The 144,179-nt window shown below is 41.0% G+C and overlaps 1 long non-coding RNA gene across 1 annotated transcript; it reads right to left on the bottom strand.

Annotated features, from left to right (window-relative positions):
- Window positions 1-51,068: 51,068 nt before the first annotated feature.
- On the bottom strand, window positions 51,069-125,102 carry LOC135315304 (uncharacterized). Its single transcript, XR_010374738.1, has 3 exons — window positions 124,999-125,102; window positions 119,121-119,271; window positions 51,069-51,368 (listed from the first exon to the last, which is right to left on the bottom strand). It is a non-coding gene; the product is annotated as an uncharacterized LOC135315304 (long non-coding RNA).
- Between the last annotated feature and the right edge of the window lie 19,077 nt (window positions 125,103-144,179).

Here is a 144,179-nt window from a genome sequence, read left to right as displayed (position 1 = left end):
GTTTTGCTTATCGGTGACAGGGATATCCAAGAAGATGTGATAATCCATGAACTAAAAAGGGAACCAAAGAACCTGAGAGCCCTGGCTTCTGACCTTCCCACTGGTCCAAAAAAGGCTTGTGGGCCTAAAGGCTGGTCTGTTTTGCCATTTATTGTAGGAAAACACAGCAACCCTCCCTACCTTGATCGTACCTTGGACTATCACATACCGTCCTTGTAGGTAAGTAGATAAATCTCACCACACATACTAAATCTAATCATATCAGATTTGGGCTTTGTATCAAAAATGCTGCAAAACAGCTCATGCGGAGGAGTTAGACCAAGCTTTTTCAGAAAGATGGAAATTAAACAGCTGATTGCAGAGATAAGAGAGTTGGTCCAGAGATCGGCCATGCAGAGCTCCGTACCTACTGATGAGTATCTTGGCTGTCGTCCAGATTGCTGTGTGTAGTTACTGCAGCCTGAACCGCCGCTTACGCAGTTTTCAGCGGCAGTGGCAGGTTTTGCTGTAGCTGGAGTTTTTCCACAACCTTCATGGTTAGTTTCAAACAGGCCAGAATTCAGCAATTTTGTTTGATTGCTGTCGTATCAGAAAGTTCAAAGGACTAATGGGCCAAAGAATCAGGATTAGGGAATTGTTTTAAAAAGAAAAGGTAGATGCAACTGATCATCTTCAGACTTCACAAGAAATCATATTATTTTTACTGGTGACTTCTGAGAGATCACCATATTTTTATAAAAGCTTTCCTTTTCTTCCTCGTTTTTCTAGCGAAGTACTGGGAGATGGTGAAAGTGTAACGAGGACCGACTGGTACTAACCTATGAGCAAGATGTATTTTTGTTATATTCAGGAAGAACTCCCCATATGTGTGATAAGCTGCCACATTTACACATTAATGCCTTCCCAGAAACCCCAGGAAAGCCTGTTTTTTTGTTACTTTCGACAGAATTTTGCAGGCCTGTCCTGGGACTCTTGCATTTTACACGAGTTTGTGCACACATACAATGGTCCTATCGTACATTTATCCACATAATCCATAGGCAACATCTTGATACCATCTTGCAGCGGGTAAAGTGAATTAAGGAAACCGCTAGTACATACTTGACGTAAATCAGCAGAGCTCTAACGAAGGGAGTAGAGCTGTGTCTGTACATACCAGTTTTAAGATCTCTCTCTACAGCTCTGGGACAAAAGTTAGATGCAGACAATTATCCTACCACTAACACTGAAACCAAAGTGGATTGACTTTTCCCTGCCATAGGTTTCCCAGCTTTCTTTGTCCTATACCACAGTACCTGCCTTGCCTTTGACTGTAAAGCTGCATGCGTGCTGACGTTCGTCATCATCTCTTAGGCATCACCTGCTTCCTGCTCTCTCACATTTCTCAGTCGTCCCATCCCCCACTTGAAAATTTTATCATAACTTAATGTGGAAATACGGGCAGGGCGTACGGAGTATGTAGCAGGGTCTGTCAGCACAGATTGCAAGTAAAGCTGTTTTAAAAAATACAGAACTTTTTATTGCCACCAAGCGAAAAAGTGGCCATTTGCAGCAAAATTCATCTCGTACTCACAAATGCAGCCGCTTGATTGCAAGTATATACGGTGATATACGAGTATGGTGATATATGTACGTATGGTGAGCAAGCGCTTGCACCATTAGAGGGTGCTGGAGCCCGCACAATGCTAGTCTGCATTCCAGCCCATCCAGCTCAAGAGCTGGTCATTCTCGACCTATACGAGAGTCAGTGCTGGTAACTACAGAAAGATAAATCACTGGGGATTAAAAATCATGATCTTGTTTTGTCACGTTTATAGCCTTGCCCAAATATTGTTGGAAATATTTCCCCACAACTATTGTCTTCATATACTCCAGAGAGATTGGAAATCTGATCCAGTGCACTTATAGTACAGACACAGGGTCACATGAAATGCCTATAAATGTGACATTTTCTGAGTCCTTAATTTTGCACCCTAAATGACATCCTCTCAATCAGACAGCTGATACATAGCTTTCCATATCTTTTAAAGGCAAAACATAAAACCAGATTTCATTCTATCTACCTACAGCAAACCTGTCTTCCCCATCCCTCTTCCTCTCCTGCAATTATCAAGTGAACCCTGAATTATTGTCACAGGCATTTGCTATTTGACACTGGACTAACTACATCAGTTGGCAGTAACTAAGTCTGCCAACCTAGCGGGTGGGGTTTTTCTCTTGCCTCTGCAGAGCGGAGGGGGACCTTCCTCATATAGTGCCCTTAGAGAAGATTAGATAGGGAGGGAAACACGCTACATCAAGGGAGATGCTTCTGTGATGTCTTAAATCTCTCTATCAAATGGAGTCCTTGCCCACGTGGCACCCTCAAAAGAGGGGAAGGAATGCTGGGGACGAGCCCTGGGTAGGAACCTCTTGGTACAGGGGTTAAAGCAATCCCATGCACAGCGCACGCCACTGCTTCTTTGGTGCTACACAAACCCCTGGCCTCGAAACGTGCACGCATGTAATAGTTGTGGCACAGAAAAATTCATGAGGAGAATACAAATAAGAGAATAACGCTGCTTTTCAGCAGTTTAAATCAGCTAAGTATCAGTGCAGCTCTAAAACAAAACAGAGGCATTTCCCAAACCAAAAGGCTTCACCAACCCAGGGCCCTGCTGCCAACAGCGAATATGCTCAGAAGGTTTCAAAAGAGGATCCCACGGCCTCTTCTAACAGACTGGCCACGGGGTCCTGGCTAGCAGCCGTACGCGTCCGAGCCCGATTCTGAACTCTGACACGCAGACAGAAGTGGAAACAATGTCTGGTAGAACAGGTCTCTGCTAGAAGTATGGTCTTTTTGATCCCTTGTTCTTATGTGGAGCCAGTTCTGATGCTTATGTGAGTACTGTAGCAGGATACACAGTTTCTGGTTTCTAAAACAGCTGTGTTCTGTGATTACTTTTTAAAGAAATCTGTGTCTTTTTCAATCACTGTCCAGGGTCTTTTTTTCCCTTACACTACTGAACTCTGAAACCAGAAAAACATACTTTTAGCCAATTCATTATTTCCTTATCTTTTAAAACAAGATATTGTAGAGCTTTGAGTCCTCTGGCCATGGTGAAGCTTCAGCAAAACTAATTTTTTAAAAATTTAAGTCTATGCCATCTTTCAAGAATGAGATGTACAAAATTATGTAATTTTTTAGAGTTTTGTTTTAAACCATCAAAAATAAGCATGCAGTCTCAGAGATGCACAGAGGAGAATGACATTTTTATAGTCTCACCAGATTTTGCAGACTGATGTTTTGCAAACCAATTTACTTGATTTTCTTTGTACCTGTTGGACGTGATTTCAGAGCTGAACAGCAGTGCTGAGTGTAGGCAGGCGGCATATGCCATGTGTAATTTTTTAATTTCCTGGTAGCAGCAATTCTTACAGGCACAACAGCAGGTTTGTTTATTTTTTGTTCTTCATCAGACCTTTTATTAACATTCTGTTAGATCTCTTGACTGCACCTGGTTTGTTAGTGACTGAGTATGATGGCATCTTTGCCCTGGGCTCTTGGAGACGGTGCATATGGATGGGGAAGGCAACAGATAATATGGATGCAAATTTCAAATTACTGGTTTCATCCCCGAGGCACTTAAAGAGGACAAATCTAAGGAAATAGGGAGAACAGCGTGACTGTGCTTTCAGTTCCTACTGAAGGTATAGACTTGAAAACACTATCATGGCCCTTGCAGTGTTTTCCTTTGCAAAATAACAGAACATAAATCCGCTTCAGTCAGGAGTGCCTGTACTCTCTTGATGAAAGCTGATTCTAGTGGCGGATCATCAAGAGCACTATATTTGCCAGCCAGTGCTTGAAGAAGGGCCTGTCACTTGCATGGGATCGAGATACCAGAGTCCAGCATGATGGCCTTCCCGACGAGCACCCGTTAACGCTCACCGGCACAGAGCACGCGCTGGTTGGAGTAATCACTGCAAGGAGCGGTCTTTAATGAGCTGGGAGGGAGGCACTTCCAACTTTCAGGTCAATGTTCTCTTGCCTACAGAACCACTCCTATGGAAAAAGCAACTGTCTTTTTCTACTTATGTAATTTTGTCTATCTTTCTGGAGTTTTATTTTTATTTTAAATGGTTTCACACTGATAACCCCCTACATATCTCACAGAACAGAGCTGGTGTGACCCCAGCAGTGCACTGCTATTCACCCTCTGAAAGTAAGACACAAACTGAACCTTCTGCACTAGAAAGATTTATCAGGTTTTGCACTTCCAAAGACCTCCTGAGCAGTAGTGTACATACTTCTTTAGCTAACTGCCTTGAATCTTTCACTGCATTCAAATCCATGATAAACACCAGTGCTGTAGAAGCCTCTCAAACATACTGCTACCTCCTCCACAAACTGCCAAGAGAGGCTTTGTAAGAAAAATGAGCTTCATTTTTAGTATTGGGCTTTTTTTAAAATCAGTGCCATAATTACTGACCTGATGTATTTTCTTACTCCTTTCTCCACTGATGCATACCCATCTCCTGGAGGATGCTCCAGTCCCATTTACATCTGCTGTTTCTTCCAAACTTCAGAACCTGTGACAGTCTGGAAATTAGTTTGAAGACAGAATTAATTAAATTGGATTGCTAAAACAAATTCCATAAAACCCTGAGAAGTCTGATATTTGTAATCAGCTATGTAACTGTTGCTAGGATACTGGAATTGTTTATTTTTTGGAAAAAAGATCTATTAAAATATTTGCCTTCCTAAAGCCACAAATCCAAGATATACAAAAGCTCAGTTGGTCCTATGAACAACTTTTTGCTGCTTTCATAGATAAGTAATATATTAATTCATGACTTAGAAAACAGATGGAAAACCCCACAAGAATCTACTAATATATCTATCAGATATATTCCTAAAAAGCAGCTTGTTATAGCTGATGAATGTTTACTTCCATGATCTTATTCCTCTGTGAGCCTGAGCTGCATGCACACAGACAGCACGGCACACACACAAGGCAATAAACATCTATTTAAACACCTATTAAGTACCTTAGATTTACTTTGCCCGTCGGACTGTGACAGATCATCCTCTACAGCATAAAAAATACACACCATTGAAACAGAAAGGACTCAGTGATGAAGCTTGTACCACCTGAACTAGAAAGACTGGACCAAATTTCAGTTTTAACCCCGAGGTTCTTTTTCTCAGGTTCCTCCCTCTGGCCCCACAGTTCAGAACATACGGAATAGTTCTACTCCCTCTCCAGAGCTCAACTTCAATTACTTTTAGAAGTTTTTCTCATCCTTAATTGTCATTTATCCAAGTTATAATTATTTAATCTTTCAATCTCTCTTCACAAGTCAACCGTGAGCTCTTCCCTACTGTTTTTCTTTTCACAGCGTTCAACCATCTCAGCAGTGGCAGACAGACGCCAGCGTAACTGCGGTACGTGCAGGGGATCGTTTCCTAGTGGTAATCATCTAGAGATGTGTCTTCTCAGCTGCCTGTAACAGACCCCTTCTGTCCATCGCATTGCTCCCTACACAGTACTCTAATGGATAAAATTGTTAATTTTACTGTGTTTTAGAGATAATGTCCATTTCCTTCGCTATTATTTTGCCTTCCATTCCAGTGTACATTTCCTTTGCTTTCATTATCTGATGGAGACTTTGGGGTAGAGAAGCTGAGGGTATAGAGAAGTCTATAACTGATGAGGTGTAATTAAAGCAATCAGAAGAAAAGACCATGTTATCCACACGGCTTTATTCCTAAACTTGTTTTCAACTGCCAAAATGTTGGTGAAAGTCTGGTTCCACTGAAACCGATTTCCAAAATCATTATTTAATTCTTCCCTTCTGTTTCTCCATAATTTTTTTTCCCTGTTGATATTCCATTCATCAGATAGTAAAGAAAACTGAGGGGGGGGATTGTGTAATTCAAACTTCTCTCTATTCCTAGCAGAGACTATTTCTCTCTTCTACTCTGGCATGTAATCTATTTTAGCTTCAGCCCTGAGTAACAGCAAATTCTATTCACTAGGCTACAACTGAGTCCATCAGTGTTGAATATCCTGTTCACGTTGTTATGAATCCCCAATAAATCCATTTCATATAAAACCAGGACACTTTAAAATACCTGCAATTGTCGCTTTTAGTCTTCAACGTATAAAAAACAAAAGATAATAGCGTCGTGACTTCTGCTGGTTAAACCTGCCTTTGACGGTCCACGTCCGTTTCTCTTGCCTTACACAAGCTTCAGCTAGTCTAGATTCTGTCTGCCAAGGATGTAATGGGTGTTGTGAATTATAGCTGGTGACCCTGAGAAAAATGCAATTTATTGTCAATTGTCCATTATAATCTGTGGGAAAAACAAAATACTTTTCTTGAAATGCTGTGTGAAAAACAAGTTTTGGCCCAAAAATTTCGGAACATAATATAACCACTAGATTAACTCTTCTCTTGTAATGCCGATGAGCCCCAGGAGTACTCATAAATGTTGGCAGACTGAAGTAGGTAGTATTTTGCCAGGTTTTTTCCTGCTAAATTGTAGTTAGTGTTTTTAACATAGTGATACATAACAACGCCCTTACAGCTATTCCTTGGAACCTCGTCCTGAAATTCTGTTTCAACTCACTTAGGTCCTAGGACATGTAGATCAGCTAGCGATATTGCTGCCAAAAAATAGTTAATGAATTTGCTGATAGACCCCAAGAAGGGGGGGTCTGCATTTCAAACAGCTGCATTTCAACTGTAGCATGAGGAAGAAAGCTGGTTTTTGTACTTCCACGTTTTATTCACTTTTGTTCCACGTATATCGGCGAGACTTTCATTTAAATGTAGCATTCCAGGTATCCTATTTCTTAAATTCTTATAAAACCAGCTTTCATGTCTGTACCAAGCTCTATTCATACCGAGACATATGTGGCAGAAGATGGCTGATGCACACTGTGGCCACATCCTCCTAAGACTTCACATGAGGCTACGAGACTGTTGCTTTTCTTTCAGTAATTAGTTCATGGCCAGTTTATTATTATGCTGAGATCTAAAATGTAATTTCAGCTTGACTGGTATTGGCCTCTTTATCTGGACCCTCTCCAGATTAACACTGTCATGTTATTTCAACAGAAGTCTTGTGAATGAAGAAACGCAATGAAAGCGGGGATTCATAACTCACTTATCACCATGGCTATGTTACAACTTCTGGTCCGATGGTTTCCCTGTAATGCAGTTTGGTTCATCAAGTCTGCTCCTGACGTTTGTATCAGCGGACAGTTTGCTTCTTTACAGTCTCTGCCAGGGTACCAACGTGTTTTGGAATACTTGTAGAGAACCCTACACAAAGTCAGTGGCTACACTGCACCAGGGATGACAGATATATTATTAGCACGTTGCACATAATAAAGCGTGTGAGATGTTAGCTCCTGTGGAAATGGCACAATATCACAGCTGAGACCTGGGCACCAAACACAGACCTGCCTGGACCCTCAGCATGACGAATCACAAGTTGTACGGCTAAAGTATCGGACTTCTCACGGTTGCTGTTTTGTCCAGGTCAACAGCCCACACATGGAACATTATCCTGTTTTTCAGCCTTCTAGTTTGGTTGAAGTTCTTTCTCCTAACAAAACTTTTTCATCCCAAATTGAAACCATGGCTAGCGCAGCCTTCTGAACCACTAATGAGATGTGGCTGTGGGAATCCTCAAGACCAGTAAGTTTGAATCTTAAAAGATATTTGTGTTTATGTAGTGGAAATATGAGAAAGCATATTTTGACTAATGGTATCACCCTAGAGAGAAACATACTTGTTATAAATATGTTCCATTGCAATTGCTGGAAATCTAACAAAATTGCCATAAACAGGACTTACATCAATGTTTCTGCGTGACCTTTCTGGGAGAATAAAAGTACCTTCTGAGACCGCAAAACAAATGAATTTTTTGGAAACAAAATGAGCAACACAGCCCTTCCTCTTTATGAAATAGAGCCCCGATATAGCTGCTGCTGCTTAGTAAAAGTTCCTCAAAATGATTCATAAAAGCACCAGATGTAAAGGTGCGCACGTGTTTCTCAACTCCAGGCTCTGATGCAAAACTCAGAAACACTCATGCTGTGGGTATAAGAATTTGAGATTTTAGATGAATAGCATTTTCAAAATGAAAACCATATCCTTCTAGAGCTGGATAAGCTATGCAATCAACTCCCCTGACATTCTTGTTTCTGCAAGTTGATGTGCTGTTGGAGCTGCGATAGCTGTTGCATACCATTTCCTGGTGCTTCCCTGCACCAGCTAGCGCTCTCCTGCATTTCCCCCTTAGGAGAACGATATCCTGTCTAGCACAGAAAACCTGCTAGAAATAGTGTCGTAAACCCCACAGTTTTTGAGAACTTGGTTAACCTACAAAAATACTATCAGCACCACTAGAGTTGAGTACATTTAATAGGACCAGAAGGATACCAAGACACTTAATGCAAATAATAGTTAGTGTTTCTTCCCATAATTAAATATTATACATATTAGTTATTACACTAATAATTATTATTTTACATAAACGCAGAACGGAACTAGCACTAAGAAAACATAATTCTTTCCCTTCAGACATTATTCCAAATGGCCCATTAGTTTGAAATCATTATCACAATCCAAATTAAAGTATTTTATAATCTCTTATACAAATAGCCCAAAAGACTGATGCGGTATGCAGTATATTCACATAAGGAACACTATTAGCCTAGAAGCATAACAAAGCTCCTAGAAACATCCCCATCTCTTGCATCCAGTCACAGCTGAAGCAGTTTGATCCCTTACCCAACCCCTCAAGTCGGTGAAGTAAGAAACATGAATCCCTCATTGCAACATACAGTTCCCTCACACAGTTTCCTTTAAAGAGAGGAACTAATTTAAAGCCAACTAGAATTTCTGATGCATTTGTTACCCAACAGTCACCAGAAAATCACCATGTTTGTCTTGCGGAGCCCGGTAAAGCAAAGTGAGCAACTCCCAAACCATCCTGAGCAGAACTCTGCTTTGGCGAGGCAGATTTAAAACCAGCCAGGAGCGTTGCCAGCAAAAGTACAGAACCAGTGCGTTTCTAGATTGGCTCTTCTTCTGTGGCCTCTGCCAACTGGCTCCCACCACCACGGCAGAGCAGAGATTGAGCTCCTTTGCTTAACCCCCTGCTACAACCAGGCAGAGTCAAAAGGCTGACTCTCACCGCCTTGACAGGAAAATCTCATCTTTCATAAAAGGTCATGGACCGGAGAGCGGGGGTTGCTCAGCAGCATTCGTGCGATCGTTAGCAACTACATGCCGTTCAGATTTTTGAAAGACATCAGTAGATAGAGTTATTCCAGCTCACCCCATCCTACAACTCTCCTCTCCTTCCTCTCTCTCCACACATCCACATGTTAAAATTAAGTGGGTCTTAACAGATCCATAAGTGGGATATACCCAAGTGTTTCCAATTTACCCTCAGCGAACTTGAATGAAAAACATTTGAAACTGAAATTCTGGGTGAAATCTTGCAGCATTGCTACAGCATATGGAGCTAATTTCAAATAGCACTTTGATAATGTCATGATCTGTTAGAAAGTGTTCACCTTATACCGATGATATTATAAACTCAGTTGCCTCACTCGGTGTATGTTCATCTTACGATCCATAAGAAAGCTATTTAGTGGATTGTGAAATACGAACTTTGGCCAGAGCTAATTTAGAAAGACTGTTATACTATGGATGGTGCAGCTTGTTTCTTCTGTGAGTTTCATATTATTCAACTGTTCACAGCTAGTAAATTCACATCTAATAAGCTGCAAAAGTTATCAGATGAAACACAGCCCATTGTAATCCCCACATGAAGTAAATAACTGGTAAAAAATTAGTTCCAGCACGTGTAACAAATATTTTTGCAAACATCATCTGATAAAGGAATTGGCTTTATTAACAATGAACTTATTCACACAATGGATGAAATGCAAAACCCTGTTCTATCTCTTCAGGCCACAGCATTTCTCAAATGCTTACCAGGAAAGAGAAAGACTTAACTGGAAACAAAAGCACATATAGACCACATCTCCTGGCAGGCACGTAACTTGGCACTGGGAATGCAGTGGTAGAAATATGTTGAAGTAGAAGGGATTTGCAGGATGTGAAACAGAGGCGAAAAGGCACTTGTGCTAATGAAAGCCTTGTTGCAGGGCTGCCGTAAGATGCACTGACCACACCGTATTCATAAGGCCATACTAGTCCAGACAAACTATTCATTGCTCTGCATGTAAGGTCGAAGAAAGTAGTAAATTTGCACCCCACTCCTTGAGACAAAACAAGGGCCAGCGACTCCTACCGTGAGTCCAACTAACTTCTGGTTCTTCTAAACCCAAACGGCCATTGGTACCGGCCAAAGGGCCGGTCCAGCAACCAGGACCAATGCAAATGCAAGCACGAATCTGCGCTCGTGTTGGGCCTTCCCCTCTGCCACTGGCAGGAAGGCAGGTGCTGTGAAGCTGGCTGTGACAGATTCGTGCTCCTCAGAAGATCCCCAGTCTGTAGGCAGTTCTTAAGAGCCTCTTGACCCTGTATGCAATACAGGCTGAGAGAGTCTAAAAATCCTCGGGCTCTCCCTAGAACAGTAAGTTTTCAGGCACTATAAATGGTGTTTTCAGAAGCACTGCTTCAAATCTGGAGCGCTCTCAGAAACCTACTTCTTTGCATTGCACCAAAATGAAGTCCGTTGCTGAATTTGTTTTAGCAGCCTGTTTGCTGTGTAATGCTTGAGACCTCACCCGAGGTCCCCAATGCAACAGCGAGCCTACTGCGGTTTCCCTTCAGCAAGTTTCCAATAAACAATACACGAGCAAACAGTAACAACCAGGAGCTTACGCAATGGTTCTGGTATGATGTATCAGAAAGGATGCCTAAGAGGAGATCTGATAAAAATCGAACTGTTCAGAAGAGCAGGAAGCTCAAGCAGCTGTTGGCGCTAAAGGTGTTATAGAAACGTCCACTGTATGTAGCGATTGCTCTGAACACCGAGGAGCCCACCGAGGGGATTAAGTGAAAGGCGCCAGGTATATGTAGAGCCAGGTAAGCGTGCTGACATGAGAACGAACACTAAACTAAACAGAAACCTCATTTCACTTAAGCACCGAGTCCTGGGAACTTCACTCTGTTTCCCTCTTGCTTTCACAAACTTCCACTATTGGGGGAGACAGCTGGAGTAAGAATAAGAAAAGTCTTTCAGGGCTTAACCCTCAGATGAAAAGTGCTAAGCCTTGCACTAGGGACAACCTCATACACCAAAGATGGTAGAAATTTTTGTGACAGGTCTTCTCCTTTCCCCTTCTTTAAGTCAGTCCCTTAGCCTGCAGCAATCTGCTCCCTGACAGGCCAGAGGTTTCTCAGGTGATAGCAGGAACAGCCCCCTTCCTCTGCCTCATTTCTCCTTTACTCCAGCAGCAATCCCTCTGCCTCTGAGGTCTGTCATCTTTTCTTGCCAAAGAGAAAGGAATGACAAAAGCATTCAAAGAAAAAGAAAAACAGAGAAATCCCAAGCCTCGTGTGTGACATAAAGAAAACAATTCACATGATCTTTATTTTTGTAACCCTCGTCCTCCTCTCACCCCCATGCCTGTTGTTATCACTCAGCATGTTATTGTTATTACTCGAAATTTGTTTTTAAAAGTGCCTATGCAGCCCTGGAGGTGCTTGAATACACATTGAAAATATACAAAACATATGTCTAACTTAGACCCTATGTTCCCCAAGGAAGGGCTGGTGTCCTCTGTAGTGCACTCAGCACACTTATGGCATGAACAAATTATAAACAATAATAATAAAGAATAACTTGTGCCTATTTATCTGTTTGGTCTATGAAACTGATCTGTCAATGACCCTGAAAACTCTCAGTGACACACACTGCAGCCGAGTTAAAACCAAGCTGCTCTTTCTGTTATTTTTTTTTCCGAATAGCTTGAGTCAGAATCCCAGGGTAGGTGACACAGAGCGACCCTCCTGCTTTTGATGTGAATGGGAAAGGATTTCTCTTTTTATATCAAAGCTAGCTGGGAAGAGGAGGTGGGTGGCCATGAAAGGGAAAAGCCACGAAATTATCTCCATTGGTTTATAAGAAACAGCCATTCGATGGGATTTTGGGAGGGGGAAACCTTCTGAAAAATGTGCTCGTGTGATTCCTCTAGAGGCCAGCACATCTGAGCCAAGTGCTCGTATCGAGCGAGGGGGGGCAGGAGAAGTTCTTCACTTAATTGAGAACACACTTGTTTGCAGAGTTCAATGTCGGGAACTCCAACATTGTTTTTAAAAGACAGAGTATTGTGTAGGTGTCGGAATTCAGAAGAGGCAAAACAAAAACGGATGGAAAAAGGCAGCTGTGATGATTTAACTCTCTGAACACCTTTAGCCGTTTCCCTTCCTGTGCCCCACCAACTGGATCTCACTCTTCTCTCCTGGCTGCTGCTAAGAGAAGCAAGCCCATCTCCTCCACCGCTCTCCCTGCTCGCCTCTCCAGCACGTTCTTCGTCCGGCAGCCTCCTCCTGCCTACACCCAGCTTGCTGCACCTAGCCCTCCTTCCCTGCTGCCTCTCACAGCCACTTCCCTGCCTGCTGCTGCTGCCAAGACGAAGCAAAGCCGCCTGCGTGACATACCCCTGCCTCCTCACGCTGGTCCTGGCTTGAGCGAGGAGGCGGGGATCGGCGGCACCGAAAGGGCTTGTGCAGAAGCGACAGTCTGAAGAGGAGACAAGTTTCTGGCAGGTGATGCTCAGGTCAGCAGTGGCATGCAACCTCAGCAGGCAGGAGCCAGCCTTTCCCAGGCTGCAATCTTTGGCACCAGATATACTTAAAATCTGTATAGTTCTCGTGAGTTAACTTAGGAACTAGGTACGCATCACGCAGCCAAACCCAAACGGTATCTTCGTGCTGTACAGAGCCTATATCCCTGAGGTTCTACCTTAGGGGTTTTCTGAACCCAGCAGTAAAAGGGCACACTTTGGTTGCCCGTCTCATCTGCCAATTCCGTTAGAATACAAAACCAAAAGATCCGTCACTAAAAACCCCAAAATCCTTTACAAATCCTGACCATTTTTCATTACTAGTGCAAAGTTTCCGTATATTAGCGGGAGTCCTGTCAAAATGCAGGCAATCTAGAAAAAGGCTGAAGATAATCAGCATCCTCCCATGTTTCAGAATTCAATTGCTGCTGCTCTGATGCGATGATAGTTTCGTATTCCTGCTTTTGAGGTTGACAAATGAAGACAAGGTAGTTCTGCATAACTCAAATCAGGTTAAATTTCCCTAAGTATCACTCTTATCCGCTAACTGATGCTTTGGTCCTTTTAAATGCATTGCAAATCTGGAACAGCTAAAAACATTGGAAGGCATGAGTCTTTTTCTCAAAGGTTATAATATCCCTAGCCCTAATCAATAAACTAATTGACCTATGTTAAGGTGATGAACCAGGATTAATTTTATTTAGAAATAATTAATCGTTATTGAAAGCCACTTCTAATGCCTTGGCATGGCCAGTTATAACACCTAGGTGTGGTTGAAGCAGCTGAACTAGTGTAGCAACCACCATGTAATTTCATAATGCTGATCAAAATATTCTATATAATATTTCTTTTTCTAAAATACGTGATTTTGCCTGTTCCACAGTTTCTCCCTCCTTACACAAAGCAAGCTATCTTTCGTCACAGCTGGCCTGGCAGCAGAACAACAATATAGAACTTCTGACTTAAAAAGATAAGGAGAGACAAGCAGGTACCAATGTGGTAAAGGAGTGAGAATAAAAGACCCAAGGCAGAAAGCCAGATTCAGGTTGAGGTAATATGTTCTTCTGCCTGAGTCTTTTTATCTCATCCTTTATATCTTGGCTGCCTTTACAGTAACAAATGTGGCTCCTCCTTCCCATCACCATATAGCTTAAATTGATGTAGTGCTTCTACTTTGTCAGAGGAGTTTTGCCAGGAGAAAACAGGAAGGAGAACATTTTGAATTTGAAGACAATTAGCACAGTTTTACATAATAAATAAAATTATTAAAGCTTTTGAAAAGTCTCACTTAAAAAGTGACCCAGCAGAATACACAGTGCTCAGTGGCAGACAATTTTGCTTACAATAAGGACAAGAATGTGTAAATCTCTCTGTGTTTTAATCACACTGCTTAAATCACAACAGGTAACTGGAGATGTACCATGAACGAATACCCCCGAATAAGTACATTTTCTTATATAGTGCATAAACTTCTTGCCAACTCAAGACAGGCAGGATATATTGCCGCCAAAACCCACTTTCATTTAATTATTATAAGAATACTAATGTGAATCTTACAATTCATGGGAAGAATTTTTGTGCTTTATCTTAAATGTTGATATGCAGGAAGGGGAGATACTGCGGTGCCCCAGAGAGATAGGTTACAACTTGCTCTCACCCAATGTCATCATGATACACAGAAGTAAAAAGAAGTATCACAAGTTTCTGACACAAAAGTTAATTGTTATGGAAATCCAAATAATGGGGATAAAGGGTTGGATTATTTAGTTAAATGCAGCTTCTGGTATTATCTTGTGGTTGGCTTGGTTTGGAATCAAATTAGTTTTTCATACTAAAAAAACTCTGTGTTTCAGCCCAAAAGTTGCCATGTTTGCCCATCTCTTGCAACCAGTAAATTATTTTTTATCAGTTTAAGGGCCAGAGTGGAAGCAAGTTCTACGATTTTCTTAAATTTCGTTTAAAAGCAGGAAACATCTCTCAATGTTTTTGTAGGCAGCTCAGTCATGTTCAGCAGAACTGCCAGTTTTAAATAATGCATTAAAATCATGGAAAAAAAATAGGAAGACATTGCATGTATGCGTAGCCTGATTGCAAAGGCGATCGTTACACTCAGGTACAACAATCAGACACAGGCATCGCTCATATTAACATCTATTAAGAGATTAGCAGTATAACCAGACCATGGAGAGATGGGTTGAAACAAAAAACGTAATCCAAACTTGTGGTATTTCAGTTCTCAATTTTTCATCCCCTTAGGGGTGAGGCTGAAGGATATGGAATCTGGATCTAGTTCTTAATTTTGTGGCTTGGTCTCTTTTCCAGTTCCCGCAGAAACATGTTCATCAAGATCTCCTGACATTTCTCTGCATTTTTTTATTTCTTTCAATGATAATTTGAAGCAAGCCCTGCCCTTTCCCCCATAACATTATGTTTTTTACATGACTGCAGCATGTAAACACTAAAAAACGCAAGCCTAGCAACTCTGCAAAATACATAGAAACAAATGTTAATAGAACAGCCTCTTCCACATTTTTATAGGAGTTCCACAGACCTGGGATTGCACACGCAAACAAAGCAGAGTCACATATAAACCAGAGCGTTCCTGTCCTGGGTGAACAAACAGGCTGTGACTCTACAGACTAAGATTAAGGAATATGAGATTTCAGTCCTGGCCTGCCAACGAATCATTTTGCAACAGTGGATCCGTGTCTAATACTATTATAGAAGCCGATGCCTTGGGAACATAGGCAAAAGCTTCGTAGAAATGGGTAGTTTGACTCTCTTAAAAGATTACCAGCGCTTTAAAAATCGTTCCAATAAATGGAAAATATGGACTAAAAAATAGGCTCACTTCCAAAAGCTGAAATCAAAGCCCTGATGCCTGTTATCATTGTTTCATCATAGCTAATAAAATTTCTGTAATTATCTGAGAACACTGAAGCCTTTCATCTGTGATGAGTGACACAGCGTTGTGTGTCTCAAGTTAGTAAGGTAAATACAATACATGCCTGTGACAGCATCTCAGGACACAAACACAAACAGAGATCCAATTACAGATGAATACTAGCATAATCCCAAAATTGTTATTTCCCCTTCCATGCTGCGCACCTTCCCAACCTCCAGAATGACTACCGACCTGCTTGCTTTTTCGTGTGCTTTAATAGCTGTCTACTTTAGCCCAAGCTTCTGCAGAAAGTGGCCCCCAAAACACTTTTTTTTTTGTTTAATCACTGAAAGTAGCCTCATCATTTAATCAAAAGCCTCTGCTTTAATCAGTGATCTCCTTCCACTCTAGGCTTACAAGGAACAGAGAGCATTCTTCTGTAACAAGCCTCTACTCCTGAAAAATGAGGGATTGTGTAGACATTGAAGGCTGAAACTCTCCCAATTTGCCCCAAGGGATGCCAAGTATAGCTCAGAGAAGTACAAAGGGAACCTGTTCTTGCTGCTTTTCAACTGTGGCCCTACTTAAATTGCCACGGGGGTTTCACATTTCATTCTCCTAAGGTTACTGTCTCAGGCTTTTCTGTAGAAAACATTAAGGACGTAGGCCTTGCTTTAAACCGACTTCCTTGGGAATAAGACTGGGCTCATAATCTTATAGCAACTAACAACTCACGTGTTTGGTATTGTCTGCTTTTCATGCGTGAATCAACCAGCCAGATAGTTAGAAAGAGCTCCTAATTTAATCTGTTGATATGTATACGCACATAAACACACGTGCACACAAACACATGGAATGGAAAGAAGGTAAAATCAAATCAAAATAGCACCTTGTACTTCACAAAGGCTCATCATCTGAAAAACTAACGTTCTTTTTAGACATTTGATTAAAATTCTCACTACAATCTTAGAAGGCACAAGCCTGTAATAGATATTATGCAGGAGGATCACTCGATCTGCTATTGAAATGCTGCCACTTCAGAGTGGAACAGAGCATCTGGTTTACGGATTATAATAGTTTGGGACATTAAATGAAGGTTCTTAAAACCACCTGAAGCTGTAAAGGAAAATGTAGGTAAAAGGAATTTTAATTAGCTGAATCACTACAGCAAAAGCCTTGGGAATGCCGATGAATAAAGCAGGTAGGATTCTACTGCTAATGTTTTGACTCTTCTGACAAGCCCCCAAAATCATTTCATATTGCCTCCAGAAGATGTTCTCACTTACCTCAGTTTAAATTAAGACTAAGTCTACTAAAGCTGTAGAATCATGCCAGATTTAAACAGGGGCAAACGACAGCAGTGCCGTATCTGGCAACCGCAGCATTTACTACAGCTATTAGCTGCACCCCAACTGCAGTTGAGGGACGCCATGGCTGCACCGCACTCCCTGGCAGCCAGCATGGTACGCAGTCAAAACAGAAAGGCGATTCCTGCCCAGGGGAGCAGCAGTAATTTTAGAGCACGTCCCCACAGACAGGTGCAGACAGACGAGAGCTCCCCTGTCCGCTCTCCGGGCTGGCGCTAGGCAAGCCCGCTTCAGCCTCAAAACGGAGTCGCCATGCCGGCACATTGCCATGTTACCGGGCCTGGAGCGGGCTCGTGTCTTGCCAGGTCAAAGCATGGAGAGAAGAGCTCGTGTCTGCAGCTACCATCACAGATCTGTCTTCAGCGCTGGTGCCCTGGTTGTTGGCAGTGGTTAAGAACTGAAAAGGAAGGGTACTGTTTACTGAGTTACATTAATTTACATTAATTGTGGTGCTGAAGGAAGAGGCACTGAATGAAGGAGGAGGCCTTTTCTGTTCTGTCTGTTTTTGAAAAAAATTTAAGCATTTGTGAGGGAGAAAAAAAAAGACAAAACTTATTTTCAAGGGTAGGTGAAGCGAGGATACTCTTGTCTTCCCTTTCCTCCCTCCTCTGCTTTTGACAGACCTAATCTTTCTCCCCCTGAACACAACGATCCCATAACGGATCCCATAACTCCAACTGGAAAAGGCTGTTGTTTCCAGCATGTGAGAAGATGAAGAAAATATTACACCACAGCCTGCTCCGTCACAGCGCAAAGACAATAAATCGTGGATGGGGTGATCTGAGACATTTAATAGGGTTTCTAACAAATTCAACTAGATCCCTGGGTTCTCATTGGCACCGGCAACGTGCAATAACCAAATAAACAGAATATTGCCAACACGTCCTCTCACCCAACAGATGTGCAGCTCTTGTTCTTATTGCTAGTGAAGATACAATATAATACACGTGCAGGAGATGACTACAATTTAATTTACACCAGCTATAGTATAGAAATATAAGCCACCACACAGAGCTGAAATCATGGGGATGGTGCCATCTGTATGTAATTGTTAGGGTTACGTTTTCCATTACATTTTCTTCTGGAGGAAGGGGAGGATATACAACTGGGTAGCAATCATAACAATCAGGCCTTACAAAATATCAGTCAGAAATCACACTTTCATTTGCTAGAGAGGTGATTTGCATTTCATTCTGACACATAAGAATGGTCTATTTCTAAACAATGTCACAGAAAATTATATGAAATTAAATTTTTATTCCAAATATTGTAAAGCAATAGGCCAAACAGATGGACAGGTATGGCATTACTTCATCTGTGGCATGCTAAGCTTGGCTAAGGGCCTACGGAGTACAAATGTTTCAGCAGTCCTTAGGGGTTAACAGGCATTACATTCAGCGAGGCCCAGAAATTAAAAGATCTGGCAACTGTTGCTTTTTGTTTTAACCCTGGAAGAGGCTCTTCAACTGGGAAAATAGCTAGCTAGGCTAATCAGCTTCTCATTTTTAAGGGAAAACTCATGGAGAATTAATTGCAACAACCAAGAACCAACTCAAAATATTTTAAGCTTGAATGTATTTGTTCTGTTGCATATATTTTCTTCTTAAAAAGACCCTGAATACTCCTTATAGGTCTATGAATATTATATTAAGACTCTGCCAAGCCTTTCATCTGTTCGCATCTTCCTAACGAATTCACTAGCAGCTTACAACTAGACACAGAAGGTGCAGTTCCACAAATACTTTCTGCGGCAGCAAAGCCACAGCTCCTGATGCCCTCCAGACCATCCTCCCCTTTACGCCCTCCGTGCGAGCCCTTGCTCTGCAGTTCACCTCCGTCTCAGCAGTGCTGACACAACTGTCAGCAGGGCTGATCCGTAAGCTCGAGAGTGACCTGAGGGGGTGGAGAAGCCCGCCACTAAACGGGCTGTTTGAGTGGAGATTACGTTTGCAGAACGATACTCTGAAGCACCAAGTTGCCCGCGGCTTTGCTAAAGACTAACCTGGAACGGAGCATTTTCCTTCCAGAATCCCTGATGGCATCAGCTGCTGCACCGCAGTCCTACACAGGGCTCTGAGGCAGGAAAGAGAAATAACTTTTATTTTCAATATACTTTTGCTGTGTACATTCATCTAACAGTTCTGAGTTGTGCCAATGAAGCCCATAATTTTCCAGTCCCCTCTAAAGTTTGCCCAGGTTTTGTGAGGACAATTTTTTTTCCTGTGAGCACTTTTCTGTAAAACCTCAGATTTGCATATGCTATTTGTAGCCAGAAAAGGGGAAAAAGGGATAACTACCCAACTGCACAAACCATGCACTACAAAATGTCTGTGCTGTTTCACATAAAGACTCTTGGATAAGCCAAAACAGGGATTAATTTCTTTGAAACTCTGACCCCTGGCAATCCCCTATGGGTCTGGAAATACAAACACTCTAGGAGAAAAAAAGGTCTGCAAAGCATTCACACCTCCAAAATGACAATATACCTGTCGGCATATGGCCATTCTCCGACATCTTTCAAGATGAGCATTGCAGCCAACATGCTCTTTTACCAAGAAATAGTTAGAAAAATCTACATTAAACAGTTTTACCAACGTTTGCCCATCCATCATTCTTCAGGACAAAATCTCTGGCAAAACTGCTGCAGACCGAGACTTTGATGGATAGGGACTGGATGCCCTTCCAGTGAAATCCAAGAACTTCAGCTTAATTGTTTTAACTGTTAAAAGTGACTTTTTTTTTGCAAGTGATGCTTGTGAGATTGTACGGTAAAATCATTTTTGTTATGTTTAGGTTTAAAATTTCTTTAAAACCCTCTAGAACTTTATATACAGGTACAAAAAAAAAATCAGGCTTGTGGAATGCAAGGGTTAAGCTTCTGTCTCCTTAACGTTAAAGTGTTAAATGTTTCCAGAGAGCCTGGAACTACAACTGGGCAGTGCACACTTCAAGCTAACTGGCAAAGAAGTGTTGCTTTAGGCTTAGAAACACTGTCTTTTCACTTCTGGGGCCTGGGTTTATTCCAGCTTAATCCAACTACAAATTGTTGTCTCGAAAAGCCTGCAGCTTCTTTTAAATGCTTCCCCCCCCTCCCCCTTAGCAAATAATTACCCAGCAATTAACATTCTTGTTTACCAGTGGTGATTTCTGAGTTGTGTCAGTATGTGTGTGTTTATGTAAGAGACGGAGCCTTTATTAAAAGCTACATGAACTGACCCAATGCTCTCGGGAAGGATAAGACAAATTGGTGTGGAAAACTGAAAGATCTTAATGATCCAAAGGGGAGTTGAGTATTAAGACAAAGCACACAAAAAAATATATCTAATTTGGTTTTGCTTCATTTCTTTGAAAGACCTACCACAGAGTTGCTTCCCCTACCTGATGTAAATAATTGCTTCTGCAACGTTCAGTCATTCAGATGCTGTTGTGTTAGAATAGTCGCGGGACGGTAAAGTACTTTGGAGATAAGTTTACATAAAGCGAAATTAGACCTATCTTGCCAGAATAGTGACTCAGCCTAATGTGCTAGTTTATAGGCTGCCCTGGTCTTGAAAATCATGGTTCAAGTCTTGGCAACAAGGACCAGGTGAACATTGTGTTCTTCACATGGAGCATCAAGTTTCTGGGGCTTTGGATGTCTGGCACATGTGCTCAGGGAGAGGTGCTACTGCACGCTCAATTAAACGGTCTCACTGCCTTAAGCAGCAAACCCCATCTGCTGAGTTTCTGAGCAATTAGGTGCGTTCAGCAGCAAAAAAGATCCTTCAGAAATAGCCACAAACTTTAACGAGATGCAGTGTTTTCTAGGAGTATTACACTCTGGTCTGTAAGAGGACCGCGAGAGCGATGGGACCATTGCCGGAGGGGATGCAGCACAGGATGAGGCTGTCTCTGGGACCATTGCCGGAGGGGATGCAGCACAGGATGAGGCTGTCTCTGGGACCATTGCTGGAGGGGATGCAGCACAGGATGAGGCTGTCTCTAACCCATACCAAGCAAGGCTAAAAGAAATGGGCCAGCTGCATGAGTCACAGCTCCAGGGAGAGCGAAGGAGAATGTGGTGAGGGCGCTGGTGTGAATCCGAGAGGAACTGACTGGCAGCCGATTCCATCATGAACACACGGGGGAAGCCTGGTCATAACCTCTTGCTGTGAACCAGTGAGACGTTAGCACAGGACGGCGCAAGACCAGATGCTGCAGTGCGCAAAGCAGTTCCGTGGATGCCTGTGACACACTCACAAACCTGTTTTTGTAGTGCGAGCGCTGGTTCATAGATTTTCTGTTGTCTAAGATATTAAAATGTGCCTTCTGGTCATACCACAGCACCTACTACAACACCAATAGGGTAACTTTCATGTCAAGAAGGAAAACAAGCTGTGACTGAAGGGAATTCTCAAACGAATGAGTAGAAGAAGGTCAAGAAGGAACATAGATTCTTTTCCGCTTTGTGACTTTATATCTGCTACGTATTTAAACTCCTGATAATCACTGTATGTCTTTCAAATAACAAACCGCAGGCTGAAGAAACCATTTTAGAAGCATGGCAATAAACTGCTTTCTATAAAAATTTCTATGTCGAGTTTTTACTTTTCTGTAGAATCTCAGTACCTGAGACCCCAGAACTGTGTGGTGACTGAGAAAAGAGGGGATAAATCCAGTAACACGTAACTGAAGACAGTATGCATAGTAGATGAAAGCAGTGCCCAAACAGGCCCCCACTGTCCGCTGATGGCCTAGTACCTGGGGAAGCATTCTGCAGCTCTCCCATGGGGTGGTATTACCCTTGATGCATTTTCCATAGGTAGTGTAACAGTTGGCATGCCTGGCAGTCTAAAAGAAACGCTGCGGTTTGACAGCAGCCCGCTCTTGCAAGAAAAAGGTAACCCTGATAAGAGTAAAGTACAAAGAGCGATGATGGAAGAACTATTGCAGCTTGTTAGCCCGTTCAGAGGATTTGTTTCACTCTGATGACTGCTAGCTGGCTTCAGCCAAATAAAAGCAACCCGATATCGCCCTGCGCTCTGTCCCACTCAACAGTTCCTCCCTTTTGCGCAGTTGACTTCACAAGTGTTGTTGCGAGTGAAATGTATGAGAGTATTTATCAGAAGAATATTTTCTTTGCTTAACTCCTGCTCGATGCATTGACCCACTGACATTCACTTGTATCTTCTGGAGCTATTCTGACTCTTTCTTCTAAAAACATACATGGTGGGCTTATAAAACGCAGTCAGCGTAATCTCACTTGTGCGTCACAACCAGCTACGGACAACTGCAGGATGCCACCATTATGTTGCAACGCTAAAGGACGTGAAAGTTATTTTAGCTATTTTATTTAAAAATAAATACAGGAGGCAAACTATGGCAAGCCACATTTAACAACTGTCTGTTCCTGCGGGTGTTTGGAGACTGCCCCAGACAGAGGTAACGCGAGATCTCTGTTTCATCCACCTATCCATCCTCCACCAGCCACTGCAACTCCCTGCCTTGCTTCGTGCCCCCAGCTGCGTTCCTCCCCACCTGCCGAATTGTTGGTGGCAGCACTGGGATGCTCAGACCCATCTGCAGCCCTTGGCACCTCTCTGCCTCTCCGGCCTCAATCTATTTTTTTTTATTTTTTTAAATTTTATTTTTTCTTTAATTCCCTTCTTCCTAAAGGCCTGGGAACCCCTCTCCAGTGCTGCTCTGCCCCTGCTTCTCCTGGAAAAGAAAGTACTAAACTGGACTTCAGTAAATTGAAGAAATACATTCCTTCGAAACTCAGTGAGAAACGTGTAATTTCTCTCACATTCATTCATGCCGGTTCTCCTATTTTCCTTCCCTTTCTCCTTGCCTATCAGCACGCATAGGCCTGCCAGTACCGGTTATTTAAACTCATCTGAACAAACTTCCAGAAGCTGTAGAAAGGCAGCAGAAGCACAGCGACTGCTCCAACTGGTCTCCTTCAGCTGGAAGATCACAAATCAAACCAGCTCCACTCTGATGACGATTCATGCCCACACTGAGAACCTGTGAGCTATTTTACAATCTTAGTGCACATTATCAATAATAGAATTTATTTTAAACTTACAGCATTCCAAAAAACACCAAACCCTCACATCACTTTAATGTGCATGACAAAATAAAACCACACAAAATGAGAGAGGGAAAAGTAGTATTTTAGAGCCTGCCTCAACACCCTTTGCTCACATTAGATAAGGCTCATTTGCAAGAACAGTTTACATGTTCAAGCAGTGAGGCTGCTTTGAAAAGTTTCAATCCTTGCAAAACTTTTTTTGGGTTTGCTACAGATTTTGAATTGAGCTGTGCGTTGTGCCCACGCCAAAGTCTTACCATAGATTTACAAGTCCATGAGAATTCCTTTGTCCCTTATTATTTCTACTTGTCTTCCAGCACTATCAAAGCTGAGTTCTAGATGGTGATAGAATGTTTATCTAAAGCTTGGTTTGGGATTTGAGCCATAAGAGTATTTCTTTTCAGGCATGGAGGTATAAAGAAGGCTCTGAAGAAAATATTTTGCTCAAGTCAAGCTGAAATAATGTAATGGGCTTACAAATTTTGTGCTGCAATTTAAAGCTTAGAAGAATTTAGCGACGAGGCATTCACTGAAACAACAACAACAACAACAACAATAATAAAAATTAATAACAATGACCAAGACCTGCATTTCTACAAATCTGAATGCAAGTTTGCATGTAGGAAAACATTAACAAGCCAGGGAGCAGCAAACAAAAAATTTGAAACAGAAGAAGAAAAAAAGCTCTAGATCTGTAGCAATATTTGGCAAGTAGAATTTGGCACTTTGGAATCAACATGCTTTTCTAGTTAAGAGTGCAACCTACACTATTTGTACCAGAGAAGGATGAATCTTCTGGATGCAGCTGGAGGGAGTAAGAACCTCTTGAAGAGCCATATGGGTTTTCAAGTCTGCCTTGAAAAATAACTTTCCTGTAAGTTAAATCATCTCATCTCCCCACTCTCCTGCCCCTGCCCCTGGTTAATGAATCTTGCCTACTCTTGGTTTTCTCTTGACTAAAGGGAAAACACTGGTGTACGTTAGAGGTAACAGCTCAGCCCAGTTGTTGTCACTAAGGTCACTTGGCCGTTCACAGAGTGGCAGCGCCTTTCGGCCACTCGTGTTTCAAAGGCACAGGTTGCTGTTACCTCAGCTGACGGGGAAATGGCACTGGTACCATAGCACCTTTCTCAGCCAGACGTCATCAGCTCCTGTCCAGCTTTCAGAGGGCAGTATCAGACGCATCCCTGAAAACATCCCATGGTCCAATTCTTAAGTACTCCAGAGCTGTGTCTTTGGTTTTTGAGCTTCAGTACATTAAAGGTTGTAAGGAGCTTTTTCAGCCGTGGGCAGAAGATGTGATAGAAGGTGAAATTATTATATTTTTCAAGTGTGGGGTGCAGGTGAATCCAATTACAAAGCAGAAAATTCAGCTGTGATTTAGTCATTATGAAACTCTGCTGCAAATGCAGATGAGGGTACTCATCAGCATCGTGGTGAAAGCATGAAACACCCCAAGAAACAACCCGGGAAACCGCTCCAGTCATACAAAGGAAAAACCTAACAAGAATTTAATAAAATAACATAATCTCAGCAGCAAAATGACTGAGGTGTTTCATAGGCGAATGTAATGCTAAAACCACCCTTCCACAGCCTCAAGAAAAACTGTGCGCTACAGCAATGATGAGAACTTGATGCAGTGTATTTTCCAAAGCGCAAAGAGCCAAGAATAATATAACATCACCAAGCAGACTTCAAAGCCCAGTTCCTCCACTCACTCTTTGCTCCTGTGCATCCCTCCGATGCCAAAGCACACACGGATCGGAGGGCTCTGCTCAGCAGCTGCTCAGGATGTTTGACAGATTTCCCAAACTCTTACAGCACTTGTAAAAGAAGTTTCCAATAGAGGCAGCGCTTTGACTGTAGCGTTTATGAGACCCAAAGATAAAAACAAAAAAGAGGTTTGTTTATTGATTGACTGACAGAATTTGCACTTATTTCCTGGAAAAATGCATCACTGTAATTGTGCAGAATATTCTCCTGCGGGACTGCAGATGTTTACAGAAGTATGTGGAAAGACTTATTGCTCTAGAAGGGAGTAAAGTCATTTGGGGAACCACCTACAGATAATGACCACAGACTTGTTAATTCGGTACATTAATTACCTACTCCACGAGCTATCATAAGTTGGCAAAATGGAAAGTATCCAATTTTAAGAGCTACTGTATTTTCAATGCCAGTAAATTCATACGCCATCGACCAAGACTTTTTGAGAAGTGAGAACACTCGATGTCAGACCGTATAAGAAGCATATTGGCAGAATAAAGATTTACAAACAAAACTGAAAAACAAAGCGTTCAGGAGTGTTAGCTGAAATCCTCACAAGTACTGCGCTAGTAGCATAAGTAAAACATTTTCCTGAGGTTTAATGGTGCACTTCTGCTCTTGCACAGCGTGGGATGCGAAGGGCTGGAGAAAGGGTGGAAGTGACCCTGCAGAACACGCTGCCGAGCTCCGGGCTGCTGCCCTGGTGGTGGCGGCCAGGATTTTGGAGTGAGATCACCAGTGGGAGCTCTGCAGACACACGAGTACACAGGTTTTAATTTGCAGACTTTTAATGAAGCCTGAAACCTAAAGCAGATACAAGTCAAAATCATAAATTTCCATCTGGGTTGTTGTTATTATTATTATTTATAAATTACTGAGTTTTAGAAGCGTGTCTGAAATGGTACGGAAAAGAAAACTGGTAGGACCCCTGACCTAAAACGTACTGTGAGCACTACTAGAGCCAAGTGGTTGTTTTGCTAGCTCCTGTGGCTGCCTAGAGAATTAGGGCTGAATTCACAACTGGTAACAAATCTCAAAACCAGGTGACTGCCATATAGTTTGGATGAACAAAACACTCACCCTCATCAGCCCCAACACCCACCCCGAGTATCCCATTTCACTGCCCACTCAGATAATTGGATGGGAAGTGGTTTCCATTAGTCTCAAGCTAATTTTTTTTCCAGTTTAATAAAAGGTAGCATCAAAAACTCGTTCTCACCCACAAATGCCACACATAGCCAGCAGCATGATCTGGCAAGGATACTGCAGCTTAGTTCTGCTCCCTACAAGGCAGCATTTCCAAATATTCCATTAAGGCCATTAAGGCCAGACTGGTCCCTATGTTCCCTGACAACAAAACTGGGGCAAGGATGACTGAGCTTGGCTATTGTTTTGCTTGTTGATGGTTGTTTTGCCCATTTTCATAGGGGTTTATAACTTGGCCATAATCTGGTGAGCTCTGGGTTGCATGTAAAGGATTGAAGGCAGAAAGCACATTTGCGAAACAGAAGTTCACACACACGAAATTTTGTTCTAATATTAAAGCCACTGATAAAAAAAAAAAAAAGTGAAATGCTAGAAATAACAGAAGCCATATGTGCTGGGGGAAAAAACAGGGTATTTGAAGGTACCCTGATGTTCTACGCTCCAGAGTTTTCCTATCAGCTCTGCCACTGGCGTACTTTATTCATCCGTTTCCCTCAGCTGTAAAACAGAGTAAGCGGTACTCATGCTATGAAGCTGTTCTGTATTTAATAGGTTACTGGTTTTAAAATGCTTTAAACATGTAAGCCATATACATACACCACTGAGGTGGTTTCAGTTTTAAATAGCACTAAATGACATTAGTTTAGTGTGTGACAATTTATATTGGCATTTTAGAAAAACCAAACCACTGAAGGCATCAAGCCTTGGAAAACAACTAAAAGCTTATAGCATGAACGAGTGTTAACTAGGAATACGCATCTAGCCTCTCCTATGTTGTTAAAATACTTTTTTTTTTTTTTTGAAGAACAAATAGTTCTATCAAGCGCAAGACAACACAGCTGTGTGGCGAAAATGCACGTGGGTCCATCAGCTTGCTCAGACAAATGAACACCCGTGTCCTGTTTGCAGCTACTGCTTCTGAAAGACCTTTGAAGGACCTGCTTCAAGGGCTAAAATATATTCCATCCACATCAAAAGGGCAACAGAAGAGGATCAGCTCCAGACAAGATGCTTTTGAACTTCAGAGCATGTCATCAAAAAACACTAGCTCTGATCATCCTTTCCTATGACTGGGCCCACAAGACTGCAACACTAGGATGACCCTGTTCTTTCCATGCTATCGGTAATCTCCTCCTCTTAACCTTCAAATCTCAGAACGGCCGTAACCTTCCTCTCAGTCTAACAAATAACTCCGAGTGGTCCCAGGACTCTTCTGACACTTGTCCTTTACGACCTGTCATTTTCTTCAGGCACTTTGGAGTTGATAACTTGTAGCTTTCTGTTACTTAAACACCCCACAGGTGTTCCACTTCTCTATTTTTTAAAACTAACCTCTTCTGCAGTGTGTTTTTTGATCAGATTCCTACAACAACTACACATTAGTGCTTTGTGTTCAGCTAAATAATGGTTTTACTTCAAACAGAAAATTCAGTCAGATTCAAACCCTGGTATTCTTGAGATACCACTTGCCCTAAAATTAATTATCTACACATGTCCAGCTGGAATTTTACTTTTTTCACACAGTACATTTAAGCATAATAGACACTATGACAATTATTTATACCACAGACTGGAATGGCTTGGGTAGAACAATGAGAATCTTTTAAAAAACATGTTTTTACAGATAAAGCCAACTAGCTTTTCGGCTTGAAATTTAGGTTTTGCAATAAAAGACATTCTACAAAACATTATACCATTGGAAATGCTTTAAAGAAATAAATTGAATTTAGAAAGTTCATAGTTATTTTTGTGAAGGGAAATGTGGTGGGGAGTTTGGATTCGAGATCGCACGACATCATAAGTCTTGGAATACTTGGAATTCTTGAAAGACAGTGGAATTTCCAGAGGACTAAAAGAAAGCTGATGGTGTGCCAGTTTTCTAAAAAGGGTAAGTTGGACAGCCTGGCCAAATACAGCCTGGTCAGCCTCACTTCCTAGACAAGCAAGTACATGATAACAGCAAGCATGGTGATTCAACCCATGCAACTCAGTAAAGATTTATACTTAATCCAAATACAGGTTTACAGAAAACTTTTCTGGCTGAACTTCAGCAAGAGCTGTCCATTGAGAAGCCAGAAAGACAAAAAATCAACATGGTGGATATTAAGGGATTTAAAATGACCTAAATTTCTGTGCATTTAAATAGGGAGTCAGAAATATACTTGCCTACTGATAACCACAAAGTGATTTGAGGACTACATTAAAGTATTTTTTTTTGGTGACCAGGAAGAAACATAAAATCAATATTGACCGAGGATGACTGTAAAAAACATTGTGGGAGCAGAAAGTAGAAAGAGCTTGGCCAGTGATGAAGAGTGATCTGCATCACGTGGTAAGCTGGCCAACGATATCCACTTCAGTACAGCCAAATAGGATGTCCTATGTTTAGCCTACAGCCTTACTGCGGGGGCTTTCGTCTGCTCAAGAGCAACTCCAAACCCTTCTCAGGGATCACAGAGGGTAGCAGTTAAACAAGAGCTCCCCAATGCAACAGCACAACCAAATGGGGAATATCCAATGAGGGAAGTGTGGTTAACGTCACCTCCTGGTATGGTACTGGTGCAGCGACTACCCCAACGCTGTTACAGATTTGATATCCTGACTACTTCTGACTTGATCTTATTCAGTTTAGGTCAGGATTAGTAACTAAATATGTTCTGGGTAAAGGTGTCTAGGAGCTACATGGGTTTAACTTATCAAGGAGAGGATTCCGTGCTAACTTTTTAAGTACCTAGAAGAAGAAGAGGAGAAATCTAAGAAGAGAAACATTTCAGTCTAGAGACAAGAATGCTTTCAAGTCTAGCGGGTAAAAGGTATACAAATACAGACTAGGAGTTAAGGAGCAAATTTAAACACTCTGGTTACCAACTGTTGGAATAAGTGAAGACAGACTGTGATGAATCAGTGGAAATTTTAAGATCAAGATTCTTCTAGTTCAATGGGACTAATCCCTGTGATCCGTAACTGTTCTACATGACCACAGGAGCCCGCTTTTCTCTATAATCTTTACGATCTGTAAATCACCAGAACACATCACCTTCCCAAAAATAACACATGGGAGAAATGCATAATCTAGCCACATCAGAGGAGCAGGGTAAACAGAGCGTAGGGAGTGAGGTTGGCACGGTTATATTGTATTTATTAATACATCATCTGGTTTGTGCCTCACTGCATCTACATGGCACTGTTCTGTGCCGTACAGGCATCTCCTATAGGAGGATCAAAGTGAACCCAGTCAGATCAGTTCCTGTTGTTAACATTTGAGCAAAATATAATTTGGTATTACCTTCAAGAGAAAATAACATTACATGATTTAAATATTCAGATTTTAATAATACAGAATGTTTTTATTACTAACACATGCAAAGAAAATACTGCAATGTGAAGTTTATGGAATATCACATGCTTTTATAAACAGGGATAGAAGTTCATATTTGTATTCGTTCTTGTCTGTAGAACAAATCTTCTATGACCTTTCTGGGATGCAGACTATTTTAGATTAATTTTTTAAAAGTTCATAGTTACCTAACAGCTTTGAGCTGGTATGAAGGCACGTGATGCCGAGCATGGACTTTATAAATTTTTATGAAAGATCAAAAGAAAAGAGGAAAGCAGCCAGCACCAACCAGGCACACACATAATAACAAATAACAAGGATAAAATTTTTGTGACCAACACTAACCCAAGGGCTTGGATGGTGAACTCTACGTCTGAGTGCCCAGAAAAGATGGAGTGAGGACCCTAACTTGGAATTTCCTGGCTGTCGTCAATTCTGTCACAACCGTAACGTGTTTCAACATGTTTTCAGCTTTTAAAATTTTTCCCTCCTCTTTAATATAGTCTAAACTAGACATAAAATGGAAAAAATGTACTATTTCCACTGAGCACTGATGCCTTTGACATCTGCTTCCAAGTGTTATTCATCACCACACAGTGTAACAATCTGAGAGCGAATACAATGTACCTTTTGGAAAAAGTGAGTCTCTGTGATTGCTTCTCAGAACAAAGCCTGCCCTTTCCCCAAGCAATTAAAGCTCTACGCACGTTAATAAAGAAAAGCACAACAGCCCACCTACGTGTCCTAGCAAGCAGTAGCATTTGCATCGTTTCTTTTTAGGGCCAAACACCCCACCTCGCAGATGCAGAAGGGATGTCCCACACTCCCTTTTCTCGAGCAGTTTCCAATATTTTTTTTTTAAATCTACTCCCGTCCCACAGTGGCATGATTTTATGCTCATGACGAATTTTAAGTACCAGAGCAAGGAAAGCACCAAACAGAATTTCTGAAAGGACAAAGGTCCTGCTGAGCATCTGTGTCGTGGAGTGGGCTAAACTGAACGGCCTTGGGAAGCCCACTTCCTGCAAGAGGCAGCGCCAAGGTAGCAAATGCTAGAGAGGACAGAACGCAAATTCAGCGTCAACATGTTGGAAAGATGATCCAATATCAACGTATGAGATTCAAAAAGGTAAGTTCACAGTGATGTCTGAGGAGGGGAATAAATGAATGTCTATACCTGCAAAGTGTGCTGGGGTGCTAGCGATCATAATCCTAGCACGATTCAAAGGCATGATTGCAAAGAATGGCAGTGCCGTATGTCTGACATGGAAGGTGATTATTCGGCTCTATTTTGCACCGGTGAATCTTCAGCTGGGAGACAGAGTCCAGTTTTAGTCACTGTACTCAGAGATAGATAAATCTCAAAGGGACTAGAACACAGAGGACAGCCAAAGGATGATCCAAGAAAAGAATAAACAAGGTGGATCTCTTTAGAAAAAAAGAAGAGAGGGCACAGATGAAAATAGTTTTGCGGTATACAAAAGGCTGTCCACTCTCTGTACAGGAAGAGACTACCAGTTTAACTGGCACTGAAAAGAATTTACATTGGGTGTTCAAAAATTCTGTGATATGGATAGTGAAACACTGAAACCAGATACCAAGTGAACAACCTAACATTTCCTTTACTAGAGGTTTTTATGACCTGGTTAGATGAGCCTGTCAGGTTTCAGAAATCTCCCTTTTGTTTCTACTCTTCTATGGTTATGGGTCTGGTTTCCACATCTGCGGAACAGCGTTACCAATACATCCTTCTACGGCATCGAACCCCTCACTTGGAAAGTACTGATGAAAATGCAAAAAGAAAAAAATGCCTGGGTCAAACCTCACCAGCAAGTTCCCATCCAAATCAATGGCCTGAGATACAAAGACTTCAGAAAACTGCCATGCTATTGCTGTTACAATCCACAAAATGTAAAGGGAAAAAGAATGCCATTTTCAGCGAGAACAGATGAACAGTGATTGAATCAGAATTACAATGAATTTTTGGTTTTGCTTTAAAAGCTATATGCAAGGTATAATAAGGCAGGTATTAAAGGCTCCCTTTTCAGGTGGTAAACGTTGAAGGTGGTTGGTTTCAGGGACGATTGATAGGATTCCTGAAAATACTGTTATAAACCCCAGTGAGGTCCTCTGGACTAAGGCAGATAGCACCTCCAGAGCACCTCCTCCCCCTCCTTCCCTGACCTTGGTGTCTGCAGGGCGGCTCCTCTCACATATTCTCACTCCACTCTCGGCTGCTGTCGCACAGCAGATTTACCCCCCTCCTTAAATACGTTATCCCAGAGGCGCTGCGCCCGTCGCTGATGGGCTCGGCCTTGGCCAGCGGCGGGTCCGTCTCGGAGCCGGCCAGTGTTGGCTCTGTCGGACATGGGGGAGCTTCTGGCAGCTTCTCACAGAAGGCAGCCCTGCAGCCCCCCACTACCAAACCTTGCCACGCCAACCAATCCAGACCACCATCATTTTCTTCACCAATCCTCTCTCTGTGATAGTCTAACCCTCACCTCTCTTCCCTTTTTTGTGTGTCCCTCCTTCTTTCTTCCTTCCTCTGCAGTTTTTGGCATCTTACTGATTTCTTATTTGATTTTCTTTTTCTCTCTGGCTTTGCTTTCTCCTTCTGGCTTTGCTTCTTGTTTTTCTCCAGCTGTGCAAATCTTGAGAAGAATGGCAGTGTCACCGAGCGGGGAGAGGAGAGCATGAGACAGATACTCTCTGTTCCAGTCCAGAAGAGCTGGGGAAAGATGATGAAGACATTTAATGGAAATGGTCAATAACAAAGAGGTACAAGAGGTTATGACTCCTTGTACATTATGAGATGTTATTCTAAATGAAAGAAAGTCATATAGCTGTAACTGGAATTCTTTAAGATGTGTGGTCTTGGTGCATGTGCATGCTTTCACTGTAAATACACCCAGTTACTCAAGGCTGGATTAGTTTTCCCCCTGGAATTACTTGCAGGGTGTGCTTTTATCACCTCAGTCACGTCCAACATGCAATGCCATCTCTCAGTGCCATGTCAGCACCCTGCTTTGTGGGATCCTAGAGCTACAAGTTCTCAAAAGGATACCGAAGAAGAGTAGAGAAGCAAATATAAACACGGAAACACCTTAAAGCTCCTCTTAGCTTTCTGTCTTGTAGCAACTGTCCCTCTGTATATTTAAGTGGATAACTTCAAATTATAGTTTGCTAACAATCACGGTTATTTGGAGACAGAGCTCAGAGTCCTTTAAGCTTCGAATTACTGAAGGGGGAGTAGCTGACTACAACAGCATTTCAGTGGCTCTTCATTGTGGCGGAATGAAGTCCCTTCTCTCAATTTTCTATCTGTAACACATCCCTAGCAGTAGGTAATGTCCTTTTAGGGCTTTTGGGCAATACAGAACCTACACAAATTTTATAGAATACTCTCCAGATGAAATAACTACTCAGGTGTTCCTAACAGTCCTATTGGTACTACTGGTTACGAGCACCTATCACAAGAAGCTTGGTAACGGTGTTTATTAGGGGTTTACCTATCACAAATAATCTTTGTGGAAACACCTCGACTGCGAGATGCTGTGGCAAAGGAGTTCTTTCACAAGTTAGCTGTTCGTGTATCTGAAGAAATGAAAGAGCACGTTTGCGGCGTTTTTGTTTGCTATTGTCTTGTGATACCTTCTTACAGGGAAAAAAAACCAAAGAAAACCAACACAACCCACTCAAAAACCAACCAGCAAAAATCCCCCAACACACCAAAAAATCGGGCACAATGAAACTGATTTAAAATGACAGGAAAAGTTTAAAGTTTTTTGACTAGCTGCTAACATTTTTTAGTTGGGCAACGTTCAGCTGTGCCTTCACTATGCAGCCTATACGCAAGTGATGACAGTACTGACTGCAGTAACTGATTCTCCCTCATTTTCATGTATCAAACAGCATTTTGCAATGGAAATACACACTACAGATAAGAAAGTATCATTCCTCATTGTAAATACAGAATTATGCATAACGCTCCCCGAAGTGTGCTCTGTTCACATAGATAGGCGTTGCCTGTCAGGTCTAATCACTGAATTATAATTTCAAGTCTGTTTAACTTCACAATGGGACACTGTTCCCCACAGTGACATCTGGGTTCAGCTCTTTTCAGGGTACCGCTGCAATTCCAAGCTTCAGTCTAGTCTAATTGTCCTTCCATCACTTCATACATTAAAATTTAAAATGACCGTGTCCCCTAAGTATTAGGGAATTTTCTTGACAGGCTAATGTTAAAATTATTTTAAATTTCTCTTCTCTACATGTTTGCTAAACATGTGGCTGGAAACCAAGCCTTCATTACAAGTCCATCCTCAGCACTAAGAGTTCTGAAGTCACATACTGGCATGCACAACAGGTGAAGAACAAACATCAAGTGCCTGCCTTGGACCTTTGATATTTAAGCCTGTCTTTTTACCCAAAGAAACCCAGGTTATACTTGGTCACAACTGAAGTAAGTTGCTGAATGGAAGCCAGAAAATTCCACTCTTTAAAGAGTGAAAGAAAGATTGAGAGGCCACTAATGCACCTGCCTTATACAATGCAATTAAGCAGAAAAAACTTATCCAAAAACATGCCATAAATCCAGTAGATAATACCCTTTTTCTTCCAACTATTCTCACTTATAAGCATCTTTTACCCTAAAGGTAGAATTGAAAAAAAAGCAAAGCACTTGCTTTCACTTTTTCTCCATCTGTTCAGTTTTAGGTAAGGTCACATTAGGTATATGGGTGGATCAGTTCTTAGCAACTCGGTCTGTGGTAATAGTAATAATTCAGCGTTTTTATGTTTTGCCTAGATAAATTTGAAATAACCTGCAGCTGGAATTGGCTACTGCAGATATTGGTCCATCGTGGCTCCATCAACAGGTGCTTCAGGAAGAAGGAGGTGTGTATAGCTAACACTATTCTCCCTTTGAAAACTCCTCGGTGTTTCCATACGAAGGGTATTATCCTTCGTTGAATGCAGGTAATTAAGGATGATTCATATCAAAAAGCAAGATCTGACTCCGCACAATTATCTTCTCCCTTCAGGATAATACTTGCTTGCATCTCAGTTCTAAGCATCATTCTAAAGGGGTAGATGACAGGAAAATTAAACAAAGGTTACGGCAGTGATGTTTGCCATTGATTTTTACCCTCTGCAGAGAACTGTCATTCAATTTATTACAAGAAGTCTCTGCCTTCACGTGTTTGACAGCAAAAACAGAGAAGTGTGGAAATAAATGCGGATCTCCTTTGTCATATGTAGCTCACTGAAAAGAGTGAAGTTCCAGGTAAGGACTTTTTTTCTTAAATACAAAGTATCAGAAACAAGGGATGGCAATTACCACTGGTAATTTAGTAAATCTGAACTTGCTGATCTGTACAGCAGTAAGACGAATTTGGACAATTTCTGTGACAAGTCAAAAACCAAAGTCTGTGAACAGCTAGCTGCGATGATTTCTCATTGGTCTTGCATAGGACGCTCACATGCATTGTGCTGCCAAGATCTTAATACAGCTCTTAGCCAAGGTCTACAGAAATCCAGAAAGTTATGCTGAATGCCACTCTTTTGAAAGAATCTGGGCTCTGACCTGGGCTGCAAATTAACTTCAGCATACTCTTTTACAAAGCGTTGACATGGAGACATTACTTGGTCCTTGTACAGCAAGGGTGACTTGTATGGATCGTTCAGGACTGTCAAAACAGGCTGTGCTGTGACTAAGGACTTGCTCCTTGTGAACTCTGTTTGCAGCATCAAAATTATTGGGGAAGAAACCATGAGCCTGTCACTGATACATTTGGGGAGCAAGTCAATTTAAAACCCTCTAACACAAAAATAATGTTCTTTTCAGGAAGAAAATAACTCATTGAAGTATTACCAAAAAAGAAAAGAAAAAAAAAGAAGGAAAAGTGAGGGTGTTGTAATAAAATAATTTTAGTTGCAGTCTGTAGTAAACATACTGGTCAAACAAAAGAATGACAACTAGGTATGCCCTGGAGCGTGTCCAGAGAAGGGCAGCGGGGCTGGGGCAGGGTCTGGAGCACAAGTGTGCTGGGGGGCGGCTGAGGGGCCTGGGGGGGTTTAGCCTGGAGAAGAGGGGGCTGAGGGGAGCCCTTCTCGCTCTCTGCAGCTGCCTGAGAGGGGCTGGAGTGAGGGGGGGGCTGGTCTCTGCTCCCAAGGCACCAGTGACAGGACGAGAGGGAACGGCCTCAGGCTGCGCCAGGGGAGGTTTAGGTTGGGTGTGAGGGAAAATGCCTTCCCTGCCAGAGGGGTCAGGCCCTGGCACAGGCTGCCCAGAGAGGTGGGGGGGTCACCAGCCCTGGAGGGGTTTAAAAGATGCGTAGATGCGGCACTTCAGGGCACGGTTTAGGAGGCCTGGAGGTGTTGGGTTGGGGGTTGAACTTGATGATCCTAGAGGTCTTTTCCAACCTTAATGATTCTATGATTCGGGACTTAATTTAAAATCAACGCAAAGGAAAATAAGCAGTTCCTTTACCCATATTTGGTCTCCACCCAGGAATAACAACCCCCTATGCTGGTAAATCCAAGTATATTCCATTAGCTCTGAGGCTATTGTAAAAAATACTGACAGTGTGACTAAATTCACAACAAGATGTAGGGAATGGACAGGTACTTAATAGCAAATACTGGAGTCTACAATTTCATTCTTGTTAAAGGGCAGAAGAAGCATAATTTAATTGTTTGCAGTATGTCTGTGGGGGAAAATAGCTGTAAAGAAATGGCTTAACCCACACAAATGTGTCTTAAGAAGACGAGGCGCTGCCATCACTGTTCCCTGCAGTTGGTCAGTGCTCAGTGACAGAAACCGCAAAGCCCAGGTAAGAAGCTGTCCTCCCCTCCCATGGTGAGTGCACAAGTCTCTTGCTAACAGCTTCCAGGCAAACACATATGAGCAAAGGCTCATTTTGAAGTATATAGATAATTACTGCTTGAAGAGCTTACCAGATTTTAATTTAAGAAAGAAGGTGCTTAGCAAAGTGACTAAAAGCGGCAGCGCACAGGAGAGACTGGGGATTGGCATGTTTCCTTTACTGAATATCAGCAAAAATTTTGGATCTAAAAACTCCTTTCTGCTACGCTCAAATAACAAACTTTGGCCCAAGGCACAGTTCAGGGAGTAGTGAAAAAAATTACAATAAATAAAAAAATCTCACCTTTCAGGCGGAAAGGAGTAAAGTTGCAGTCTCTCATACACCGTTGTGGAAGTAGCAGCCCTATTTGCTTCCTCTCACCTCCTCTGTGGGACCCACTGAGACCGCACTGAACAAACCCACCAGGCCCATTATAAACTCCCTTAAGCTGGTCCCCATCATGCCAGTACCTAAGACTTTTTTAAAGCAACATCACAAAGTTGGAGTCTGGTACCAAATTAACTTCTGAAATAAAACACAAATGACATGGCATAAAACAGGCAAAAGAAATGCTTTCCTTCTGAAGACTAAAGTTCTACGGAAAGTCATATGTAGCTCTTTGCTGCATCTCATGATCTTACGGGCTTCAAATCCCTCGTGAGGGAAGGTCACTGTTCCTGTTGGAGGAACTTATCTCCCAGACCCATGACAAAGTTGGGAACAGGACTAAAAGTTCCTGACTCACAATCCGGCAGTCTAACAAATAGAGAGCCTGCCTCGGATAGAACCTATTCTGTCAGGGACAGACGGGAACAGCGATTATCAAATGCCTCAAAGTAAAATAAAGGTGGAGCCTAGGGAAAGGGAGTCAGGGCATAATGTAGCAGCAGGAAGTTTGGTCCTCCTTCTGATTAGGAGGTAAAGAAGTAAAAAGCTTGCTTCTAGGAAGATAATTTAAAAAAAGGCTATATATTTCAGCCGAGATATTATGGTGCAGGTTGGGAGAGACAGAAACTTGGCAAAATTCTTTGGAAGAAATATCAAATCACTGCCACCACTCTGATGAAAAAGTAGTTGCGCTAACATTTACACTGGCATTTTTAATTCTAGCACAGTTATTCTTGAAGAAAAACTCCTTTATTTCAAAGTTTATAACTCAGCTGTAAACATAAACTACAAATGTAACTACAAAATGAAGAATCACGTGCTATCTAATAATAAAATTAGTTTATTTTCAGTATGAGAAAAATACTTATTTTTCCAATTTTTCAATGTGGCTTTTTTTCTTTGGTGCTTTTTCCCTCCTTTTCTTTCAGACTATTTTTCTTTCCTAAAAAGAATTAATAAAGCATTTGCGATCCACTTTTACCTCCATAAACTTGACTGAGAACCACATCAAACCCAACAATGTTTTCCCTCAGAGAAGGACAGCAACCCACTTAAGCTGCGCATTCTACTTGCAACTGAAAATATTCTATATATTATAGAAAAAAGGCAAATTATAAACACATTAATTCCATATCCCATATATTCATAGAAAACTCTCCTCCTGTGACAGAGGTACATGGCAAAAAGAAGAGAAAAAGACATTTTTCAGTCCTGGTTCAAGTAACTACCTCACTTCAGATACAGCTTATAAACCAGATCATAATTTTAGCCAGCTCCATTGTCTTCGTGATGTTAACAGTAGCTATGGCCTTTATACTTTTTTCCCCATCAAATGCAAGATAACAGACCTGAATGATAAGTCAAGATTTTAATTAAAAAAAGGCGGGGGAGGAGATATAAATTTAGATTAACACCGAATGCCAGGATGTAAATAAGCAGATAATCGTCAGAAGAGCTCAGATGCAAAAGCAGTGGCAAAGGGAGACCCCTAACATGAACACAGAAGACAGAAACAGTAAGGCTACCGATGAAACATAGTAAAAGTGACATAATGAAGACGTCTACATCTTTCAGGGAAATACTGCTGGAGAAACACCTCTTACGATGCTCCACTGTTAAACCATATATCAGATACTGCCAGTGATTCCAAACCAACAGCGTATTTTGTCAACTCAGCCAACAGCCTCTGGGATGTGTAACAGTTGAACACATTTTATGCATAGAAGTTCCCTACCTAAAGAGGGAGTAATTATGGGAGAAAACAGCCTGCTAAGAAATACGAAGGTGTACTTATGCCACCGAGTGTTTCCTTCAGAGCACCATATGAAATTGGCTTAATCATCTTGATAGCTTTTGCCCTTCATAGCCATGATGTCTGTGAAAAGAAAAAAGATCATGAAAAATTCTTGACTAAAAGGAAAAAAAGCCATAGAAATGCAAGGCTTTGGTAATTTTGCTGGCTTTGATACTAGGGAGCCTGTTACACCTGAGCAAATGTCAGGGAAGAGAGGTCAATGACTGAAGCATTTCTGCTGGGGTTTATTGACTTTGGAGAGAACGATCTGCCAGACTAGCTGGTCGAAGTGGTGTTTAGGTTTTCCTCCCAGAAGATCCAGGCTGTGGATGATGCTTTGGCAGTGGAGTTAACTGAACTCAAACACAGCTCTGCATTAAATCCTGCAACAAGAAATTTCAGTGGATTGAAATGCCACTTGGCACACACGTATCCATCATACCCTGTGCAAATCTGCAAAGGTCAAAATTCCCCTCTAGCTATAGTCAAAGAGTATACAGACATCTGCTAGAAACAATTATATTTTGCTTAGTAATTCAGACATTTTGTTGCTTTTGTTATCCTTAAGATATTCACTGTATTGTGTAGTTCAAATTACATAGATCAGTGACATGGGGCAGTACTTCCTAATGGATACAGCACAGATCTAATCCCAGTCTTTGTTTCTTGTCCTAAGACAAAGTGAACATAATTTTTCTCTTGTGGGAACCTGTGTTCTGGACTATTAAATTGCCTATAAAGCACAGCTGGATGAAAATGAAAACTTTCTTCATATTGCCTCTTAATGGAAATTTGACGCTTCATTTTGACACAGACTTAGTGTATGGTCTACATAAAATGGAGCTAGCACCCAGATGTGAAGCTTAAACAAGTCTGTCTACACAATTTTTGATAGGTGTTTATCCCAACCGTATTTTGCAATCTACAGTGATATTCTCTGTATGTAATCTATTCCAGTGAGTAACTATCAGAATTTTAGAAAGTCTTAATAATGTCTAAATCTGGAATTCTCTTACCTGTTGTTTCTTGTTCTGTTGGTTTGCTTAGAGCAGTACATTCACTACCTTCCTCTTACACACTTACGCTGGTATTGTCTCTCTTCAGTCATCACTTCTTTAGACTAGACATCCCACAATACTTCACGAGTTCCTCATAGGTCACTGACTTCAGATTTCTAATCTGAATTCTTCTCAGGACTCTAGCTGGTCCCTATTTTTTGTGATAGATCCCTCTCAAATTTGGAGACAGTACTCTGTCAGTACCCATTCTCCAAACTGCATCTTCTTGTCACTCTTGAATATGGTATCAGAAAGAGCACTAGGACCAAAACAGACCATTACACTTCATCCCCACAGTCCCAATCACACGTAGCAGGTCTCCAGAGACCAAAACCAAAACAGGTGTCTATTTTTCATGTAGCTACTGATAATTCTGCTAGTCCCTTACTCATGGCTCCAAAATCATAGAATCATAGAATCGTTAAGGTAGGAAGAGACCTCTAAGATCATCAGGTCCAACCACCAACCCAACACCCCCAGGCCTCCTAAACCACATCCCTAAGTGCCGCGTCTACATGGTGTTTGAACCCCCCAGGGACGGTGACCCCCCCACCTCTCCGGGCAGCCTGTGCCAATCCCTGACCGCTCTGGCAGGGAAGGCATTTTCCCTCATCTCCAACCTAAACCTTGAGGCACAACTTGAGGCCGTTCCCTCTCGTCCTGTCACTGGTGCCTTGGGAGCAGAGACCAGCCCCCCCCTCACTCCAGCCCCTCTCAGGCAGCTGCAGAGAGCGAGAAGGGCTCCCCTCAGCCCCCTCTGCTCCAGGCTAAACCCCCCCAGCCGCTCCCCAGCACACTTGAGCTCCAGACCCTGGTGTTCCAGTATATGGAAATGGTGTTCCATAAACCACAAGGGCATCAAAAAAGGGTGTAGGAAGTTCATGAACTATGATGCCAAGGACTAAACTTCTTTGATTTGAAAAGACTTTTTGCTTTTCGAAAGACCTGTGATATTAAGAACATGAGAACTACTATCTAGTTTAGCCACCTAAACCAGTTCCAAAGTTTTCTGAGTAGTGTTGTTGTAGCTTTAATTAGGGAGGAAAAAAAGAAAAGAGATAAAGAACGAAAGAATTTCACTGTTCCTTTGCCTAGCTACGTAGTGTGAGCATTATTGTATTTCTCCCCCCTTCCCCTGGAGGGGACACAGCAACATCCTGAGGCAGAAAAGCAAGCATGTCATTTCAGCTGTACCTATCCACTGCTGCTAGATACCAAAAAACCCTCTGTTGAGAAAGAGAAGCAGAGGCTCTGTTTGGCATGGCATTAGAGAGATAAACAAAAGGCAAAACATCACAAAGTGCAGCTGAACAGCTCTTTTAAACTCATGGTGTAGCCATTTAATCAGAAAACAGCTGGGATGGAAAATCTGATATTTCTTGGCAGTCTGCATAACGTTTTCTTCTCACTGGTGAAAAGTCTGATCCCAAGGGTTTATAATTAGGCAATAATTAATCAGGCATACAGGCACCCCAGCAAATGACACAAAGCTTCAACATCTCTGAACATTCCTTCACTTCTTTCTGTTTTATCCAAAGTACACGGTGAAAAAGCAAACTCCAGAGTTAAAGACTGAGAGGCTGCCAGGTGGGCCAAGGAAGTTCATAGCACCAGTCAACAATAATACTGAAACGTGAGCGTTTCTGCCCTACAGCAGATCCACAAGGGGAAGATCCACACATATACTATGGCTTAGTAAGATTTTGCAGTTTGAAGAAGGATATGACAAGGACGCCTACAGAGAGGCGCTCCAGTGACTAAGTCTGAGTCCAGATTCAGACTGGACATCTTACTTCAAGCTTCAGTCTATGATGAAGGGAGAGCTATCTGCACAGTCTGGATGCCAACCTTTCTGGAGATCAAAAGGGCCCAGAAACTGACTTTTAATTATAGCTCTTGGAATGACCTACAGTACATTGCATTGTGCTTGTGTCAAGAGATAAAGTTCAAAAGATAAATGGCAGTAACGACTTTTCTGTAGTTGTCTGTTCCATCCCATTTTCAGTACTTTCTCAGCACTCGAAAGACCACCATGAAGGTAATTATTGACGCTGCCCACACTCTGCCAGCCTGCATAAAAGAAATATTTTCTTTTAAGATTGCACCAGTAAAAAATACGCCTGTCAAATCAGCTCCAAGTACAAAAGCAGATGGAGGGATAGACTGCAACTGTCGTTGACGATAACGACAAAAGATCAGAAAATGAAACTTCATCCTTTGACTTAATGGATAATTGTCACTTGGGATCACAAAATACTCAGACTATTCAAAACCTTTGCCGGCATAGTATCTCCATCCCACCTAAAGCTGTAGCAAAGGGAACTTTTTTGTTATTAAAAAAAGGTAGAAAAAACCATTTTACATTTTCATGTTACCTTTTACGAGAGAGAGACCCACAGACAGAGAAGAAGAGCACAGACCACAGACAGGATTAAAGCCTCCATGACTGTGTTGTACAGGTAATTTCCATTACCTCTAACTTCCATTGGTCTGCAGTAAAAATGCCCAGGCACGGTGGGAACGGGCAGGCTGACAGCCAGCGAGGTGGCCGAGGCTTTGGCTGCTTTCAAGTCAGAGTCAGAGCCAGGAAGGAGCCATTGAAGATCTTTTTTAGCAATTACTGTTTCTAACCATTAAATGGCTTTTGCCACATCTCAGGAGTTTTGGTCATCTTTTCTGGTGACAGGCAGGTGCCCTTGGATTTGCTTATAATTTTGGTGCTTTCTTTTAGGGGGTGAGGACATGTAGACTGAAGTAAACGAATTTCATTCTCGAGTCCTTAGGAGATTTGAAATCACAGAAAGACAGATAATGATTTGGATTTCAGCCTTTGCAAGGAAATTCTGTATTTCCATTTGCATCCCAAGAGAAGCAGCTGGGAAACAGAAGTGACAAGAGATTGTGTTTGCTCTGGTAACCGGATTTTTTGGCCCCAACACACCCTGAAAGCAGGCTTTTAAATTAGTTGGCATCCAACAAAAATGGTTTAAGATCTTTCTACCTTGCTGGCAGTTTAGGAGTGAAACACTGACAATTACAGACCTTCATCTACAAGCTTTATATCTGTAACAACTCATTCTTAATAACTCTGCCACTGGTGTGCTTTCCCTCCTTCGTTCGCAGTGATGAGAACAGAGAACACAGTCAGCACAGCTGTCCCTGTTACATACTAGATGCCATTGCAAAGGCAGCAGGAGAGACATCCCAGTGAAAGCTGCGACTACAAAAAAAACCCAAAACATTTAATGAAAAATCTTTTGGCTCATGTTCACATGATAAGTACCATCCAGCACATGGCACTGGAAAATGTCTCTGGAGGCAGAAGCACTTACTGTAAAGTATTGTACCCATGGAACAGGTACAGCACAGGGCACGGATAGCCACCTTCCCTTTTTGGGGTTTTGGACTCTTGTTTCAAACCAGACACAGATATATCAGCTGTTGGGATTGTCAGCTAAGGCAAATAAGTTTGAAATTTAAACTTCATCTACATCATCTACATCATCTACAGGTGTCACAGAGCAATTGAGCCAAACCAAAGGAGGTTAGGCAAGATTTCTTGTAACGCCTTGCTAATCCCCCTCCCAACTCAAATAAACACTTGAACCACACTCTTTCCTCACTAGTACTGCCTTTAGCAAGAAAACGTGGGTAACACACAAAGCTTTCTACAGACTGAATTAGCAACAATTGCTATAGAATATTTTTTAAAAATGCCTTCATCTTTATCTAGGTCTGGTGGCATAATAGCTTTGCTAGCACTCAGATTGTCTTTGTCAAATCAGATATAAAAATTCTAGTTCCACGCAGTCAAAGCCCAGCATACTAGTTGCTTTGCGTAGCTGAAACGTTACTAACTACGGTGACATATAAAATGCCTTTGCATTTACCACGAGTGAGCGTGAACTAGCAATAACCATACTCCCAAACAAGCGGATGACTAATTTGACTGGTGTCAAAATCTTGTTTTCATAGCAAGCATTTCATTCCAACACTCACAAATGACTCTGGTGCCACTGAAACAGAACCACTTTTGTGGCAGACAGTGGCAACTAAAAACACGTCATACAACATTTGAGGGAAATCAAATATTGGCAAAAGTAACGTTGTCAAAACTCCACTTCTGTGAAAATTGCTCTGGGAACTTTCAAGTGCATTTCAAGTACATGCAAGTACTTTCAATTTATGTCGTTTCAGCTACATAAAGCAGAGACAAGGCCTCAAGATTATATTTTAAATTTTCTTCTTCACTCCTCATCCTAACAAACCACTCTTCCCTTAGGATAAACTGAATAATGCTCAGTTGGTATTTTGTCTTCTCCGATTCACTGTTAAGACCAGCTGCTACACGTAAAGCTGAGGAGGAACTAAAAGTATTTTCTAAACATTTGCTTAACTGCAGGCGCGATTTGGCCCAGAGAGAGGTGGAAATAACGAAGTTGTTCCTCGTTCATTGATGTGAATATATATGGCAGGAGTGCTGAAACAGTTGTGCGCCATCACCGTTTTGGACCAAGCTCTGTCAGCAGTCAATAGAAATTGCACACTCAAGTACATAAATGGAAATATAATCTTGCAATTTAAAAATTAATATAAGTCTATGGTTATTCTATAACCTGAATATGGAAAGATATTTAGAAGCAAAGAATAAATTGGCTGGAAGCTGCATCTTTAAAGGAAAGGAGGAGGGAGTGTTAGGATAACAAGATAAAGTGTTTGACTTTTTATTGTCAAACTTATTTCTGCTTTGAGCTTGACATACAAAGGATTAAGTCACTTCAGAATATAGCAAAATTTATTGCAAGTTTGTTGCAAAACTACTGGAGATGCCCAAGAATTCTTCAATTCTTCTGTTCGATCATTTCACCCACTGCTCTCAGTGGAGTCTAATCTGGCTATCAGGGAGCACATCTGTGGCTAATAGTTAGTGAATAATACTCTTTTCAGCTAGAAAAAACGTGCCAACAAAACCTTTTGGAGAATATGGAAAAGAGGAATGAATACTCACCAAGTAAAAATCTTAAGATCTTTCTAACGCACATTCTGTTGGAAAGAGTAATGTTGAATTATCTCTGCTTGGTCACAAGAAAGCATAAACAAAACCCGAACAGACTCCAGGAAACAGGATCACTGGTTTTCCATATGCTGTATGCGTTGGTATCGTACTCGGGCTGCTGCCTTTTACAGCTGCTAACGCTTTGCAGAAGGGCTGTGACTTCTCACTCTGAGCTATTGTCTTCCTGCTCTGAACACATGGGCTCTGTGGTGATTAGGCCTGGACAGGACAGCACACTATGTTCAAAACGTTTCCTTGGGGAAACTGGTATCTGCTGCAGATATCAAATATAAACAATATTTGAAGCCATTACAATGTCCCTCTTGGAACTTCAGTGTTATCCAGTTTCACCAAGTTGCCAAGAAATGCTATTAAAATTTGGCAGAAGCCGTGAAGAAGCACTACAGTGCCATGTCTTGCGTTCGTGACAGCCTGAGAGTGCAGGGGGCCTCCTTCTGATCCTGCTTACGATGACGGAAATCCAGTAACATCAGTGGAATTCTTCCTGGTCTGCACCCGTCTAAACAAGTCAAAACAGGCTTAACTTTACACCAAAAGATATGCTTAAAGCTATTTTGTTGCTTTCTAGGGTGGGATCACCCATTCTGAAGTTTTGTAGATTATCTGAAGAACTGTTAAAACTGGAAAACTCAAGACCCCTAATGCGAAATGGGGTGCCACCAGCAGTCCTATTACCTTTTTTTTGGTTTTGTTTTCATAAAATTAAATTTATTTTAAAAATTTGAATGGCACGTGTGCAGGTTACAGCAGACACTCAGAGATGTGACAATCAGAAGCATGCTCCCACCCCCGTTCGCAGGCTTTCTACGGACCAAGCTGTGGTCACGGATTTTGACAAGAGCCCACATGTAAGCTAACAGTAACAATGAAGGTGACAGTTATGGAGTAAACAGAAATTTGTGTCTAAAAACCTAAAGAGAGAAAATTCTATCTAAAAACATTTTCTAATCAGTTCAAGGCTTAACTACAGATACACTAGACTAGGAATAAAATGCTGCTGGCTAAAGGTGTGCTTTCTATAGCTAAAATCACAGAGTTTTCAATATAAATCAAGATATAGCTACTTATTTGCAGGAAATAACTCCTGTAAAGCAAGACATAAGAATTACAATGTAGCAAGTTGACATAATAAAACCACAAAACTACAGGAACACAGATGATACCGACAGATTCAGCTCAAAATAGTGAAAAAGTAACCATGAAACACCCAGAATGTGATAAGAGATGTAATCAGAAGTGGTTAAACCCCCCCCCCAAGAGATAAGGTGATGAAGTTGTAAGAGCTAAAAATCTAGGTATTAGAAGGAAAACTGCAAAAACACGCTTGAAAGTCAGTAATTTGGAAGGGAAAAAACATTCCTCATGATATAACATGTACCTGGTGGTTTGCCTGTGTGATGGAAGCTTAGTTAAAAGATAACTAAATTCATGGCTACAATACATATGCATTTACTGGATTTACACAATGTTATTATTACACTAGATAGGCTTCATTAAAAATGTAAAAGTTAAAATTCTACAAGCAATAGAATCTATTTCTCCTGCTGAATTTCTCTGTTGTCCCTCCCAGGAGGTAATTGTTTCTTGTGACTGGTCAAACAAGACGTAACATGTCCTATAAATGTATATATTTACATGTAGATGTTAGCCAATTGCTGAGTCTTGTGCAAAGGAGCTTACGGTATCTTGAAAATTTCCTTAATAAGTTGATATGAGAACAAATCCAGACAAAATGCTCAGAAAAGGTGAAACAGCTGTTCTAGAGGTTGAGTAATGGCATGACCTCAGAAACAAATCTACGATACATGCATCGGAAATTTCTCTGGAAAAAATGATTTAAAACTTGGTAAATAAAACACTAGACTATTTCCTTTCTCAGTGCTTCTGCTGGTGGGATTATCAGTCCTCTAATCCCCTCCCCCACCAATTTCCTCCTTTATGCTTCTATTTACCTCAGTGACTTAAGCAGAGAAACGCTGAGGATTCCTGTGCATTGTTATGCGCCAGTTGGGCACACGATCATATGCGTCACGAGAATTAACAGCAACATCTCCATTGGACAGTGTAATTTGTAAAAGGAATTTGTGTGAGGAATATGGTGCTCATGCTTACACCTGTGTACGTTCTTACCCAGAAAACAGGGATCTACAACAAAAGAATATGAAGCTCACTGTAATTCTAAACTTCGAGTTGGTCATACCTATGAGAGATCTACAACAGTAACTGAGAAGCAGTATCATCTGTGAGCTGAAACATCAGTTCCAAGGCCTTTCAGTAAGCATGTTTTTCTGGAATATCCCCTTAGAAATGTTTTCTTTAAGTTTGTTAAAACAAGTGAGGCCTGCCCACCCTCTTAGGTCTTGTTTGATTGGTTTCTTTCCAAGTATGACATGATCCCGGTCCATATGGTTTAAATTAGGGTGAGGCGCTTTGCAATGCAGTGACAAAAAAGAGTAAGTCATAACAAAGCCAACCAACTGCATTAACATGTTTAGCAAGACCACAGTTATGATTGCTTAATTCTACAGACCGGAGCCACGTGAAACACAGCCACAGATCAGATGCAGCAAATGGCTAATGCATGCTTTTTCTCCCCATCTCAGCACCATTCGGGATATTCTTTTGCAGCCGTCGATGGTATCATTTGCCTCCCCAGTCATCTAAATGCCAAATTACACTCAGATTTGGTAAACATCTTTGATGTTGCCTCTTGGTCACCAAGCACCAAATGGTCTGGCAAGACCCAATGATGTTTAGGCACTTCTGTACTGTCATTACCTTCCACGCTACCTCAGCTTCCATGTCTCAAGGTCTGAAATCATTAAGTTACTGATGACTCCAAATTCACATAAAATGAAATTAAGAAGTGTTAGAGCTTTGGCAGCCAGGCCCTGTAGAGCAGCACAGAAATTTGCACATCAAATGAACTGAATATTGACTCAAGCCATTAGCAATAGCAACTGCAGAATAATTTGAAAACTTGGTTATAACAGAATAAAAGAAACACTGCCCCCAGCTCCCCAGACGCAACAGCCATGGGCTGCACTCTCACGTAAGCCTATGACAAACTTGAATTGTGAGGGAATGGGAACGCTCTTCCGAAGCATAACTCCTCCGAGCATGGCTTCACAGAAAAGCAGAAATTTCTCAGCAATATCTACACTGTCGTCATATCGATAAGTATCTGAGATGGACCGTAAATGGTCTTCAGATTGATTTGGAAGTCTTTATCATAACTGAACTCAGGCTACCAGAATGTGTGCTGTGAGGGGAGCTCTCAGGAAGTCAGCTGGTGTCGGGTTCTGCCCATGTACAATCTGTCAGCTACCAACTTCGCAGGCAGCAAGGTGCTAGTAAAACAGGGCCAGACTAAACAGGAGCTATAGGCTGGTCAGTGGACTTGAATTCTTGTTTACTCCATTTTAATACAAACCTAGTGGTTGTTGTTTACTCTTCATCCTACCACTTAAGGTAGCTGGTCTTTGTTGGCTACTCTTCCCAACCTGGCTCCTGTCCTGCTTGCTTTCTGCTCTAGGCGCTGGATCAAACTCACACCAGTTTCCCTCCATGTGTTCTTCTGTCAGCGGTATGGATTTCCTGGTTTCCTGATCGCGGGGCAACCACTCACAATGCTCCTGGGGAATCGCAGTTTGGTGCAAACATCAGTATCTCTGGTTCCTAGGGGTTGCTCTCCTTCCCTAGGGTATGTGCCTCCCAGTCTTTTGCCAGATGCCCTATCTTTCATTGTTTGCCTTTACAGGACATCTCGAAGCACTTCCATTAAACTGCACTGCAACACCAATGGTGTTTATAGTGGTTTGAATGAGCACAACAGAGTAACTGAAAACACCGTCACTAGACAGCTCAGCAACTTGTCAATAGGTTTAACCACATCACAGACCCAGAGCCTGCCAGCAAAACTACATGTGACTTTTGTAAGAGGCCAGCTACAAGCACTGGAATGGATCTTTACAGCTTGGCATTGGTGCTGCCCTCTGAGGAAGAACAGTATGATGAGGTGGGAGAACAGCACCACAGCCTCTTTTGGTCTAATGGATAAAAAATGTAGGCAAACTATTTTTAGATGAAAGCATGAAAGCATTCTGCTTGAATTAAACTCAGAACCAATTTGAAAAAGCAAGAATAGATGCAAAAATACTTTTAGTAGAAAAATATGTTTAAAATTCTGTAAGGGCTTGGAGGATGCACTTCCTTGCAGACTTACACAACGTTTAAAAATGAACTGATGATCACCACTCTCTAACCTCCAAACACTCTTTTTGAGGCTGTCTGCGCTCCCACAGGAGTTTTGAGAATGCTCTGAATGAGCACAGTGATGGCACAAAGCAGCATCCACGTAAACAAAGACAGGAACCACATGTTGGCAAACTGGAGGTACATCAGTGCAAAGAAGGCATAGTCACAGCAAGAGGCTTTTCAAGAATGGACATTTTAAAAAGCCCATCCTCTTTTTACATCCTTTTAATTATCCTTTGTCAGCCGCAATCCTTTCTTTCTATACTATTCCTGGGCTTTATTCAGGATAAAGGTCTTAAAACCTGAAGCTGGGCAGCAGCGCAGAGAGGGGAGGGCTGAAAGGAAGCCAGCCCGTGATTTCTCCCAAAGATTCTAGTCCAAGCTAATTGCTTGTGCCAGAGATCACCCCTCCTGCCACGTTAGCTCTTATCTGATGCCTCAAAGTGAGTTTTGGACTGACATAACTTAGAGATAAAACTTTTATTTAAAGACAAAAAAAGATGCCTACATTTCGCTCTGCAGAGACAAAGGCTGATAAACTGCACAATATGAGTTTAAAGTACTTAATACCTGTTAGGGCTGTATTACTTATCCATAGATACTTTGTTTAAATAATGCTGGTTTTTTAAGCTCAGAAAATATAACAGTGCTACTGTTTCATCCTATGCAAGAGTCGTCTCATGAAAAATATGCTTGTAGACACATTTTCAGAAATAAAAAAACCCACAGTATCAGTCTGAACATACCAGGTTCATCTCCAGGTTATTCAAAACTACACTTACATGAGTGCTAACGCCAGGTCATGCACTACCAGATCACCCAATAGCACAGTTTGATCCAGATTGGGTGTGGGCAGGTGATCACATTTTTCTAAAATTAGCCAGAACCCCCAAAGTGGAGTTCATGCCAGCTTTACATGGCTTCCTGCCAGCAGCAGGCCAACAGATAACATCAGACCTCGCATAAAAGCACACCAGTACCATAGAGAAAACCTGAACCAGAATAAAGTCAATCAGCACAAATTCGATCTGCTTAAGATATTCTGAACACATCTTGGTGAATTTATACTAGCAGAATACTTTCTTCTTATCAGGTACTAGGAATCTTAAAACCAAACCTCCTGTATTTTTAAGCGATGGTGCAAGTGCAAAGTGGAAGGGCTGAACTGATAAACACCCAGTTTGGTGTTTCACACGAGCTGGAAACAAAATACGCAGCAGGAACGGAAATGCAGCTTCGCAGAGAAAGCAATTGACAGAAAGCTATAACACAGCAGAGCTTCCCAACACAAAGCACTGCTCCCCATATCCATACGATTCATGGAAAGAGGACAATCTATTAAGCCAGAGGGAATTACATTCTATATGATGAGGCCAGTCATGCTTATTTTACATGCTACTGAGAATGTAAAACTTAGTCTGAGTTAAGAAGTGTTAGCAGCAACATAGGTTGCCTGACACATAAAGCTGACGCAGAAAACTCCCCGCTTAGGACAGGATGCTGTGGTTAAGTTGGGCTGTTTGCCTTCCCTCATCCTGGGCCTTTCACCTGCAACCTCATTTGCAATGGAAGAAGAGCTTCTTACGGTGAGACAACAAACATTCATTGGGAAAGTGAGAAAAATTATCCTTATTTTTGAAGCGAGAGGAATTTTTTTTTGACAGCTGTAATTTAATCATGAAAGTACTGCAAGAGTATTAGAAGTACCACCATTTTGTTCTTCCCTAGGCACTGCCTTTTGGTTCCTGGACATAGTGTCTGATGTACTGAGGTCACTCTTGTGTTCTAATGAAATATATATACACCATATAAATAGCCCCAGGATAAAAGTGACAGCATCTCTGCAGGCAGGAGTCTGGTTCATCTGTCAGGCATAAAGGAATACCTTTCAATCGCTTTAGCGTCACCTAGCCCCATTTTGGAGTGCTGGCTTCTCACATGCTGGTGCTTTCATTTAAATGGATGGCTGGTGCGTCACAATCAGGAGTTAAGTTTACAGGAAGCAGCCTCATGCAGCGAGATGGACAGAAGTAGGCAGGAACAACATAAAGCTCTCAACTCTGGCTGGAGAGCTCACGAAAATAGCCTGCATTTTCTTCTAGTGAGTTTTGAATTAAAGTTTTGCTTTCTTTTTACTTTCCTTAAATCTGTTTTCAATAACTATGGAGCTAAACAATATGAAGATAATTATAGCTGTCTGTGCAAAACAGAAATGTCAGACCTCACATTTCCCAACTGACCTTTCATCAGATGAAAATTCCCACAGCAACTTTCTTCAATCACAGAGTTGGGAATTATGAAAATTTGCAAAACAGCATTCTGTCCAATAACCTTGTTCATCGTGCAGATGCACAGGTGGGTGTTAGTATGACTTACGTCGGAGGAATAGCAATCAAACTTTAAAAGCCATTCTATATGAAAGCCTCTGAACAATCGGAGAAGAGCCTTGCTGAGGTACTGGTTGTGAAATCTGGTATGCTGGTCTTCCGGCTGCAGGAAAACCGATGACAGAAGCTGCTGAGAAAGTCTGAAATAACAATGAAAATGGTATATTTTTACAACATGGCTTGTCTGGATCCTTCCATTGATTCTGAAGCACTCAACTGAAAGTCACCTGCAAGGAGAGCACCCCCAAGAAGGAACAAGGGAACAAGTTCTCAGTAACTAACACTGTGATAGGAGAGTTGGCTTGGGTCAACAGAGAATGAGAGAAAGCCACACAAAATTTCAGTCTAGCTGGAAGCAGCCTAGTACTGGATATCATAAAAAGAAATCATATTTTTTCCCCCAAAGTACTGTTGGCTGGATGTGCAACTATCACATAGTTCATGTGCAGAGGGAACAGAGCACAGAGGAATGTACGTATATATTTTCAGTTGGCTTGGGTAGAGATTTGGTAACTCCTGAGTTCTGATTTCGTAGCTGACTACAGCCCATACTGCAGCCACAGGTCTACTGACCCATTTAGTTTTCCCAGATGGATACAAGTTTCTCCCCATAAACCACTTCAGGCAGGAATGAGAGACAACTACAGTCCCTTCTCCCTAGAGCACGTTCAGCCACCTGAGACAGTAGGTAACAGTCAAGTGTGTCGAGCTGTCCGTCAGCACTCCCATGGTCACTCACGCGTCAGGTGGCAAACAGAACTGGCTGACTGCGGAGCCGACCGCTCACTGCAGCGTCCCAAAGGCTGCCATAAATACCTGATCGTCACTCGCATGGGCGCGCCCCGAGGAAGCTGAGCGCTCTGCACTGTCCTTGGTTTTCATACTGCTCGTATCATGCTACAGTCTGACCAGGAAGACTGGGGAGCAGTCAGTTTATAGGAAACTCAGAACTAGTTTCAGTCCTCTAGTCATTACAATATCTGTTATTCATTGATTCTTTACGAGAGGACTGTGGCAATTACGACGTCTTTTTCTTGTTGTAACAGATTCTCAGCTGTTATGAATTGACATAACTTCTCTGATTTAAAGGCAGCTATAATGATTTACAGCTGAGCATTGGGCCCACATTGTAAGGACAATGCTTCCTGACTTCCCCTAAGAATTAGTCTTCAGATACAGGATTCTTTTTTCTATTTACTGTATAAAAAAATAAAGATCTGTTAGGTACCGTGTAACTACAGCAGTCCAGTCTGAAGGGCTACAGACTTCCCGCAGGCATCCTACTTCATACTGAAACTTGATTTGTCCTAGTCACCCGTCAGCTGTGATACAGCCAGGCACTCACAGGCTCTATCGCAGACAGATCTCCTTAAAATTCCAGTAACTAATGTAGGTGGGTTTGACCTTTTCACACATGGTTACATGTTTTTGATGCTCTTAAATTTTTAATTAAAAACTGGATCTGTAAACTGGGTGTGTATTGTTCTGCCTGTAAAATGCAGGTGCTGCTCTCAAGAGAATTACCATCTCTTTCATGGAATTGCTTGGCTTTCATTTCACCATTGGTTATGACAGAAAGGTTGTGCATGAATTTGCCTTAAGTAGTTAAAAGACAAGATTTATTCCAACAAAATCAGCCAGACCTAAAGAGACGTGGATCAGATCAGATAAAGTAAGAATAAATAAAATAAGAAAGTTAATTCCTCTCACTCTTTCTCTAAAGGCAAGAATACAGTTGAAGACAAGTGGTTTTTTCCTTCATTTTAGATTTTGCAGAGCTTTTCAAGTGATTTTGTTTTTAAGGGTAGCAAATCACATTTCTTACTCTTTATTTGTATTTTCATACAACAGAGCAGGGAGATAAAGTAAGGTGCATATGGGGTTTGAAAGAAGAAATATTAAGATATTAATTGACCATTATCGGTTTTGCCCGCCACACCCGCAAACATCCCAACCTGTTTCCAGGTAAGTCATGAGCCTAGGAAGATTCTGAAACCAGCATGTAAAATCTAGACTTCGAGAGACTATGGCTGCCCAAGACGGCACTTTATGCCCTTGTCTTTCTAACCGGTTTTGATTAATCTCATTCCTAAAGGTAAGTCACTGAGCTCAAATGGAGCGTTTGCACAGATCTGTTGCCTGAAAATAACAAAACCAAAATGGAGCATTTACTTCTTCACGTAGTAATCAAACTTCCCCCTCACAATTTCTTATAGAGCAATGCAATTTCCAATGGAAAAAAAAAATTCATTTTTCAAACATGGCTTTCAACAAAGTGTTGAGTTCTGGAAAGATTTTGCTGCTAAAGAGAACATTCTGCCAAACTGTTTTGGCTTAGCTTAAGGAAAAACGGACTGGTTAATTTTTTGGAAGACTCTGACAAAATTTTAAAATTCCTACCATTTTCTGGCAATTGCGGTGAAAACTTTTACCATTTTCAGCAAACGTATTCTGATGAAAGTGTCATATAGCTCATATGAATATCCCTTGGGGAAAGTAACTACAGTGGGAGTCAGCTGATGCCCTCCTGGACTGTTAGTATTACCCATCTTCATGCGTATGGATGTGTGATGGCTGCTTCTAAACCTAGAACACCACTTTCTCCTGTGCTATATTTTTATCCAGAAGTCTCAAAGCATTTATAAACTGTCTCACCCACACAATTCTTCTTCCTCGTCACCGGAATGCCGAGCATGACCGGGGCTTGATTTACTCTTATAAACCCTGGATAGCAGCATAGCGATGCAAAGGAAACCAGTTCTTCTGAGGTCTCCCATCACAGGTCTTTCAGCATAAAATGGATAAAACAGACCAGTAGGCCTTTGACTAATTTTCTTTGGGACAGGAAAACTGTAAATTCTACCTGCTGCTAGGTAAAATATGGTGACAGACGTCATTCCAGTAGGTTTCTTGAGTCCATAAACCAGTTACGTAACACTAAACATGGGCTACGTTAGAAACAATCATGGCAGCAGAATAATAATTTAGAAAAAATAACACACTTGCCCACTTGCATACTGCTGATTATATTAGGCGAGGTACGAACATCTTTGGAAGTATCCAAAATAAAAGGTGAGAGAGAATGGAGATAAAAACAAAGAAGGGACGTAACCCCTGAGTGGGGTTCCCAATGCTCCGTCATCCTTGCCAAAAGTACAAGTCTTAATATTCACATGGCTGTGATTTATTGTCAGTGTATGGCCACATTCTGAAAAAAATCCCAGGGGGTCTGTAAATTGCAGATGTAACCACAGATCAATGCTCATAATCCCTGGTAAAAACTCTGCAATAACACTTCTGTAGCCTACAGAAATTCTCCCACTAATATTCCTAATCCTTTCCCATTGGACTTTATGATACTTCTGTGACTCTCAGGCAGTCCAGCAGGGACTAAACAATATTTATGATTTAAGTCTGCTGGTTTTCATTTCCAGACTAGAGGGGTTTTTACATTTTATTTTAAGTCACACCCACACACATAAATACTACCTCCTATGTGTCCAGGAAATGACCAAAAAAAAAAAAAGATAAGAAAAAAAGAAGATGCATGCGTGTCCTTTATTGCCTCTCCTGCCATTGCGTACCCATTTGGAAACTTGTATTTCTCGTCAGACACTTGAAAACAGACCCAGGAGCATTAGTGACCTTCCACTGCTACTACTCTAGCGTCACACCTTCAACTCTGTACTCGCAAAGAGCATATGGGGGGACAGGACAAATGGAAGGAAAGGCCTTCTATTTTTTTCCCTTTTCATTACATCATACTTAGTCGTATTCTTTCTTCTACGCCTGAAAAGCTGCCAGTTTTCAAGTGTCCCTCATTAACTTTTAAAACCTAAGCTCTGCTAAAGAGGAGTTATTAGTTTTTTCCTGGCACTGCCTGAAATTTCAATACCCATAGAAGAGCACTAAATCCTAATAGCTACTCAAGGCAAACCAGGAAACACTGCTTAATGTGGAACTGAGTATCTGTACACAATAGGTTCTAATGTGCAGGAAGTTTAGCTTTTGGAAAGATAAATGACCAAGCTGTTTAAAAGAAAATCACCTTTTAAAAGTCAAAGCATTGGAAAAAATATAGTAAATAAATAACATTTTTGTACTGTTTAAGGGAGACAGGTTGCTTATACAGATACGCAGAGGTGAACTTCTGGTTGTCCTTAGCTGAGCCACGATAGCCCCACACCCAGTCCACACCATACACTGCAGCCTGCACCAAAATCTTGCAAATCACACTTTATACTCTGGGGAACGGTTGCAATACTTATGTCAGAGAAATGCATGGCTTCTTTTCTGGCCTTATCTCTATGTGCTTTAAAAACAGGAAGAAGCAGAAAAGGGTCAGGATTCAGAAGCTGCCTTGTAGGGCCATTGTTGGCAGACTCCCTGTGCTCAGGAGCTTTATGGCTGGATAAAGCCCCAACATCCTGCAGAAAAATATCAGCTGCAAGGCAATCGGGGGGAATCAGCTTCATACTAGAGACTGGCTGAACTAAGGGGTTTACAGTATCGATGGCTGGCAAGCACAGAGTTGAAAATATCTGCAAGGTGAACCCTAAGTAGCAGTGTAAACGTGAACAGAATGTCACAGCTAGATTCCGTCCCTCCACAAACCACTGAAGTTCTCTGCACTTCATCAGTCTGACATCTGTGCTCTCATACTCTATCAGGAATCTGGGATTTAATTAGTAATTGTTTGGGGGATGAAAGTGAGAGATGCCAAGTCAAATACATTTAAATCTCATTTTGACATAATGTAAGACCAAGAGATTCTAAAAGTTTCCCCCAGAAATAACTACTTACTTGCTCTTCCTCTCAGAGTGGAATTATAGCCACATAAGCTCAGCCTTTTTGATATATACATACTTGTAGTTTCGGTGTAACAAGAACATAAAATCCCAATATGAGGTTTTGTAACCAGCTTGTTTCGAAGGTGTCTAAGTGCAAGAATGTTTTTAAAGTTTCCAGGAATCACGTGGATTTCAGAATTTTCACCTCAATCTGCTGTTCTCTCACAGCTCTGCTGAGCTAGAGAATAAAAGCCGGTTTCTATTGTACAGATATTCTGTCAGTAGCACAATAATGCTGTTCCTGCATTGGGGCGGGGAAGGGGGGAACTCAAAGACTGCCTTCAGGGAAACTGCAACTGCACTCGTGGTTACATCACGGTAACTCAGCTGATTTAAAGGGGATTATTCAGGATTTACGCCATTGTAATGGAGCAGGGTATTGAAAGTTGAAGTTCCACTTTTAGTCTCAATGAAACAGGGTGGAGGGGAGAGCTAGAGCTAGGTCAGGGTGTTAGCTCAGTGTAACGAGACTTTCACGGGGGCTCTGTACCATATACTCCACGTACTGTCCATCTCTTGAATTTAAAAGACCTCACCACCATTAGCAGACCAGGAACACTATTTCCATTTGATTGAGGTAGGATCCTTAAGCAAAGAGAGAGTGATCGTCGTCTGGCTCACCAGCATATAAGTTAACTTAGTGAACAACCCTGATATCATAATAAAACCTTATGTTTAAAGGAGAACCTGTCAGATTGATTAGTTTCTGTGTATGTGATTTTTTTGTTTTAGTAGTTGAAAAATAACCAGGTTTTACTGTTTATTTTTATTAAATTTCATGTTATCATAAGTATTCCTTAGTACTATTTACGGGACAGACAGTGACAATAACATGGCCAAATAACGTTTGCATAGATTTATCCTTAGGCAACTGAACTCAGCCCTGGCACAAAGCACCGTGGTTCAGTGTCCAAGCCTCAGACTTCAGTTCGTCCTGGACCTGTCCAGACAGATGATAGTCAAGGTTTACAAATGACCTTCCTTTATTCTTCTGTCTCTGCACTAAATTGACTGGCTCTTAAAAAGCAGAGAGAATATATTAGGGAACGTATACAAAGTGTTTTGAAATTGAGAAAAAAAACATTTTTATTTTTCTCTGCAGAGACATGGATTCAACAGATCTGAAAGCAATTTGTGAGCTAAACTTCAGATGGATGCATTTACCGCTTTCTTACATTCAAAGCTGTTTAACTCACACTTTGTGAGAAATGGAAAGGCAGGTTTTATTTACTGGGCTGACTTTCACCTGACCAAAGCATGATGAGGAGACACACCACCACTCTCAACCGGCCATGTTCAGGGCTTGAGTTAAACTTTGTAACTAGAACGTAACCGAGTACAAAGACGCTGGTCTGGAGCACCAGCCAAACATTCCTGAACTCAGGTTCTGTGATTTGGCCCATCTGAACTCATTTTGTGTAGACTAAAGATTTCTCTACACCATCAGCTTGTGCAGGCTGGTATAAGGTATTTATAAGGTATTAGGCTAGTCTCACTTTCCTAATGTAACACAGACAGCAAGAAGCATAAACATCAGCAAAGTAATGCTTTCAAATGAAAGGTCTGTCCGTCAGCTTTTTAAGAAACTGTACCTCATTAGAGTCAACCATCTCTGCTCCTTGTGCTTGTAAATATCAGCATGTGTACATGCATCTCCTGAACAACTACTGTGCTCGTGATGAAAATAACTTCTGCGGCTACCGTGCTTTTCTTCAGTTAAAAGAAGGCTGTTAAAATGCGCAGCCAAAGAACGATCATGCTGAAAGGTAGTTACCTACCTTCCACCCAGTCATGTGGAATATCATCAAGACAGACTTGCAAGGGATCTATTGAAAACCCAGATATTAGAAGTCCAGCTTCTAAAAGCCCAGGAATTTATGATGCTGCGGAATGAAACCACAGAAATAATTCAGCATTAATAGGACTTCAAAACTTCCCAGATGTCCTGAACCTGATTGAAAATGAACACTAGCCCCTCATTTTTACTTTCAAAAAAAGTAATGTATCTTTTTTCCTTCCTTAAACTGATTCTCTTCCCTTCCTTTCATTAAAGTGGTGAACTGCCAAAATTCCTGGACTGATGTCTTAGATCAATATTCTACAACCAATTCCCTGGGAGCCATGTCCTTACACAGAAGGAAGGATATGTTCTAGATGCTCACAGCTGCTTTCACAGTGCTTTCATTTCAGAGAGAGGCTCCTGAAGCCTGTAGCACAGAAGCCTTCTGACTAAGTCAGTTAGATCCAAACACACTCTTCTGAGCACCTGCCAGTTGAAGATGCGTACGTAAGTTCAGGAGGGCTGTGGATATTTTAGAAAACAAGAGGTAAGCTGAATATCTCAAAAATACCTCCTACAACACATTTCATGCTCCCCCTGTGATGCCTGCTATATAAGGGAGGTAGGAAGATTTCTGAGCACACAGACAGAAACTTGGAATCGCAAGAAAACACAGGATGTTGTTGGAGAATTACCTTGGGTTTAGATGTGCGGCACAGATGAAACAGCAGGGTTCTGCAAAGCGCCGGCCAGGGAGCGGCCCTTTCAAACCCTGTAACGTACAAATAGATCCCACGCAGCAACATAACTTGCTGCCCTGTGCGTAGGGTTGCACACACGCTTTGTATTCATAGATCTTATTTCTGAAAAGTTGCCTGAGAAGCTGAGTGCCTAACCGGGTGTGCTGGCAGACTGCGAACGACACGATCATGAGGCTTGGAAGGAATCTCAGCTGGGTCACCCCAATCCATCATTCTGCTTCAGAGCAGAAGTGATCTCACGATCCCTAAACTATCCCCAGAAGATGGATGTCAAGCTTAGCTTTGAATATCTCAACTGACGGGGGACTGGTCACCTCCCTTGGAGCCTTTCTGCATTGACTAACTCTTCTTAGACAGTTTTTCCTAAGACTTCTCTGTTCTGGCCTTATTTCCTAATCAAAATAATTGGTCCCTGTCCTCTTCATAACAGTACTTAAATATGTTTGCAGATGTTTATGTTTCCCAACAGTTTTCTTTTGGTCTAGACTGAACGTGACCCTTGATTTTTCCACCAAGATCTGAATGGTTGATGATCTCCCTGGGGCTGAGACTAGAGCCTGGCCACGGCAGGTAACACAGCTGTTAGGAGGACTCTACTGTGCATTTGAATAAGCTAGCAACATAATTCTGTCACTCACAGAAACAGGTTCAAACATTCCTCTTTTACCACATTATGGTGAAATTTCGGTTTCTCCAGACCCACAATCATCACTTATTTATTGCTGCTTTGCTTTTTGAAGCAGCCTGCTCTTAAAGAAAAGTAAATTTGGTTCTGCACTAATATGTGAGCTAGAATACTGTCTACTGCAGCTAAGTGCAGGAAGCTGGTCCAGCATCCATGTTTAAAAAGTTTTAACAATTGAAGAGAAAAAAACATGCGAAAATATACCTAAAGAAGACCTGGAGGAACCTGATCTATTCAGTTTATCACAGAACTAAAAATGTAAGAAACAATTTGAACACAGTCTTTCAAAATATTTTATAAGGAAAAGATAAGATGTCTTGAACTTGCGTGTGTGCAAGATCAAATGCTGGCAGTCAACTATATTCAAACTAGAAACAAATGGAAATTTTGAACAGTGAAGACAGGTTACAAAGGAATGTGTCGAAGTCTCCATCACACAGGGTTCTTCAGTCGAGACCAAGGTCTTTCTGAAAGAGGCCAGGTCACCCACCTGTGGAATTCTAAGGACTGTATTATGCACAAGATATCATAATATTAATTTCTGGGAATCAAGTCCCTATTATACAGTTTGTAGGCTTCCTTATGGGAAATCAGCTACAGAGTACTTGAAGACAGACTAGGCTGCTGAGCTGTGAATTAGCTTAGAACGAAACAGCAAACAGCAATTCCATAAAATTTTATGAAAGGTACTGCAATCTTGTCTTCTCCCATTGGAAACTGAGCACACTGCAGTTCTGGTAGGCAGGCAGAAAAGGGAAGAGATGAAAAGTAGAAGGCTTAGCCTGAAAGAAAAGAAGCCCGTGGCGTATTTTAAAACTCTTCCCAAATCTTTTTGTTGCCTTTTTCTCCCCTAGGTTTGCTTAGCCTCCTAACGCTCCTTGAGGAGGGCCTGCTGGAACGTCTCTTATTCCCATTTCCCTATCAGCACAGAAATTATGCACTAATTAGAACCCTCATCTGATTAAGCAAAAAAGCTCCCCCTTCCCTTCTGTTACTTTGTTTCACTTTGTCTCTTCTCCACTTCTCCCTCCCCAGTGTTTCAGATCTGCTCTTCTACCCCATCCACCCTGCTCTTTCCCTCTCTAAATGTCTACCCTTTGGTTTTATGGGCCCCTGGTTGGCAATCACACATCTCTGTTATTAGAAAGGTTTTCCCAGTTCTTGAATGAACACTTCAGGCAATGGAATTCCTTCCTTAACCTTATTAATGTCAAGTACTACAGTTGCTGTAGCAACCATAAGGTAAATTAAATCAGGTTTTTTGGGGATCTAAAATTGGATTATAGGCTAAGTATCTGTTAGCGATGGGAGCAATAAATAAATAAATAAATAAGGTCCCATGGCTGTAGTAATTTACAAAGCATAATAGGGAAAAATTGGCCTTTGCTGTTTGAAATCAAAGTATTAAAAGGGTGTCACACAGCAAAAGGTTAAGGCCTATTAAAACATTGTAATTTTGCAGCCTTTAATGTTATTAGTATTTTCCACTTGACGCTGCCAGATAATAACTAGCAGTGGACAGCAAACATCCTGCCTTTACTGTCATAGAACGTGTAGAAAATATCCTCCAGCTTTAAAAAAAGAAATCCCCTACATGTAAGGCTGGGGTCCCAGGCAGGGCTGAGCAGCAAAGCTGCCATTTTCTAGCTGCAGTAATAAAGCAAGTGTTGCCACGCTCAAACAGGTGCTGCTCAGAAGTGCTCCTTCCCCTAGACAGCCAGACAGGCAGGCAGACACTATAAACTGTGCCTCATTTTGTCTTGTCGAGCCTAATTCTGGTGGCGTTGTCAGTCAAAGAACAGTGGGATGGATTTCAAAGTTAAACAATAATCAATAGTGTGACGTTTGGCAGTTGGGTTTTTTTTTTTTCCCTTTAACAGTTCTCACATTTACCCTTGACTTTAAATTAAAGCTGGCTTCAGGCTCACGTTGAGCTCACGAACATTGATGAATGTGCTTCCTAAAATTCAACCAGAGAGCAGAGGTATGACAGATATCCTACCAGCCAGGGTACCTGCACAACACACACTGCAGCAGTCCTCTGACAAGCTTGCTAGCCAGAAAAACTGACAGCTTTTAAGAGGTTATTCCTAGTGCTGTGGAAAATAACTTCATCAGTCCTTGTGCCAAGAGCTGTAGGAGAGGCAAGGCACAGTGTACAGAGTCCTCGTCATGGCAAGGGCCTTGACGGAATCAACACTCAACACCATCTAAGGAGGACCCACCCAGCATGCCTACGCTGCCTCCAGCCGTGCTTGCTCTGACCAGGATTTGGCTTTATTCAGAACAGCCCCAGACTCAAGGCTCCACTGTACCTGTGACCTCCATGCATTAGGTGAAGCTCCTGCAGGAGCTACGGATTTTATACTCCATCAAAGCACCCTGCTGCTGGATCACAGGGCTACGTTGCAGTTCAGCTAAAGAATCAGTGAAGCTATTAATGTTATCGACATCTAGTAAATGAGAACAGAGCAGCAGTTCCCAAAGAATGGGGGATTTGTAAAGAAATCTATGAAAAAATCTTCCTACATTTACTAAGATTTTGCATTTATCTTCCTTCTGCACAGTTTTTTGAATCCCTTTACAGATACTTCAACTACATAACATCGCCAGACGACGGAAATATTTACCATAAAACTGAGATGTTGTTTAAACAATATCAGAGACTAATAAGGAAAAAAAACTAATGAGCCTGTGCTGTGCTCTAACTACTAGGCACTGTCACATCTGTATTAGATGGACCAAGCTGCTGCAGGACTTGACAGGGAGGGGCTGTTCCTTGGCAGAAAAAGGCAGCAGAGGGTGTGATGGTCAGGAACTCCACTATCCCTTGCCCAGCACAACACTATAGTTGAGAAAAAAAAAAAAAAAAAAAAGATGGAAAAACAAGGCAAGAAAAGATGATCTTGGCTGAGCATGTAATGGGTATCTTGAATAAGTGATATTTAAGTCATGTTCTTGTTTATTCTTTTAAACATACTTGTGGTGAGCAATCATTCACCTGCTATAAATTACAGGCAACTGATAAGTCTCCATTTATAAGTCTCCAGTCAACAGCACTCATAATAAAAAAAAAAGCACAAAAGAAAAGTCATCCATAACCAACAGCATTTTTTCCAGAGCTGGACCACATCGAAACGTTTCCAAAGCAGATATGCAGCAGATTTCTTGAAAATTTAGCTCCTCAAAAGAAGAGTCCCAAAGGGTTAGGCAGGTCAAGATAATGAATTTCACCCTCCATCTGTTAGGTTGTAGATCTTTGCTTGATGTGACTTTAATATTAAAAAAAAGATTAATCTGTATGCTTGAAGCCTGTTCTTTTTAATCTTAATGAGTTTTGATTTTACACAGTGTAGAACCTTATCCAGAATAGCTTTAAAAATTGAAAGGAATAAGATCAGAGAATTGCGAATATGAATTGGGGTTTTATCCAATCTATGACTAGATGTTTCCAACTAGTATACTGTGGTAAGGAGAGGAAAACGAGCCATTAAAGAGAGAAGTGTTTTTATAGGAGATCTTCACAAACATGTTACCTCTGCTGACCTTTAGATAAAGGTAAAAAGGTTAATGTAATAATTTGGAAATTCTTAGCCTGAAAAAGGACCAATGACCCTCTCAGAGTCGTTCCCAGATTTCTCCGGCATAACTTGTAATTCCTGGGAGATGATTTGAGCCGTGCAGAGACCTCACTTAGTCAGAGTCAAAATATTTTTCTGCCTTTGTAGTGGCTCTCGAATATATAAAATGTGGAGTTTCCTTTTGTTCCACCTCCACCCCTAGGCTGGGGAGGGTGCCAGAGTAGTCTTTCATTCATGGGACTACAGATTTTCCAACCATATACTGTACCGGAAAGAATAACAATTGGGATCGACTTCTCCCTAATATATCCTCTCCAATTTTAAGGGTTTGGTCATTGAACCATCAGTTCCCTCAGTGCAAACTATGCAAATTCATTTTACCCATTTACATCATAGCTCAATTTGGCCGACAGTTTCCTCTCCCGTTTTAAATCATGACAGTATTGATAATGCAGACCTAGGCGAAGAGTGCAGAAGAAATCCAGAGTTCAGGGTTCTTTCCCAGCTCCTTCATTAACTTGAAATCCAGCTTGGGCAAACAATTAGATTTCTTTATGCCACGGTTTACTTTTAAGTTGGTGTCAAGCAGTAAAATATCTCTAGGATAGATGCGAGTCTCAGACCCATTTACCGAAACCCTTTAGAAGCTGGAATATGTAGTGCTAACTGTAAAGAATACTGATTTAATAGAAATTCCTCTGATTTCTGATTTTAATCAGAAATTCCTCCACAATTTCAGCCCCATAGCTTTTCACACGTAGAGTCTACTAAACCCAATTTCTGTCAATTTGTCTTTCTGCAAAACGCGCAAAGATGAACTCCAAGAGAGAAGACCAAGAAAAATTTGCTGTACTACTACAACAGACATTCTACTTATGACTTAGCAGTTCTGCCGCTGAGGTTCAGGCTATTTTGTACTCCCCTCTGAAACATATGCCATATTTAATTCAAGGTTACATACTCTGGAGACAGGAAATTATAATAATTAAAATGAAAAGTTTGCATGGTATCAAAAAATGCCAATCTGTAGCAGTTAACACACCCATAAGAAATTAGAAGTCTAGGTTAAAAACACATTACTAATACTACTTTCACAGATAGTTCATCTAATAGATCTTGTTTACATTTTTACAAGGAATACCTTAAGAAAGGCGAGAAGACCGCTTTCGGTTTTCTGATGTCACTTTGCTTACTATTTTGTGTTGCTGAGACAAGACTACTTTTTGAGAATTGTACTAACCTTTTAATATTACACCATTATTAAGCTTCTCCCCCCCCCCCCCCCCCCCCCCCCCCCCAACAAACAGGGAAGCTGTAGGAAGTCTAAGTCTGATTTGTATTTCTACAGTAAAACGCAATGGAATAAGTTTTGACCAGATCCGTAATTCATTTTAATGAGTGACTGTAATGCTTCTCTTGCTGATGAGCTTTCCCCTCATTAAGAAGGCACTTGTTGCTAAAGTTTTGAAAGAAGAGGAAGTACTTGGATACAAGAGCAAGCGAGAGAGAGTGTGCAAGAGTGACTGATTTTATTCACTGATTAACCTCAGTCACTCCTAGGTAAGGGCTACCACTGCAGGAGTGAGAAGTCATGAACCCTTTCTGACTCGATGGACCTTGAATTCTCCACGACCCATTGGCTCATGGTCTCCCTTCCCCATATACAAGGGAGCAAGGGATCTTCACAGGTAGCTTTTGGGAGCTCGCTTCCAAGCCCCAGCAACAGCTGCTCTGTTTTCAGGCAACGTGGCTGCTTAACACACGCTCTGCTTCCCCTCTTCCCCTGCCTCCCCAGTTTCTGGAAAGAAACCGGACGAAGCTCTCAATCCATGACTTGATGCAATCTGTTTCTACGACAGAGCCTGTAAATCCTCATGAGGTAACTGTTAAGAAGGGATAGGCAGAGCGCACCAGAGCAGAGGGAGGGAAGCAGGGCAGGACAGTCACCCATTCAGAACAGCAGCCTCTTGACAGACTTTCACACATCAGGCATCGCACACACCAGCCAGCTATCACTCTAGGCTCCTTGAGGGCTCAGTCAACACTTGCATTCATTCATGTTTAGTCCATGTGTCCAGCCCTAGAAACTTAAATTTCTTTTAAAATAAAAACTAACGTACAGCAGGATAACTACAGGTATCGTATAGAGTATATATGAGGTGCCCATTTTACAGAAAGAAAAACTGGCATGATCTGGACACATCACAATCTACTTCTGAATGAATAGGGGGCTGCCGATGATTTATTCGTCCCAGGAGAACCATTTCTTGGTTTCTAACATGCAATAGCGATGCCAGTAACCCAGTAAAGTCACAGGCTCCTGTCAGCCTTTGAAGACGTTTTCCTGCTGATGCTGTTCTTTTCACCAGTAGCTAAGATGAAAGCCGAGACCAGGAGTCAAACCCAGTACTCTGCCAGCCATACTAAGTGAAAGCCCAGGAGTCCTGACTAAAGAAGCAAGGAGTACTGTCTAGAAATTAGACGCACTAATAAGACTACATGTTGACATACGCACCAACTTCAAGAAGCTCAAATTATTTCTTTGCTCTCCCACTCCCCTATATATATATAACTACCAGTATTAACCACAGTTCAGTAGACTATATGTTTGGTGTAATAGTGTAAACTATTTTCAATCTGAGCTTAGTTAAAAAGGCAAATGGTATCTCAAGGAGCAAGCTGACCCCATTATCAGACCCTTGGGGAGTTAAGACAGCAGCCAGCAGTGGAGCTGGCCAAAATGCCTGAGCTGAGGCCAGCTAAGAATCCAGCCAGGCAAATCCAAAGCTGCTGGAAAAATACATTCTGGAGCACAGTGTCTGGGACCCCGAGCTACTATGCACACCCTGCTTTAGTGGATATGGGTGTTGGCTTGAATGTAGCAGCACAGAAGAGAGGGTGAACAGGGAAAGCAAGTTAGACTGGAGTTACATAAGAGGCCTATTGACTTTTTAATGACTTTGTTATTTGGAAGTAGCAGGTATATTTACCAGAACATAATCTCCTATTTTACAGTAAAAGGTTTTTACAAGGAAAGGATATGTAAAAAAGGATCTTACGCTACACCCTTACAGAAGTACAGAGGGCTAGAACAGGCAGCACAAGAGAAGTGTGATGTACCAGTCTACTTAGTCTTTACAAGCTTTGGAAAGTGTATTTTTCAGCCACTGTTGAGCCTAAGTGCTCTTTAAAGCCAACAGACAGGAGGACTTAGGAAAACCATGGCCTTCACTGCTAAAAGCAGCAGAAAGCAAGAAGATTTAATAGGATCACTGTTATTCAGTCACTTCCAGATCTTTACTGTAATCATAAAGCAAGTGACTTCTGTTGGTGGGATCACTGCTTTAAGCTTAGCCAAATTACAGGACAGCATGATGCCACGTTTCCACATATACGACCAGTGGGGAAGAGCATGTCAGTCTTAAATATCAGAGGTCAATATCTAACCACATTCAGTATCAGTGGATTAATTGCTTATGTCATTGTACTGAAGGGCTGACCTGTTCTCAAGAAGGTAAGACTGCCTAATGCCTCGCAATGCCTAACCAATTACTGATGGGATTAAAAAGACACAGTCCTAGATCATAGTGAAGTTATTTACAGAAATTCTGTTCTGTTTTTACCTCTTCCATCAGGCCTTAGCTCATCAGTGGAAAGCAGTACTTCCATGGGATGCTGAAGGTCTTAAAAATCTTTGTTCCAAGGGTCTCTGCTCCCTTTGCTGGGTAAGCATTTTACTGGAACCCCAAGTAAGAGGGAAACACACCCACCCAAACCTATGCTCACAACAGCCACAAAATAAGAATGCACTAAGAATCTTGGGAAATTGAAAAGTAGATGGAAATATCTGATACAACTGGGGATCAAAACATAGTGTTAAATCCATGGCCATTTTTAGGAGTACATAGCTTTTTCACTCTTGTGTCGTCTGAAGCTCCAGGTATAAAACCTGTCCAAGAACTTGGAGTTTTAGACACAGCTCTCCTTCTAAGGGAACAGAAGACCATTAAGACACAGGACAGCAGGCCTGCAATCAGAAAGAAAATAGACTAAGAAGGGTGATGAACAGTCATGACACTATCAAAAATAGGAAATGGGGCTCAGGAAATATTCGAGATTTCCGTTTCCCCAGAGAACATAGGCAAAAACGTTTTACTCCGTTACCCAGATGTAACACGTTTGCCCTAAGATGGCCATCACCCGTTTGGTATCCAGTGATAAAAGACCCACAACTTTCAGCTCTTATGGCATTTTTTTCTCCTGAGTAGAAGCTGGGCAATCTCACTGAGCCAGGGACTCCCAGGGCTTCTCTGGACAAACAGAAGTACATTTTTAAGAATCTTGTCACCGGAGTTTGTTTCTGTTAGGAGTCCCAGGTAACTGCAAGTCAAATACATAACATAGAGTATACTCGTGTGTAAAGGGAGAAATGGAACAGAAAACTTTCCTGCTGTCAGAAATGCTCTTTTTAATCATTAGTACTTTGGCAAGAAAACATACGTGCACATACACACAAGTTTAACGTTTCTCTGGAAGTCTGATCTCTCGTACTTTAGACCAAATAAAAAACAAAGAGCAGGCCAAATTCTGACGAGAATCTGCAGCAAAGTTAAGTTGATCTGCAGTGTTGAAAGACCATGGCTGTTTTAAAAAAGTAATTTACAAGGCAGTGAAATAAACTTTGGGTAAACATAGGCAAGTGTTGCTTTGGCATAGGAGAGACTAACATGGTTTAGAAACGTTACTGCTGTTTTCTGTTCACAAGACCAAGAAGAGAACACTACCATCTGGAAGACACTAAGACTTCGACAGGAGAATAATGCATCTCTCAGAACAGAGTTAACGGCAGCCTTAAATGAGCAGGAAGATAAAAGGCAACTGGAGAGATGGTTTTCTGCTAGCAAAAGTCATTGAGACCCTCTACCATTGGAGACTGAATGTTGCTGCTTTACCTGGGGATAAAGCATTTAAAACAGAAAAAAATCCCATGGAGATATTTCATCTGGCACCCGGTGAAGTACCACAGAGGGCTGGAAGCCTTACAAACCTGGAAGAGTGTCTGGGAATGCAGCAGTCCCGTCAGGGAGCACATCACTGATTTCTGCACATTTAGTGATTTTGCACATAGATCGCACTAGCGTTGTTTGCAGATTTTTACTACTAACAAGGCAGGGTATGAGACCTGTCTCCAATTTCTAAGTTCCTCATTTATGGTAACACTCAAAAGTGGAAAAATCTCCATAAAGATACAGAGTAAACTGGAGCAACGGAAGTGTAATCACAAATTTCCTTCTGCTGAAGTGATAACCTCTGGCCAAAGGACAGCACAGAGACCCAGGTGCAATGACTTCTAGCCTTTTGCTGAAATACTTTCCATTATTTCATTCACGAAAGCCTTGGAAGTGACATTGCAATGGCCCACCAGGCATATAGGGGAGATTTCAGTGTTCAGGTGCTCCCACGTTTACCTGAGAACTTCCAGTAAGAGAACACATTTGTTTGGCATTGAACATGTATGCTTCCCATAGCACCTGTGCTACACTGTCCATTTCAACGTATCTGAGAGGCAAGGCACAGTGCTGGTTTGTCACGTAAACATTAATCATGATGAAAAAATCAAACCAGAAAATGTTTCAAATTATAGAGCACATTCATTCACATGGAAAATGTGGTTAATTTGTGCAATAGTTACCTTGATAAAATTATACATTTAAACTAAGACGACAGGAAAGAATCATACAATTGTTAAGGTTGGGAAAGACCCTTAAGATCATCGAGTCCAACCACTAACCTATCACTGCCAAGTCCACCACTAAATCATATCCTCAAGCACTGAGTCTACCCTCCTTTAAATACCTCCAGGGATGAAGACTCAACCACCTCCCTGGGCAGCCTGTTCCCAGGGTTGACAGCCCTTTCAGTGAAGAAGTTTTTTCTAATGTCAAATCTAAACTTCTCCTGGCGCAGCTTGAGGCCATTTCCTCTGGTCCTATCGCTTGTTACTAGGGAGAAGAGTCTGACCCCCGCCTCGCTACAGCCCCTTTCAGGTAGTTGTAAACAGTGAGAAGGTCCCCCCTCAGCCTCCTCTTCTCCAGGCTAAACCCCTCCAGCTCCCTCAGCCGCTCCTCATAGACTTGTTCTCTAGAGCCTTCACCAACTTCGTTGCCCTTCTCTGGACACACTCCAGCACCTCAATGTCCTTCTTGTAGTGAGGGGCCCAAAAGAAAGTAAAGCCATTTTTTGAAGTTTAAATCTTCCTCATGGAATGCCAAAAGTCACAGATAATAATTGCTTATCTCATGTTTTTTTATTTGGAGGTTATTATTAACAACAGTTAAATCAAGACCCGGATAAGTGTTTTTCTAACTTCAACAACAAACAAAACCACACTTGAACAAATGTAGTTCACCTACGTATTGCTGCAAGGAATCAAACACAAGGGATTTCCAAGTGGCATGCTGAATCAATCCGACATCAAAAGGCATTTATCAGCATAACTTTACAGGCTGATAATCACTGCAGAGCCACTGTGTAACAAATTTTAGGTCAAAGATAATCAGCTTGCATTTGTTGATACTGTCTGCAATGGAGAATAAACATTAAGTATTTGCTTAAGGTATGAAAGCCCAATCCACGTACTTAACCCGTTTACTTCTTCCATTTTTTCCCACTGTGGCTGACCAAAAATTTAACAGCAACGTTATTGCACATCAATATCTTCCATTTCAGCCAAAGGAAACGGACACATTTCTGCCTTCCACATAAGTTTTCAAATTTATATCTAAATCAAAACTCACATAGGCAGGTCTGGAACAACCAAAAACTCCAGATTTTTCATAGAAGAGGTAAGGCATGCATTTTCTAACCAGCTGCATATTTTAAAGCTGGACTCCAACACTAGAACTGGAATAGGCAGACACAGAGCTTTTTAAAAGGACTACAGCAGATACCTGAAGTTATGCTAAATATACATTTAAGCAAAAAGGGATCAGTTACTGAATCTGGGCCACAGAAAAGTGACCATAAACTTCTCAGGTAATCACATTCTAGAAAGAACTCCAAAGCCTCTCTGGATACACTGGATTTTATTATTAAATCGTTAACAGTTGTGCGAGACATGAGTCAATATGAAAACCCCGGTGTAAAAGCAGATAAAAGGAGTTATTTATTATCGATTATAGTGTTTCAGCTTGCTTTCCACTGATCCTAGCAATCGCTAGGTTGGTCAGCAAAGGAAACAGATTATCTAATATTTTTCCCAGATAATCAAATGCTACCTATAAGTAGTCCTATGAGCAGTGGTAGAACACCACCACTTCTACCTTCCTGTAAAGGGTTTTTCCCCATTGCCATGTACACCTAACTACCCTGCTTCAACAACAAAAATATTGGAAGACTCCACCCTCTTGCAAGGAAGCAGCAACTGTACGTTGAACCATCAGGACAGCTTTGGATGTTCATCTGGCTCAACAGCACATAGACCACACATCCGTCCAGCTGTACAAAGCAATCATGGAAAACTAAAGATACGCCCGAACACGTACACTAGCAATGAATGGGCCCTGAAGGATTTGATGAATGAAAAATACTCAGTATTGTGAACTTACGTTTCATTTCCACTGTTTGGGGAATAAGGCTGACCTTTCAGTTACCATGCAACCTAGGAAAATGGGAACTGAGAAAGTGTGTGTCACCCTAACAAAGGGCTTGAGTCAGCTATTGCTCAGCATCTTATGGACCGTCTGCTGTCTGGATACATGTTCTGATTTAAAACTGACCCCCTGCCAAGGAAATAAAATGAAGTCTGAACTATTTCTTCCTGAAAACAGGATTAAGGACCTTTAAAAGAAAGGAAACATGGTATCATCTTGATACACCACTACAAAAATCAACTAAAATCCAGGAAATAATACTTAGACTAACAGAGACAAATGAACTGTAAGTACAAAGGGCCTACAGAGAATCAGATTCTCCCATTGGTTTCTCCAAGGGATAAATTCCCACCAAAATTCAAGAAACAGACAGAAAATGCATGTTCCAAAATTCTCCCTCATACTGTACTCTCCCTTTTTCCTTATGAAGGCAAAAAGACAACTGAAACTATTTATGGCTACAATAAAAACCTCCAAGTAAATAATCAATCCATACTAGAGAGAACTAGTGTCGGAGGAAATTATATAAGAATGCAAATCTGCATTTCGAACTGACTTCTATCCCATTTGCTAAGTATGTGGGTAAATCAGTAAGATTCTTTGTATGTGCATTTTCACAAAGGTGGCTTTATCAAGGTTCACTGATTTTTTTTTTTGTACCTGTGTATGTGCATTGCACTTGCAAATGGAGCTGCTAGGAGCAGTACCAGATACGGCTCAGCCCAGAAAGGTGCTAACAAAGTTATCCCTTCAGCTGAGGGGTCTGTTGCCAAGACTTCACTTTTTAAAAGTGGCTGAACACCTGCAGGAGTTCCCATTACCTGCAAAGTTCTGGAGAGAGCACAGAGCAGCCTACAGTCTTGAAGAGGCACAAAGGACACAGAGTGATTAGTGCTGAAGGAATTAACTGTCCTCTATAATTGCAGGAAACCCTGTTAAGTGTAATCTAGGCAGAACCTAGAATTCATATCAACATTTATCATTTGAAATTTCATGCTCAAGGTGAACAACATGTTCCTCCTAACAAAGAGTGGTTACCCCTCTTGGGCTTTCATATCAAGACAGCAGTGGCTTTCCTTACATACTACTTCAGGCTTTGCAACTGATTTGCACTGCCTTAAGGCCACTTCTGCTAACTATAGCTTTCTCCTTCTGCAGGCCTCAGACTTTATCACAAAATAGGGGGTTTGCTGAAATGAGATGGCAAATTTATAAGGTTGAACTTCTACAACTCTAAAAAATACCTGCAAAGTTAAGTTCAAACACTGATCTCTAATATAATGGCACTTACAATGGGTGAAACACCACAGCTCAGTTCAGCAGGGATATGTTGGCCTAATCCTAATTTAATGAAACAGTTTCCTGTCCTTCAAAGCTAATTAACTTTAATTACATTTGTATGAGACATGTGACAACTCTACAGTGCTGACAGAATCTGTAAATCTTACCAGGGATGGCAGCTGTTGTGCTGTCCCTAACTGCCAAAGTTGAGAGATACCACAAAAATGGCCAAAATTGGGGAATTGCTTAGAAAGTGAGCTTTAGTATCAAAAGAAAGATGTTCAGGTTTTTTCTTCTTTAATGAGCAAACTAATTTTGAACCTTTGGCTGCGAAGGCTCTTATGAACTTTTTCTGAACCAGCTTCTACAGTCCCAGTATCAGGTTTATATTTGTAACAGTAAAATGTAAAGGGAAATAGGCTGATATAAAGGCATCAATGAGAAAGGGAGATATGACACAATTGTTATTTCTCTAGCACTCAGTGTGACAGAAAGCCCAGAACAAAGTAAGAATAAAGCTTGCAAGAGTTTCCAGTACCTCTAATATGAAGCGTGATCTGTTAGAATCATAAAAGGACTGTTGCCTTCCAGTCTCATTCCTTTCAAATAATCCATGAAAGATCTGAGAAGGACTATTGTGCTAAAAGATAAATCGCACAGGTGCTTTTCTTCCCCCATACTATTAGTCCTGATTTCCTCCCTATCATTTCCCTCAAGAAATTCCCACACTTCTGTTCCTCCCTCCTGGAAGAAGATAAGGCATTTTTTTCCCCATTAAAAAACTATAAAGGAAAAAAAAGAAAGGGTGAGGAAGGAAGGGAAACCTGAATGCTGTGTAATTAAAAATACTCATTCTGCTGTTCTCAAAGAGAAAAGTTGGCTAAACCGATGAACTAGATTGCTGTACGAGCATCATAAGATGGGACCACCTAGTTTTGTTCTCAATCCTACCTTAGTTTTCCCTTTTGGTCTAAGTATTCCTGACTCAGTACGACGTTAGGTTATCACTATAGTATCAAAACACCCCCAAAACACTAATGAATTCATTTTCCTTGTAGCTGGTGGACAACAGAGACACAGAGCATTAGGACCCTTACTCGAAACAGTGTGGGAACACTAGGCGCACAAAAGGACTCAATCCTCTGATCCACAATGAAATCTCTCTCACATATATTTCTCTGTCTCATTCCCACATTTTCACCTTCATGCTTTGATCCACACCACCCCTGCACTTCTTTTTGTCCAGTAAACACCACCCATTCTCCTCCTACAGCTATCCTAACTGGCGTTTCTATTAGAACCCACTGAAACGTTACGTGCCGCAAACAGAAGCATTGCTAACCGGTTGCTCCGTCTACTCTGCACCACGCAGGCTGTTCAAAAAGGAGAGACTTTCGTCTTCCACCCTCACAGAGGAGTGTGCTGACAGCACATGAAAAAATGGCACCGTGACTTCCAGCCAGCCAGCTTGCAGTTGGCATTATCCCACACAGAACGGACACACAAAACCGTGGCGCAGGGATCAGAAAAGAATTTGTATGCTCTTGTTCAAAACGGCCCCGTTCCGTAGCCTTCAGATAAAACGTACTCCCCGGCAGCACCCATGGCTTGGGCTGTGCGGTGTGGCAACCCTGCTCCTTCAGAAAGCGGCAGCAGGAAATACAAGTGGGCAGGCCCATGACTTTGTGTTTCTGTCAACATTGCAGCTTTGCACACATAGATTCATTTACCCACATTTCTTTTCCCTTTGCTTTGAGCCGTATAAGCTTTTAGCAAAATACCATTATTGTATGCCTGAACGACATCGCTTATGGGGAATGTATGCTTTATGCTTTGACAGCTCTCACAGTTATTTTTGATGTATAATTTTTACTTTTTCGTTATACAATATTTTTAGTGATGTATAAATTCATATGCAATATTACTTTTTTCATTCCTACCTAACGGTTTCCTTTGGGAAGCAGAGTTTTCAGTAGCCTTTATCTTTTCATAGTCACATCCGTTCCTTAGATTATCAGCCAGTTTAAAGCAGAATTGTCTTTGATCACAAACGACTCAGTTTATATCACTTCATTTCCCAACTGTTCCATCCACAGTTCAGTGGTATTACGTAGATCTGTAACATTATGGTCAAGTGGTCCCAGCCTAGCACTTGCCCCATAAAAGGACATTCTTCTCAGGTGGAATTATTTCTGAATGAGATAGCAATGAATGGCAGTAGGGCAGCAGTATTTACATTTATACATAATTATACAGTCACAGAGTGCAACCCAACATATAGATATGTGTATATGTCACGCGTCACTAACAATTATATTGCTGTATGGCCTTTTCAAAGACAGTTCTGATTAATGGCTTAGATTTTAGTTTCTTTTCAGTTAATGAGTATATTTAAGAATTTTTTGTGCACTGGCATATATGTATATAATATATGGGAAATAATTAGATTTAGATTAATAGCTAATAGTTACAAGTTAATAAAAAAATGATTTTAAGGTGTTTTCAACATATTGTGACTCTGCTGGAATTCTCTCCCCCGTTTTTGGGTAGCGAAAACTATCAATGCCAAAAAGTGACCCAAAATAAAACATCAGATGCAATTCCAAGGTGGCCAATGCCCTCAGCAAGGAAAACATCACTTGCGGTATTAAAATGCAATTTTAAATAAAAAAAGCTTTCATTTTTCAGTAGCTCCTTCACTTGAAAAGCAATTTTACTTGCAAATGAATGCGTAAAATGGTGAAAGACTTCAGGAGAATCTCCACCACTAATTGACAACTTTTCGGCTATTCAGCTGAACTCCAGCATTTGATCTCCTCAAACAGGAGAACAGGATCTTAGCCAGAAGCCTCTAAATAGTACAAACATTTGTGCACTTTTACAAGGCAGGTAAAGACCTAAATTTTGTTGCTAATTAATTTTATATTTCCTTTGGCTACGCAAAGAAACCTGGAGCTGTTCAGCGTTCACTGAATGGTGGGGTTTTGCCAAGTATTCAGGTATGCTATTAGCAGAACAAGCCAAAAGAACTGAGATCATGCTTTCTGTAATACCTACAGGGAAAAGAGTCAAATTCAAAGCAAGTACATGCAAAGCAAATACTTACACACACGAGGTGGAAAGGGAGAAAGGAGTACCAAAGCACCCGAGACATTTACAAACATGTAAAAATCTTAAAACTAACATTAGTCCAGAATTAAGACAACAAGAACAAGGCTATAGTTCAATGACAGCAAGTACCAACCTACTCCAAAGAAAAAAATATTTAGAAGAAATTGAGGACAAAACGCTAACCTGATCAACTTGCAAATACATGAGACGTGGTTTGTGCTGTGCACACACTGTCCAAATAGGCTACGTAAGACTTAACTGGTTGTTTTAATTGAGCATGGCACAATATGGCAAACTTTCCTACATACCTACACTGTGTAGGTGTGATGCCCTGGAGAGAAACAGACTGATGCAATGAGTACAGGCAGGACATTAAATGGAATATTTTTACCTTCAAAGCTACTTCCCCGTCTCCTTTTAACCTGCACAGTCTGTTTCAGTCCTGGTTTTTGCTGGGATAGAGTTAATTTTCTTCCTAGCAGCTGGTACAGTGCTGTGGTTTGGATTTAGTGTGAGAGTAACATTGATAACACACTAATGTTTTAGTTGTCGCCAAGTAGTGCTTACACTAAGTCAAGGACTTTCCAGCTTCTCGTGTTCTACTGACGGGGAAGGCTGGAGGTGCACAGGAAGCTGGGAGGGGGCACGGCTGGGACAGCTAACCCTGAATGCCCAAAGGGATATTCCATACCATGTGGTGTCAGGCTCAGTAGATAAACTAGGGGAAAGCTGGCCAGGGGTGTGCTGCTCGGGGACTGACTGGGCGTCAGTGGGTGGGTGGTGAGCAATTGCCTCGTGCATCGCTTGCTTTGTATATTCTTTTACCATTATGATTATTACTACTACTATTTTATTTTATTTCAATTATTAAACTGTTCTTATCTCTACCCATGAGGGTTTTTTTCCTCACTTCCACTCTTCTGATTCTCTCCTCCATCACATCTGGGGGGGAGTGAGCGAGCGGCTGTGTGGTGCTCAGTTGCTGGCTGGGATTAAACCATGAGAGTTTTTTCTTAAAAAGATCTTGTAACTCAATTGAAGAACATCTGTGTTCATATAAACTTTAAAGATACTTAAACCCTGATTACCATAAACAAGTATTCACTTCCCTCTTCACCGATCAGCATAAAGCAACAGCATCTCTTACTTGATTCTCAGGCCACAAATGAAAGCCAGCACTGTTTTCTTCTTAGCCAGTGAACAAGTTAATCTGTTCAGCTGATATTAAACGGGTATCATTTATTAACCACGATACGAGTTATCAAATATCAAACTACTTTTTCTCCTCCATAAAGACTGAAACCACCAGTTGCCTGATTTGTCTGTGCAGCTTTTTTCATTACAAGACGATACTACAGAACTCTACAGCTAACACAAGCATTTGAATGCAGAGCTGTCTGGGGAGAGCAGGGAAGGGGGTGTGTGTATTGCTGTCATGTAAAGGGGTTACCAAAATTTAGGTAAGTGCACTGACATCTGCGAGGTTCTTCCCTACATATTTTGTTTCAGGGTTTAGAACTGGAAATTTCCTATTCTGAACAGCATCAGGCAGCTTCAATTACACTTAGAAAAACCCCAACCCAAAAAACCAACACATTTTTATGCTGTTTCTTTTAGTTTGACTATAACAGGTTCCTGTTCATGTCACTTCATTGAGATCTATATTTTCACCCAAACTGAATTTAAACTTACAGAAGGGCATTCAAGTTTGTCATCAGGATGGCCCAAATGTATTTGCCTCTCACTTTAGATAAAGAATGTTTATGATACAAATACATCGCAGATGCACAGTCAACTCTAAAGATTTATCTGTTAACTTCTGATGACACACCTGCTGGAGGAAGGATTTACTGGCCTGCTCTTTTTAAGGTTACTTAAATGAGGCAAACATTTAGAAGAAGAAGTGGAATCAGATGTTGTTATTTAGCCGAGAACCATCATGTTTGAGGTTATTCAAACAAACAGATTTCTATTTACAGCTTCAGCTTTCCAGTCAGAAATCTGGTCAAGAACTGCAGTCAAGTTTTCCCCTAGTCACAAGAGATGCACTCATTCTTTCACCTCTGTTTCATATGATCCCATGTTAAGTAAAAAAGCCATGCCTTGACAGTATCAGAGACATACAGCTATCTAAGAATCTACTATGTGGATCTATTGCTGATAAAGGCATATCCTTACTAAAGAGATTTCAGATTTTTCCATCCTAAATCGCCCATAAAATAATTCCCAGAGTCAAGGCTCTCTTCTCATCCCATCACTGATGGCGCTAGTTTTGACATCAGCTCACTACCACGCGATACAGCGCTGCAGCCGGACTAGCACAGGGATCTGCGCAAGTCAGGGGCTGCACAGAAAAGTGCCAAACCAGAACTTTTGCTTTGTTCAGCAACCAAATAAATCCTCACAGATGCAGATATACTGGTATGATTTTCTTCTCTTAGTTCAGCAACCAGTTCTCCTTACTGGTATAACTGCATCCAGCTGAAGAACTTAATTCATGTTTAGATAACGCACGGGTTCAACTATCTTCATCTCCAAGTTTTATGAACTAAAAAAATCTCTTTTAATTGCTAAGGAACTGGATGCAGGAATAAGGTTCCATATGTCTCTGGTATATCCTGCATACTCTGCCTCCGTTCAAGCCTTACGCGTAGAAGTTCCAGACTTTAACAGGGGCCAACGTTAACAAGATGCAATCCAACTACACATGTTCGGAGACATGAATAACCATCTGAGACAAATGGCCTTGAAATTACATGCTTACGGGAAAACGTTAAGTTGTATATTAAAACATACAAAATCCTGCTTTATGGTCCCTGAAGACACGGATATAAATGTGCAAGTGCACAGAACATTTGCATCATTCTCCTGCCCACGATCTGTTACGCTGCAACACAAGTCTGGGCTTGAGGCAACTGTGTTCCTATGCCAAAATTGTATGGAATGCACAAAAAGGTCAAGGCTAGGAATTTATGTGTTTCACAGTTATTTAGAAATTACGGGAAAGAGAACTTGGCTACTCCTGGCATTGCACAGGTGTAGTTAACTGAGAGCGTTCTGTGGGTCAGACTTTTTCAATCAAAATTCCACTTTATCAGAAGCAACAGCCCTGTGCCTGTGATTATTAGAACTGAAAAGATAGCTCAATCAGGGAAAAGAAACGAAGGGATCACCTTCAGAATTCTTTCTTTGCACCACCTTTCCATCAGTAAAGCCTAGGCTTTATGGTAGAGGAACATTATCTGAAAGAAAGAGAATTAATAGTAACATATTTAGACTACGTATGTGGGGAAGAAAGTAAGGATATTACTCTAAGTTTTCACTTGGTTATGCTCTTCAGTGGAACAAAAACATCAAAAATTGTCACAGGAAGTGTCATCTGAACTCTTAACCGTGTGATGAGTAAAATGCTTCAGAAGCTAAATGGAAGAGCTCACCGGCTGCTCTATCCATAAGCAAACCTGAACTCCCCAAATTTTGAAGTGTATGTTGTTATTACCGTTATTGTAAACAGATGGTGTCCTCTAACTGTAGCAGAGTATCTGGAAACAATTAAACAATTAAAATAGCTGTGTGTCTGAATAAAAATTCATAGACCTAATGGTGTAGGAATTATCATCAAGTGAATGCTGAGACTGTAATAAGTGTAAGAGAAGCAGGCTCAGCACAGCTGCTTAAATTTGTTTAAACTAACAGATGAGACATAGCAGCAGTTTTAAAATGGTGAGGCTGCCAGAGCAATAGAAGTCAGCTGAAAACAGTGCTGTTCTAGGAAGGGGGCTTCGCCTTACCTGAGATTTAAATGAACATGACGAGCGATGGCCTGTACTACTAATGAGGTGTTACGAGTAGAAAACAACGTAACTCCTGGCCCAAAGCCTGTTAACACAAACATGTACGCTAACGTACCGCACAGGGACTACATAGCAAAGATTCATGCATTGTCACAGAAGCTAGCCTATAAACATGTCAAAAAAGGGACAGGAAGACAAGAATGGGAGATGCCACAACAGGAAACGAAAAGGATGATAGACGGAATGATGGAAATGTGAGAAGACGCAGCAGGAAAAAGAAAAGGAATAATGAGAAGAAACAATCTAGACAATTCTCAGAGAGAAGCGACGGGCTGACTCTGAACAGCTGCCACCTACATGGCACTGTCAATTTTTTGTGCTCTCAGTCTTGTACCGTGAAAAACACTGCTCCACATTCTTACTGCTTCTCGGGAATTAAACATAGTAACAAATGCTACAGCATTCAAATTAAGGAATGAATTTTTCCTTTTGAACAAAATAAATGCCTAAGAAATCCTTCAGGATTAGTGGCAGCTCATGAAAAGAGTGTCCCAACAACGGCTTTCCAAAGCAACACATTCAGCTTTGTTTGTGGGCAAAGAAGCAGTCTTTCCACAAAACAGAGCGTGCTACTCAAGTAGTAATCTGTCAATGCATGGAAAGTTAAGAGTGTCTGGACAGCACAGTGGTGGGTAATGCAATACAGATGATTTCACCTTTAGGTCTCCAGTTCAAAAATATTCAGCCCAAAAAGTGTCATCACCTGATAGTTTTTACTACTTATATTTACAGTACAAGATTTCCCAGAGGGCCAAACTGAGATCAAGACTTTCTCTCTACTCCCTCCCTCCTTGTGCTAGGCATTGTGTCTATACTAAGGAACAGACCTTCTCTACAGATCCCATATTGTAAACAGACTACAGGTATGAAGGAAAAAAGCATGGGAGACTGAAACCTGTTGTCAAAATTCAGCGAGTCAGACATAAAAGTGATTCTGACTCCCAAGCTGATGACATTCTTACTGGTGTTTTTTGTGTGTTAGGATAGCTTCTCCCCCCTGCCCCCTGAAGGCAAAATGCACACATGCGCAGCAAGATCCGAGCTCCAGGATGCATCAGGCTTACTAGACGAGTGCATATTTTCCTTTCAGCCCATGTGGAAGAGGGCCGATACCTCCCAGGAGTGCTGGGCTCACCGTGCACAGGCTGCAGAGATGATCTGTGCGCACAGGAACCGCATCCAGGATTCCCAGACATCCAGCCACCTGGGCTGAGCTACCGCTCCAAATGTCTGGAAAACCTGGGCAAAGGTTTAAAACAAACCCCAAAGCTCATTTTTACATAGACAAAGCATCCACACCCAAGATATGACAATCTGAGAAAGGAGTCTTTCTTAATGATTTGATTAAAAGGAGCAGTAATTCATGCTCCCACTCTGGTCTCCTAATAAGAGAGCCACCTATGATTGTAATTATATCTAACAGCAGTAAAAAAGCCTTGAATTCTCTCCTAACTCTGAAGATGGCCTTTCTAGGTCAAGCTGACACGGTGGGCAGAAATCCTGCTGAAGCTTGGATCATAGCATCCATCAAGCGCTTCTCATGGATGCCAAACCCATTCGTTCTAAACAATTGCACCCTGTTCTCAGTAAAATAATAATTAAAGAAGTATTAGAAAAACCTGAAAGCCTCAAAAATGAGGGAGCCCATCCAGAACAAAGCCTCAACAGCATCAAAGAGCTCTGGGTTATCTCTCTCTCTCCATCTTGCCATATTATATCTCATATAATCAGCTGCCTCATCTCACCATTCTGCAATAACAAGCAGTAATTCTCTCACTACAATTCCATTTCCACTGTAAATCACTTCAATTCTGACATCTACGCTGAGGCCTAAATAACATGTGACCTTATCTAACTTAAACGTGGTATTAATTTTAACAAGAAAAAAAATGGGTTATGAAATTCAGGAGCTTAGGGTAACTGGAGGGATATAGGTCTGCCTCAGGGGGTAGCATATGGATTTCATTTTCCCTACATTTTTCACGAAATTTTAAGAACTACAGTAATGTTTTGCTATAGGGTAGCAGAAAATCATAACTCCAAATCTTGCCTAGAAGAATCAGGGGTCTGAAAGATGCTCTGGGCAAGAGAAATCCAGAACAGTTGAACAGTTATTGCAAAACCTTACACAGACCTGATTTCTTTCCAAGCTTTTTCACATAACTTGCAGAACCTTTAAAAAATGAATTGCCTTCTTGTTTGAAAATAAGAATATTCTCCTATTACGAAATATAGATAAAGCCCAACTAAAGTGTAGAATGAAGCCCAAGAAGTTAAGCTGCTATAACCATAAGTCTAAAAACTTATCCTTTATGAGACCTTTGAGATAATTTGTCAAAAAACTTTCTGATTCTTCAACATGAACTTTCTGAACTTCAGCAGGAAGGACCTCTCTCATCCTAAACATCTTCCTGCCTTTCTATGCATAGTGTTTCTCTCTTCTATTGTTTGTTCTCTCCTAAACAACATTTTCATGCCACCTAGCAAAGACTGTTGCATACCCATACATTAAAAAAAAAAAAAAAAAGGGAAATCTTGACTTAGCACTAACACATATGGTAAGGACAGCCTGGACACAGGCGCACATACACCCTGCTACATATTTTATAGGCACCTTAATCAGAAACACCTCATTTATTCCATCGCTTTTACTTGTGCTATTAAACAAAACATCTTCATTGTCTCATTTTAGGAAGTTTTCAAATAAGTTGTTTAAAATGCACTTATTTTTGTTTGTCTTAACACCCAACCTATTAATTTTATTGCATATCCCCAATTCTTGTGTTTGAGGAAAATAACCCAAGCAAACCAGGGAATATTTATTTCCTGCTTGCCTCTAACACAGTCCTCCCTGCACTCCCTCCAACCATCTTTCCTAGTGTGGACAGTCCAAGGCTACTCCAGCTCTCCTCCGGCTCTGCACCGCTCATTATCCTTCGCCCTTTCACAGATTCTTCTAATTCTGTTACATCCCAAGTCAGAGAAAACTAGAAGCTGGTAGAGATACATGCGTACCTGGGATTTACATAGCAGACTGTGTTGTTTTCATGCTCTGTTCTGATTCCTTTCGCCACAATTCTTAACATGTGATCTGTGGTTTTGATGACTGTACTGCTAGGCACTAAAGCAATATTTCCATAGACCTTACTGAATTGTGCCTATCTGGCACTAAGGAATTAACAATATATCCCTCTGCATATACATACTTGCATTTTTTTTTTTCATTTGCATCAAATTTATCAACACTGATGAAAACAAAAGGTGAATTTCACTTAGTGAGCACTGCAAGTTAGATGTGGCTATTATTTCCACTGTTTGACCGAAGTACTTTATGACATGCGTCACGCTGGGGTTTAACAGACTGACCCTAACTTGCATCCTTAGTGGAACATTCACAAAAACCTTGTATCGAAGTCAGTCTATCTGCAGCCAAAGAGCCCAAATTCACAGTACTGTTACTTCACTGATGGCAATGAGTTATATGACAGGCAGATTTGGCTTTGAACGTGCATCAAGCAAGACAGTAAATTCTAGAGGGATGGTGCCAGGTATACAAACCAAAAGTAGCTTGTCCCTCTGTACTTAAAACGTAAGACACAAAACAACACATCAATATAGGACAGGTGACCAGAAGTAAATAGACTGAGACAAGCTGATTAGCATGATGGATGGTCATTTAAACTGCTGTCAAGTTTGTGGGAATTAGAGAAAGAACTTGAAAATAGCAAGTTTTGGTTTGCAGGTCTTTTCATATACTCCCTTCTGTACGTCAGGTGCCACACCTAAGAAAGGCTGACCATAGGACTTCAGAAGTGTAGTGAGCGTGAGCAAATTAAAGAAATAATACTAAAAAAAGCACTAGACAAATTCATCAACAACTGTACGATTAGATCTCTCAGTAAAAAAGTGAATTAAAAATAAGTGGTTATTACGATATTTACTAAATCTGGGTAGCAATGAGGTAGAGAGTTTGCATTCTTCCTTCCTGCTAAGAAGGTCGCATGTCATTTTTCAGGCAGCTTCATCAGCTGCCATAGAAGCAGCTGTGACCACTTCCATCCTATTGGTAGGAGAAGCGATGAGACCTGGAGCACCCCTCCTCACACAAAAAAGTCCTGCACCATGTCAAAGCCAAAACTTTTTCCTACTGAAAGCAGACACATCTCTCCTTCAATTCACGATATATCAAAAACTCAGCTCAAAAAAATACCAAACATAGTAACACAAAGGCTTATAGAAGGAAGGACTCCTTACACATCACCTCTCCCCTGTGCCCACCAAAAAAAGCCCAAACAAGTGCAGGAAGGGCATCCTGCCGGACTATTAAAGAGCTTGCAGCCAACAGTCAACACATTAGGTAATCTCATTATCCACTGCCTAGTGCCAAAGGCAAAACAGGTGCAAGGATACCAAAGCAAGACGAAAGCACAACCTGTTAACAGAAATCTGCAATTTTAAGGGCATTAAAATATTTCCAAATGTTCAGAGAAAAGCCTCACAGTGGAGCAGACGTTTATTAATGGAAAAGTAGGAGAAAAATGTGAATTGCTGGAAAAATGGATCATCCTTAACACACAGCTTGTTTTTCCCTTTTTGGGTTCAGACTATTAACACTAAGACTTAAGGGCTTGAGTTTCATTTTGCTGCCCACAGTGAGGATCAGGAAGCAACAGTCGTTATCTTTTGTGTGTCACATTACTAAGTTTATCATTTCCGGGGATTGGAATGCGCTTGCGTTTTTCAGACTCAATAAGGTTGTTCGACAGCAGAAGTCATGTCACAATCACCACACCTTCAACTTCCACTAGGCTACCGTTCCCAGTTCAGGTCTGGAAATAACTGCTATCAGAAATAACTATCAACCAGTAGCAAATTCTGGTGAAGTTAGTGAAATTACACAGCTAGAGTCAAAGTGAGAATCAAATCTTTTTCTTGAGCAGCCACTACAATGAGACCCTGGAATTGGTATCTGGTGTATTGAAATATCTGGGCAAGAAAATGAAGACTAATAGAGTTCCAAAGGTCATGGTTTTATAGCATCACTTTGATTCTCTGATACATTTTCTCAGATATATAATGTCAGAATTTAGCTGAATTTAGTTTTGTGCATTCCCTCAGTCCCCACGATCAAATTACACAATGCCCCCCGTTTATTACAAGGTACATAAACACCTTAACATTGCTCTTAATGAGCAACATTCTTATGAAACTGAAAGCCTCAGATTTTTGTTATTAACAACCACTTTCAAGTAAAAGACACCAAGTCCCAGAATTGCCATGTAAAAATAGTCTTCTATATCACTTCTGTATTCAAAATACAACTTATTTTCATCAAAATTTACTTCCACAGGCCACCTGCAGATGCTGCAGGACACCCTGATGGAATTTCAATTTCAAAGGATACCTGATGTTCAGAGCTTGTAGTATGAAGACCACATATGTTTTTTATTTATAAATTTTATTTATTTATTTCAATGGAGCCATAGGATTTGCAGGCTGGAGTTCTACTGGAGGGAATGCACGTATGTGAAAGGAACCTTGTACCACCTGAGAGTCAAAAATCTCATAAGAATTATTTACTAGCACTTTAGATACTTTTTCACATTCAAAACACAATAACTCTGCCTAATTAGTCTTTAACAGCCATGATAAATTGGTTGGCAAAGATATATACAGAAAGTGAATGATAGAAGGGGGAAAAAAATGAAAAAGGATAGCTTTAACAGTTCAGACCAAAAGCCTATCTGCCCCAGCATCCAGTCTGTACTAACTGATGGACAAGGGAAAAAGAAACAGGAATGGGACAAGAGAGCAAGTGTGTGAATGATTAACAGTGAACCGCAGGAGCTCTCAGTGTAACAGCTGATATTTATACCCAGGACTCTCAGCCTTTCCAGCGCTCGCTTTCCAGTAGATCACAAGCTCCTGAATCATTTCATGAGCACACCGTGGGTTGTGCAGCCCATGTCATCTCTGTGCTCTGACCAGCCACCTCACCCTCAGCGAGCACAAAGCAGGATGGACATTTCAGTATCCCTCCCAGTTAAAATAATGTGGAAGATGTCTAGTCATGCAGACTCCCAGATTAAGCCGGGAAGCTCTAGGGCAGGAAACTATTAACCACACACTTGCTGCCTTACATGTGCACATATGCCCTTTTCTAATAGAGCCAGAGCTCTCCAAAAATACACAGAAAGTTGTTTCCTTCTTCTGGCAAAATTCCACATAATTTAATTTGCTTGGCTCATCTGTTGCTCTTCCCTATATCATAAAACGGGCTCACACTGTGCCTCCTGTAATCCTGAATACAGAATTCTAATGTATTACTTGTTAGCTTTCTTCAGGAGCATGGTTTAGTGGTTTAAATGGAAAACTCAGAACAGTGAAGCCTGGTTCCTGACCTCAGCCATGTAACTGCTCACCATGGTTCGGTTTCTTGGGATTGTTTGCTGAAATAATTTAGAAACGCATTTTGCACATTCTTTCCTTGCCCATGAAAAAATATCCAAAAAATCTTTAGAAGTTTTGTTACCCACTTATAAATACTTAAGTTCACTGGTGAAAAAGGCTGTGCCAGCACAAAGTGAGTATGTAACCTCTTGGTTCCATACCGCTCAGCTGTGCTGGGGGCTCTTACACAACCATTTGTGAAAAACTTTCACCTTGGCAGGAAATACTCTCGGAGCTTCCGATTCCTGACTGCGGATCTCCTCAGAGAACTATTTCTAGCAGGTACGTCTGCTATTTAAGAGGCAAACTTTAACCCTTCCACCATCAACCTGCTCTCGCACAAACTTATGTGTCATTATTACGTGACACATTATTATGTGTCAGAGTCACGTAGACTGCTTTAATGAAAAAAGTCTTTCCAGAAGTTTTTGTTGAAACATCACTGCGAAGACTGTCTATGTACAACTCAGAAATGCCATGTTTTCTTTTTTCAGCTGTCAATGTATTTCCCCCAGCTTTTAAGAGCTCATGACCATTCTTCCAATAAAAACTCTTTGCATCCAACCCGGCCAACCCAGAAGTGCCAACTGTAGATTCGCAAGAAGAATCTCAAGCAAATTCTATGTTTCCCATGACATTAACCTTTATTTCAGTACATTTCAGAACAGCTCCTTCAGAAGCCGTAAAATTGTGAAATAAGAGAGATTAAAAACCTCACATTGATTTTGACTGAAGAAAGAATAATAATCTCTGTGTATCAAGCTCTCTCACATGGATTTAGTGTAATAAGTCAACAACTCCTGTTAGCCCTGATGCACAGAGGGTGGAGAGATTGCAATGGGTTAAATGAGAACTTTGAAAAGGGCCATCAAAAGACAGTTTGGAGAGCAATGTCATAACAGCATGACAACACCCACAGCTCCTGACATCCTGGCAACCTACATGCTAAATAATGCTAGCTAAACCCAAACTGGAGCTGAGAGTCATTCACGAGGAAATTCTGTCAAAACAGAAAGTGCAATGGAAATCACCAATGAACAAAATCACTCTAAGTAAACCCTGGCAGTGAGTCTCCCCTTCATACACACACCTCTCTAATATTTCTCTTGACTGGCTGTTGTGCTGAAATAAGTTCACATGACAAGTCTGATTTTTGCCTGTACAGATCTTCCAGCACACTCCCCGCCCCCCCAAGTATAAATCATATACTTGCTGAAACACTTAGATTGGCATGTTATCTCATGTAAGAGCACAGTGGCAAGATCTCAGTTGTAGAGACATGGTATTTTTTTTGTTAGGCAAATTGCACTGATTTTTTCTTCATATAATGCTTCTGTAGGATACTCAACATTTTTCCCTCCTCTGATAAAAGATGTAGACTGATAACTCAGTATGTAGGTAGTATTCTTCAGCCATGTATTTCAAAATACAGATAATTATCACCAGTTTAATAACGAAAATCATGATACAAAGATCTCTTTCTTCTCATTCCAGCAGTAGAACATGGAACAAAACTTGCAAGTATGAATGCTCGGTTCAATACCTTCTCCAAATAATTTACATGCCACTATAAAATAATTAGACTGGCTCAGACTACAAAATGACCTTAAGGGAAGTTCAGGAATTTGGGGTCCTAGGATGTGTACCAGACTCCCACACCTGCTCAAAACAAGTCTTAACATGAACAGTTCACTGAACATCAAAAGTAAAAAATGCTGTTCTCCTTTAGTCCTATTCCCTCCACCACAATAACCCCAGCATTTATTTTCTCTAAGATAGTCCTTGTTTCAGCACCCTCTTTCCTTCCTTCCCCCACTCATATCTCCCAAGCTCCCCAGCTCCCACCCACATTGCTTTCCTATCTGTCTGGATAACAGGCAGCATGTGCGACGTTTATACTGGCTGACCAGCTAGTGATTGTGAGCCAGCTCGTTGGCAAGATGATGCCTCAGAATGGGTAACATTTGAATTCTGCATACACGCCTTCTTGTAAGAGCACCAATTCACACGTCTTTCCAATTCACACATCTTTCCTTTATTCAACTCCTCGTTTCCACAAAACTTACAGAAACTTAATTCCCTTGAGATACCCAGCTGAAAAAGAATATATGATATCATACTGTCTAGAGACAGGGGTGGAGGTAGATAGGATAACTGTCTTCAGATACATCACCGGGCTGCTGTGAAAAGGATGAGTATTCGATGAGTAGGATGAGAAGAAAGAGGGCTGGATTTCATCGCAAAATATTCAGATTAGACATGTAAGAAATTATCCACCAGCTCTAGCTTAATTAACTAAATTACTGATAGAAGGTTGGAATGACATCACTGGGCCTGCCAAGAACAGGTGAGTTGAAAGTGCTGGAAGGAAACCAGGTGTAGTTCAGCTCTACTTAGTTGATGGGCAAAATGCCTTAAGAACCCATCCGTCCTTATTTGCTGCGGTTCAGTTCCCATTAAGAGAACAGGATACACCGAATGGCAGGGTATGAAACCACCATCAGGCATAGCATGAATTTATTTGTAAAAATCTTTAGTGAACCCAACATAATTAACTAAACCTTGTCATCATCTCTGGTGGATTATGAGCTAAAGCATAAAGAAACAAACAGTTATGAGAACACAGAGCTCACCACAGTGATTCTCTGGGCGTCCAATACCTTTAGCTCTGACCCCAAATTAAAAGGTTAAACCCCCAGATCTGTAGGGAAGAAAACAATCAATTAAAAATAGGTTCTGGAAAATCAGCTCAGTTCATGTCTCATAGACTTTATTCAGGACTCTCCACCTTATTTGTCACTGTCCTATCTTATCCCAAGCCACTAAATATTCAGACAGGCATTTCTTTTGGTACTTTACTAGTATGTTTTTTCTCCCCACTTGTGTAAAATTATTAAATGAATCAGTTTCCCCTTTAAGAGCGGGATGGCCCTGCCAGCTTAGCCAACAGGAAGCGTTTCCAAAGAAGTTTCTTGCTCATCACAGTAAGGAACAAAATATTTAAAAACCCCAAACTTCAAAATCCCAGATGGTCTTGAACTCCTTTTTAAATAAACTGTGTTAGTTTACAGTCAAATCTGCCCAAGAAAACCTTCTAATGGAGACTGAAAACTATAAATGTTCCCAGTTTATGAAAAAATGATTTGACACCAGCACAAACTATTTCAATATTTTTTCCCCTTGCATTGCAGAGCTAGACACACTTCTCAAAATATTTGCTTTCAATAAAGTGACAGCAGCCCCTCAAGAAGTGTTGTGTAAGAGCCAGCATTTGGGGTTTTTTGTTATATTTCATATTATATTGTCTGTTGAATAAAATGCTTTAAAAACATTAATGTAATATAGAATTTCAGACTCTCTATCATTTTGACAGGTTTTCTGAAACTTTTCAGGGCCACGTTTGAGTAAAACACCTATGCAATATGCAGCACTGAAATCGGTGCAGGACTGGAGGGAAGGGGAGAGAAGGGCTAGAAAGGTCTCTGCTCCAAAACACATGCGCTGATTAGAAGAGAAAAACACCCAGTAATCTGGCACAAAGAAGAGTGTTTAAATGAACTCTGCCTGAGGGGATAGCCCTGACTTGCACCCTAACCAACTGGAGAGAGATCAGGTGACTGTTAACAAGTATTACGTACCAGGTAAAAAAATGTCTCTGTAAGAAACCACAACACCATGCAACGCTACATACAACTCCAGAGACAATACTTCCTAGAGGGGAAACGTTTCTAGATTAATGCACAGTCTACAGGCAAACTCATCCAGACAAAAACGACAATAAGCTGAAACCAAAACACACTATATGCCGTGCTTTTAGGTTTGTTAAAGGTGAATTTGGATGCAAACTTAATTAACAAATAGTCAGGGTTTCAGGTCAGCTTATTGTGAATGCTGATTATTTAACACCTTAACTCCAGTTTTTCAGTGCATGTCTTCATAGAATCATAGAATCGATAAGGTTGGAAAAGACCCTTAAGATCATCGAGTCCAACCACTAACCTATCACTGCCAAGTCCACCACTAAACCATATCCTCAAGCACCACGTCTACCCTTCTTTTAAATACCTCCAGGGATGGAGACTCAACTACCTCCCTGGGCAGCCTGTTCCAATGGTTGACAACCCAGTGTATAGTTTAACTTTTAGACCTGTGTTCCAGTAGTCTTCACCTTGCATCTCAGCTCTCTGAAAGGGCTGTTTAATCATTTAAATGCCAGAGTCCACGTGCCAATTTATGTGCTCTCATCTGAAAATCAAATCCACAGTTGAAATGCACCAATGGACTCGATGTATACTTGGGTTTCCAAACCACAATTATTCAAAAAAATACTTCGGAACCAAAACAAAGCAGCCTTCGTTTGCACTACAGAAAATTCTTCTATTGGCCTGAAGCCCTTGGTATTCATTGTCCCCATAACACATGAGTAACTAATTTGAAATATCTATAAATAAAACACAGTCTTTCATACAAGGATCTGTTATAGTTCAAACACTGTAATAGGGGACATACATGTAGCTCAGATGGAAGTGCTTCATAACCTTTTGTTCTACACCCTTCCCCTTTGGAGAAAGTTTGAGTGAAAGACAGCCCCATGCGTTGCTTCTCAAAACAGTACAGTTCGCAAAATAAACTAAGAGTTTAACATACATTTTATAAATATATATGGCAATACTGTCGGTATCACATTCAGATGGAGACAACTCCCTCAACTAGCGACAAGTTCACTAGCCCCATTCGCCCATTTTTCTTCTAACTTATGATAAAATTGAATAGTCCGTACAAGCTGCTTCCCCAGGAAAAGTCAGCTCCAATTCAGCATCTGGAGGCTGATGAGGTATTGCTGTTGCCCATTTTCGCAGCTGCAGCTAACTAGCAAGAGAAGGTCGAGTGATTAACCTGAGGTCACCGAGTGAGTCAGTGCAATAGGATTACAATCATTAACACTCCTGGCTGCCAGTCTCAACCCTTGTTGTTCTCCTACCACATACACAGCCTTTACCAGCTTTTGCCCACAGAAACGATGGACTAGTTAATGCCAGACAGAGAAAGGGCAATTTTCCATGTACACAGCAGTGTCAATCCAGTCAGTCTTGATCTCTAAACACTCTTAATTCCAGCACAGCTCTGCCAATACATCTCACTTCTGGCCTGTCAAACACCGGTATTCATGCCTTGGGCCCCTGTTGAACAGCGACTGCCTGCTGAGCCAGATGGAGAGGTGGCTGTGGAGCTAGACGATTAATTGGAAAATAGAACACTAACTTACACCTGCATCCAGCAGTTCACTGACACCACAGAAAGCAAAATGAGTCCGATCAGAGCAATACAGATACAAACGTCATAGCTGGGCTGGATACACTGATGTTAAACAGCATTCTGTCGCACGGTGTTTTGAGAACAGTTAGAAAGGCATTACTTAAGCCATAAAGAAAAACAATCGCTGTCACTTAGCACCAGTGCTGTAGTATATGCAAGCCAAAACAGAAATAGATGCTATATTCCTATCCTGCATGCTGCAATGCCTGTCTGTAAATACCCATGTATACCACAGCTAGAATGACAAATGCAACTTCATATAAAGGTTGCTTCCTCCATGGAGGTTACAGCAGCTCCAGATTAAGATTCTGGCCATCATACTTTTTTTAATCAAAGTGTAAGTCATAAATACAGCCCCGACTGCAGTGCCCCTTGCCCCACACCAGCTAGCTTTAATCAAGTTGGTATCACCAATCATGAAAATAGGGTTGCAGAGGCTCTGCTCACTGAGACCACTGACAACGCATCCATGCTGTTCTGGATTCATGGCTGTTGGTGACCATGACCTGCAGACTGAAGTTTGCTTGGTTGTGTCTATGTGGGATCACAAGCAAGGCTCACAGTACTTTGAATCCAAAGTTGCATGAAAAATATTGTCCTCGTAACCCACTTTTGTACATGCAGGAGGCCCGGACAGTCCTGGAACTGTCATCTTTTGCCAGATTTGTCAGCATTTTTCTGAAACAAAACTCCAAAGCATCCATGGTTCACCTACTGATGCTTTGTAATATCATTAATAAATCATATCTGATACACTAGACTTCCTCCGTGAAAACTAGAATCAGTTCGCTACATTGATGCACTGCCAAAATCCTTCAGCTGGTGTCACAGGGTAGTGGCATTTGTCAGGCAACGGCACTGTGCAGGATACAGCTTTGACAGTCAACGTACTCTGCTCTTCAGTCAATGGCATGGGATCATGTGGAAGGATTCAAGAACTGAAAACACATGGGAAAGAGGTCTAACTCTTGAGAGAGTAACACATTTAGCCTATACCAGTGCTTTATTTATTTTAGGTTTCCCTAAGGACAGTACAGGTACAGCTCAGAATCAAATATAGCTGCATAGATGTGAATAGATTAATTCTGTTTTCTTCTCAATTATAAATGGAAATATTTTAATAGTTATTAATTTCACACACTAGTGCTATGCAGCTACCATTAGTTGGTGCTCTTAAAACTCAAACTGCACAGAATCCCAGAATGGTGGGGGCTGGAGGGGACCTCTGGGGATCACCCCGTCCCACCCCCTGCATGAGCAGGCACACCCAGAGCAGGGGCACAGGGCCGTGTCCAGGCAGGGTGTGAATGTCTCCAGGGAAGGGACCCCACAGCCTCCCTGGGCAGCCTGTGCCCCTGCTCTGGCACCCGCGCAGGGAAGGGGTTTTTTTCTCATATTTAAGTGGAACTTCCCGAGTTCCAACTTGTGCCCGTTGCCCCTTGGCCTGTCGTTGGGCACCACGGGGAACACAGAGTGCTTGATCACATCTAAAAACTATACATTCTCTCAACCATCCCCATTGGAGGGTGTTCTGCATGGGAAAAAGAACAAAGTCCAGTCTTACAAGCAGAAGGACCACTTCACCAAAGTAGAAACATGACCATCCAACTCTCAACCAGCACCAGATCAAAGAAACACTCCCAGGAACGGATCTCATTCCCATCTAACATGTACAACAAAGCCCTTAGTTCTTAATTAGTATTTGTACTAGGAAGATCCTAAATCAACTGCTCAGATGGCAGTGAAAGACAGGTATACATTTGTAATAACAGGTTTTTACAGAAGAAAAGCCAAAGGGTTTTCTAAAAGCTGTACAAAAAGTAGACAATTCAACTGCTCCCATGTTGTAGCAGTAACCCAACCCGCTGCCATGCAAGGTGCCCCAACCCCAGCCAATTCAGTCGTCCATCTGAGGGAAGACAGGGGCTGAGCCCTACTCAATCATTATGGAGAGCACCTCGGGCAGGAGCGAACACCTTGCATCTCTCTGCTGTAACTAATTTGGACATATGGAAGGAGGCCGTGATGCCTGTGTTCTTTTTGGCCTAGGAATACCATCTGCAGCTGCGAAATTCACACAAGCACCGAGTTGGTAAAGAAAACAGATGGCAAACAGAAGCAAATGGTTAAAATGTTCCCTCCACTGCAACACATGTGAAATCCCTTATTCCAATGGGCTGCAATAAACCTATGACTGTCAGTACACATATAATGTGTTAAAGAGTTTTTCTTCACAAGGAAATAAATCTGATTTTTATCTTAGCTGGTAGTAAACAGGGTCAAATATTTAACTGTTTCTGTGGCAACTTCGCTATTGTTTTTAAATTTTTAGGTTTGGGGTTTTTTTTTTTTTTTTATAATGCCAACCAAATCCGAATGCTGCATAGCTATAGGGATGTGAACAAAGGTGAAGAAGGTCCATGGCGAACACCAACTGTCAAAGGAGGAAAGTAAATGTTCATTGTAAAGAGCAAACTGTGGTGCCAGACAGAGGAACTCAGCTTCACCCACACTGGATTTATTGTGCATGGTTTAGTCAAGTGATTTATACGGATTACACCACATTTTCCCCTTTTGTAGCTTGCCTTGATAATCAAAAAATCTTTTTGTAATTTACATTAATAGCTCTGCAACACAGTGGAAAATATTAAAAGAGACCTTTATATTTTTGGCACCTCCTACTGCAGAGGACTGCACACAATCAACGCTCTTTTGAACTGTTCCAAAGGGTTTGGCAAGAATTTGAGGTACACCCAAAATGGCATGAAAGACCCTGTACTGAATCCTCAGAAAAGCTGGTCAGTGAATGTCCAGGTCAATAGTTTTCTTAGGCCCAAGTCCGCAGCACGCCTCCGCCAGCAAGAAAAAACATTACACATACAAGTCACTTCCATTATCTTAACTCAGTGGTTTTTAATAATAATACATAATATAGAAGCGTTATTTCCACAGTCAGTGGATCCCAAGTTGGGAAATGCTTTCAGACCATAAAAGGATGTCACCACAGACGATTTCAGAATGAAATCAATTAAGAACTAGCCTTTTTCAGCACATGTTGCTGTCTCAACCACACAAGCAAAACAAAGCACAGCAGAGAAAAGTGCAATATAGTAACCCAAGAATGGAATTCAGAAAAGCCCGAGTTTTTGACCGTAACTCCTGTTCTGACCTTGGACAAGTGTTCTTTTATTTCCCTGTTTATATTTTCTTATCAGTAAAAGCCTCTGGTCTCAGAGTAGGGCTGAATGAGCAACTGAAAGGAAAAAATGAAAAGCTTTGTAAAAGCAAAAAAGTTCACCCATATGGAAGTCGCGTGGATGCACTATGCGGTGCTGGTAGCGTCCTGTAACACACTCACAGCTTAACCTAGCGAGAACTATTGTAAAATTGCCATCAAGACTGGTGTGCTGGAAAGAAAACATGAAAAAAAAAAAAAAAAAATTTGAAAGAACATTAACAAAAGCTGGATGTTTTTGATGCATCTTACCTGCCAATTCATAAAATAGTACTTAAGAGGTATCCATCCAAAGAAATGCATAAAATGTAGGACGAAATGCACGGTGGTTAGGAATGGGAAGTGTGTGAAGCTCAATTCATGGCCCCAATTTCCAGGTGAATCAAAGGCAAACTTTGTCCAAAACTTCCCATTAGGATTATGTGGCTTTATCAGTTTGGTAAATGCAAATATCCTGCTTTTCTTCCATTTCTTTTGTGCCTTTTTTGTGAGCTTCAGGAAAATCTGAATCAAAACAGGATCTGTGCCAGTCTTGGGCACTAAGCACAGATATCAAAAGGTATCTGCCTGTACACTGCATGTTTGGAATTGTTTATCAAATTGTAAAGATGCATTTTACTCCCTATTTTTTTACTAGTACAAGAGAATATAAATATAACAACTAATGTACAGTGCACCAAGAGGTACCCAACCAAATGCTGGTCCACAGAAGAATCTGTTATTTCCCACGTGATTCCCAAACTAGCGTGAGGGCTTTGGAGCACTGGTTTAGTTTCCTAGAGAAAATTAACTGAGACGGGCCACTAAGAAACATCTTTCTGGTTTTCAGGCTGTCAGTCAGTCAGAGGAGGACGTCTGGCCACAGAGCTCTTGCTGCACTGCTCTGGAAGTGCTCCCCTGCACTCTGCCAGGGCTGTTCACACGACACAAGGAAGACGAGGTAGAACTCGAAGCAAATACTTGCTATCGTTAAGATATCAGGCCTATGGGATACATGAAGCCAAGGCCTAAACTTTCTGGTTTAAGAACATAAAATTTAAGCTTTCAATGTTAAGCTAGAGCCAAATCTTGTTCCAAAGGTATGCAAGACCTACAGCAACTTCTCCAAGGGCCAGAAATCAGTAACTCTAATAGAAAGCTAGGGACACCTAAAATTTCCCCATATATGTACTTCTTTTTACATGCAGTGAATCATCTTAGAAAAACTCCTTCCAAACACTTTGAGACTAGCTGGATACATGGTATTTGGACAATGTAGTATTTGAACATAATGGAATAAGAGGAACAAAACTGACTTTTACAGCCTGACCCAGAAAGGAGAAAAATCTCAGACAAAAAACAACCTTTAGAATCTTTGAGAGGGATCTCTTTCCCACATATTGAATATTAAGCAGAAATAATCAGGTAGGAGAATAATCCTACATGTCTAAAAACAAAGCCATACGCATCAGCTCCCCTCATGAAGTGTAACAGTGATCATATCTGTTAACTACATGCATCATATAAAAGCTGTGATGAATTAGCACCAAAGAAGCAGGCACTGAATTTTCTCTGGTCCTCGCTGTTCTGCATCATTGGGATTCCAGGACTTAGCTAAAATCTAACTACATATGAACAGGATCGACTTCCAAATTTTTGCAACTATTCAGATACCGATTACTGTTAAAATCTGGATCAGTCCAGCTCCAGAATCCACCCAAGTCTAAGCTAATTCCTTATTTAAAGATATTAATTCCAACTTCATCAGTGACAATATGCAAACCTCGTCCACACACTGAACAAGAAGGAGGAAAGGCAGAAATTTATCTCTTCAAATAAAATACCAGTGATTAATAAATCACATGTTTATATCTCATTGGAGAAATACTCCTAATACAAAGCAATTCCAGCCAGAGCATTCCATGCCAAATCAAATACTCATATGAAAAGAAAAAGACAATTTCTGCCAGTTCCTATGTCCAAAAAGCCTTAAAAATTGGAAAAATGAAAGCGTTTGCCCTCTTTCCATGAAAACCCAGAGCGCTGGGCACCAGCAAACATAATGTTCCCACTGATCTCCAGTAACAGAGGTGAATAATAATAATTTCAGAGTTATGAGAAGTAATCTGATGCATTCCACTGTGTGGAAAAAAAAATAAAGCGCAACTCATTTTGATACTGTAGAGACTTCCCTAAAAGATAACTGCATTGTGTAAGAATTCAGCTTGCTTTCCCCTCCTGTATTGTCCAACTGAAGATAAGATGCTTTTCCCCCAGTTACAGAGGATTTGGAAAAGCTGTCAGAACCACAACAAAAAGCAGGCAGAAGTAGAAATTATTATTTTTTTTTAATTTGGGTATCATTTTCCCCTTACTCAATGGGAAACTTATCAAGATGATCAGCTTATAAAGCTCCATTTCAGGAACTAGTCAGTTCCAGGGAAGACAAGCAGTAGTTCCAGAAACACTTTAGTCAAAGTACTAATACAGAGCTGAATTCTAGTGGAAATAGCATGCTTCCGCCCCCCAGTAAAACAAAAAAATCCAAATATTGTCCAGAAATATTAGAACAACTCTGGGAAGTCTATGCATTTAAAGTCAATCTGAAATTTAAACAAAGCAAACCCAACAGCCAAGAACAATTAAAAAAACCCCAACAAAAAGCCACCCACCAAAACAAGCCACAACTGAAAATAAAATGTGCCATAATTGACAGCCAGTACTTTTAGTTCTATCTCCATCTCTCGCCAACCTTACAAACGGCAACCCACTTCATTTTTCACAGAAACGAAGATAATATTGATAAGGACAGCTTTGACAAAGAAAATTAAAAGTTTAGTGACCTTTCAACGAGAGAGTCAGATCCAGCTCCACATGCTGGTGAGGCAAAGGAGTCTGGAATAGACATCTCATGTTCTTTAGAGTATCTCCACCTCCAGGGATATAATTTATTTAAAATTTTGGTTTTCCATTTCAAGTTTCATGGCCCCCTGTTTAGGTACTCACATGTCCGTGCTTTACCTTACAGCATAACTGCAGCAACAGCCCATACACACCTGGGGAGCCGTTCCAAAATAACACTCCTGATTTTGGTGACTTGGAAAGAGATGCAAACGCTTCCTATCTTTTTGTTGGTGGTGTTTTTTTCAATCAAAGGAAGTAATTTTCCTGAAAAAGCACCTCCCAACATACTGGTTCCCAGACAAGCTTCACCAGTCACAGGAATCTAAGATAGTTCAAAGCTGCCTGTGCTCTCCAAAGACAAATCTAACAAACAACATGGCCCCAGCTACAGCTCATTCTTCACCTGCCGCCTTGTCCCTGCTTCTCCGTGGTTTTTCTCTGTCTTTCCTCCATTATGGCAACTTTGAGTTTATAACCTCCATTTTGATAACAGAAGCAGATATTATGTGCAAAAAATAAAATATCCCCAGGTTGAACATCCAACTAGTGAAGGTTGGGTTCCTGACAAAATCACCCAATTAAGACAAACCCAGCCTTTTTAGACTAAACAATTTCAAACAGATGAAATGCCAAAATATTCAACTGAGAAATATTAGAAATCTCACAATTTTTTTTTTTAAAATGTTCCTCTGACTGACTAATTTTAAGTTCTCTAGAAAAAAAAAATCCTCCATGCCATAAGTTCCACTGTACGAAACATGAGCCATATTGAGTCAGCTCTGGCAAAATCTGTAGGAAATGCCAAGAATAAGTTTTGTTGGAAACGTTTAACAGAATTGCTGAGAAAACACTGATAATATTATTTTCTGATGGCACAGAGTAAGGAGGCCAAAGAGAGTTAAGAAAATGCTGATATTTCCTCTCTATTGTAAGGGTTTAGAATCTTGAAAATACCAGCTGGAAATGATGCCTGCAATAGGAAGACCCTTTCTCTACTAGTATCTCTTCTAGATACATTCTGCTTCCCTGTCTGCCCGTGGTGGCCTGTGGTGCAGACAGTTGGGTATTTTTTTAATATCTGTGCAGACAGAACAACTCTGACCATTTGACTGGAGCAGAAGGGTTTTTTGTCCACTCTACACAGCTGTACATGATGATACAGGCAGAACTGAGAAGAGAAACACATGTAAGATTGTACATTAGGTCAGCTCAAAGGTCCGTCCAGCCTCAGACAATTGTCTTAATTGGTTATCTAATAAGGAGTGAAATCAAGGTAAGTATATGACACTTCCCTTCTTTCCTAGCCTCAACCTATTTTCAGCTCCAAGTTACTAATCCTCTATAGGCTTCTCTTTCATGAGCTTGTTCTGTCTGTTCTGAAACCTCCTTAAGCCTGTAGCATCCACAACATGCTTTGGCAAGTTCTACAGGTCTGCTCCCCATCATGTGAAGAATCTCCTTTTCTCCCATGTTGAATGGGTCCCCATTAACTTCATGTGACATGCCCTAGTTCTTATATGAGGAGAAGTAATAAACACTTGAACCCCTCTGTGCCACTGAGGACTGTGCAAATAATAGCCAACATTTTGTTTCCTTCCAAACTGAAGAGCTTACTCATTTCTAGTATTGAAGCCGTTGCACCCATATTATTTTTTCCAACTTTTTTGTCCTTCCCTGTTACATTTTCACTTCTTTTATGTCCTTTTAGAGATCCAGGTAGTACTCAAGAAGTAGGCAAGTCCCAGACTTACCTCTAACCCAATACTACCAATTTACAATAACCAGTTTACTTTCTTCCCACGTACTGAGAAGATCCTTCCATGGAACTGTTGTCATCACCCCCAAGACCTTGCTTTGAAGTGGTAAGGATCACATTTTGCATGTAAAGGTAGTATTATCATTTCCTCACACGCATAGTTTTGTGTGCCATTTATTTACACTGAATAGCACCAGCCATTTCGTTGCTAAATCAGTCTCAAAGTCTTTCTTAAATTTGTCATATTTATGTTATTTCTCTCAGAACACATTAATATGGCATATAATCCTATACATTGTGACACAGGCTTGAAATTTTAAGGAACCAGGTTTATCTGGGGCAATGGAGTATATTTTTAGAAAGATATTACAATTAATCATCCCAGAGAGAGAAAAGATTATTACAGGAGGATATTCAAATCTACTTGCTACTAGAAAAATACATCAAGGTACTTATTTCCAAGAGTTCTCAGAGGTTTCTTGCTTTATTTCAAAAGGAAGTCAGCTGCAACTCCCCTTCCCACTGCGCACACACATCTTTTTCTTCTCTGTAGAACAGTGTTAAAACAGTTGTACAGGACACTGTAGCAGGAAGTTTTGCGTCCCTCTATCCTACCCCCTAAGGCAGTCAAACAAGCCTTGTAACTAAACACAGTGGTGGTGCTAGCGGGGGCTGGAATGCCCACCTCGCCTCATGCGAGAGCCCCGTGACAAAACTAGACACTCAGTCGCTCTCCCCTTACACAATACAGGGAACCTTCATTTTTTATGCAAAGTGGAGCAGCTTGAACAGGTGAGAAACTGTTCTTTCACTTTTCTCATATTCCGTGTATAAGAGGGAGGGACCGATGCTTTTCCTGTTTTACTTATAAGGAAGACGCAAGGGTTAACAAAGCAGTTTGTCCACGGTTAACTCTTACAAGTGTTCTTTCAGCATGGCTATAGGTCAAAAAAAAATAAATCTCAGAACACTTTGTTTATAGCTCCCAAGACGGCTCATGCGAAAAGAGCATCATGGTTCTCAACTTGCCAAGAAGTTCTTCCGGCATGCCCAGAAACAGGAACTTAGGCTCCTGTTACAGATATTGGTACATCTGGATTTCACACAGCTCCTTGGTTTCACAGTGCACAACCTACAGTTAAGCAGCGGAACACTTTGTTACAAGACAGTCTATGCTAAAAGTTTACAGAAGTTCAAGGGAAGATCAGACAAATTAATGAAAGAAATTCAGAGGGCTTTAGAGGACAATCTGTGTGAAGCAGTTCTTGAACCCCAAATTGTTGGGAGAAAGTTTGGGGAAAGTATCCCCACAATATTTTTCCCTAGACATTTGCTTTTCATTGGATGAAACAAGGTCCTATGCTACAAAACCTCACACTTTACCTAGAGGAATTAACAATTCCTGTGTCAGCACCAAGACGGATATATAATGTAGAGACTCCCATGCCATTTCCACCCACAGGCAGGCAACGCAGCCTGGAAGATCCTCTGGGATTCAGGTGACTTGCAGCTGACTGGTTGGACCAACTTCCTTTAACAGCCTGCAAGAATCAGGCTGGACAGTTATCTGCTGGTGATTACGGACAGACCGTGGAATGTCTAGGTTGCTTTCCCAACGTTATCCCAACAGTTTTGTGCTTACAAGACAAGCCAGTTCATTTCTTCATATCTAACTTTCCCCACTGGGTTAAACTTTCACCTTTACTTTCAAGCAGTTGCGCATTAAAATAAAAAAAAAGTTGCAATCATAACACATAATCTTTTTTTAGTTATGAAAGAGGACAGATGTCTTTTCTCCCTGTGTTATTCTAGATTCTTCTTTAACAGCTCTGAAAATTTAAAGCCATCTGGTAGCAGCTGTGTCTTGACTGCACACCTGTGCTTGAGCTGAAGTGGGGAAAAGTTCAATAAGGATTATATTGTAGGTGCCAGAACGTCTCATTTGTTCCAGAAATATCACACAGGTTTAATATTCTGCCCCACTTCCCCCTTAACTGGTTTGTGCTTTACTCAGAACATACAGATTAGAAAGACAAAGCAATTTCTGGAGAGCACAAAGCCCTTGCTGCTACGCACATAGCAAAAGTTTCCATGAATCTCTGTTGATCCTGGACCTGCGCTTGCAAAGCTATACTGATTCGGGACAAAAATAGGCCTTTGGCTGGGCACCGTGGCTTTCCATAGATATCTACTCATCAGCAAGCCAAAGCAAACAGTACTAACAGTGAAAAAACAGCATTCTGAGCAACTAGACAATACCAAGCTTGGTAACGTCTGCAGCTGCAGGGACCATAGGGTCAGGTGCACCTAGGGAGTACTCTCAGGATAGTTAGTATCTTTGATTACTTCCGTATCTACCCCTTCCTTTAAATTCAAGAAAATAAGAAGCTGTGTATGCAGGACACAAAGAACAACCTGCCATCCTGCAGAAGTTCAGAACAGGACAAGCTAAATAGGTCACTAATTATTTTTTCATATAGTACGGCGCCACTTCACTGCTGTGGATTCACTCACTCTAGTCATCTTTGCAAGGACACACACTCCTGTAACTACTCCCTGGAGTTACGCAGTCTAAAATATGGGATCTCCCCCATACTTTAATCTTATTACTCTAGGGCTGCTTGCCATAACCTAGCACTGGCTTTACGCCATTGACTTTAGCTTAAATCCCTCCCCAAAGCAGCTTTTATCTTGTTCCCACCTCTCCTTTATCAATGCAATGCCTTGCAGTTTCTCCTCCAACTCAGTGCTCGACCAATGCCCTAGAGTGGTTCTAAAAATGCCATGTTGTTAAAGGTATTTTCATTTGAATTAAAAAAACAAAACAAAACAAAAAAAACCAAACTATCTGCAGATAATTATTACTGACCCCAAGGCATTCTCTGCTCCGTTCATCTTTTCACCTCCACCATCATCAGTAAGGCTTTGAAATAAGCGCCATTCTCTCAAATGGCAAAATGCAGCAGCTGAGCAAAACCCCAGGCATTTTTTCAAGGAGCAGGACTACAACTTTAAAAGCTTGCAACATTTCAAGTTAGGTAACTATTTTCCCTTTTGTGGTATCTTTGATTCTTGCAGTTAATAATTGTGTAGATTTCATGAGTGTTCAACAGCTGGCACAAAGTGCCATGGGGTTTTTCAGTATTAAACAATCTGTGTGAGATACAATTTCCTTCTAAACCCCTCATCTCTTTATTAATCCATCAAAATGAAGCCATGCAATATCTAATCTAAGTTTAGCTGCTCTCAAAATCCTCCTCTATAGGACACTAGCCACGCTTAGATGCCCTCTCTCTTAAAATCCATGGGCACTTCTGTTCTAGCTGATAGTGATAATGCTTCCCCTGCAAGAGTAAAGTAAAAAGTATTCCCCAATAGGAAAATAATCTTTTTAATACAACGTGGTTTTCCAGAGGTGGAAAAAACCCCAATGCTTTTACTTCAAAAAACCCAACATACAACCGAGAACAAGTTTCAGTATGTATAGCAACTTTCAACAGAAAGTTGTCATTCAAAATTCACCATTTCCTTGTCTCCCATGAAAATCTTTCAGCACAGCAACTGAATGCAGAAAGAGAAAGAACGGAGGTTAGGTATTTCTCATAGTGAAATTTAAACTAATCAAGAGTCTTGGGTTTGGGCAAAGACAAAGACAAGAAAGAAAAGTAGGCTCTTCCTTGAAGGACAGAATGCACCATAGCAGCTTCCAAGAAAATCAGATGGGGTTCCCATTCCCTGTAAACTGGAATATTCTATTAATCAATCCCATCCTGAAATTAATTCCGCAAGGTTATAAATGCTTCTCATTATACACAGAAGGAGCCCAGGCCAAAACCCAATGTTCTAACCCCTCTACAAAAGAGGATTGGTTAAAATCCCAAACCAGACTTGCAAGCTGACTGTGTTTCAATGGCCAGCTTTACCTGCAACATCACTGAGCTCTGGGGTGGCTGAAGCAGACTGATTCTCTGTTTTGGCAAGGTCGCTGCCATGTAGAGCTCAGAATCTCAGAGTTCTATGGTCCCACATACCTAACTTTCAGCTAACCAGTCATTTGCACAAGAAAATTTGCCAGAGCTCAGTTTTCATCCTCCACTGGAAACTACCTCCCGAGAGCAAATTAAAAAAATAAAGATATACTTGGGCAACATTCTTCGGGGTGTGCTGAGCTGGGATGTCAATCAACCCAACCACCCGCTACAATTAAGGTTTCTTCAGAGGAGGCTGCCTTGAAGTAAAGGAGTTTTGATCCGCCTTTGGTGTAGCTCTGATGAGATTTTGCCCCTCTCTCACCTCCCCCACCCCAATTGATTACATATTCACTTACAAAACAGTGGGGCTTGTAAGGCATCACAAAACCCTGTCACAGAGGGCTATTTCATCATCATCCCTGGCCTGACTTGAACCGAAAATGGGGGCTACAGGAACCGGAGTTCACCGTATGCCTGGCATTCAGTTGGTGCACCTCCTTCATAGCACTCTTCCCCACAAGGCTGTTCTCAGAATGACCTGATGATACGGCTCAAAGACTACATTTAATAAACCTCCTGGTAAGTCCTCCTCCAGTGTCAAGATCTCCTCTGCCATACTCGGACTGAAAAAAAGATTTCTTTGTAGACCTCCATGCCGCAGCCTTCATTAGACTTACACAATTATTTCTTAGCCATGCAGTGAGTGCCCCGTGTATCAGGGTATAGCACAGAGACGATCTCATGCTTAGGTTGAAGGTTAAAAAACTTAAATCCTTTGGACTGAAGTTAATAGCCCAATTGGTTGAGCAGCACTCCAAAGCCTTCACTCATTCAGCGATTCCTTCTTTTCCCTTCTTATGACGAGAATGACCGTTCATGAGACTGAACCTTGGTTCAACCTTGATTTTCATAACTTTCAGTAACTTGCTCCAAAAAAATTGTTATCCAAAAACAGGATCCGTGTACTTCTTGAAGGTTATGAAATGCCACGAGTGATTCCAACAGATGAAGAATTCTGGCTATTCACCGGGGACAGGATGTTAAACAAATCATAACTATCTGCGATATATTAATCACCACAGAATATAAGCATCCTTCAATTTCAAGTATGCAAGACCTTCTACAGTGGAAATTTAAACCAAATCTACTCTATATGCATTATTTCATTCTATTCCAATTAATTTTGATGATGCTCCATCACAATACCCGAGATGAAGTCCCACACCCTCACTGATAAAGGCAGCACTACTTTCCATGCGGTAACTGGGTTGCGGTAGCACTTTGAGACTCTGTCTAGAATTGTGCCCCTGCTGTGCTAGCTATTGTAGAACAGAACAAAACACAGACGTGTGCCAAGTAAATTATCATCCAAGTACTTTAATTCCTATTTTGCATTTGTGAAAAGAGATTCACTTGTAATCACTCAGTAAGTTAATACAAAGTGGGATTCAGCCAAGCTACGGTGCTTAATTCACTAGTGCTTATAAGATACTTTGAGATCCTGTAATAGGAAATTTCTAAGAAGGACAAGAGATTAAAGTAAAAATCTTTAAGACTGTCAAAATGCAACAATTGCCATTTGCTTCCACACAGATCTTCTTGGGAAACAGTCCCAGAGCCAGTACTTTAATGGCTTACATACTGTATTTTTTTCAAAAGCCATTAGGGCTTTAGAAATCCCATAGTGGTTATTTGGCATGACTGGAAAACTTCTATGCCAGAAAAACATTCTGCTCGCCAGGATGAGGTAGGGGACGCTCCTCTTTAATTGGGCTGGTGACCAGTTCTTTTAAAGAAGGGCTTTTACTTCGTTATTCGAAACCACTTCCTTGAGGATAAGGAGAAAACTCAGCATGTGACCAGCCCAAAAAAAGCAAACACACAGAAACATGCAATATCAGATCAGAGGGAAGCCTTCAATCTGGGTTTCAGAGACCACTTATTGAATAGGTGTGGGGAAAGCTGGTTTGGATTTTTTTTTAAAAAAGTTCTGTTAAAAAGAGGTAAAAAACACATTGAAGAGATGTCAAATGGATTTTTTTTCTTCCATTTTAAGTTCCTTTCAGAAAGAATAGAGTTAACTTCATTGTACAAAAAGAGAAGGTTTTGTCCATATTTATAAAGTTGTTTACAAGGTTCTGCTTTAAATACACATCTTCACTCCCGGTGACAACATTACCTACAGCAGTGTTAATTAAAGGAAGTTCAGAGGTCATTGAAATCAGTATTATCATAGTGACATCACATTGTGAAAAATATCAAAACTGACATCTCTGATTATTGAAGTCCAGCTACTTATGTCGTACCATTAAATCATATATAGCCATTCTCTTAAAAAAAAAAAATAGCAGTGTACACAAACTTAAATAGCTGCTAAACTCGTACCAACCTGTGATGTGCTCAAAGTTTTTTTTAAAAAAATAATCTGTTACTCTTCATCTCCCCAGTTCAGTAGGTTTTTTTTCATGGAGCTCATGGATAGAAGAACCAAAACACTGAGAGAAGTTGCAAAACTTGGAAGTCCAGGTTATACTGAAGACTGAGGAGATTCGTTTAGTTTGGATTAGCTCCCAGTCTCTTAGATGCTCATTTTAATTGAAGCATGATGGTTTTATTATCTTTTTACTTGTGCTGCTTTTGCACCAATACGTGTACCCCAATCTCTTAATCTTCAAACAACATTATGAGGTAAAGAATCAGATCCTTTAAGTTCAACCTGTTGTGACTTCTTATGTATATATTGCTTAATCTCCTTGCAACTGAAGCCCAGGATTTCACAGTAATTCACTCAAATCATGTAAAGTTTAGGGGAAAATGGTTTCATCTTTCTATTCCATACCATTCCTCAGCACTTTGAGTCAGCAGAAGGTGGCTTATTCACCATCAATTAATTACCTTCAGAACTTGCAATAAGTTTTTTAAGTAAGCCCTTTGAGAACAGGCATAACAGAGTGAGCTGCAGAAATCTAGAGGTTGCAGTAATGTGTTGATTAATGAAGCACTAGATGGCACCCCAGCATTCAGCTCTTAAGAGGTTTTTACAGCCCTTTTCTCACCCAGATTTGAAAACAAAACAAGTACCTGATTTTTAGTCAGGTCAAGAGTGAGGATTTTTAATTCTTTAGGGGGGAATGTGTCTTACGAAATACCATCGAATATAATAGTGCCAGATTATAAATTTTAAAAATTAAATAATTATTATATTCTATATAAGCAAATATTAGTTCTTCTAAATAAAAAAAAAAACACCTAGAAATGAGTAAGCAGTTCCATTAGTGCAAGCCGTTTAAAAGCAGCCTTTAGACTAGAGGAAAATGCCATGCTGACATGTTTCTTTTCTGCTTGCCACTAAACACTGAGGAAAGAGTTGTAATTAATTTCTGAAAGTCCACCTGAGTGCCTCTGTTAATGGTGGACAAGTCAGCAGAGCTGATGGTATGCAAAGATTTAGTCTTCCTGAAACAAGGTCTTTGTGTGTTTTGCCAAACAAATTGGCATGCACCTATTTCCCGTGCTATTAGGATGCAAGGAGGCACTGTTATCTCTAGACAGCCTACTGATAAGAAAATTCAGGCTTTGAGCAATTAAATGATATGGTCAAAACCGCAGAGGAAACCTGTGTCAGACCAAGGAAATGAAGCCACTCCAGGTCAGCGACTTACCCAAGAGGCAGTCTCTCCCTCTTGCTCCCAGCAAGTCTTGGGACTTGCTTAAAGTGCATATCAAACAACTGGCAGCAAGCAAATTCCATTCAGGACTCATACAGAGCATCAAAGGATTTGAAATAAGGTAGCTGGCCTGTAGGTGGATCATGGCATCCTTTTCAGAACTACTTTATACAACCAACATTCTCTTTTTCTGAAGTGAGGACAAAGCAGGATGTTCCATCTTGTGTCTGAATTATTGCCATGAAACTTTATTAGGGCAGAGAAAGAGCAATACCAAGAAGATGAGCACAGCATTTTAGGTACATTCTAGATCACTGAAACAATATAAGACCATGGCAGACAGACAACACAGAAACCTATTTTATGATGATATGGAAAACAAGACCAGTAGATAAAGAATGACTCAGGAAGCAGAGAGCTGAAAAAAAAAAAAAACAAACCACAAGCAACAACAACTGTGTTATGGTATTACTTAAAATAATAAAAAGCAGAGAGATCTAGGCCTTGTTAAAGTTTAAATTAGATGACTGAAATTGATTTTACAAAACCCACTCAAGTTACACCAGGGTACATGAGATCAGAATTGGACCCAAAGAACCTAATCTCTCACCATATCATCAAGTTAGCAGGTGGTCAAGACAGTCCAGCTGGAGAATGGGCTCAAGTTTTCAGTGAGCTAATACACTCTAATCTTTCACTTCTGCAGACCTGGATTCAGAACTTAAGATCATGAACTAAAATTAGTCTGCTGGTTTCATTCTAGTCCCCATTTGTGCACGGCACAAAACCACCGTAAAAAGTGTCATGACTGGCAATCTCTAAGACGGGCCCAGTTCTAGAATAGCAGGAAATGTTGTAAGTTAGGACTGAAGCACACTGGCACAGCTGTGTATGGAATTTTATACTCTCTGCCCACATTATGGTTGCCAAAGCCAAATGTTTTTTTCTCCTTGACTCCTGCAAGTGCCACATTCATGCTGAAAAAAATTAAGAAAGAAAGGAAAGAAAAGAAATACAGAATGAATCATTGCAGTCACTGGAACCGGCACTGCCCTGATTCACACTCTGTACATCTGCAGTAAAGGCAGTGATACTGCATCGGGTATAAATCTGCACAGAACTGATTCACAGTATCTACTTTGGGGTTTGGTTATTTTTGGTTGTTTTGTTTTTGGGGGTTTGAGGGTTTGTTTTTTCTTTTAACACAGTACATAGGTTCTTTTTGTCCCATCACAATGGTGCACAGTGCTAAACTGGGTCTATAACTTTTGAACTGGACTAAGTCAAAGTACTGTAAAACCAGAAGATTCTCCCATTCAAATGACCGTCCCAGCTTAGCTGACTGGTGACCCAGCTTAGAAACACGCTTGAATTTATTCGCATAAAATATTCATAGTTCTCCATGACAGTTCACTGGATGAACTCCAGCCACATAAACCAAAGATAATCAGCCACATGTCAATAAGGAAAAATCACATCCGACTCGTAAGTCTGATATAACATCATGTATTAATACAGGCAGTCATATTCAATAAGCGAGAATCTGAAGGGCTCCTGAACTAGGCCTATCCCTCTAAAATCATTTAGTATTGAGACACGTTTTTTGCAAGTCAAATTTCTCCTACACATTGTGAAACTTCCAGCCAAAACGGGCGGTGAAAAATAAGGTCTTCAGTAACACGTAAGGTAATATAAAAACGAGCAGTTTCAGGCAGTTACGAGATCTTTAAGATAGCAATAAAGGAATGCACAAGACTGAGTTAAAAGGAAGTAAGAAGGAATCAGCTGATACAGGAGCTTAATGAATTGTTCTAGTTGACAATTATCAGCCATAAATAACATGACGCCACTACCTCACAGCATTGAATGAGACTAGCTGACTGGGATTAAATAAAGCAGGACCAGAACTTCTGCCAGCAAAAATACAAAAGCCAGATAACAGTAGCAGCAGTTGCTGCTGTTAATCCCAGGAAACAGCTTCTCTCCTTTTGCCAAAGCAGCCATTTTCTCCAAGAGCAATTCTCATTCCGAGGCCAAGGTGGAGCTCAAATATAGTAAGTTAACCACCACCTTTCTCAGAAGCTACCTGCTTCAACTCTACCCCTTCCAATGCATTCAAGCAGGGAAAGAACCAAAACAATTTACTCTCCAAAGGAGGACATTGACTTTTGTGCAATGGAGTTTATACACATAGCTGCTAACATAAAAATATGCACAGTCAAAGCAGCAGATTAAAAATTAAGTGCTCTATGAATTTATGAGCTTATCTACAAATTACATCTTCTAAAAAACATCTACGTTCCTCATCTGGACTATATTTTGAGAAGATCTTCCATTTAAGAAAGTCTTAAGTCCCAGATAAACATGACAACCTCTCCAACTAAGTTTTGGACCCTTGCTCACAGTCTCTTGGTTTTTCTATCACTAGAATTTGCTTCAGTTTCAGAGATCCCAGAAAAGGTCTTCAACAAACACCAGTGAGAAACCTGGAATTTCCCTCCCGTTAACGCATTAATACACTGAGTAGTCCTTATTAACGGGGTTGACACCACTAGCTATTGTTATGTCTTGTAGGCTCCATGCCTCTAGAAACTTACTTCTCCAGAATAGGAAAGCCCAAGGCAGATGCCTAGGGCTGCAAAGCAGAAAGAGACCAGTTCTATTTGCGCAGCTACAAAAACCAAGGAATAAACAACAAATAGAACTTGAAACTAACACAGAATCAAGATGTTTAAGCTGTGCATTTGCAACATGCTCACTCTGTTCCCATTTAATTTTCTTCCTTAAGTCATACTCACAGAAAATCTGGAAATGAAAGTATGCTTTCTGCAGAGTGAAGAGGTTGGACAGTGGAACGTGATTTTCTGGGGCCCTATCTAAATGAGCACAGGTAACACACTGTTTCTCAGAAACGTTTCCAAGTGGAAAGTCAAGAGATTGATTCATCTGAAAGTAAAACTTACAATTATAAAAATGGACAACCCTGTCCTGGAAAGTTCAGGTTTTATTTCAGGTTCACAGTTGTTAATGATCCTGTGATCGTGCAATACATGAACATATAAAAGCGACAAAACCTCCAGGAACAGAAGCCAAGGAGTTCTCCTGATATCCTAATTAGACACTATAATAAAAATCCCACATAACTCTCTAGAAATAGCCCTGAATACACACAACACTGTCAAAGTGAAAAATCAGAGACTTAGATTTAAAAAAAATATTTTTAGTTTATATGGCAGGAAACCCTTCCCGGTAGCAGCTCCCTCCTCCGTCACCTCAATGCGTAACAGTTTTAGCTGAGCAGCCTTTGGCTAATTCACACCATTCTACCTCAAATGCTTACACAGGTGTGAGCTGCTGAACCTGGCTCTTTTGCAGACAGCTGTGGCAGGGGGAAAAAAAAAATAAAAAAAAAAATCCTCGGACTGCAGACCAAAAGCAAAGTAGGGAAGAAAGGAAAAAATCAATTGACTTCTGCTACCAAGTAAAAACTTTACAGCTGTTTTAAAAAGGTACTGAGCTACCAATTTGCTTTTCTATCACACCAGTTATTAGGCACACTCCTGGCTTTAATAACCATTTTCTGCTCCAACCATTTGTGTAATACAAAGGGAATACAGGGCAAGAAAAACTTGTTTAATTAGAAATGCTGTTTGCTAAGCATTCAGAGGAAGTTACAGAATTGTGCGTTTCACCATAATGATATTTAATCTAATGAAAATTTTCTTAAAATAGGATTTGTTTCCCTTACATGACACGAACATATTGTTCATGCTAATTACAGCTGATTCACACAATAAAGCAGCTACCATAAAATTAAAACACGGATATGTGAACAAGTTAGCACAGGGTAAACTAGGTTATGAACCTTTAGGGTACATCACCTGTGCTGTGGTAATGCCGTGTAAATGTTTTCATCCCATGGTAAATTAAAAGTAGCTGATCCTTATTCAAAGAGCTGCTGAAAGAATTTCTGCTCCTTTGCCAGCTAGTCCTCTGGCTTTGAACAGATGTGGTCAGAAACTATATGAGACCAAGTCCTGGCAGGAACTACAAATCAAGATACTACCATTAAGCAAGAAGCAAATACCAGCCCTTCTTAAGGCGTTGTAAACCCTATCACAGGCTTCAGCGAAAACAATTTTGCCTGCTCTTTCTGGGTTTGTTTCTTCGAAACTACTTATTCAGCGCTTAGAGAACTGACCTGGCCATTAATCCAACATTTGTGCGGTTGCAACGCAACAGACGTTTCAGAAAACTTTGGTCTGACAGAGTGCTTTAACTCAAATGGTTTCTTTACAAACATCTTGACATATGGAGAACATTATCCTGGCGGCTCATGATGACCTATGGTCTACATGACTAGCGCTGTTATAACAGCAAGCAACACGTATGGAGCTAGAAAGCAAAAGTGAAGAGCAGGTTGAGTATATACACAGATACATGGATAAAGTTTCCAGCGCTCTCTAGGGAATTTTGACATACAATATAAACAATTATAATGAGTAAGAGAGTTATCTCAATCTTCCTAGATTACCCTATAAATGTTTTTCCTCATACACGTAACATTTTGGATAACAGCAGTAGTACTTACTGGAATGAAGAATTACTTTTGTAAGCTTGGGATTGTGTCTAATATAACTCGGTACGAAGTCTCTGGAACTTCTGATAACTCAACCAGAATATTATTACCTACTAGTGATCCAAGAACAGAGCTGAAGTTTGGAAATTTGAGTTATTTCAGTTAGAATGGAAAAATATTTGAACTTCCACAGCTACAATTCCAGATTGCAAAATAAGTTTCAGATATTCCCTTTATCTTTTCTCAGAAGCAACAGTTATAGTGCTATTATGCCGTGTGCCCTTTGAAAGACAACAATTTACCAACAAAACATACAACCTAAAAACCAATCACCTACAGATCACCTCCTTCGTCTGAGCCACACTATTAAAGCTTTAATGCCTGAATATATCTGGCATTTTTATAGAGATATTAGTCACAATAATATACGAGCTCATTCATTCATTTTCATAGCTACAAAGATTTCTTTTTATATTGCAGAAATGCATTTTGAAAACCCATTCAAGTTGTGGATCAGCATAAGTCTCCAGACAGTGCCTTCATCTGAAGCCAATTAGACAACTCAGTTTTGGAACTCCTCTTCAGTTGTATTAGACACTCCAGCCTAGTAATTCTTGCTGAACTAGTACCATACAGAGCAAAGACCTCATTATAAATTCATAGTTTAACCCTCCATAATGGTATTTAACTGGCCTCTTAACTAAAGGTGTTGGTACTGGTATCTCAAAACCTTGGTTTTTAGCTTCACTGCTGTCTTTTCATTGAGCTGCGAGTGGGCTGCATGTCTTTGTTCTTTGTTCTGCCTCACTCTGTATTTGTAAAAGGCCTTGTTCTAGTAACACATTTTTCCTACAGGACCAGCATCTAACTGACCTGGTCCCTTGCATTTTTTGTATCACCAATACTTTTCTCGTTTTCACAAACAATATATTATTTCTGTAAATCTTCACAGGTGTCATGAGCTGGATTAAGATCAGATATTAAAACACAAAGTCCTACAAAAATAGTTTCCAGCTTCCATCATCCTTATTAATGACAATTTCTTTTAACTTCTCCAAGGAATGGTTAAACTTCAGTGGCAAATTCTATGGTCTCCTGGGGCCACCTTTGGTCTACCTTTCCTGATCTTGCTCTAGAAGTCCATATGCAACTGAGCAGCAGCACCTGGACACCTATCCCCTAGAAACGAAGGTGATAAGATGGGAAGTTCAAGCTGCAAGGTACTGACTCAGACGTAAGCAGAAAATGTCCCACTTCTCTTGCTAGTATTTAGGCATGTTGAAATTGATGACTGACCCCAAACCCCCTACCCAGAGCCTGCATTACCTGGCACAAGCCTTTTCACAGTATGAGTTCTGCAGCATTGTTTGACTTGGGTGACTCTGTCCAGCTATTCAACTGAGATAGGATATAGATTAGAATTGAATACATTAAGTCAGTTTCGCATTATTTGGAGTTGACCAGTTTGACCTCTCCGCTTTGGAAATCCGCTCATTACCAAAAGAGTCCAATAAATGTTCTATCCCATTTAAGTTCTTTTACTTCCTTAACCCTTTGACATAGCTAATCTCTGCTGAGGAATCTCAGAGCTTTCCTGGTCCCTTGTGTTCCACAGAAATTCTTTCCCAACAGGAGGAACCACAGATCTGTCCCCAACATTGCACACTACTGCATTATAGCTGGGTTTCGCCATCTACCCAGCCACTGTAACCAGCACTCTTTGGCCTTTTCTGGGAAATATTTTCTCATTATTCTACTACTTCTCATGAAACCTCCAAGTTTAGTCATAATACTTTCTGGAAATCTTTGAGCTCCTCAATCATCTCCTGATTATCATTTCTTCTTTGTGACCTAAAGAAGTTGGCAGACTTCAGGGTCTTAGACATATATATGAATGAATCAAGACAGTTCATAGTTCATAGAGCCAAGTTATCTTTACTGCACGGCCTCCCCATTTGCAAAGATCATATAAAGTTGTGTATTCCTACATGCAGCAGGAATCAAGAGTGGTTGTCTGTTCACCAACGCCGGCCTCCTTCCAGGTAGCATTCACTCCCACGCACTCCTCCCTTTTCACCTTTCCCTTCCTACCTGCCAAAGCTCTTATGACTACATCTATCGACTCCTTTCTGCCACTTCTCTCATCTTCTTTCTTCCTCTCTTTCGCCTTCAAACAATGCCATACTGCTACCCCTATTTGCATTCCACATGCATTTGCTTTGCAGGCCTGTTTGGAGGGAAGGCTTCTAATGCTCTGCTTCTCCCATTTAGTTTCGTAAAGGGCAATCTCCTGCTGAAATCCATCCCCAAACACTTCAATGTCCACCTGTGACAGCCTTCGAGCACGCTCATGTTCACTTGCCATGGCTCAGCCAACTGACAGTAGGCTGGTAAGCTACAGTGAGTTAAATATATTGCTCCTCTGAGAGAACAAAGCTCTGTCTTGGTGTCCCCTCTTCTTCTGGAAGTAATAGCTGCTCTGGTTAGCACCAACTTGAATGCTGGCTTTTATCACTGCAGCATTACTCCACAGGAACCAAGCCAAGCAGAGAGACCCTCTGTGTTTTAAACTAACAACTGGAGCGTTTGATCCCAAAGCACCTACTCAAATTGATTCAACTCTGGCAACCCCATTACAACAGTAAGACAAAACATGTCAACTCACATGTCTTTCACAAAAGTTTAACCAAAGGCATTGCATACCTTGCATTTCTGACACTCTACATTCATGGACATTTTTGGGTTCATTGCTCATATGACAAGCAATGACTTGATCAAATTTACTTGGCTTAACATGTGCCCAAAAACTATGGCTTTTATGAACCACAGTGTCGGGTCCCTGAGGAGGCAAAAGAACACAGCACTCCTCCCTCTGCTGTTTAGACTGAACATCATGTCCCCAGATCTGGCCAACAGCAACCCAGCAGTGCATAACTTTCTGCACTAGGCTCAGCTTCACTCAGTGGGAAAATTAATAATGGGGACTAAAAATAAAACTAAATATTTTTTTTAAGTGCTTGACAAAGTGAGCATCTCTTTAGCTGTCAGCTCCATTATTTGTTAGGAATTAATTTGTTGATGTTTCCACAACTGCAGCTTTCCAAAGCCCACACAAGAACAAATTACATGGAGGGGGAAAGGAAAAAAGTTTTGTTTTGTTTGTTTTTTCAGATTATTTACAGTAGGTGTCAACAATTGGGAAACACTGATTGTACAATAACTACTGCGGAACGACAACCATTAACATGTTATTCTACAGAACATTTAGATACTATGAATATTTTCCAGCTGAAATCTGTCCAGGTTTTCTTCTATCCAGTGCTCCTTGTTTAGTCCAGGAACATTAATGATGAAAATTTAGACAGCGTTACATTGTGTGAACTATTAGATGTACACTGATGATACTTGATTTTATATTGCCTTTGGCTTATTCAGTTCATAGAATTTAAATGATCTGAATTCTGGCTAGCATCTGCTGTCGAATGAGTAAACAGTAAATCAAACTTCAGACTTCATTACAGAGTTGAAAGTGTGTTTTCCTACAGACCTGGTATACCACATGATGCAATCAAACACATTATTATCTGTCAAGCATCCAAAAATGAACTAAATGACTCATAAAAGCAATAAATAAGATACGGTCTCTGCCCCTGAAATACCTTACACTGTAAAATTAAAACAAGACCCCCAGAAAGACTAAATCCCAGGGAACAAAGTTACTGCTATAAGGGAAGGGAAGAACGTGGGTTACACCACATGATAAAGCACACAGACACGCTCCGACAAGGGAGTAAGAGTGGAACTTAAACTGCCCGCAGCTGCATTAGGCTAACAGTCCCTGTGCGTGTTTTCTCCCCACAGAAAATGTCAGTTACCTTATTCAGTAATTCTGTTCAGATGTTTTCGCACTATTCATATTTCCTTAGGCAGCAGATTCCAGTTTTTCCCCTAGATGAAGGTGTGTCCACTTCCCTGCTTTTAGTGTAATAACCTACAAATCCATGAGGTTATTGTAGGACACTCCTGAGTTTATCTGGGTCTTTGTTAGATAGCAAGCAATAGGTATTTCCAGCAAACCAGTGCTTCTGACTACCAGTTGTTCACATACCAATAACTCAGAACTGACCTTTGAAAGCTTTAACTTTAAAGAAAAAAACCCACCTAGTTCTGTGAAGCAATAACCAAAAAAACCATAACTGCAGAGCGTACTCAGCAGGCAGCCCTATGATTTACAAGACAGCCTAATAAAACTGTGCCTCATGGAGAAATGGGAAGACTCTTACTCTACCCACCATGCCTGGCTTCTGCGACAGACAGCAGCTGCTACTGAGATGATTTGCAGAAGGCAGAGTGTATTTCAAGAACGCATTTAAACATTCAAACACAGTTGTACGGGTACATGTCCATGCACATATGAAAAGAATTACATGAAATAATTACAGAAGCCTCCATTATACTTACTGCTTACATTTTGCCATTAGGTACTAAGCTTTTTCTATTTCAAGTATACATGGATTTATTTTTTATTAGGAAGGTGGAAGGTCTAGTAGTCATAACAAACAATGCTTCCCCATTCTGCTAATTCAGACTTGCTAAAATTAATTACATTTAAAAGTATAGGTATTTGGACAACAGCAGGCACAAAGCTCCAAACTTCTGCCTTGGTTATAACCGCCAAAGAATACTACAGTGACACTGGCAACCGACCCTCCTCGCAGTGGCTTTTAATAAATCAGACCTTCAGCACCTGACAAGTATATTGAATGTTAAATGGTTCACGGTACCAATAAAGAGTATTGATAACTACTTTGAAACAGAATCAGATACAATTTTGCACCGCATTTTATGACGTCTGCAACTTTCACCATTGCCAAATCATTTTTGCATTTGGGTACATTTTTAAACATTACTTAAAATTGAGAACCATTCTTCATGCAGGACTCAAATGGGGGATGTGAAGAGCAACTATTCAAATTTTCAACTTGTCTCCATTGTTCAGATCTTGCCATAAACTTCCTCTGCTATAATCTGTCTGAAGTTTTTCCTCAGAACAAAATGAATGTTGTGATATTCTTTCACCATTGTAGAAGCATTTCTTATGCTTTCCACGATGTATGCTTCACCTACCCTAATTAGTCTTCATAACCACTTCATTTAAACGAGTGGTACTTTCAAACAGGACACTGAAGCATAGCAAGGTCAAAAATATTCAGCAGTTTTAATGAACTGATTCAAGATGCCCAGGACCATATTTTTCAGAGTACCTACATATCAAAACCGTAGCTTCTGTTGATTTGCTCTAGTTGGACATGTACACCTTTCTTAGCACTTGCACATCACAGCCGCAAATCACGTGCCTAGAAAGCCACCACCACACAAATTCTGACAGCCCGACCATACAGGTTTGGTTTACATGCCTCACCTGGCGACACAAAGCACCACGATGGTAGGGTAGGCATCCGCACAGAATTCATTTCTCCAGGTCAGCGTTCATCTATGCGACCAAGAGATGATCTGCCACCCCTGTCAGGCCTGTCCATCAATTCTAACAGCTGCAAAAAGTGAAGTAAGGATCCTACAGAAAACTAAGCTCTTTAATATCTGCAAAGTCTCTTCCTCAAAGTAGGTCCATCCTGGGCACCTTAACAACCATCAGTCTCAGAAGAAAAAAGTAGAATGAATGTATGCATGCCAAAAAACACACAAACATACAAGGGGATGGGAAAATCTTTTGTTAGCATGTTATAACTTCTATGTGCTCTAATTCGCAATCTTAATATTTTCAGTGTTATGTTATGAAAAAAACCCAGAAAGTCTATCATGTGGCATCACGCTGGCACACGTATGATTCATCATCAGTTACAGCCTTTATGTCTGTCGTGCAGAACTCTGCCATCTGAGCTAAGAGTAACTGATGGTAACAGTATGTAGCCACCCCTGACATCTACCACTACGAAAGGGGACAGCACACCCTTACAACTCGGCCAAGTATCTGTAGGTTTTCAGCGAGAAGGAAAGGACACATCTCTAACACAAAAGCAAATGTCAGCTTTCTACGTCAAAACAAAGAACCGCTAGAATTTAAGAATAAAAACACAGGGGGGAAAAAAGAAACAAAAAAACCCCCCAGAACACACTAGAATGTTTTAGCACTGAAGAAATAACACTTTTCTTTAGCCTTGTGCACGGAACTGGCAGACCTGGTTTGGCTTAAGCTTTAAAAATAAGAAAAAAAAAAATATCACTCAGATGGACAGCTACATGGAAAATTTCACCCCAAAGAGTTAATATTTGGAAATGTTTTAAGCAACTGAAAACATCTTCTAATGGTATGTGCCAGGCAAACTTAATAATAGGCAGCTGAGCCAGGTGTGCCTATAATAAAATTACTATTCTTTTGTGATTCCATAGCCAAAAAGTTAGTATAATTTGCCAACAGACACAAATTTTCCAAAATATTGTTTTCAGTATTAGAACCAACTTATCTTAAGAATACGCAACATTTATATAAATGTCATTTTTAAAGTAAGAAGTGTCCGCTGAGCTTAGATCATATATATGCACTTTGTTAACAGCAATAAGACTTCGTAAAATTCCAGAGGCTTTAATGGATTTCCTTTCCAGACATTAATCAAACAGATTTTCCTTAGTGGATGTAGACAGCCCCTCACTACTAAGTACCAAATCAACACTTTAATGCTAGTAAACAAGAATAAGAAATAAACCTGGTCAGAAGACACTGAAATCTTGATTAATAATACATTACTTTAATATAACCCTAGAAACAAAAGTTTAACTTGGACTATCGCAGCGGTATTTCTCACCAGAAGTAAAATGCAAAAGGTAAAGAATCTAAGTGAAAGGTATTCAGCATTTTTTCTTTCAGATGCAATAATCATACGGCCAGTCTAATTTATCCCAATTATACATGTTATTCCATTCCAGTCCACAAAATTTTGCCAGAATCAGGCCCTGAGTGTTCTCTGCTACTAGCTGTATTCTTTACAGTTTTGTTTTAAAGTACCTGCGCTACATGACTAGGCTCCATGGTCCAAATAGGTGGGATAAAGCAGATGGTATCATAAAAATAGTCACCTAAGATGTAACAAATACAAACATTCCCTTATGGTAGCCCACAAATGAACTACATTTATTGGCCCTTAACAGGACAATCCTTAAACACTCCAGAGATCACCTGATGCTTGCTCCCTCCTGGATAATATCAACAGAGCCTAATCCTTTTACTACTTAATGCTTAAAATACAGTAAAGCTCTTTGCAGTTTACCAAAGGTTTGCACTGGTGGTTCGGAGCCGAGACCTGTTTTCACGCATGAAAAAGCAAACATATACTGAACTGTAGCTACTCTGATATCCTGTTGACTGAGAATTAGCAAGCGTCTGGGGAGAAACAGCAAGGAATTGCCACCTCACATGGAAATGGCAGTATGGGGGGGAAGGCTCTCCCTGCCTTCCCAAATGCAAGTCTACTCTTAGTGTTCTCGTCAGCCAGAACTCGGTACAGAAGGCAACGAACACTCAACAACAGCAAGGAGCAGATCTTCAGCCAAGAGATAAACCCACACAATAGTGTGCAAAAGAGTTCAAACATATAGATTCATATAGATTCATACACGTATATGCGTGTGTATATATATAAATATGAAAAAAGCCTTTGAGTCCCATATTTAAAAGTGTGCATGGTTTATTACCATCAAACGAGGTGTAAAAAAGCACAGATCTTGGCTGGCTAAACTTGAGAGCAACACTAAGTGCCCATAGACTCTGCCTGCCTTGAGAAATCAGTTCCTGCTGTAAAATAACAGACTTTAGCACATTCTGTAGAATGACATCACCCGAAGTGGCCTGCCAAAAATGTTACTTTTACATTTCTTCAACAAGAAGATTTCCTTTCACCGCTCTAATTTTTTTTTTTTTTGAGTTAGTCAGTCCTTCAAAAATATGAAAGTTCTAAGTATTTCCAGGCCTATAGATTAGCAGCTTTTAACACAAGCAAGTGACTATGCCTTTTAAAAATGTTGCATCTATATGTATCTTTTTTGCTTGGTTCTTTTCAGTGGATATGTATTTGCAACCATGCTGAGCTAAAATAATATAAAGTTGATGCAATTACCATACTACAATGATTTTTCTCCTTTTGATTTGTTACTATCCCGCTGAAAAATGCTCCATTTTATGCAAAAAGTGAAAGTACATCTACCCGTTTAGCGAGTTGTAGGTAACTCACTGGAAATTACAGAACACAAACAATAAATCGGTCAAATGAGAAAACTTTTACATTTTCAAGGAAGCTGTTTCAAGCCCACCGGATAACAAATCCCAGTAATGCATTCCACCCTTCCAGACAGTGTAAGCAAACAGCGAGTCGCTAAGTTAGCTGCAGAAATTACGGTTCTTTCACTGAAATATTCAAGATAAGCTCTTTGCTTTTTCACTTCTGATGAGGGTTTTGCATCTTACCTTTGGAGAAGCCTCAGCTGTAGTACGCAGAGCTTTTTTTCTTTGGCACTCATTATTCTCAGGTGTTACTATTTCCTCCATCAGGAAGTTCTAGAAAGTCAACATCCAGTTCCTCACTGCAGAAACTGTGTCTTCATTACTAGGTCTGAACCTAAATAAGACAATTCAATGTTAGTTAGTGCTGTAAAGGCTGGGATACCTTCTCTTTTGAAAACCTCAGAAGGGAGAAAAAAAATTGCAGTGTGTTCAATCTAGGAGTATAAGTTAAGAGTTATAGACGCAACCCAATGCTATTTCTGTGACTTATAAGAATGTTTTAAGTTCCTCTTTTGTAAGTTCTTTTTTTTTAAGCAAATGAATAGAAATACTACTGAAATCGAGATTTTTCTGGACAGGAACTGAACTAGTCATTGTCCTAAATTTGAAGCACTTTGTATGGTACAGGAGATAAAGCAACGTCAGGGAACAATCCAGCGTTATCAGGGGAGAAACAAGATAGTCCAGTGCAATTTCCTAACGTTTAATCCAATGCTGCAACATCTTAAACATCACCAAAACTGTCACACTCCACTCCTAATAAATAATTATATAATGTATATGTGCACAATATCTTTTAAAGACAGAACTTCGGAGGAAACAGTGTTCTCTAGTTATTTTTCTCAGTGCTTCCGCAATGATTTTTTTTTTTTTTAATATAGATTGACTACATTAGGAAAAAGCAGAGCAGATAATGAACACAACTATTTTAATTTGCTGGTAAAGTAGCTCATATCTAATGTCCTCCAAGAACATAAGTTGCAGTGGTCAGGTAAGAAATATTTTTAAGGTTTATTATTTATTTATTTATTGTTAAAGAGTCTAGGCAATAGTAAATTAAGAACCCCAAATTTGCACTGAACTAATTTGTTATCTGTGACCACTTTTTCATGTAAGCCTTCCACAGTTACTTCGGGTTATGAGTAAATGAAGGAGAACAAGGTTTTAAGAATCTAATTTCATGATTTGCAGCTCTTCCTGCTGTGTGTTATCCAGTTACAGCTACTGTAGTGATGCTTTCTATTGCCTGTCTTCAGATGACTGATACAACGTTCATGCCATGAAACTGGCATTCTGTTTTCTTGTGATAAGAAAAAAAAGCATGAATTCACGTCATATTCAAATACACTGATCCCAGCATGGCTCAGTGAAGTGAATGGAGTCTTACACAGGCATAAAATGAACTCTTGTTTGTTCTATTAGCTCAGCAATTCCAGGCAACAGAGGATCAATATAGATTAAGTATGTTTATACAATGGAAGGTAGTTTTAAAATACAGAGGGGGGGAAAAAAACCCACATGGGCCTACTGTACATGGAACAGATTTGATTCAGTTCTGTATATTATAGAATAGTTTGTAGAATTACAGTTACTTCTGAAGTTAAAACAACATCCTTGCATTTACAGTGGCTTTACTTCCAGATTGTACTTCTCCTCCTTTAAAGGGCATCTCGGCAAAGTAAGATTAAAGACAAACTTCATAAAACACCATTTTCTGGTATTAACTGTAGAAAAAGAGAGGAACTTTTCCTTTCAATACTTGTCAAGGCTGCTATAAGAACTTCAGCGCTAAATGCTCAAGTTACACATAATCCTCCAGCTGCGAGGCGACAATTAGCACCAAAATCTCTAGAAAAGCTTTCAGCTCTCAACAGGTGCCTCACCATTGTGTTCAGGTTTAAATCAAAATCTGGCAGGGTGAATGTCCCACCTCCTGCCACCCCTCCCCTTTGAAACAACTCTTATTACAGCCCCTGTCAGAGCAGCTCCACTCTCATTTTCTCCAAAAAGACCAAACATGAGTTTCACTCTTTTGTCTGAGTGCTTTCTTCCATTATCTTTCTTCATCTGTCTGACGGAGAGATCTGAAGGCAGGAAGTGGAATTTATTTGTTGTGCATTATGAGTCTACTACTTTTCTCCTGGCTGGTGAAAACAGGAGCAAATCCTTTGAGAGCCATATAATTCTATTGACAAAAATCAGAAAGTCTTTCCCTTTCTCTAGGCAGTTTCAGAAATGACAGTCCAGAAGTACATCAGTCTAACATTAATACTGTATCTGTATTGAAGTCTGAATTATAGACCTGTATTTCTCTGCAATACCATGCATTAGAAAATTTCTTTCCCTGTCAAAAACCATAAATATTCTTTAGATTAAAATTTGTTTCTGCCCTTTAGAACATCTTCACAAAGCAGGAATGGCCAAGTGCTGCTTACAATTCCGACTTCTAACAGTATTTGTACTTTCTGTTGAACACTTCTCAGAAATTTTCTCTTTTTTTCCAATGTAGAGGCACGCTCTACCCAGAAGGAATATTTATTAGGAAGAACTCCCTCCTTGCTAGCCAGTCAAGCTTTTCTGATCCAGTAACAAACACTTTTTGGCAAAATAAACAATTTAGAACCCTACAATACTCAAGGGAGGCTGACTGCCTAGTGAATTAATCCTTTATAATGAAGAAAATGGTTAGGAGAGATATCAAAAGGTGTAATAAAACCTGATGGCGCTTAAAGGAATAAAAAAAAAAATCTTGACGTTTGATCTGACTTGTTTCCAAATGGAGACAAGACTGATAATACAAACCAGATATCTCTTTGGTGCAACTCAGTTTATCAAGTCAAGTTTCCACAACAGAGTGAGAAAACAGCAAGTACATTAATCATGCATGATTTCCAGTTTTGCTTCCTGCTCTGCATCCTGCAGAGTCCTTTGGCCATTACCTTGCTGGGCCACGCTCACGACCACTCCTCCCAGTTTTTTGCTCCTTTTTGGTTTTTTTTCCCCACCTCCTGCGGACAGATCGCAGCAGTTCATACCCTGCCCTTGGCAATCAGTCCCCAGGGAACTCAGGTCCCAGGACTCACAGTGGTTTAACTCTAATTTATATCTATGCAAAATCCCCATGCTGAGGTTGCAGGAGAGCGAACACTAGCCACGTTGCCGGTACAACAGCACTCAGTTCTGGATCCTGCTCTAACCCAGCTACCAAGTGGTAGAATCTGGATCTTTGGTTTATACAGATCTGGAATTACTAGCATGTAATCTGGAGCTTCGGTGTGACAGCAAACCTGTTTGCCATGATTGTTTTCTAGAGTATTTCTGCTCAGGAGAGTCTCAGATGGTATTAATCCATTGGACTGAAAAATACCCATTGGTGCAACAGTTACTTGGAGAGAATGGTATCCTAAATAGTGTGCTTGTACTTGCTAAACTGTTAATAACATTTTTTTTTCCTCCATCAATTTAAATTTAATAATAAGTAATTCCTAACTGTGCATTTCTTCTTTCCTCCCTCTTGGATTTGAAGCCTCCCCTGGATCAGAGGTGATGAATACTGTGGGAGGGAGGGTCAAATAAATATACCTTCCACATGTAACTGAAGCTGTAGCCGTACACTACCTATCATAGCAGCCATTATCTCATGTTCATAGCACGGAAGTAGCTCCCAGTTATGCTGCAATTTCCTGCCATTCCTTTAGGATGGCTATAAGAAATAACTCATCTCCTGTATTGAAGCTGGTAGCTAAAATAACGGCAGTCTTCAAAGTCAGTACACTCTGAACACCACCTTACCCAAAGCAAAAGAGACAGACAGGTCTGCTTGGGACCAGGGACAGCTAGAGTAAAGCAGATTTTCAAAAGAGGCGCAGGTGAGACAAATAGGTCTGAGGATATGAAAACAGAAGAACAGAGACGGAAATCAATGCCACTGGCAGTTTGCCGTTGGCAGGAATAAGCTTCTGCATTGAAAGTATATTCACATAACTGCAGCAAATCCAGTTTTTGCAACTCTCTTTAGTAGAATTCATAAGATACAGTTCTAAGTAGCAGAATTAAACTTTTTCCTGTTAAAAAGTAAAAAATTCAAGGTGTCAAATTTTCATAGATCAGAATTGACTCAAACTAAACCAGCATAAACACCTACATGTAAAGAGCCCTAGTGCAATGAGTATCCCTTTCAAGAGGAAAGCCTGGGGTCCTTCATTCTGCAAACAGCTAGAACGGCCATGGGCTTTTCCATTTTCCTTCTCTCCACATTGTTTTAAAGCTAGTACATTCATTGAAGCAGATCTCCTCCTATAACATCCTTATGCTTCCACAAAGCAGCAAATTTGTACTGAAAAGAAAATCTTCACCTAGATGTTTCCAACCCACTTTCCCAGAGAGAGGGTTAGTGAATAACCTGACATGGTTGCAGGATGACACAACGAGATCGCCCTGCCTACTTACTTCATTAGGCAGGTAATCAGCAGAAGACACACAAAGCCAAAAAGACAGGATTTTGACTTCCAGCCATCCTAGACTTCACGCCAATTACAAAGATTAGGGGACAACCTGAAGTCATCAGCGTGTTACACCTTTCATTGGAAAATATTAATCTTTCTTTAGGGATTCACACTGACTGTAGCAAACACCCTACACAGGAAGATGGATTTCACTCTGTTGAATTATTTTGTTATCAACAGTTTAGGATTCACTTGGAGCCTTAAGTACAAGCCAAGATTTAATTGTCCTAGTTTGTCAGTAATTATAATAAAAAGACAGGTCTCTGATCCAAATTATTTACAATCTAAACAAGAATGAAAATAGCAAGGAAACACTGAACAAGTGTTTATCGCTATAAGCAGAAGTAATCTCAGGAAACCAGAAGCCTATTGCTGTTGACTTTTTGTGCAAGTGAAAGAAGAAAGTTAGGTTTATTTTGGGGTGCTCCTAAGGAGCCTCTCCAAAGCACAAAGGAAGCAGAAATGAGAACATAAAGGTACTTTATCTGGAAGTGCCTTGAACAAGTTACAGAGTCATGTCTCAGCACCGACAGAGGGGCAAATTAAAGGAAAAGACATTAGAAATAAAGACATCAGAAAGAAGAAAGAAAATCAGGAAGCATCTGTATAGGGAAAGAAGCGAACAAAGGAGAAAAGGAAGTTTAAGGGGCAAACTGAAAGTGGTGCAAGGGTTGCTGGACTTTAGTTGTGTGATTCTGCTAGTTTACAGAGCTTCAGCAGTTTTGCTGAGGAGAGAGCAGAAGCGATGGATGCAGCCCAGTGTAGGACAATCCTAAAGCCAGAGAACATATGCTTTGAGTTTAATCCAACTGCAGGCTTCTGGCAAACATGCTGCATTTATACAGGCAAATACATCAACTTTAATTTTTTAGCAGCTGTGCTGCCCTTTAATTTCTTATACCCTGAAGTGTACACTCGTACCCCTTTTGCTCACCTCCAAAAAGCAGATCACTTAGAACAGCCCAGCCTTTCTATCTGAAGCCAACTAACAGCTCTTGCCCACTGGAATTTTCTTTGAGATGTGCTGTTATTTTCCACTTCTTCTGCCCGTTTTCTTCTTAATCAAACCCACATTGAAGTGTCTTCCTAGGAAGGCTGAGCCATACCAGCAGGAACCAAGACTCTCTAGTTCAGCTGGCAAGCTCCTCCCTAGGAATCCCGAATTATCCCAGATCCAGAAAGCCTCCTCTCTTTCACAACTCAAGCTTTTCCTCCCAGACCCACCAGCTTTCCTAGCTCTGCTCTAATACCTCCATGCATTTCAGTGTTAACTCTCCTCAGCCGGCTGCCATCAGCAACAGTAAAAGACCACCACTAATTGCACTTTTCCTTCCAGCGCTCAGCTGAGGATTTTACTCACACACCTCAGGTCACTGCTCTGCAGCTCTCTCGAGCAAAGCCAAGCTGCCAGGCCTCTTTACAGAGTTCAGCAGGAGGCAATATCTGCACCTCTCTCCCCAAACCCAATCAGACCTTCACACCAATTAAGCTTATTGACACCAGATTTTATACATTCCTTTGCAATGACAGCACATACTTTCTTAAAGCGAACAAACCTTTTAATGTGGGAGCACAGCAGAAGGTCCTGAAAGGTGAAGCAGTCAGCTCTGGCCCAGCAGCCCAGTCCCCTTGAAGCCAAAGGGGAGAAAAGGATGTTGCAACAATGCTGTAAAAAAGGAGAAAGCATTAATTTTACACCTGTTGTTATTTTCTTCCCTGGCAGCTGAGGGACAGGAGGAGCTGCATGGAGGTGAGGGGTGCAAAGGAAATTGGAACCCCCATTTTAATGCCACTGGGGGCAGGAGGGGGGCATCTACCTGGGGCAACAAATGCAGAGGGGGGTGAAAACAGCTCCCCTCCCAGCCCCTTGCTCCAGGGCCCCTCTGGCTGCCCGCCCCCAGCCCTGTAGGGGAGGAGCGTCCCATGGGGGGACGGGAAGGGAAAATCCCCCCAGAGTGGTTTAGAAGAGGAACCAGGGCTCCCCACCACCACACACGAATGAGCTGAGACAATGCCGCCTGCTTCCTGTGCCTCAGGTTTCCACTTTACAGATGCCATTAGTAATACCCTGCTGCGGCAAAGCTCTTCTCTAAGCATGAACTGGCCCAGTGGTAGTTCTGATTATGGAAGCATTTCCCAAGGCCAGCCTCTTGTACAAATGCATTTGTTCTCTAGATCCCACAGGAACAAGCTGCTGTACGTACACTGCAGGTGCCTGTAAATCATACCTGCAGAAAGGTGTTATCTGCAGGCCTGGGTTTTTGCTGGTTTGTTTGTTTTTACAGCTGCTGAACCTACACAAACCTCACTGACATGAACGGGTGCAGAAGCTCAGCACCCCTGTACATTGGAGCACACGTAAAACTCAGCCAGCTCCTCATTAGTTAAAAAGCAGATGTCCCCTGGTAGTGACCCACAGGCTCACTGACACAAGCAATGCCTTTGGAGCACAGACCGATCTTGCATCTGAGGCGCATCTTGCAAATGCACCAGGTTTCTGCCCACCTCCGGCACATGGAGGAAATTCATCTGGCAGAGAGCGTCGGAAATGGTGTTTGTGCAGCACGTCAAACAGGCTTCCAGTATTGCTTCACCGAGACATAAATTTCAATCTTGTTTGTTCAGAAATGACTACCGCCTGGCGTTGCCAAGAAAACCCGGCTCTCTGAAACATACAAGCTCTAATTATTTATTAAGATATTTTTTGGCTCCTCTCAAGCTTTGTATTTTTTCATTTATCAGGCTGAGCACTGGTTGGCTGTACACTGAACTAGACTATGACCCCTGATTCACTCTTCCACCAATTCTCTTCATATCTCTTAATTGTCTTCATATAGCCAGAATTCTGCGCGGTAATTAATGTTACTGTGAACTTAGACACTGGGAATCCTAAAATGATTAGATTTCTGGAGGGCTGAATGAACCAGTATCTGCAAGTGTAATGATACGTAGTGGCCTGAGCACAGAACTTTGAACGGTGAACCACTGACTTCAAAACCCAGGTCTACGTTGCTATTCCACCTCTGTCCTTCCCTCCACAGCAGCAGGAGAATCCATCTCTTTATTTACCTACCTCCCAAATTAGGGGAATAAATCCTGAATGCGACATAAGTGCTAACGCTATAATTAGCAGGAAAGACTTTCCCTGTTCATCTCAACATATTCAACAACAGATGCCTATCACTTTAAAAAGATCAATCAAACTTTAAAAACATATATTCTGGGCAGAATATTTTTAAAACAGAAAGTATTCAAGATGGAATTGTCTTTACAATGCCTGCTGTAGAAATACTCAGGCCAGCTCATTTTGTTTTAAAAATTTAAATGGAAAGCTTGTAGGACTTGCTTTTGTCTTTTACTGTTATAAAATTAAAAAAAATAATAATCTATTATAAACTAAGAGATAAAAAAAGAGTTTTCTTAGCACTGGTAAGTTAAGACATCACTTGCAATGCCCGTGTCGGGGAAACTTGGGATTTACTGCTTTTGGATCCAAAGTGTCATGGAGCATTAAGAATCCTGCAAAGCTGCCTGACCGCAGGTTTTCTGGAATTCCCTGTCCCACAGCACGAGGCTACAGCCCCGCTTCTGCCTTGTAGTAGTATCTTGGAAATAGATCCCACGGGATATTGGCCACAGAGGGTGGAAAGGTGGCCGCTGTTACTGTATAGTGAAACATTAATTTATGCAGGAGAGGAGAAAGGCAAAGATAATTGCCAAAGCAAATCAGGATGAACGGTTTCTGTAAAATACACAGACAGATCACGTATAGAGAAGTACAGACCTGAAGCTGCCACACGATTTCCAAGGTAAATTCCAACAAGCTTCTGGGGAAAACAGAAAATCATGTTCCCATAGCAAAAGTGGAATTCTCAGCGTTTTGCTCCAAACATTTAACATCATCAGGATTTATTTTCTCTATGCTGTGAGACTGTAGATGGAGGCTGTAAGACAATAAATATTCCACAACAGGAAAAATAAATATTCCGTAACATCCTATTCCAAGAGAAAGATATTTCAAAATTGAGCCTTATTTCAGTCTTACTTTAAAAATAAAATATAAAGAGGATCTGGATATTTTATAAATACATATGTTGGAGCCGGGCTAAAAAAGTTGGTTTTCTTCTTCTTCAGACTTTCAGCTTCAAGCAAGCAACTAAACAGCACTTGCATATGCCACAAGTGTCAGCCGTTCTTTCAAAGCTTAACAAAAACACAGTTGGATCTCGTCCATCGTTTTCCAAGAGATTAGATCCCTAAATCCCAGTATCACGTCTTGTAGAGTTACTGATATAATATAATACAAAAATTTTCCATCCATAAAGACATTAACACCCAGCTCTGCCAAAACACCGACCTTCTCAGTGGAGGAGTGTTACATGATGCATGAGCATAGTTTTATACTCAGACAGATACATGAAATAAAATTATAAGATATTTTAAGGTCATCCTAGGAAAATGAGAGCAAACACAACTGGAAAGTACAGACTGATTCATTGAGAAATTATCAACTAATTTTTAATCTTTTCATGAACATTATGGAACGAGCTGTCTGCCGAGTTAGTCAGGGTGATTTGTCCCTATAAGAACCTATGTTGCTATTTTATGTTGCTACTGAACAGCAGACAAGCAAGTCTGCAGGACCAAAACTTTTCAGACAACTGGTCTCTCAGCCACCCCTCTGATTATATGGTAGTGATCTCTGACAACTGAAAACCAGCAATTACCACACCAACTATCCGTGAAGGACAAAAACTATTTGTGATTTGGGCAAATAATTAGTCACATGAAGAGTATTTTTTAATTTTATATCTTGACTACCTATATCAAGAGCAGGTAAGAGTAGAGACAGTAATTCAAATGTTGTTGGATTTTTAGAAAATATTCAACAGATCTAAAGTTTAATCTTTAATGTGGTAATAACATCTACTGCTTTTCAAAGTGTAGCTAGTGTGCGTGCGATTCATGATACATTTCAGACAGAAACAGTTAAAGAGGAAACAAACGAGTTACAGAACTGATAATTTGCCAGTCCGTCAGGTTCGAGCCCTAGGTGAAATGGGAACATAAATATGTTACAATACAAATTTTCTGGTGGTGTGTATGAAATCCCTTCAGTGATCACGGAACAGTTTCTGGCGAACAAGCCCCTGCTGTAAAAAACTATACTGTTGGCTCTGAATGTGTTTTTGCTAACAGCGTTGGCAGAGAAAGCGAGGACTCACTGATAAGGAGGGACTCTTATCTCCAGAGGTGGTCCTCAGGTCAGAGTTGAAGAATGTTGGCTGGGTAGCGCGGTGAGCATGTGCTGCTGCTGCTGCTGCCTCGAGTATGTTTATCTGTTTCTTCCGTGAGCACCCAGTGCTCCATGACATAATTAGGACCAAGAGTATGGCTGTATACAAAAAGAACCAAATATTTCATCAACGACAACAACATCAAGAACTACATTACAGAAAAATAAAACATTTTTGAAACTCAGGAGAAGAATTAGAATGGAAATAAACCCTCAGACATGCAGTCTGAATTACCTGGTATTAGGAAAGAATATTTTCTTTGGGGGAGTTTTTCTGAAAATAGCAACTGTCATTTATTTCTTGCCCCTTTTCCCCGGTGTTGGAGGCAGAGTGCCAGCCTCGATGAACGAAGGCAATTCATACGCCATTGCCAAAACTCACACGCGCCTGTAAGAAGCTTATACCTAGAGATCATTCTTAAGTTTCTGTCAGAGTTATTTGAGCAGCAGAAAGGAAATGCAGTCGCTAAGCAATTGCAAACCCCATTTAATCCAGGACAGAATAAGCAAACCCAAGCTCTTTCCAATCCAAGGCTGAGTCATCCAGTGTGACCTTCCGAGTGCCACAAAAGTGACAGGAGTTGGAGGGGCCAGACGCAGACCCCCTGTCGGGAAGTCTCCCCCCCGCAACAGTGACTACGCTTCCGGCAGAAGGGGATTGCACAGGTAGCTGTCGGGACATTACCTGGAGATCGCCACTATATTAGCAGCAATGGTGCATGAGGAATGAACTGCACAGCCCTCGGGCCCTGGGGAAAAAAGTATCCTGGTAGCTAGAAAACAATTTTCTGGCTTTTCACATCTGATGTGAGGTCACTGAGACAAAATACACATAACTAGAAATTTGTATGCCTTTTGTTTAAAGTCAACTGTAGAAAATCTAAACTGAAATCTTCATGATTTGAAAGTACTTGGCAATTTTGCTGCTCTCTTTTTCTCCTTCACTGAGCAGAAACTACCATACCACTGTGTCAATTAAGGTCAGGCTTATCTGAACAGTCTCTGAACTACTAATTCTCTCTCCCACATGTGAAATCCAAACCTGTTGAAACTGGCCCCTCTTTCCACAAAACAGGATGTGAAATGCGGGCTGATAGCCCTGAAAGTAATGAGAAAACTCACAAGAAGTTTGCCTTTGTAATGGTGTTAACAGTCTAAATATCATGACAGATTTTTAATATACCAAATAGCCATGGAATATTACAAGATAATATAAATCAGGGACATAAAAATTCAGAAATTTATATTTGTGCCAAATGTTGTACTTACATACAAATTATATATGTATATACATATACAAATATCGTGTGTGTGTGTATCAGGAACTGGTTATATCCACCTGCATACATGTGAGCCAAGTGTTTCCTTTGCCTCACACCTGTGTGCACCAAAATAACCAGGTGTCAGGTCCTTAGAAGAAACTGCCACAAAAGGATAGTATTTAACAAAAATATTCTTATCTTAGAGGCAATAACCTAAATCAGGGTCCAACTATGCAAATAACTATTAGATAAGCAGTAGGCCTTTGATAATTGCTTTTAGAATTTGATTGTAAAATTAATTTATGGTATACCATACTTGCCATTGTCATTAAAATGTAAAAAAAATCAACATATCATACATACCTTATGTCTATATGAATGAAAAGGCTCACAGAGTGTATATTTATAAAATTTATAATGCCTGTATCCCCTTGTATATTCTTCTGTTCCAGTGTTTGCTGCTTGGTCAACAAAGCAAAAGTTTATTAGGCCACTTTCAGAAGTACACGAGTACGTTTACAAACACAACGCTCTGTTTGTACCTCACATGCATACAAGCCTGTATATATCTGCATGTATTTAGCATACACGTATGTGAAAACACATACAGTGACGGCTTCAGATGTACACATCCCTCTCAAGTCATTTCATGCATACAGCTAAAAGATTCAGAACAAGCAGCTGCAGTATCAAGGTGCCGCCTGCCACCCGTAGGGCCCAACCGGGTTGCATTTTGCAGATTTCCTGTGTGTTTGCAGGATGTTCCTATTAACCTTATTGAAAATAAACACACACAAATAGCCAACATGACCTTTAAAATGAGATGACCAATATTTTTAACTATTTAAACACGTGCTATTCTGCCCTTCAGACAACTCATCAGTTAACTTTTGTATACCATCGTGGTAGTTTGTGATCAAATTGTGTAAATACTTTTAATAATTTTTCTGTTGTGAATTTCTGGGTTATGTGGACTGTGTTACATCTGTGCAATACTAGCTTGCCTTCAGGGGGACAGTCTGCCTGTCTCATAAAGGGAAGGCCTGCTGTCTTGCTCAAAATCAGACATCACAGACAAGCAAAGACACAATTGTCCTGGAGACAGAACATGAAGTGATGATTAAGCTTTTCCCTGTGCATCTTGTCAAGTGCTTACTTCACCTCTCACTTTAGTCAGTTCTCAAAAAACATCTGGCCTACAGTTTTTTGGTTTTTTTTTTATATCTTGCCTAATTTTGTTAGTCATGAAGAAAAGCTGAAACCAATGATGATGTGACTGTACCAGGTGCTTGATATTGCATCATGCTAGACATTATCTTGCAAAACAGTCAAATACTTATTTTGGCTGAAGGGTTTTTTTTCCAGAGTAGGACTGGATATTCTTACACACACACATATGTATTACTTTCTATTCTACTCCACAGAGGGCCATGAAATGAAAGAGAATGATACTTAATAAACAAATAGACAAATGTGTTCTCCAGAAAATGTAAATGTCAGTCTTTCCCTTGTACCTTCATATATCAAAATCATGTAAGGAATTTCCTAATTCTGTACATAATAGGCATAGTCCTCAGTCTACACAAACGGCTCATTGACATAATCGGGTATCGTGCATGACAGGCACAAGCACAGCTCAAGGTAGGGAGCAATAAATGGGCAATATTATGTGAAAAAAAAAACACCTCAGCCCTTACAAAAAAGACCAACCTGAAGCTCTGAAGCACACTAAGTCATCTGGCCAAGGATGAGAAGCACTGCCTTTCAGGAAACACAGCACTTTGCTTTGATATACAGACTTGTCCCACAGCTAAAATTTTATTCATTATGCAGATGTTGAGGTAAATCATTACAAATAAACAAGCCCATTTCCCAATCTGGCCATTCTTTTACCAAATAAAAAATGGTTTTCCTTGTCTCAGGTGAGATCCCCTGCAAAGCGACATGCCCAGATACCAGTGTTTACTTGAATAACTTTACCATACAATTAGGCTGTTTTACATTCACAGCTTAGCTAAGACTAAGTGAGATCCAAGATCATTCTGGTGCCATTGGTCTATGACATTGGACAGGCACTTGCAAAGGACACTTCCTCTAACCAGGGCACTATAGTTTCATTATCTCAGCCACCTCTCATGGTGTGACGGATCATCTCCGTCTTTCCTTTTTGGCTACACAGGGAACCTAGACAAACAGATACCTAATTTTTGCCCGAAACTCGGTCTAAATGATCCCTTTTTAAACTGGCTGCTGGGACTAGGGAAAGCAGTCCTCTGAAAAAAAGGTTAAAAAGGATCACCATTAATTACATTCAAAGTGCCAGGGACCTTTTGTTTGCAAATAAAAGCTCTTGGCCCTTTCTTTTTTGAGACCTCCTATATGTTTGTACGGTTGCGTTACACATTTTCATTAAATTCTGTCAATGCTTCTGCTTCTAGGGCTATATAGAAGTTGAGACACCCTTTTTGTTCTTTTGTCCTCCTTCACAACAAACAATCAACTAGAGCGATTAAATTATGCCCAAGTCCACACATTTTTGGAAGCCACTTACACTGCTTCTATAGCATTACTTTTCTGTACTCTCTTGAAATTAAGCGCCTCTTTGGTTCTAAATCATTAATTAAACTCTTAGCACTATTAAACACCCTTACTGAAGGTAACTTTCAAAGGACTATGCAATGACAGGATAATGTTTCACTGTGAAATCTGGGACTCTGGAGCCATGACAGACACTGTTACATAGTAAGTTTGACCCTAAATGGAAATCCAGGACAGACAAAAATAAATCCTTCCTCTACCTTTCTTCACCTTCTTTCCCCCCTTTTCCTATTTTTCAGGTTTATGATGACCTGTGTCATATATAAAACCAGACTATTCCACTTTCTCACAAATGTTACTGGATTTGTACTTTACCACTCTGAGAAGAGAGACGTTGATTTCAGGATTTTCCAAACACTGTGTAAAAGGAGAAAGTAGCCCAAACTCTGTGAAACTAATTCCTAAAAAAAGAATAAATAACCAAAATTAAACTACACGTTGCAAAAAGCACTATTATAAAAATCACAGATTTACAGCAACAGTTTGTGATCAAAGGTTTCTAAGTTGGTATTGCATAAAAGCTCTGCCATGTTGCTGAAGAACATTACAGCTCTTCTATTGTTCTCAAACGCAGCACAGGTCAAAGAAGTAGCATAACAAATCAATTAATGTCCTACCTGCCTCCTTCACTAATTAGAGACTCAGTCTCTCTCTCCCTCTCTGCTCTTGATATTTGAAACTTCTCAGAAGGTGAAGATTAAAGTAGCAGCTCTCAAACTTTTCCAGAGGGTTTCCTTTTTAAGCCATACCTTCCCTGACAAGTATGGATTCAGCTGAGGTGAAAGAGCATTAGGAAATTTTTCCATCTCTGCTGCTTGTATTTATTTTTATTGACCCTATAAGCACAATCTGTATAAACACTTCTACAAAGGAACCTCCTGATTATCTTGCCTCCAATTCCAGTTCTAAAAATATTCAGATAATCCAGAATATTAAACTTCGTTATTCATGTTCCTCCATGTTCCAGGAAATATGGCCACAGTACACATACAACAAATGTTCCATCAGTATCTCTGGTTTTGTAATCATCTTTCAGATATAAATCAGCATTGCCTTCCTTCATTTTCCGTAACAGAAATTCTTCAATACATGTGTCTGAATTCACACGTGTTTTCTTCTCTCCCTCACGGTCATTCCACTCTGAACAGCTTGAACTAATATGTCTTATCATTGTTATTTGGCTTCCTATACTTTCCCTACCTTCAAGTGTCACTTCAGAAACCAGGACAAATTAACCTTTACCGTAAGTACTGTGCTGGAGGCTGCGCACCTGAGCGTGTGGAGGGGAGCAGCTATACGGTGCAGAGCCTCCTCCACCTCTGCAAGCAGCGGCTGGACCCAGCCCTGTTAGAAGCTGCCTGTTCCGGTCCCATGGAATGAGCTGCAACTTCTTTCTCCATGCTCTCCTGCCCATTAGGTAAGACAGCAGACCAAGCAGAGTCTTAGATCTTGAAATCTGGACACAGACCAAAACTGAATCTGAGCTTCACATTTCATGTATCATCTGAATAAAGCATATACAACCCTTTCTATCTAACTTTTATTCTAAGAACATCAAGACCATGGTCTAGCAAAATGTTTAAATACTTCTCTTTGTTTTCACTCTCGCTTTGTTTCAGGCATGTGGATCATCATTTAGGACCCGCGGGAACGGCAGGGAGATGTGCCAGGGGAGGGTTAGGCTGGGCATTAGGAGAAGGTTCTTCCCCCCAGAGGGTGGTGGAGCCCTGGAACAGGCTCCCCAGGGAGGCATCACGGCACCAGCCTGGCGATATTCCAGAAGCTCTTGGACAAGGCCCTCGGAGACATGGTGGGAATTTGGGGTGTCCTGTGCAGGGACAGGAGCTAGACTCGATGGTCCTTGTGGGTCCCTTCTAGCTCAGGGCATTCTGTGATTCTATGATCCACCAGCGCTAGCCAAGCAATGAAATATCTCGGTGCAATCTGCAAATATTAGACAAAATGTGCCCTCAGAATCATCACTTTCTTTGCTGCCTGTACAAATGCAGCTGAGGAAGAAAGACAGCAAGCAGTAGTGGTCAGGTCTGGACATCAAATATTAAAAATAATACTATCTACTTTGAGATATACCCACAGAATTGCCCTTCTCCATCTTTACTTATATTCTTGTGTCTATTTTATTGATTGGAACTGTGGATACTTGAGAAAAAAATAAACTACACAAATAAACGTGCTGGTCCTGAGCAGACCTTGCTGCAAAAAACATTTTTATAGCTTGTGCGTAACGCAGGCAAATCAACAATTGGCAAAAGTAGTTCAGGTAAGTATAGAAAGAGGATATCAGGGCTCTTCATTAATTGACATTTAAGTAAAAAATTAGAAGAAAAACAACAGCACAAATCCTCATCCAAGAATGAATAGTTTCTAAAAAGGTTCTGCTTTGGCCCAGAATGTAAAGAAGGTATCTACAAGGGCTTCAAGCTTCGTAAGAAAGGAAGAGGCTTTGGATGTTGAGCCAATGGCCGAACGAGAGAGAGGAAGCTCAGATGCTCAGTGAATATCACAGAAGAGAAGGAAAAACAGTTAACCTTAGAAGCCCATGAACACTTTATTTGTGCAGTTTTGTCTCTGTCTCTGCCTAGAGACAAGCAAGACTGTATATGCACCTGATTTAGTGGCTTCATTCCCTAGCCTGGGTCAATACAGCGTGCATACTGCAGCGAAGCCTGCTTTGTGACTTCAGATTACAGCAACATTTTAGAGAGCAAAATGTGTAAGAAGGGAGTATTGCAAGGCAGTATGGCTTGACCCTCTATCTGCCCCCTATCTTTGCCCTTCACATATTATACTCTTTGTAACTATAGTGTTCCTCTTTATAGCAAATAACCAACCTAGTTCCTCAAAATGTTCTACAATAAAAGAAGGCATGTGAAAACAAAATGTTATTTGCTAAAATCTAAAGTTGCCACACATGTGAGAGGTCATCCCATGGACCAGACTACTACTCATCTCTTTCCAGGTGCAGTGGGTTGACCCTGGCTAGATGCCAGGTGCCCACCAAAGCCTCCCTGTCACTCCTGTCCTCAGCTGGACAGGGGAGAGAAAATATAATTAAAAGCTCGTGGGTCAAGATAAGGGCGACATCACTCACCAATTACCGTCACAGGCAAACCAGATTCAGTTTGGGGCAATTAGCTTAATTTATTACCAAACAAATAAGAGAAGGGTAATAAGAAATAAAACCAAATCTTAAACCACCTTCCTCCTCAGGGGGAGGACTTGTCATGATCAAGACACAGTCCTCCATGAACTTCTCCAGTGTGGGTCCTTCCCATGGGCTACAGTTCTTCACAAACTGTTCCAGCGTGGGTCCCCCACGGGGTCCCAGACTCCTTCAGACATCTACCTGCTCTGGCATGGGCTCCTCCACAGGCTGCAGGTGTATCTCTGCTCCACCATTAACCTCCACAGGCTGCAGGGGCACAGCCTGCCTCACCATGGTCTTCCCCAGGGGCTGCAGGGGAATCTCAGCTCCGGTGCTTGGAGCACCTCCTCCCCCTCCTCCTTCCCTGACCTTGGTGTCTGCAGGGCTGTTTCTCTCACGTATTCTCACTCCTCTCTCTTAGCTGCTGTTGCGCAGCAGTTTTACCTCCCTTATTAAATACGTTATCCCAGAGGCGCTGCGCCCGTCGCTGATGGGCTCGGCCTTGGCCAGCGGCGGGTCCGTCTCGGAGCCAGCCAGCGTTGGCTCTGTCGGACATAGGGGAGCTTCTGGCAGCTTCTCACAGAAGGCAGCCCTGCAGCCCCCCACTACCAAACCTTGCCACGCAAACCCAATACACCAGGCCAGAATGTGAAAGGATGGGCACGCACATTTCCCTTGAACACATCTTTCATGCTGAGAGAATCATCAGTCAGTACCAGCTGATTTCATAAACTCCATGAAAAGGTTACTTGTCTTTTCTTAAAATCAGTCTTTTTTTTTAATATATATATATTGCCAACATTAGAGCACAGGGATCTAATCCAATCTAATTATCAAATGTGCAGGTTTTTGTTTCCATTACACAACTTCTCTGTGTGTAATATAAGAATTTGCTCTTTTTTGATACAGCTTCCCAGACAAGCACAGAATCTGTGTATGTACACAGCGTCAAATGCAACACGGGACCGAACCCTGCACATGCAGGTATCGCACACGAGTACGGGCTTCTCTGCACGTGAAAACTGTTCTGGAAAGCTGAAGAGCGTGATCACACCCAAGTAAATGACCGTATATACAAACCCGAGACAATGAAGTCGGAGTGCTTTTGCAGGAATTCTGGTTTTGGAAGGGTTAATCCAGAGCTTCACTGTTCTTTGAACACAGCCCTTACGAACCATGTTCACAGAGGCTCCATGCACTTGCAGCGTTCACTGCAGCCAGTGGGAATCATGGCTTCTTCCAGGCGTGAGCCATGCACACATAAACTAAGTTAAAATATATTGTTTACATACTGCAAACCTAATAATTCACAGAATCCCTGGCATCGTACTGCAGGATTTTCCTTCAGACACAGCCACTTCTCCAGAGCTAGTTTTTCACGTCTTGGTAGCAGTTGACCCTAGAACCATTTTCAGACATAAGTCAGTGTTTTCTTAACCTGCCAGTGCCCTACTGTAAGCACGTTCATCATGCAGCTGCGCTCTTAGTCAAAGCCCCTTGGGAAGGAACCGCAATTACCGAAGAGTTTCACTAGTGGGATTTTAGCAATGTTAGTGCAGTGCACCCTGCTGGGCTGCGCCGCGAGTCCTGCACGCCGCACCCGCCGGCCACTGGGGAATACGCTCCCTGCCCTAAAAATGCATCCAGCACATCCCAGATGAGAGCAGAGCTTGCCCTTTCGCTCTTCTACTGTGCTCACAATTTTAATGTGTTTATTGCAGATACATGCAAGACTATAAATAGCAAGCAGAGCACAGCTAGGATTATTTCTGACAAGTCTTAGATGAGCTACTTTATTTTAATTATTCCCCAGTTCAGATGATTTTTTTTTTTTTTTGCTATGGGTTTATTCATTCCTCCCTAATTTCAAACTATCATAGAAGTCAAAAATTGAAAAAGTATGTTAGATCAACTTAATCCCCCTAAAATTTATCTCAGCCTCAAATACCTTAACAGATACCAATTACAATATTAGCTGATTATTAGCTTTCTTTTAACCAGCGCCTTACTCCTGGCAACCTCTCACATAGTGGTCCAAATTTACTTCAAATGTATCAGCTCCTAGCTGGAATAGTAGTTTTGAGAAACCAGTGGAGAGTTCATCCATTAAACCAGAGCTATGGAATGGTTAGCAAGAGCTTCTATTACTCAATATTTAAGATGAATGATGTAATTCCACCATAAGTTAATAAAAAAATGGGTATCTAGAGGGAAACTCTGACATCATTCTCCAAAGAGCAAGTCTGTTATCTTTTTCTATGTGCAACTTTTAGACAGAAAGGTGACCTTTCATTCTAACTTTTCCTAAATCTTTCTTAGACGACACCTCTCACAGTACAAAATGTTTTAATAGAAAACAAGTAACTTGAGCAAGATGATTGTATAATTATAAAATATTCTGATTTTCCAAAAGCAGATGGAAAAAGCTCATGTTGAAAGACATTTTTCAGGAAATGTTAGAAACATCTTTTCTATGGATTGTGTGTTGAAGGAAACAGAAAACGATATAATGAGAAAGGACAGAATTCAATTATTCTAATATTTTATTCCTGTGAGAAGCCAATTTTAGGCATTCCAGTGAAAGGCAAAAACCCAATTCCGAACCATACAGACACTCAATGGAAGAAGTTAAAAACTGGAGCAGGTGTTGGAAAATTGTATCTGCCCTTTTTTTCTGTTTGTTATCCAAAAATGCAAATTGCTTTTTACCAGAAACCATCCAGCTACATTTTAGCTTGAGAAAATCTAGTGTCTATTCATGCTAGTGCTGAGACAGAAAGACATAAATGTCAGCACACAGCAGTCTGGATTTTATAATCACATGTCTCTCAACATCCTTCTACATAACGCATAGGACTAGGTAATTATAGAACAATTTTTAAAAATGTTATCATTAAATAAAATTAGGTTAGAAAAAATGGAGAAGCAAGGAAACTTATGAATTGGGGCTGCCAAATACTTGTAAATGGCCCCATTTTCTTAAGTAACTGCAATATGTAAATACCAAAACTATAAGAAATCAACAATTTATACTCACATATAAGATTCTTTAAATTTTAAAAGTATCTCTGCTTTGTTAATGGCATAAATAGTCAGAACTACTATGTCTAGGAGCCTAACGTGCAAAATTCACCCTTCCACAGCAAGGAGCAAATCCTCTCCTTGTTATAGACACCCCCACCCCAGTCCTCAAACTTAAACCAGCCCAGTTTTCTCAATTCCTAGGTCTAGCCAGTGTTGTTAAAAGTGCAGTTTTCTCTCTAAAGCGTGCTGTTACTGCAGGCTGGGTCTATTTATTAAGAAGGGGAGCAAGTGAACCACTTACACTACGTGGAGTTTGACCTAAGGTTTCACGCAGCATCCATCAAAGTCAGCACCACAGCTCCACTGGCATTGGCGGCCCACGCCTGTGCTCCTGTGCCATGCATCCTTCTGGCAGAGAGCTGCGCTCGTGAGCCACAGTCTCCCCCGAGGTACATCCTCAAAGACCTGTACAGACTTTAACTAATCTCACAACTCCCCTCGATGGTCTGGGCAAGTAACACTACATAGGCCGGAGCGCTTATATCCTTCCACAAACACATTCCACTCCTGACCTTCAGTACCTGCATGCCATTTCAGTCGCGGGTGGTCTTCCAACACATTGCAAGTCAGACCCACAGCATCCGCTGAAATTTCTGTTCTGGGCCTCATTTAAAAGCGGCACTCTTTTTATTACTCAGATGAGTAAGAGCTGAAGAATGAAACTCCTGAACTCACATCCTTCAGTACCTTTCCAAAGGTCTTTGTCCCACCTGATCCCTTCACTGTATATTAACTGGCCTTTGTTCTCTTTTGCTTTAGTGCATTTTAAATACCTGGCGAGGGCTCTGAAGTATTCACACAAGCATCTGACATAGCTTTGTGTCTAAATAAATAAGTGAAAGGAAACCAGGCCTACCTGGAGACGGGAAAGACTAGCATAAATCTCAGTGGACCACCAACTTCCACTCTTTTTTTCTTTAACTAGGAACTAAATCGTGTTTCTATAGTCTAGCATTAACATAAAGTTGTTGCACTGTATGCTTCGACATATTTTAGTATGTCATCTGGAGATCATTTCAGAGAAATACTAAGTTTTCTGCCCTACAGATCTATCTGAAAAGAAGGAAGCATATTCATTCTCCCATGTATGATGTTGAGGCTTTTTTCTTGCTAGTCTGTAAACATACATTTTCCATTCTGGGTGCTTTATTTTACTTCCAGAGCTGGACAGTGCTGGTTATCCACAATATCTTGCATCCGTTCGGGAATTGCTTGCACAAGATTCCCTTGATGACAGTTCCCATTAGCACACATTCATTTACGCATACTTTTTTTTTGAATTTGTGAAATTCCTTTCTTTGAGTGGATATGAAAGATTATTCCTTTAATAGTCCCTTCCCCGCAGGTAGATAAGTCTCATTCGGGGAAGCTGTCGCTCACCATGACCACTAGATCAAAGGGGCTCCAGCAGAAAGACTATCTCTGAATCTGTGAAGGGTCACTTGTCCTCTAAGCCCTGGCTGGCATTCACATCAAATGATGGTACAATTCCATCCCACCTGTTTATAACGTTACAGTGGGGCTGGTAGAGTGGTATTTTCAGTAATGCTGCTTCAGGTCAGCTTACATACTAATCAATTACTTCATAAGATAATGCAAAATTTGTCATCAATATATCTTCCCCCTTCTTCTTCTGGGCACTAAAACACAAAGAAAACCTTGGCTAGTCACCACAGCTGGGGTGAGAGGATTCACACATTCACCCAAAGTTTGTTCTGTGGCCAACCAGCCTATCTCAAAACAGAAGTGATTTCTGGTCCCTCTGAAGGTCAAGTGCTGACATTTAACTGAAGGCAGACCCTTCCTGGAAAGGCTGAGTTACAGGAGCTGTGGCAACGGAAGCGTGGTCTTTGGCAGAAGGGAAGTTCTAGCTCCTAACCTCTATGAGAAGGAATATCCCATCAAGGGGTTCACTTCAAACCTGTGTGAATCTTACTGGAAATCATGAAAGTGGGAAGACAGTTATCCTGAAATCTTTGTGCAGCTCCACAGGGCATCTTCAATGGTTGGTGTCCTCACTCCATCCACACGATAGCTTTCCTATTTCTCCCAAGCTGAAGGAACTGTGTGTCCAGAGCACAAGGAGGTGACTGGTGACAGCCAACAGGGATTCTGTAAGGGTAAATAGTGCCTGACAAATTTGGTGGCCTTCTACAATGGGGTTACAGCATTGATAGGTAAGGGAAAAGCAACTGTTGTCATCTACCTGGACGTCTGCAAAGCATTTGACACTGTTCTGCATGACATCCTTGCCTCTAAATTGGAGAGACATGGATTTGAATGATGGACCACTTGGTGGATAAGGAATTGGCTGGATGGTCACGCTCAAAGAGTTGTGGTCAACAGCTCAATGTCTAAGAGGAGAGCAGTGATGAGTGACATTCCTCAGGTCGCCAGTATTCGGACCTGCACTGTTTAACATCTTTGTCAGCAACACCAACAGTGGGATCGAGCGCGCCCTCAGCAAGTTTGCCAACGACACCGAGCTGTGTGGTGCGGTCGACATGCTGGGAGGAGGGATCTTGATGGGCTGGAGAAGTGGGCCCGCATGAAACCTCATGAAGTTCAACAAGGCCAAGTACAAGGTCCTACACATGCGTCGGGGCAATCCCAAGCACAAATACAGGCTGCGAGGAGAATGGATTGGGAACAGCCCTGAGGAGAAGGACCTGGGGGTGTTGGCTGGATATGAGCCATCAAGGCGTGCTTGCAGCCCAGAAGGCCAACCGTATCCTGAGCTGCATCAAAAGAAGTTTGGCCAGCAGGTCAATTCTGCCCCTCTCCTCCACTCTGCTGAGATCCCACCTGCAGTACCGAGTCCAGCTCTGGGGCCCCCAACATAAGAACGACACAGACCTGTTGGAGTAGGTCCAGAGGAGGGCCGTGAAGATGATCAGAGGGCTGAAGCACCTCTCCTATGAAGACAGGCTGAGAGAGTTGGGGTTGTTCAGCCTGGAGAAGAGAAGGCTCTGGGGACACCTTATAGCAGCCTTCTAGGACCTGAAGGAGGCCTAGAAGAAAGCTGGAGAGGGACTTTTTACAAGGGCATGTAGCAATAGGACAAGAAGTAAAGGCTTTAAATTGAAAGAGGGTAGATTTAAATTAGATATAAGGAAGAAATTCTTCACCATGAGGGTGATGAAACACTGGCATAGGTTGCCCAGAGACATTGTGGATGCTCCATCATCCCTGGAAGTGTTCAAGACCAGGTTGGAACAACATCCTAAAAGTGGAGAAACTGACAAACAGGAAGGCATATCCTGGCTCATCTTTTATTATTTTTGCTGTATTTTTTTCCTCCATCTTGTAAATCTAGCAGTTTCAAATAAAAATTTATCATGCTATGTTTTTTATAAATTTTATAGTCAAAGGTTGCTCAGGAATATGCATGGGACTTAGACATGAATATGAAAAAAAAATAAATTAAAAGTTCTGAATTTTTTGCAAATAAAAAAGCCACACAGAAAGAAAGCTGTCTGAGCTGGGCCCTGCTGATACAGGAAAAAGTCCTGAAAAGGAAGCTCAGAAGCCAAGGTTGAGGCCAGTGACTAAAAAGTGTTTCTGTTCCCATGTGAAAAGCAGGCTGAAGAAATCATGAGCATGTCCAAAATGTCAGTTTCTTAGCACACATAGAAGTCAAAATGATTATGAGTTCCCAAGATCTGAGAGAGGCAAAATGTTCAGTTTTCAAGTTTTAGAAATTTACCTTAACCGGCTTTGCAGCAAATTTGTAACATTAATAATCAACAAAATAAAAAATTGAAAAATCCCCAACCTCAAATACAGTCAAAAGTAAATATCAGTTCTAGGTTAGCCCTTAAACTTCCACATTTTTGCCATTGGAACATTTCCAAAAAGCAGGGGAATACACAGGACTTCAGTTCAATTGTAGCCCCTTGCACAATTTTAGATTCAGTCCAGCAAATAGCTGTCCAACTAACTAGCTTTAAAAAAAGGAAAACTATTGAGAAGCAAGTTGAGAATAAGTTTAGAATAACATTGACTCAGACAATCTTACACAGTTACTCTTTCAATTCTTCAGTTTGGAAATTTCTGGGAATTCAAAAGAACGAAGAGGTATTTTTTAATCACAATGAAATTGCTTTTTCCTCACCCTTTATACTAAAACTCTGTGTTACACTTACAGGACACACTCATCCTGAAGGACTGCTAAGGTCTTCACAGATTTTCTAGCTTTTGAACCTCCATCAGGCATGCAAAGAGCTTTCTCACATTTTTACTTGCAGCAGAGCAGACACAACAGAACCTAGTTCCATCTACATTTACAGCAGCAAACACCTGTTCGTGCCCCTCTAGCAACCAGCTAAAACCAAAGGCATATTTTAAGAAAAATTTCTGTATTGTAGCTGCACTTTTGTGAACAAGATCTGAACCCACTGACATCTGTGGAATTTTGCCTGAGTGAAAGAGAACAGTTTTAGCCTCTTTTTGTATTATTTGTATTAATATGCAGTGAAAAAAATCTCATATCTGAAAGGTGGAACAGGGACAAACAGGTCTAGTAACTACTAGGTCAGAGATAAGGGTAAAGAATACACTGTATTTCCTTTATAAACCCCTCCATCATGAACAAAGTTCCAATCCTTACCTGTATTAGAAGGTCACAACAGTTACAAAGCCACAAAGGGGGTGGGGGAGCTTTAACAGTAGCAATATTTACTACTCCCTTTCTGTTCCAAATTACCAAAGAGCTGAGTCCACTTATGAAATGCAGTAACCTGCCCCTGGAAAGAACGGCTTGTAAGACTGATGCCAGATGGACAGCCCTACACGCTGTTGTCTTTTCTTGATCACTAGACAGGTTCTCCCAGTGGCTTTAGACAAAAAAGGCGATGCTTGGAACACTTTAAAAAGTCCTAAGCATACAGCAGAATTCGGACCAGTGAGATGTTGTTGCACTCGTTATTGACCATTATCCTGATTCTAGAAAAAGTCTATCAAGTACTGGCACCTTGAGTAGGCAATTCAGTTGCCCAATTTGCCTGTAGTTTTCTTCTTTCTCTTTCTGTAGTTGAGCCTGAGCTGGGAATTCAGCTGCAAGCATTTCAACATTGATGATTCACTGTTTGAAGGACCTCCAGGGAAGTCCTACAGTACCTCCAGACAAAGTTCTCACCTCTGGCTTTTCTTGGCTTGCAGGTTTATTACCCACTAGAGAGTTTAGACTTATAATACATCCAAATACAACTTAAAATCCAGGCTCATACATGTGCTGATGGACCCTGGAGCTCCTAATTATAATTACATATTCATATCAGCTGAATGAGATGCTAAATTACAGTCATCGTGATCCCACACTGCGCCTCTGCA

The sequence above is a fragment of the Phalacrocorax carbo genome, chromosome 11 (genome assembly GCF_963921805.1).
Source record: "Phalacrocorax carbo chromosome 11, bPhaCar2.1, whole genome shotgun sequence".
Lineage (NCBI taxonomy): Eukaryota > Metazoa > Chordata > Aves > Suliformes > Phalacrocoracidae > Phalacrocorax > Phalacrocorax carbo.
This window is presented reverse-complemented; position numbering and strand designations above follow the sequence as displayed.